The 106,913-nt window shown below is 44.6% G+C and overlaps 1 protein-coding gene, 1 long non-coding RNA gene and 3 pseudogenes across 2 annotated transcripts; all 5 read left to right on the forward strand.

The window, feature by feature from the left end:
• Window positions 1–5,626: 5,626 nt before the first annotated feature.
• LOC131401643 (butyrophilin-like protein 9) lies at window positions 5,627–55,251 on the forward strand (annotated as a pseudogene).
• Window positions 21,654–23,399, forward strand: LOC131401644 (serine/threonine-protein kinase MARK2-like; annotated as a pseudogene).
• A 5,226-nt stretch (window positions 55,252–60,477) lies between the features above and the next one.
• LOC131401645 (uncharacterized) lies at window positions 60,478–76,440 on the forward strand. The gene is made up of 3 exons (XR_009217826.1): window positions 60,478–60,515; window positions 74,702–74,902; window positions 76,379–76,440. It is a non-coding gene; the product is annotated as an uncharacterized LOC131401645 (long non-coding RNA).
• Window positions 76,441–76,444: 4 nt separating this feature from the next.
• On the forward strand, window positions 76,445–77,345 carry LOC131401633 (olfactory receptor 2V2-like; annotated as a pseudogene).
• Window positions 77,346–90,259: 12,914 nt separating this feature from the next.
• LOC131401631 (ral guanine nucleotide dissociation stimulator-like) lies at window positions 90,260–91,232 on the forward strand. Its single transcript, XM_058536890.1, has 2 exons — window positions 90,260–90,505; window positions 90,930–91,232. Exons 1-2 carry the CDS (start codon window positions 90,356–90,358, stop codon window positions 91,110–91,112), a joined length of 333 nt encoding a protein of 110 aa, XP_058392873.1. The 5' UTR covers window positions 90,260–90,355; the 3' UTR covers window positions 91,113–91,232.
• The last annotated feature ends 15,681 nt before the right edge of the window (window positions 91,233–106,913 follow it).

Consider the following 106,913-nt stretch of genomic DNA (forward strand, 5'->3'; position numbering starts at 1 on the left):
CACATTTGAGAATGAAAGGGGACACTAACCAGATGGGACAATGGGAAAACACATACAAACTGGGGTAGTTCTGTGTAAACAGGCCTATGGTCACCGTGCTCATTGTAGGCCCAGTGATTTCCTCATTTCTGTGATCTCAGTGCCTAACACTCAGTGGGTGCTCCAAAAATCTTAGTTGAAATTGATCACATATTCTACGACCTTCCCCTATTGTTGTTGTTATTTTCCTCTCCAACCTTGGTCACCACTAATACATATAGAAACTTTGTGTGAATTACAATATGTGCCCTTTCTTCCTAGCAGACTACACAGCAAGTGGACACAAGCTGGGTTTCAGCTACCACTTTCCCTCACATGGGCATTTTTGTATAGTGAGAAAAGTACTCAATGTGTCTCCAACTATTTATCCTGTATAAAAATTAAGTGGTTGTGGAAGATACTGAAGCACTCTACTAAAATATATGTCAGATGACATTTGAAATCTGGATGAGAAAAGATGCCAAATGAAATTTGTAGTAAGAAGAGCAAAGTATCAAACATTTATCTGGAATTTTATGCAGAGTGAACATAAGAGGACTGTGAAAATCTATTCGGGAGTAATAAATTTGCTTCACATTGAAACAGGGAAATATTTTACAAGTGGAACACAGGGCCATAATATTATTCAGAGAAAGCGTACTATCAATATCAATCTAAGAAAAAGAAAAAATGATATTCTTATCACTCGGAAATGGGCTATGATAACCTTATGTATAAAAGGTCTATTTTATTTTAAGAAACCTATCTTAAAAAACAAGCATCCAGTACTTTTTTGGTTGTTCAATACTTTCATAGTACCTACATTTAAAGATACTAGCCATTAGGCAATTAAAACAACAAAAACAACTTCAAACGTCTTGTCCTTTAAGAACCTGCCTTTCCTTTTAAATCTATGTATCCCACTCCTCTATTACCATTCTTTACATCTAGAACACCACATATTTTAATTTTTAAGTTGCTTGTATTAAAACAGTAATTAAAGAAATAATTTTTTAAAATGGACTCAATTTAAAATTCTAATCTCCATTAGGCTCGTTTTGAAAAAGTCTAAATAATTAAAGTTCATTAAGAAATCAAATAGTTTTGAAAGGCTAACAGTTAAAAAGTCCTGTGCCTTGTCTCTCTTCTCTCCATCTCTCTTCTCTCCATCTCTGGTCCCTGTTTCCAGAGGCAAACACTTTTCAGCTATGAAAGCTGTTTCTTCTGTCAGCAAGCTCCATCTTTATTTGAGGCTCTTTTGTTGCTGGTTACAAGCAAGGCTTAGTTTTAGGCTAAGTTGTTACATAGAATAGATCCTCCTCATTCATTAGCACCCTTACCAAACCACAACCCCCACCCACTGAGATTTCACTAAAAGATACTACCTAGTTTGCCATCCTTTATAGCCAGGTTTCTCAACAATGGCATTATTGTCATTTTGGGCCAGATAATTCTCTGTTGTGGGGGGCTGTCCAGTGCATTGTAGGATCTTTAGCAGTATCCCTGGCCTCTGCCCAATATATATCAGTAGCAGCCCCCACCCAATTCATTGTGACAACCACAAATGTTTCCAGATCCTTGCCAAATATCCCCTGAGGTGCAAAATCTCCACCCACCACTGCCCTGTTAATAACCACTATTTTCTAAATAAATATTCTGGCCTCTCCACACTTCATCTAAACCAAATGTCATGAGTCAATGCAGTGTTAACACAATGATGTCCCTAGTTTTTCAATACTAATGGCACATAAGAATCATCTTTTTAAAAGGGGAGCTTTGAAAGAACGCATATGCCAAGGCCCCACCTTAGAACAATGGAATGAAATCTCTTAAGGTAAGTCTTGAGCATTTTTCTTTTTCTTTTTTTTGGTGAAGAAGATTAGCTCTGAGCTAACATCTGCTGCCAATCTTCCTCTTTTTGCTAAGGAAGATTAGCCGTGAGCTAACAGCTGCGCCCATCTTCCCCTATTTTTGTACACAGTTTGCCACCACAGCATGACTTGATGAGCAGTGCATAGGTCCGCAGCCAGGACCTGAACCTGCGAACCCCAGGCCGCCAAGGCAGACTGCGTGAACTTAACCATTACACCACCAGGCCGGCCCCTTGAGCATTTTTATTTTAAAGTTCCTTAGGTAATTCTAAACTTCGGCACAGCTGAGAACTACCTTCTTAACATATTACTCTTCCCAGGAATATATGCTTTCAAATAGATTTCTACCAAGACTTTTCAAACATTAGTAGAGCATGAGGCATGTATCTGGGGAGTAAAAGACTCACAGAAATTCTCAAACTACACCAATTAAGTGTCTATAGCCCATAATTATAAACAGTGACATCTAGTGTTCAGTTCCCGATTGGGGAAAAAAAAGGTATACGTGTTAATTCTTACAGATAACTCTAATATATTCAACCTCTCTTTCAAAGGGATATTTCCCATTGTCTTTGAAACACCTTAAATCTGTCACCTAAACAAACAAAAATCCACAAGCCCCCCCAAAAAAACAAACAGAAAAATTCATATTCACTCTCAAGTCAAAGTCAAACTGTCTGAGAGAGAAATTGAGACTCACTGATTCCATTTCTTCATTTATCACATCCCACTCCAATCTGGCTTCTGGTCCTATTATTCCAACAAAATAGTTCTTGCTAAGGTAAATGACCCTTATGCTACTAAATCTAATGGATATTATTCAGGCCTTAGTTCACGTGACTTCTCAACAGCATTGGACACTACTCACCACTCCTTCCTTGAATCATTTATGCCTTTGTCTTCCATTGCACAACACCCATCTGATATCTGCAACTCCTTAGCCAGCTCATCTTCCTCTACCTAGGCAAAAATTAATTTAAATTCTCCATTGCACACTCCTAGGTTGTCTGCTAAGTCTATTTCATGTATACTCAAGACTTTAATTTCTCCCTACATACTTAACAGTTAGTTTTCAGTCTAGATCTTACTTCTCAGCTCTAGACTTCAATCCAAAAGCCTCTTGGATGACTCAAAGGCATCAGAAACTCAGTAAGTCCTACACCAATGATCTCCACACCTACTCATCTCCAAACATATTACCTTTCAAATGGATGTCATCAATCAGCTCCATTCCATTCCATTGTATGTACAGCTTCCCTCCTTCTCCTGACCTTGAATCCAATTGCATCAACAAATCCCTCCTCGCGCCCAGTGGGGAAGGGGAGCGAGCAGGGAGCTTACGTCGCGCGGGCGGCGGCGGCGGCGGCGGCGGAGACGGCGGCGCTTGCCCTCTCGGCGTTATGGCGGCTGCCTGGAGCAGATAAGCGGCGGGAGCGGGAGCGCGCGCGTGGCTGCGGCGACGACGACGGCTCGTTCCTTCTCGCTCTGGCTGCCCTCGCCGTTGGTGCTTCCATCATGAACGGATTGTTGGAACCGCTCCGCAGGGGACCGCGCGTGGGAGCCGCGGGCCGGGGCTTCCCCCTCCCCCTCCCCCTCACGGACTCCTGCTTCCCCCAGACGCCCGGAGCCCGAGGACTCACCCGGCGGCGGAGACCTGACTGGGCTCCCTCCGCCCCCGCGAAGCCTGCACGGCCGCCGGTAAGACAGGGGGCGGCGGGCGGGTCAGGACGTGGCGGGGAGGCCGGGCGGGGGGCGGGGGCGCCGGGCGAAGGCCGGGGCGGCTCTGCGAGGGCGGCGGCGGCGGCCGGGCTCGGCGCGCGGGGGGCGCGTGAGTGGCGCGCGGGGGGCTCCGCGGAGCGTGTCCTAGCGCCGGCGGGCGGCGGAGCCCGGGCCTCCTCGGCGTGGGCGCGGCGGGGCCGCGAGGGCAGAGCCGCGGAGCGCGAGCGGCGGGCGCTTGGCCGGCGCGTCGCCCCCGCCGCGACCCGGCCTCCCGGCACGTGGGGGGCGGCGGCGAGGGGGAGGGGCGGCGGCCCAGGCGAGCCCGGGAGGGCGCGGAGCGGGGCGGCGGGAAGTGTGAGGCGGGAAGAGAGACTCGGGGACCGGGAGGGAGGCCCTGGGAGGGACGGGGGTGGGAGTGTGCGTCCGGCCGGGAGACTGACTGGAGCGAAGCTGCGGTGGACGAAGGCGGGAGGAGGAAGGCTTCCAGCCTCCTTTCGAGCCCCGCTTCGGAAACTCAGCAGGAGCAGAGCAGCTGTTGAAGGACCGGGCACAGGGGAGGAGGGTTGGGGAGGTTTGACTTCATTGTTGAGACGCGGGAAAGGCTGGAGAGAGCTGCCTGCGCCTGGAGCTGCAGAACTCAGGGCTGTGAGCAGGGCCTCAGAAAGAGGACTGACTCGGGGAAGGCAGATGAGGGGGAAAAGGAAGTTAGAATGTCCAGAGAAAGCCGTTTTGAGGAGCGAAAGGAAGGTGGAAAGGAAAGAACGAAGAGGAGTGAACTTTCTCAACGCAGAGAGACTTTCGGGAAAGAGGCGGTTTGTTAGAGTCCCTAGATTTTTAAGACTTGTTTAACAGTAAAGCTCTTTGACGGGTTGGAATTAATCTTTAACATGAGGCATAAATGTTGCATGGAAGAGTTACTTTTTGGATAACCAGTTCTTGCAAAGAGTCTACTGGACCTTAGTCTCTGGAGAATTAAAATCTCGATCTAGATGTAGAGTTTGCTATGATGAAGTTGGCAACAGCCTGTTTTCCTCCTCTTTTTGTGTGGAATGGAAATCATCATAGGACTGAATTCTCTTTGCTGAGGTCGGAGGACAGCTCTGCTCTCAGTCGGCTATCTCGGTCCTTTCTGGCTGGGGAAGGATCTGACGTCTCCTTCCCCCGCTTCTTCCTCTCCCTCCGCTGCCAGAGATCTCCTTTGTTTATTCGTGGATGGCTTGTAGGTGACTCTCCAGTGTTGTGCTGAAATCTTGAAAGGTGGGAATGCTGTGTCTTGGTCCGTGATTTCTGCCCCAAACCCGTTACTTAAAAAGTCATAGTGTATATTCCATTACCTTTTTTTTTTTTTAATGGAATCTCCGCAAGTCCAACCTGGATAAATATTATTTAAATTGTATCATTCCACTGTCGGCTTACCTGTAAAAGTACACGTTTATTTTGACCTGTACAGTTTTTGCGAAGATTGTATGATACCCTTTTATTCTTCTGTTCTTCTGTGAGCATTTTCAAAACTTTGCCTCATTCAAGTGTATGAAGTTCTTGGTGATATGAATTAGTGTTTGATTAAAGGTAACCTTTTCCCCCCTTACTTGGTTTGACAAAGTATCTAATAAGACTCCGTTTTCTATTCTTGGTAGGTATGTATATGTTATATATTACCATTTTTCTTTAGTTAGCTGGTTATCCATAATGTGTATATATGTATCGCTACACAGCTGCAGTTAGTCTAAAAGTTTTATCACTCAGCAGATATTCTGATTTCTTCTGTCAAAAATAAGCACTGGTGTGCTGTAAATTCTAGTAAGTAGTCAGGAATGTAGTTAATGGAAGCCTAGGTATTTCTGATTGGCCTAGGTAGATTTGTATAAGTTCTAAATAGACTTATCTTTTTCTCTACAGGAAGTTTTCTTATTTTCTTAATATGTTTTCTTTAGGTGAATCAAAAAGGGTCCCAGGAAACCTGTGAATGTTGAAGAAAATTCGTCTGTGAATTTTTGGTATTCAAGGAGGAGTCAGTATTTATATTCATCTGTTAAACTGGGAAGATTTATATTTTATTTTAAAACTTCTTGATATTTACAATGAATGGACACAGTGATGAAGAAAGTGTTAGAAACGGTAGTGGAGAATCAAGGTAAGCACTTTATTATCAAGTATTTATTATGAAGAGAATGGAAAACTTGTGTGACTCTTTTTAGTTTTCTTAGTAGATGGCAGTTTTCAGGTTCAAATTCTTCCTCTTAGGTATCCAAACAGTAAAAAGTTTCTAATATAAAGAGCTTTGTTGATAATACAGGTTTTAATTATTTTTTTCCTTTGAGATACACAAAGAAGAATTTAAGTATAGAAGTTTGGGTTACTTAAATCTCCTTGGAGGTATATATTGTTTGGGTTAATAACTGAAGCTAGAACAAGTAGGAAAAGAGATTTAAATTGATTTGACTGTTAGTGCACTCTCTAAATAAAGGCAATAAAAATTTCTTTCCTCATCTTTTTCTGGCATTTTATCTTCTACCTGTGCTGTCCAATATAGTAGCCACTAGCCACATGTGGCTGTTTAAATGTAAATTAATTAAAATTACACAGTATTCAAAATTCAGTTACTCAATCACACTAGACACATTTCAAATGCTGAATAGTCACATGTGGCTAGTGGCTACCATGATGGACGGTGCAGATAGAAAACATTACTATCACTACAAAAAGTTCTTTTGGACAATGCTGATCTGGATATTTGTTAAACTATTGTTGCAACTCTTTTTTCCTCCTATTTTCTTTAATTTGAGTTTTAATTATATATGAGTGAGTTAAGAGTTCTTACTTGGGCCATGTCTTTTGAAGGAAGATATAGTTTATGGGAATAAGCCATATTAAGCTATTTTAATGTGAAAGAAGCCTCTTCAAATACAAAGACTCTTTAAATTCTTCTGTAGCCCCCAAATTTTGAGTTATCTGCATATTAATAATAAAGTCCATGTAGTTATATATACTTATCGTATGTAGAGATCAGGAATATGGACATTGGAGTGAGACTGCCTGGTTACTTATCCCGGTTCTACTTCTGATTAGCTCTGTGAATGAGGACAAATTATTTAACCTCTGGGGCCAGCCCCATGGCCTAGTGGTTAAGTTTGGTGTGCTCTGCTTCAGTGGCCCGGGTTCAGTTCCCTGGCACCGACCTACATCACTCATTGGTGGCCATGCTGTGGCGGCAACCCACATACAAAATAGAGGAAGACTGGCACAGATGTTAGCTCAGGGTGAATCTTCCTCAAGCCAAAAGAGGAAGATTGGCAACACATCTTAGCTCAGGGCCAATCTTCCTCAGCAAAAAAAAAAAAAAAGAGAGAGAGAGAGAGAGAAAAAGAAAAAATTAACTTCTGAGGCTTTGATTTTTGCAGTTTTGAAATGGGGATTACGGTATTATTTATCTTATTTGAAGTTGAGGATTAAGTGAGATGCTACATCTCAAGGTCTTAATATAGTTCCTGATATAATGAGCACTCAATATTTGCTTATCATAATTAGCATTATGTTTTATGTAACATAGGGTACTAGATAACTAAAACATTAATTATAGTGATAGAGAAATGTGATGGACAAGAAACAGGAAAGTTTTGGCAGTTAGGAGGGTTTCAGAAAAAATGTTGGGGTAGAAAATGAAGCAGTGGTATATGTATTTGACCTGAGACTTGGGATTTTCTGGTCATTCTAGGAATACATGAGTTTTTCAGCTTTCACAGGTGCACTGTTTGGATAAGAAGAACATCATAGAGAAGGAGGAGTAGTTACAGAAAGCAGCATGATTTAGCAGAACAAGTGTTGGTCTGGAGTTACAAAACCTGAGTTGACACCATCTAACTAGTTCTCTGAATGATTTCTCAACTGTAAAGTAATTAAGAGTTGAACTAAATGATTTTGAAGTTTCATCCTATCACTTTTACAATGTGTAATAAAATTTTAGATAACAGAGTTTCTGGTGATTCTAGTCAAACTCTATCTAAAACTTTATGAATCACCAGAGTTGAGAGGTAAATTAGAAGACTTTTGAATCTCAGTTTTGATTCAGATCTCTACAGGTATATTGACTATAGTAAGTGAATAGGAGAGTCACATTGTCCCGCATTGTCTTATTCATTAGTGAGCAATGAAATGGTTGATAGGTAGAAATAGCTAGAGGAGACACAGGAACAAAACTACCTGGAAAACAGGAAGTAAGCCTCTTGAGAGTAAATCTTCTTGTTGAGTATCCGGAGAGATCGCGTGCTGTTATATTCTGACCGCTTACCTGTTCGAGTAATCTTTTATATATTTTACTGCCATATCTAAAGCAAAGGTGAGTAGTAAGTCAAATTAGATGGTATAGTTGAAAAAAGTTAAACCCTGTGGAAGCAGATTTACTTACAGGAGTCTTTTATAATGCATACTCATTTAAAATAATTGCAAAGCATATTCTGTAATTATTCTGAGTCACCATTTCTACCATACAAGGTATGTGCTTCTGAGAAGTATGATTGTCGAGTTATCTAATTCTTTCAACTGCCTTGGTGTTTGTTTATCAGGAGGAGGAAGACCTGCTTCTATTTTGCTTTCATTTTCTTCCTTACTGCTGTTATGCTATCCTTTTCCTTTGCTCTACTGTCATTGTTACTAACCCTGAGACCCCCTCCCCAAAGCTTTTATAACAAGGCAGTACAGAGAAGGGAGATTGTGCCTAGTTAAAGAGTGAGGAGGTGAACTTTACAGACATAGGGATTTTCTTGCAAACAACAAAAGTTTCAGTAACTATGAATGTTAATATAGAGTGATGAGAGGAGAAATATGCTCTCCTTTTAAAATTAATATACACTGTAAATAGTTTTTTTTTTTTCTTTTTTTTTTGTGAGGAGATCAGCCCTGAGCTAACATCTGCCAATCCTCCTCTTTTTTTGCTGAGGAAGACAGCCCTGGGCTAACATCTGTGCCTATCTTCCTCCACTTTATATGGGACGCCGCCACAACATGGCTTACCAAGCAGTGCGTCGGTGCGCGCCCGGGATCCGAACCAGCGAACCCCGGGCTGCCGCAGCGGAGCGCGCGCACTTAACCGCTTGCGCCACCGGGCCGGCCCCTGTAAATAGTTTCTCAAGTAAAATTTGGTTTTTATTGGCTAGAATTTTGAAATGTATTTTTGCTTTAGCGTTTCTTTTTTCCTTTATGAAAATGAAGTTTATGAAATGAAATAGACTTAAGTCATTTAGCATTTTTGGTTGGTATAATTAGCTTTCTACTAAAAAAATGGTTTTTTGATTCTTTCCATGTAGAAAGCTCTCTATAACCATTGACTGAAGGGAAGAAGAATACATAGGAAAATGTCTCTTGGGCTGTGCTATAACGGACAGTTTTGAAACTTATTTACTAAGAAATCTGGGTCAGGATGCACCTGTACATCAGTTTCAGCTCAGCACAAAGTTTATTATGTAACTGAAGTTAAGCTTTCTGAAGATACTATTGGAAGATTTCAGAGCATCAATTCCTCACTGTGTGGATGTGTTGTTATTTGCAACCAAATTTTCCAAATCCTGGGTAGATATTTTTTATTTTAAAATTATCTTGAATGATGATTTACTCCAGGACTAGATTTATGGGTAAAGACCAGAAATATATTATCATATTTTGCTCATTTTTGGATGATTGATACATGCTTAATACTCAGAAGAATTTCTCTGCTTGCCTGTAGATTAAATTTCTAATAAAATGTTTGTCCATGTAAATTTGAGAATTTATTTGAATCACTGTAATTAGTCTCTATATGTTATGCTCTTGAAAACTTCTTACAGGGTGAGGAAGGTTGTTAGTGATGTGCTGTAATGGTCTCAACCATTTAGAATTAATCTCTAGCTGGCAATTGAACTTTGTTGACCTGTAACACTTCAATTTCCTTGGCTTATAGAAAATATTTTAATTATCATTTTATGGTTCAAGAATCTTTGGATCTCAACTTTTAAAGTGTTTTGGGTAGGCAGTGAATAGGGAATATGATCACTGGAAATGTTCTAAATGAAAATCTCCTTTTTAGAAATTCAGTGTTTTAAAAGGCTTTTTTTAAGCCTTAGAGCCTAAATGACCTGTGAAATTTAAGGAAAACCAATTCAGAGTTGATTTGAACACAGGGCACAGTTTGCACCATGGATCTGTTAGTGTCCTGTTGAATTCTACTATGGTATACTATTTTTGGAAACATTGTATTTATGTATACACATACCAGAAAGATTTCTTGCCATCAAAATCAGTTAGTTTCTTTCACTAAATAAATTTGAACAATTTTTAAAGTCAATACCAGTTAAAATGGTGTTTGCTGAGCTTATTTTGCAGTTATCTCAGAGTTTTTAAAAAAATGTCATTTTTTAAATTTCCAAAGTTTGTGTTAAGAAACATTTTAAGGAGGATGGGAAAGTGTGAAATCACAAAGCCAGAATGGCTAGAAATCATTGAGTTAAGGAAACTGGCTTTTAAAATTTTCTGTGATGTCATTAATTGCAGGAAAATATGACTCTTTTACATCTCATTTTTTGTTATTCCCTATTTCTCAGTTCAGCATGTGCTTTCTTCATCTTTTCCTCTTTTTTCTCTCAAATATCCTGTATATGCTACTAAATCTAAGATCATCTAAGATCGCTTCTTATCCTTTGAAAACTCAAATCGTTAAGCAGGAGCCTTAGTAATAGGATACTCTGTTTCCAAACAGAATTTACCAAATTAAAATTTTCACACAATTTCCTAGGATTGTGGTTAATCTAGGTTACTGTAAAGTATTTAGGCTTTTTTAACTGATAAGGCTAAGAGAATTGTATATGACTTGACTTTGCAAGACATTACTTTTATCTACATAGGTATGAGATCATGTGGGGGCAAACATTAATGTGTAGTTACCCCTTTTTTGTACAGTAGCCTCCCCTCATCCACGGGGGATGTGTTACAAGACCCCAAGTGGATGCCTGAAACTGCGGATAATACAGAACCCTGTATATACTATATTCTTTCCTATGCATTCATACCTGTGATACAGTCTAATTTATAAATTAGGCACAGTAAGAGATTAACAACAACAATAATAAAATAGAACAGTTATAACCATATACTGTAAAAATAGTTCTGTGAATGTGGTCTCTCTCTCTCAAGATACCTTAGTGTACTGTACTCACCCTTCCTCTTGTGAGGATGTGAGATGATACAATGCCTACATGTTGAGATGAAGTGAGGTGAATGATCTAGGCATTGTGATGTAGCGCTAGGTTAATATTGACCTTCTGACAATACATGAGGAGGATCATTGAGCCATGATGATGTTGATGGTTGGATGTCATAAGCAGATGATGTCCCTGGTTGTTAGAACACAAGCACTGTGATACTGCGATAGTCAATCTGATAACTGAGATAGCTACTAAGTGACTAATGGGCAGGTAGCTTATGCAGCGTGGATACGCTGGACAAAGGGATGATTCACGTCCCAGGTGGGATGGAGCGAGATTTCATCATGCTACTCAGAACAGCACGAAATTTAAAACTTACGAAGTTGGGAATTTTCTATTTAATATTTTCAGACCACAGTTGACTGCAGGTAACTGAAACTGTGGCAGGCAAAACTGCGTATAAGCGGGGAAGACTGTACTGTTGAAATAGTTGATTATTTAAGATCTTGACGACTGGTGGGTTACATATGATATAGTTGGGTTTAAAAATAAGAATATTTTTTGTGGTGAAGAGATAAAGAATAGATGGAGAAAACTTTTTTGTATTTTTTAAGGAAAATTTAAAAACATGCAGAAATAGAAAAGTTGCAGCCCCAATTTTGGTCCTTGGACCAGCAGCATTGGCGTCACTTGGGAGCTTGTTCAAAATGTAAAACCTTGGCCCCTACCCCAGACCTTCTGAATCAGAATCTTCATTTTAACAAGATTCTCCAGTAATTCGTATTCATATTAAATTCATACGCATATATATGAAGCGGTTCATTCAGCACCTTGCCGCTTTTTTTGTTACTGATGTTGTTATACATCGTTTTTATTTTCTGGAAACTCCCAAAGAATGGTGTCATAGGCCCTGCCATCAAGAGGCTGGGTACATTTCATTGCTCTAGAAACAATAATGCAACCAATAATCATTGAGCTCTTAACTCTGACTGAGCCAGGCATGGTGCACAGTACATGGTGCATTATGTGAATTTATCACAGTTCATCCTCACAAAACTCCTGTGATGTTCACAGTATTATGAGTCCCATTCTCTAGATGGAGAAACCAGATTTATAACCATTAAAAAAAATTAAAAAAAGCTATTGGGGCCAGCCTGGTGGTGCAGTGGTTAAGTTCACGTGCTCTCCTTCCGCGGCCCAGGGTTCGCAGGTTCGGATCCTGGGCGCAGACGTATGCACCACTTATCAAGCCATGCTGTGGCAAGTGTTCCACAGAAAATGGAGGAAGATGGGCACAGATGTTAGCCCAGGGCCAGTCTTCCTCAGCAAAAAGAGGAGGATTGGCGGCAGATGTTAGCTCAGGGCTAATCTTTCTCACCAAAAAAAAAAAATAAATTTCAAACTTCACTTGGATTTCATTGACTTTTCCATTAATGCCCTCTTTCTATTCCAGGATTCAACCCAGGCTACCATGTTATGTTTAATTGTCAGCTCTCTCCAGTGTCCTCTGCTCTGTGAGAGTTTCTTAGCCTTTGTTTGATTTCCTTAACAGTCATCAGAAGTACTGGCTAGGTGTCCTGTAGAATGTCCCCCAGTTTGGATTAGTCTGATATTTTTGTTAGGATAAACTAGGGTTATCAGTTTTTAGCACGAGTATCACAGAGATGAAGTGTTCTTCCAGTCACATCGTATGGGGAGCATAATATCCACGTGACATTACTGTTGATGATAACGTCCATCACTTGGCCAAGGTAGTATTTGCCAGGTTTCTCCACTGTAAAGTTACTGTTTGTTTTTCCCTTTCCGTGCTGTATTCTTTGGAAGCAAGTGACTGTGTCTGGCTCACTCTCAAGGGGGTGGAGGGAGTGGGAATTAAGTTCCGTCTCCTGCTGGGAGGGAGTGTCTACATATATTATAATGGAATTCTTCTGTAGAGAAGTCATTGCTCCCCCGTTTAGTCACTCATTCATTTATATAAGCGTGGACTTATGTACATGTATTTTATACTTTGGGCTATAATCCAATAAATTTATTTTGTTGCTCAAATTGTTCTAGCCTTGCCCATTGTGAGCTTTCTTTCGAGTTGGCTTCTGTGTCCTTTTGACACATTCCCATTCTTTTGCCCTCGAGTCACTCATTTCTCCAAAGAGCTCTGGTTCCTTTTATTGGAGAAAAGGGTATTAGAAAGCAGATTTGGGTGCGGGGTATGCTCATTGCTACTCAGGTGTCACTACTTCTAGGCCCTCTCAGCAGACAAAGCAGACAGAGCTAGTAACATATGTGTATATAGTAAACCACGTATGTCGGCATATCTATAGTTCTTTCTGTATCTGTCTATCTGTATACATATTAAGGTAAACTTGAGTTTGTACTGATGTCTCCAGCTATAATCCTGAACTACAGGATTCATCCTAACCTTCCTTTCTTGCTCCTTTATAATTTCTATCTCCAACAGAGAAACCTGGTTCCCACCATCCTCTACCTACCATCCATACTCTTCACCCTCAGCATATGGGTAAAGCAGGTGCAGAATTTCTAGGCTCTTCTCACAGAAGAAACAAATTTACCAACTAGAATACAGTGTTTACGTACAGTGTACAGTTCCTATTATATTTAGCCTTACGGTTTCTAGTCAAAACACCCGTTTTCCAAAGTTACTCAAGTTAGCTTCTGCCCCCCAACCCCCTTCAGTATGATGATATCATAAATTTATAATAATGTTAGATTCATTTGTCACAGTTTGCATTCCATCCTGGGATACTCAGTCACATGGGTTGATTTTTTTTAAACTTGCACGTATTACATACACTCTGTGCTACACGGTTTTGTGGGCTTTGACAAATGCATAGAATCATTTATTCTCGGCCACAGTACTGTCAGAATGATTCCTGGCTACCACTGATTTGTTGTCCTTGCCTACAGTTTTGCCTTTTCCAGAATGTCATATGATGGAAGCATGCAACATATGGCTTTCTGTCTCTTTCGCTTAGCAAAATGAGTTTGATGCAAATTAAGGTATAATTTACATGCAGTTTAACGTACAGATCTTAAGTGTACAGTTTAATGCATTTTGACAAATGCATACACCTGTGTAACCTATTCCTCTATCAAGATATAGAACATTTTTCTCACCCCATAAAGTTCCTTCTTGTCCCTTCCCAGTCAATCCCAGCTACTGCCTCACTTCCCTCACCTCACACTTTGATGCAACCACTGTTCTGATTTTTTACCCCAACAGAGATTATTTTCTGCCTGTTCTAGAAACCTATATAAATAGAATCATATAGTATTTATTCCTTTCTGTCTGGCTTCTTTTGCTTGGCATATTCCTACAAAAAATTTTAATTAATTCACAGTAGAAGATGAAATACATATACAGTCTTTCCTATATACCAGGAAGTTTCATAAGTGCTTTACATATATCAACCAATTGAATCCTTAATACAAGTCTACGAAGTAGGCACTCTCATGTTCCCATTTTACAGATGAAGAAACTGGAGCACAAAACATGTTACTTGCCTGAGGTGAGCAGGTTATTAAGTGGTAGAGTCTAGACTTGAACGCAAATGGTCTCTCTCCAGAGTCCATACTCTTAAACTCTATGCTACAGAGCACTGCCTGAGTACCAGGTATGATTTGTGGCATAAGATCTACAGTAATGGATCACACACACAGTCGTTGCCATCATGGTGCTTACAACCTAGTGGGGGTTGGGATGGAATAAATATTAGTCAAATAAATAAGTATATATAGAGTTAATTGGATGGTGATATGTGCTATTGAGACGAATATCTCCCAATAATGATAAGAAATGTGGGAATTGGAGACTTGCTCATTTATCTGGAGTGAGAATGAAAGCCTCTCTGTTCAGGGGACACTTGAGCAGAGACCTAAGTGAACTGAGAGTGAGCCATGTGGCTACATTGGGGGATATCAGTCTAGGCAGTACAGAGACCCTGACATTGAATTGTGCTGGGGTGAGGGAGCTACAGCAAGACCAGTATAGCTACAGTGGATGGAGCAAATAGGGGAGTGGTGGAAGGTGAGGTCAGTGATGTGATGAATCCTGATTATTTGGGGGCCCTGTAGGAAATGGTACAGACTTTCCATTATGCTCTCCATGCACTGATGTGTCACTAGGCCAGAATGATTCATGTTAACAGGACTAGGGTGTAGGGAAACCAAAGAGGGATACTGCATATTCAGTCACTGGAAGAGCAAGGAAGAAAAGATGAGGGGAGGGGGGTGAGTCTGGGGTCATAGTGGGCAGAGGGGAGACAGCTGCACCACAGGGGCTGAGAAGAGCTCAAGGGTAACATCTGGACCCCAGTTCTCCTGCAGGGATATAGTCACGGCATGGAGTCACTCTCCTCGATCCCTCTGATCTCCTATCTGGGCTCCCCACTGACCAACCCAAACAGAAGCCTAAGGCAAATGAGCTCTTTGATATAGTCCATCAACCTCCCCAAGCACAGAGCAGCGTAGACTAGAGGGGAGAATGCCAGTGTTTGCCATTCCTTATATACAGAGTGTTCCTCTGCAGTGTATTTCTCATGTGTGTCTTTAGGGATGAGGGTCCTCTGAAGGGTTTTCCATTTTGATGATATTCATAGAGTTTTCCCTTAGTGTAAATTGTGACGTGACTCCCGAAGGCTAGCTATCACTGAAGGCTTTCCTATAGCTATTGCATTCTTTAGGTTTCTCCCCAGTAGGTCATCTTCTGGCACACAGTAGAGTCAGAGTTTGTGTTGAAGGTTTTACCACATAGAGTGCACTTAGAAGGCTTCTCTCCAGAGTGAGTTAACGTGTGGGTTATTGAATGCTACTCCATATTGTCAGATTAGAAGGATGAGGGTGTGCTGAAGGCTTTTCTTCACTGAAGGCCAGACTCCAAGAGGATTCCCAGTGATCTCTGTCTCCTGGTATTCATAGCCTGTGTAGTTCCCTCCCACTCTGTGGCAGGATCAGTCTGGGTGACCAACACAATCCAGATGAAGAGAGAATATGGCCTTCTGAGGCTAGGTCATAAAAGACTTATGGCTTCTGCATGGGCTCTTTTGGATCACTTCCTTTGGAGGGAACCTGCTTCCATATTGTGATGATACTCAGCACCATGGAGAGACCTACATAAGGAGAAACTGAAGGACTCCTGCCAACAACTGGCACTAATTTGCCAGGGATGTGAGTAAGCTACCTTGGAAGTGGACCCTTCAGTCCCAAAGACTTTAGATGACTGCAGTTCTGGTTGACATCTTGTTTCTCATGAGAGATCCTGAGCTAGAACTACATAGTTAATCCATTCCTGAACTCCTGACCTGCAGAAATTGAGAGATAATAAATGCTTGTTGTTTTGAACCACTAAATTTTAGGGATAATTTATTACACGACAAATAATTTATACCTGCAATGTGAGTCCCGAAGATGCCCGAGGGATGGAAGATCAATGAATGCTTTCCCACAGTTATTATATTCATATCTACCTATTATGAATTCTCTTATGCACAGAAAGGTAAGAGTTAGTGGTGAAAGATTTCCCACAGTGATTGCATTCCTATGGTTTTTCTCCAGTGTGAGTTCTCACAAGTTTCTTAACAGATGAGAGATTATTAAAAGCTTTCCCACAGTCACTGCCCTCGTAGGCTTTCTCTCCGTTATGTATTCTCTTGTGCACAGTAAGAGAAAAGCTACTGCTGCAGGATTTCCCACATTCATTACACTCATTACACTCATAGGGTTTTTCTCCAGTATGAGTTCTCACATGCTGTGTCAGATGTGAGCTCTTCCTAAAGGCTCTACAACAATCATGACATTCATAAGGTTTCTCCCTGTATGCATTCTATTGTGGACAGTAAGGGAGGAGCTCGTGCTGAAGCCTTTCCACAGTGATTACATTTGTAACGATTCTCCCCAGTATGAACTCTCCTGTGCCTTTTGAGGATACATCTAGTGCGGAAGATGTGAAAACACTGGTTACATTCATAGGGCTTTTCTCCAGTGTGAATTCTCACATGAAGTCTAAGGGATGAGGGATTACTGAAGGCTTTCGCACAGTCACTGCATTCATAGGGTTTCTCCCCATTATGTATTATCTTATGAACAGTGAGGTAAGAACTGCTGCTGAAGGATTTGCCACATTGATTGCAATCATAGGGTTTTTCTCCAGTATGAATTCTCTTGTGCTGAGTAAGATTAGATTTTGTGCTGAAGACTTTAAAACACTGATTACACTTGTTGAGTTTCACTCCAAGATGACTTCTCTCCTGTTGATTAAGAAATGAATGCTAACTATAATTTATAATATTTTTAATATTCAATGCTATCATAGGAATTTTTCTTCCAGGAATTCTGCTATGTATAACATCATTATAATTGGTGTTTTTGCCACTTTGAGTGCCTGTATATGATTTCTGCTGGTTTGAGTTCTCAGAAGTTAAAAAAGATGGATGCTTTGCCATAAGTCCTTATCAGATTCACAGAGCATCTTCTGATAAGTTTAAGACAAATTTATGTTTGAAACACTCAATATCTGAGTCACATTTATGGAAACATTTACTTGTGTGAACACTCAGGGAAGAAAAAATTTTGGAGATAACTTATGCTTCTCTCCAAATTCACAAGAGTTTCAGGGTATCTCTCCAGAGGGACAACTTTTTCTTGGGAAAATGAATCCCTTGGTAACTTTGTGGCTTTTCTAATTTATGGTATTTTCCTACTGTGGAAAATCAGAAATCTTACCATTTTTAAACCTTTAGATTGTTCTTCTCTAAAAACATGCTGCTTAGAAGTTAACCCTTGGACTTTAAGTAGAGTCTCCAAATCCGAAACAAATTGAAAAGAAATTTAAGTTGATGAAGTAAAGAAAAGGTAAAATGCACACATTAGTGAAGGTAGACCCGAAGGAGTTAGAGATTTTCAGGAGGTTTACAATGAAAGGGACACGAGTGTGAAAATTTTAGGTTTGTATTAAAGACTCTAGAAAGATTGAGATTGATGCTGATGGAAAGAAGGAATTGTCAGGAATGTAAAGTGAGAAGGAACTAGACAAAGAGCTCATATGAGACTTAAATTTAAGAAGGAAGAGAGAGATCTTTTTCCCCCCTCTGAGGCCAAAGTAAAGTATGAGATAATGAACAGAAAGTTAGAGAAAAAGAAAAGGAGGTCCACGAGGAGGCTCATACTAAACGTTTTTGGCCTTCTTGTCGGAAAAAAAGGGCATTTTACAACTGTCTCTGATGGACATTTCCTAATGTAATACTCCAAACTGTCAAGCCACAGGCCAGAGAGGTTCCTGACAAAGACTCATATATACCTAGTGCTCACCTGGACAGGTGCCTGGGAGAATTCCTCTTTCCTCTGTCCTCGCTTTATCTTCTTGCTCCAATTCGGAAAGCAGACTAGGTTTATCAACTTGATTCCCTATACATGGAGAAAAGACATATGATGTAGGGGACTCTGCATGGGACAAGAAGCCTCACCATGGAACTGAGGCCCACACTTCTATAGATGAGCAGGTGTGACTTTAGGAGCAGCAGTACAATTATCCTTAAATTCTAACAAATATAGTAAAACTATCTTTCACCAAGAAAAAAAAATGCAAGCATCCTCAGTCAGTATCCAGGGTGACGGGGGATAACTGGTCCCAGAAGTTCATGCCCAGTTTCAAATACAGACTTAAAAGCCCCAAAGCTTTTATCCATGGAGAACATGAAGTCAGGGCAAGGAGTAGATCTTCAGTTGATAGGGAAGGCATTAGACCACAAGCTCCAGGATGGTAGGGACCTAATTCCCTAATTCCTAATTCCTAGCACAGACCTCATTCACCACCATATTCCTAATTCCTAGCACAGACCCAGGAACATAAACGTGCTTAAGAAAGACTTGTGAGAAGTGATGTCAGTTATTTCCCTTCTTCTACTGATTTGGGGCTTTGTTCTTCTTTTTCCAGTTCCTTTAGGTGCACTCTTAGATTGTTTGTTTGAGATTTTTCTTGTTTGTTGAGATAGGCCTGTATTGCTATAAACTTCCCTCTTAGAACCGCTTTTTCTGTATCCCATAAATTCTGGCATGTCGTATTTTCATTTTCATTTGTCTCCAGGTATTTTTTGATTTCCCCTTTGATTTCTTCGTTGACCCAATCGTTGTTCAGTAGCATTTTGTTTAATCTCCACCTATTTGTGGCTTTTCTGAATTTCTTCCTGCAGCTGATTTCTAGTTTCATACCATTGTGGTCAAAAGATGCTTGGTATTATTTCAGTCTTCTTAAATTTATGGAGACTTGTTTTGTGGTCTAATATGTGATCAATCCTGGAGAATGTTCCATGTGCATTTGAAAAGAATGTGTATTCTTTGGTTTTTGGATGGAATGTTCTGTATATATCTACTAGGTCCATCTGTTCTAGTGTGTCCTAAGGCCAATATTTCCTTATTGATCTTCTATTTGGATGATCTGTCCATTGGTGTAAGTGGAGTGTTAAAGTCCCCTATTATTATTGTGTTACTGTCTATTTCTGTTTTTATGTCTGTTAATAATTGCTTTATATATTTAGGTGCTCCTACGTTGGGTGCATAGATATTTACAAGTGCTACATCCTCTTGTTTGATTGTTCCCTTGATCATTATGTAACGCCCTTCTTTGTCTCTTTTTACAGTTTTTGTTTTAAAGTCTATTTTGTCTGATATGATTATTGCTACCCCGGCTTTCTTTTCATTGCCATTTGTGTGGAGTATCTTTTTCCATCCCTTCACTTTCAGTTTGTGAGTGTCTTTAGGTCTGAAGTGTGTCTCTTGTATGCAGCATATATATGGGTCTTGTTGTTTTGTCCAATCAGCCACCCTATGCCTTTTAATTGGAGCATTTAGTCCATTGATGTTTAAAGTGGCTATTGATAAGTATGTACTTACAGCCATTTTTTAACTTTTTTCTTTGTTTTAGTAGTCCTTTAGTCTTCTTCTCTTGCTCTCTTCCTTTGTGGTTTGATGGCTTTCTTTAGTGTTATGTTTGGGTTCCTTTCTCATAGTTTTTTGTGTATTTATTATATGTTTCTGGTTTGTGATTACCATGGGGTCCATATACGGTAACTTTTGGGCTGCTCCCCGGCGGCCATGAAGTGCTGCAGCTTGTGAAGGTGGCGTTTTTTCTCTCCAGAATGGAATTTCTACCTCTTCCACCTCAGTCAGGATTGTGGTTTGTTGCAGGAGTTCCTCTTATCTAATTTTCAGTTCTCTCTCAGGGGTAATTTTTCCGCAAGTAGTTGTAAATTGGCTGTGTCCGTGGGAGGAGGTGGTTTCAGAGTCTGCCCATGCCACCATCTTGACTTCTCTCTCTCTGTGTAGGTTTACTCTTAGTGTTGTACATTCTATGGGTTTTGACAAATGTATAATAACATGTGTCCATCATTATAGTATCACAGAGAATAGTTTCACTGCCCTAAAAATCCTCTGCTCCGCCTACTCATCCCTCTTTCCCCTCTAACCCTTGGCAACTGATCTTTTTACTGTCTCCATAGTTTTGTCTTTTCCAGAATGTCATATAGTTGTGATCATACAGTATGTAGCCTTTCTAGACTAGCTTATTTCACTTAATGATATGAACATTCACATTTTTTACCACAGCTCTGTGCTTGATATACTACTATTTACTTAATGATTTTCTTTCACAGTCAAGTCTGAGGACACCTGTGTACCTGAGTGTGGACACTTTGAAGAGGGGAAGAGGGATGTGCTCCTTAATGTAGCATCTCAAGAGGGCCCTATGTGGGGGGAGGTGCCCAGCCCATCAGCTGTCACTGTTCAAAACTTTCTGGCCTTGCCCAGGGAGTTACAAGGTGGCCAGGAGTGCAAATCCACAGAACCTTATCCAGTCCCCCCCACCACCACCAGTGCTGTACCATTGTGTCTAAAAGCAGCTATAGCTGGGATATACTAAGTAATAAAAAGGAACAACCTACTGATACACGCAACACTTTGGATGGATCTTAAGGACATTACATTGAGTGAAAAAAAGCCAGTTTCAAAATGAAATTACACTGTATGATTTCCCTTACATAACATTCTCAAAATAACAAAATTATAGAGATGGAGAATAGATAAGTGGTTGCCAGGCTTGGGGAAGGGGAGGGAGGGATGACAATAACGGGGCAACAGGCAGGTGATGGAACAGTGTCTTGATTGTTGCGGTGCTTGTGCACATCTACAACTGGAATAAGTTGCCTGCGGCTGCACATGCGCACACAACACAAATGACTGCATGTAGAAACTGGTGAGAGAATCAGGCCTGTAATCTAGGAACAATGTTGTCCCAGTGTCAGTCTCTGGCTTTGACATTGTACTGTAGTTGTGATGTCACCACTGGACAAGCTGCTTGAAGGGCACTCAAGAGTCTGTACTATTTTTGCAACTTCCTATGAGTCAACACTTATTTCAAAATAAAAAATACCTTTTGAAAAAGCAGCTTAAGTTTACAATTATTTCAAAATAAAAAGTTTAATTTAAAAAAGCAGTGATCAGCTGAGTTGCAGTTCATCGTATATGACAACTAAAATAAGGAAATGTTAAACAGTTTCAGAGATTCAACTAGTGTTAGCCCACATCAAATAATAATTTAAAAAATCCCTTTAGCTTCAAACATCAGAACAAATAACTTCAGCTTATCTAAACTGCAGGATGCCATCCTGTGCCATTCAAAGTAAATGAGGATTAAAGTCGTGAACAAGAAACTGTCAAAGATAAACAAAGCTGGACACTAGTTAAGATGGTAAAGACAGATTTTATTTATGTCTTTTAAATGGTAAATATAGATTTTATTCAGGAACTATTGCAATACAGGAAAAGAGACCTCAGTTTAGCACTGGGCTCCATTCCAAATAAAAGATAGGCAAATGAGGATTTATAGCCAAGGAGCAGGGTCGGGACACTGGAAGGAAATTACTAAGAGGAAACATCAGGGATAAGGGGTTCTGGTTAAAGAGACCCAACAGGATTCCTGCTGGAGGCAGACCAGGGTGATCAGATACCAAGGGTTGGGATGAGGAGTTTGATCAGATATCAAGGGTGTGGGGTTCTCTCTAAACTGATTTGGCAAGATTCTTGCTACAACTGGACAATTCAGGCCAGACACTGACAGATGCCAAGGTTGAGGCCTCGAGGGCTTAGAGGAGCCTGACTAGAGTTTAGTCAAGGAGAGAGTCTCTGTCAATGGTATTGTGAGGCCAGTAAAATTGTGGTATCATTTTGACACTGCTCAGAGTTTAAAGAAAAAGGAATTGAATTATTTTAAGTGCATGCATTAGGAGCTCTTTTAAAGCCAGAAATTACTGTAGATTTTCAAACTTGAAATGAAAAGGCTAATGAAGCATCCCACAGGTTATAATTTCTAATAAGGTAAATATTAATCTCTACAACCCACATAAACAACAAGCTCTTTAGGGGTCCCTTTATGTTTTTAAAAAAGAGATCTTGAGACAAAAAGTGAGAAAACCACTGCTAATAATGCCTAGGCATGATAGGTCCATTTCTTGTTCTGAGCTCATAAAGACCCATTGTGAGGGAATCCCAAACCCGTATGTAAGTCCCTGGCTAGGCCTACATTTTTGGTTCTTTTAGCCCAGGACAGTGGTTTTTGGTGACCTCAGGGACTTTGATCATAGTTGGCTTATTTCCTCTGTTCTTTTTTTTTCATTTGTTTATTTTTCTTTATTCTTTTTCTCTTTTTTTATATAGTTTGTTAGTATTGTTAGTTAATATTGTGAGTAGTGCTAGCAGTAGGTCACCATGCTGCAAGGCCTCAAGGCCATCTCTGCTGATAAGGAGACCCATATGGACAGTTACTGGTGCCTCAAGACATTGGCCAGTGCAACTTTGCTAAAGTGAAGTTGGCCCAGCACATACATCCTGACTGAGACAGAGGTGGCCATGAAGGTTATCAACTAGAGTTAGTAGAGCTCTTTCAGCCTCCAGAGACTGTTCTGTGAATCACCTCAACATGGCAAAACTATGTGAAGTGATTGATTCAGTGGAATTGCTATACCTGGTCATGGAGTACATTAGCAAAGGAGAGGTGTTCCATCATCTATTGGACCACGATGACATGAAAGAGAAAGAGGCCTGAGGCAAATTCTGGCAGATAATGTCTTCTGTGCAGTACTACCACCAGAAGGGCATTGCCCACAGGGACCTAATGGCAGAGAACCTGCTTTTCGATGCTGACCTGATCATAAAAATGCCAGACCTTGGCTTAAGCAATGAGTTTACCTTTGGAACAAACTGGATTCCTTCTGTGGCAGTCCCCCTCGTGCTGCCCTAGAATGATGGATGTGTGAAGTCCGCAGTCATCTTCTTTACACGTTCACTGGGTCCCTGCCTTTCAATGGACAGAACTTCAGGGAGCTGCACTAGTGGGTACTGAACAGAATATACCATATTTCTTTCTTCATATTCATGGAGTGTGAAAATCTGCTCAAGAAATTCCTGATCCTCAACCCTAGTGAGAGAGGCACTTTAGCAGAAATTGCGAAGGACCCGCAGATGAATAGGGACCATGAAGAGGAACTGAAGCCTCATATCAAGCCACCTCCTGACTATAGGGACCCCTGGCTGAGTTGATGGCATTGACCTTATCCAAAGAGGCAACCAGTTATGTCTTCAGCAAAAATGAGTTTATTCGCAATCAGCAAAGAATTACAATTTGAGGTCTGCAACCATGGCAAGCCATGTTCAAGACTCCAGCAGCAAAGGGAGGAGAAACTTGTATAGAGGGGAAGAAGAAGTTGGGAGGTCTATTGTAAACAAAGAGTCCATTGGAGGAGACTGGGAGTGTGAAGTGTAGTGGCTGAGTTGTGACAGTCTCACTGGCTGAGCTTCTTGCCAGTCAAGAAAGGAAGTTTCTTTTCTTCCTATTGGGCTCTGCTATCAACATAGGGTGTGAGAGCTCCCCCTTTTGACCTCCTGACTCCATTGTAATGAGGTTTCCATTAATTAATTTCCACAATGGTGTCTATGGGCTACACATGAGATGAGATCCAGGACTCATTGATGGGCCAGAAGTATGATGAAGTGATGGCCACTTATCTGCTCCTGGGCTACAAAAGACTAGAGCTGGAGGGCTACACCATCACCATAAAACCCCTGCCATCAGCTGGGCCAGCCAACAGCTGCAGTCCTTCCCATCCTGCAAGCCACAGCATAGGGTGTCTGCAAATCCAAAGCAGAGAGTTTAAGCCATTTCCACCTTTAATTCCTACTATAAGAGTTTGTTAGTGATGTTGAATGGATTCCGACTCCTAGTGACACTGTGTACAGCAGAGCAGAACCCTGCCTGGTCTTTTTACACCCTACTCTTGCCTTCTGGAGCTATATCAGTCAATGCTCCACTGCTGTTCATAGGGTTTTCATGGCCAATTTTTTCAGAAGTGGGTGGCCAGGCCCTTCTTCCTAGTTTCTCTTCATCTAGAAGCTTTGCTGAAGCCTGTCCATCATGCATGACCCTGTTGATATTTGAAATACTGGTGGCATAGCTTTCAGGATTGCAGCAACACCCAGCCACCACAGTATGACAATTGACAGATGGGTGCTGGGTTCCCTGACTGGGAAACAAACATGAGCCATGGTGGTGCACCAAATCTTAACCACTAGCCCACCAGGGCTGGCTACTATAAGAGAAGCAACACAGAAAATCAACAGCCTGGGGAGGGCCAGGAGTCAGGGCTGAAGTTCATCAGCATCACTTTTCAGAAAATCAGTGGCCTTCATAGGAAAACATCTGTGTTTCAGGTCAGCCGGAAAGACCAGGCAGGAAGCTCAAAGAGAGTGAAGCTATCAAACATCCAGTGGTGGTCAGCTAAGACAAGAAACAGTGTGGGGAATTCAAGCCATGCTTCCTGTACTTTGTGGAGCATGAATATCATAAGCTCCATGGAGCCCAACAACATGGTGCAGGAAGTCGACCAGGTGTGGGACACAAATAGTGTGGGTAGAAGCAGTGCAAGAAATATATGCTGCTGTTTGTGCATGGCAAGCCCAGCTGAGAGGACTTTGTACAGTGGAGGATGGAGGCGTACAAATACTGTGACATTCTCTCCATGGTTTTCAGACTAAGACGCTATCTGGCACCTCCATGGCCTTCAAAAGCATTGTGTCCAAAATAACTGCTGAGCTTAAAGGATGGCCAGGATCCACCTGGAAGATAAGAGGAGAGGTCCATTGGACCTAGGTGCAGGCCAGCCCCTCCACCGTCACCTGGGCAAAACTTCAGAGACTAAGTTGTTTTTCCTTCTCCCTTCTACTCTTGTCCCTCTTTTCTTCCGTGTTTATGGGTGAGAGGAGATGGTTCAGGGTTTCCTGCTAGGCAACTGAGAGGACACAGTGGAATGACCCCATAGGGGAAGGACTCATTACTCCTCGGCCTTAGGGAAGAGCTGGAAGGGAGTTAGCTTCACCAAGGACTTTCAACAGCTGACTCTGGTTCTGCATTCACAGCAGCTCCATGTGCAGGAGCAGGTTTCTGCTGTGTTCAGCCTCCAAGCTTCAAGAGTCCAAAAGAGCATTTGGTTGCTGAAGAGTAGGAGTCACAAGCATTTCTGGTAGTCTATCATAGGATACAGTAATCTTCCTACAGCTCAAAAAAGAGGTTTCAGGAGAATTCAAGGGCATGGGTGGATCATCTATTCTTCTTGAGAGCCATTTTTCCCATTTCAGCTGCTGGTGCCAGTTTCCACTCTGCTATCTGAGGACAGTTTTGATCTTGTAGCCGACACTGATGGATTTGTGTGAGCTGCCTAGAACTCTAAATAGCTTTGTTTCTTCCAAATCTTATAGTAAAATTGATGCTCCAGAAAGATGTACTACAGATATTATGCTCTTTTGAATCCTCTGTGCACAGAATTGGGGATGTGCCTGTGTGGCTGAGTTTCCTGTCTGTATAATGTAGGAGTTGGGCCTTCCACTGTGATGTTTTCTCCTTTTGATAACAGTGGCATGGAGCAGTGGCTCTAAGAGGCCTGCAAAGGTATGGGTTATTCAGCTAGTCTGAGGGTCCAAGGAGCACTCTGAGGTAAGCCGGATGTCCTGGGAGTCCAGAGGGAGGATTTATGGTAAGAGACGGCAGCGTGGCTAGACTGAGGGGATAGAGGGAAAGGCGGCTTTGAAAGGGCAAGTTCTAGGTTCTCAGGTAGTGGGTATTTTCATTTTAGGCCATGAATTGATGGTTTCAGATGCCCATCAGGGAGCTTCTGCATGGGTTCATAAGAAGCCCAAGCAACCAAGACAGATTTTATTCAGTAATAACTATTGCAGTATGGAAGTGTGGAAATTAATAGTAGAAATCTTAACACAATTGGTGTTAAGGCCTGTAGGGGGAGCTCTCACACCCTATCACACATCCTCAATTAAACCAAACAGGAAGAGATGTTTGCATATTGGACAGCAAGTAAAACTACTTTACTATTGAAGGAACATTTCTCTCCCCACCTGGCAACAGCCCAGCCAATGAGAAATGCCACAGCTCAGCCAATGAGAAGCCATTGCTGCCTTGAACTGTTACTCTCCCCTAATGGACTTTCCTTTACAATAGCCCCTCCCTGCTGCCCCCATTTTCTCTATAAAAGGAGCTCGCCTTTTGTGTTTTCTGGATTTGCCTACAGTTTGCCATAGCATGCAGATTCCAAATTGCAATTCTTTTGGCTATTCCCAAATAAATTCATTTTGAGATAAAATAACAGGCAAATTTCCTTTTTCAGTTGACAGAAGAGAGTCTAGTGTAAGTTCAGCCCAAATTCAACTAGTGCAGAGGTAACTACATGTTTTAAAGGGAGGATGAGGGAGTGGGGAGAGAAAGCAGGGAAGTGGAAATTTACAAAAAGCAAGAAGGAGGATTGGTCCATATGACTAGGCTATCTGGGTTTGCTAACTGCTTGTGGACACTGGCTCCCACTCTCCTAGAGAGACTGGGAGACAGGGACCCTATCTTCAAGTGTTGGCTGACACAGATGGTAAATTCCTTTGTGAGCTCTGAGTTTTCCCAGGTAGGAACTTCAAAGGAGAATGGGTCATCCCAGGGACACAGCCTTGAGTTGTTAGAAATGATGCCAGAGTTTGTTCAAGTCTCTTAGGTAGGGTGGTAAAAGAAATCATTTGTGCTGGGAAACTGCAGTCTTTATAGGCCAAGGTTGATGGTAGTGAAGAATAGGGCTCAAAGGCACCTGATTTTTGTCAAGGAATCTTTGTCAAAACTTCATATGAATAGGTGAAAAAGTTAACATCAATGCAACATGGTAGTCAGATTAGAAAAATGGGTGCTAATGTGCACCTCCCTCCAAAAATCCCAACCACCACATGCTTTTCATAATAAAAATGAATAAAACAAAACCAGCAGCCCTGGCAAGGACGGTAGGCCCCAGGGGCTATTACTGGAGCCCAGGATGGTGTCGGTGTCCAGCCACCGCAGACCTCGGCTGCTGGAGGCTCAGGAGACCTCGCCTTCTGCGGCAGTCTTCTGAGCTTTCCCGCCTCAGGACAGTGGTGGGGAGCAGCGCTGGAGGTCCTGAGTCAGCAGCGAGGCCCACCGACTGTGCCTGGGGAGGAGGCATGTCTCCTGAGGAGCCTTAAGGAGAGGACACAGACTGGGTTGCAGAAGATAGACGGAGTCCAGGGGGCCGGAGGGAGCAGGGGGTCTCAGAGCACTGGGTGAGTGGCACATGTGAGGGCTGGTTCCCTGTGTGTCCTGAAGGGAGTAAGAAATATGAAGCCAAGAACTGGCAGAGGACCGTCATGAGGGATACGTGGTGGGCTGGGTCAAGGGGTTGTTGTCTAGAAACAAAGTGGTCAGCCCAGAGGACACTGTGGAAGGAGATATCAGAAATTTACCTCCTGGTACGAAAGGAGAGAGAGAGCCAGCGAGGGGCTGGGACAACCAGGGAGGGCCTGGCTACACACATGCACATAGCCACTCACCCATACGTAGAGGGTGTGTGTGTGTGTGTGTGTGTGTGTGTGTGTGTGACATAGCAGGAGAAAGAGAGATTCATTTTGTGAGCTCCTATGTGGTTTAATCTCTCTTTATGTGGCCAGAAAAATAGCTGAATTACTCACATAAAACCTGACTTTACATCTCAGATCTGGTCAGAACTAAAAAGCTCCTTATATTTAAAATGCATATATTCTCATCAAAGTAAAGCAGGTTCATGTTTAAAGAGTAAAACTGAACAAAAAGCATTGTAATAAAAAGCAACAGCCCCCTAATCTCCCTCCCTTCTTCATCTCTTCCCTCCCCACCCCAGTCTTGTTGCCCGAGGGAGAACTGTGTGACTTTGGGTTTGGTTTTTCTGCAGTTACTTCCTGATGTCTGAATCCTGTTTATATCACCATCACCCTCTGTTGACTCCCTGCGCTGAGGGATCAGGATTAACTCATTTACGCCACCCTCTACGTCCTTACCCGCTCTTCCCACGTGACTCTGTTACAATCCCATTGCCTCCCATGGTCATATTTACATTTTGAACAATTATCTTTCAACTGAGAAGGTAGAAGAAAATCTTCAGAAATGAAGGGAGTCAGAGAAATTAGACTACCGAAGGACATTTAATGAGATGAAATGCTGGAGGATCTTTCAAGCAAAATGACCCCAAGAAGAGAGAAAGCGATGAGACGTGTCACACAGGAGACAGTGAGGAGCCACAAAGTTGCCAAAAGTGGTGACTGCTGTGATGACCGCTGCTAATGCACCTGTGACTTCTAATACCAGTCCAGAGAATACTTCCTAGAATAGAAGAGGGAAAACTCGTGTGTAAAAGCATCTGAAACAAAACGTCCAGGTGATTTCCGCCACGCCTGGGAGTCTGGAGGGAAGAGTAGAAAGGAAGGAAGAGATGTGAAAGCAAACTCAACCTTGGGTCTCGTTCAGAAGTGACCAGCACGTCTAGCCACTGAGAGAAAGTGCAGGTTCATGGATTTCTAAGGGGAGTGGATTGGGTTATAGAACTTTCAAACCACTAGAGGGCACACAAAGAAAGAAAACTGTACAATCCACCCAGTCAGAAAAGAAAACACAACAAAAAGAAATCACTTTTCATAGGAACATAAAGTTAGGAGAAGAAGAAGTCAAAGCAAATCAGTAACCACAAAAAATGTGGCAAATTACATTCTCCTATTAAAATATGGAAACTTTATCTTGTGGCAGAAAAAAAGTCTTATGCTTCTTATAATAGATTACAATAAGGATGAAAGGAGCAAACACTAACTATATGCCAGACACCGTTCTAAATGCTTTATATATAGACACTTATTTATCTAGAGATATATCTAAAACAAGATCACAGAGAAGGCTTGTAACAAAGGGATGTGATCAAGCACACAAAAAGTATTCTTCTAAGTCATTCTTTCATTAAGAGGAAAATGAAACTAAAATGACAGACTACTTGGAAATAAACAATAATAAATAAACCTTACATGGGATGGGCTCTAGGGGATACACAGTGAATAAGGATGAACCTTAAAGACTCTGTTAGAGAGAATTTGTTAGAGTGACACAAAGGAAATGAGGCCATAGGCATGTCAATCAGATGCCAAAACAGAATAATAAAATGACCTCTAAAAGAGTAGAAGGAAAAATCTAAAAGACAAAAGCAGATATCAAAGAACTAGGAAAATACATAGATTTGTTAAATAAAAACAATAGCTTTTTCTTTCAAATGGTAAAAAAATAAACTATTTTTAGCAAGACTTCAAAAGAAAGAAGGAAAGAAGGGAGGAAGAAAAGGAGGAACACATAAGTAATATCATAAACAATAAAAGGAATATACCACCAGATATAGAGGCTAAAAATTATGAGATTATCATGCATAGTTTAAACCAATAAATATGAACTATATATGAAAACATAAATGAATAATTTCCAGAAAAACTAAATGACCAAAATTGGCAAGTTTGTCTAGTCAGAGAACCTGAATAGAATACACTTCTACAGTGGTTACACATCTGCTTCTCCCAAAGGGCTTGTCCAGATGGTTCTCTAAGTTACTCGATCAAACAAACAGTTCTGTGATATTTAAAAAACTTCGCAGAGAAGATGGAAAGCTTTCTTACTTTTTCTAAGATGACTGCACAATCTTTATTCCAAATTGGATAAAGAAAACACTGAGGGAGAAAAAAAGAAAGATAAATGAAATAAAATTATATACCTATCTCATTCATGAATATGGAAGACAAACCCTAAATTAAATATTAGTATACAAACAGAGCAGAATATTAAAAGAGTAATACCCATGACTGAGTAGAATTTATTGTAGGACTACAAGAATGGTTCAGCATTGGGAATTCTATTAATGAAACTCATTTCACTAAGGACAAAAATTATTAACTATCAAGTTAATAGATGTTTAACAAGCAATTGATAAATTAGACAACCATTCCATATTTTTAAATTCCTTTCAGTGACCTAGGAATAGAAGGAAAAGACTGGATAGTGTATCTTTTAGAAAACATGTAGCAAACACCGCAGTTAATATTAAAAACACCAGCAGCATTAGCTTTAAAATCCAGAATAACACAAGAATGTCTGCTATCAATGCTATTACTTACAAGTGTTCTTGAGAACCCCAACAATGCAATTTTTAAAAGCATAAATATTGAAATACAAAAGAAAGAATGTATTTCTTGCAGATGATAAAATTGTTTGCCTAGAAAACCCAAGAGAATAAACCGAAAAACTATTCGAACTGATAAGAGAGCTTTAAGGGGTGATCAGGTACAAGATATAAACAACAGAGCAATGATTTTCCCCAGACACTAGCAATAACAAAGTAGAACACTCTTTAAAATCCCTTTCATAATAGCACACAATCTGTGAAATAAAACCCAGGAAAATAGTCTCAACAACTAATGTGGCTGAAGAAGAAAACTAAAAGACTGTGTTGAATGACAAAAAGTGGACTATATTCTTGGGTGGGAGACTAACATGTTATAAGGTGTCAGTTACTCCAATCCAAACCCCAAGATATTGATTTTGAAAAATACAGGAGATGATTCTGAAGTTCATATGGAGGAGCAAATACGTAAATATAGCTCAAACACTTTAGAAAAGGAAGTATAATCAGAAGTGAGATGCCCTTCAGATATCAAATTGTCACTAAAACAGTGTGTTACTGATATGGGAAGAGATAAGTAGGTCAATGGAACAGAACAGAGCCTGTAGAAACAGACCTAACAATGTGCGGAAATGCAGTAAGTATGAAGAGGCCGCTTCAGTCGGGGAAACTGGGGTTTTCTCTAACAGGCGATGTGATATTTGCTTCGCATGGGAGACTTTATATTCCCCCACCACACACACACTCCTAATGAATATAAACGAAACAAAACCTATAGAATTATTAGAAGAAGATCCTAGAAATATTTGTACCATATGTTAATCATTTAAAACTAAATTTATGTTCAATCATGACACAGACCCCAGAAGCTATAAAATAAATTATTGGCATATTTATCTACATTAAATTTTTCATCTCTCTAAGATGAAAGATACCATAAATAAAGTAAAAACACAAGCAATGGGCAAAATATCTGCCTCAATGATTACAGACAATAATTCTGGTCAATATCCAAAATATCTAAAGAATGCCTACAAATGGATAAGAAAAGGCAAACAGTCGAGTATAAATATAAGCATGAGATAGAACAGACAACTCACAGACCTGAAATACAAGCAGACCATAAACATGAAAAGATGCACAACTTCACCAGGATAGGAAAAGGTGCAGTAAAATAAATTTAGCAAAATGCAAAAGATTTGTAACATCAATGTTTATTAAAAAGCATGTACAGAGATGGGCACCATTGTACCCTGCTTCTAGAAGTGCTGATAGGCACAGCATTTTTGCAGGGTAGCCATCAAAACCTTAAATGCATGTTCCCTGTTATCCGGCAATCTTCTTCTGTTCTAAGGACATAATTACACAAATGCACAGAACACATTCACCGAAGCATTTTTTGTAACAATGAATTTCTGCATATCAGATGCCAAGATGGACAAGATGGAAACAGTGCACAGAGCAATGGGAGTGGGGCCCTGTGGAGCGTCCCTTGCAGACTTCAGAACCAAGTCTCAACAGGGACACTGTGTCCATGACTAGCTCTTGGCCCATCTGGGGCAGGTTCTCAGAGCTGCACTCGGCCGTAGGATGTGTGGTGTCCTAGAAGCTCTGCCTCCCTGTTAGGTCACTGGAGTCCCTCACACTCCAGGGCTTCTGGTTCTGGATTGCGCAGTGAGAGCCTTGGGCGAGATGATCCCTAAGGTCTCACCGTGTTCTTCCATCTGTGGAGTAGCTCACCTCTATTTCTGGTCTCTTTGTTGCTGCCTCCGTTTTCCTCCTGGGAGTTGGTGTGTTGTCCCAACTGTGGTTGTTGAGGACAGTGACCCATGTGCAGTGGAAGGGCCCTGGCTGGCCACCAAATCCACTGCAGGCTTCTCTACCTCCCAGCAGCCCCTCCCCTCCCCCAGCCCAATATTGGACAAACATTTTAGTAGTCACCAGAGGTCAACTCTGAACCATGTTACCCCCCTATTTCTCCCTCAGGCAATTACTGAAAACAGCTTGATTCTTAGTTTCAAACTTCAGAAGGGGCCACCATCTGCCCTCTTGGGCCCTGTGACGGGAACATAGCTGCTCAATTTTAGCTGGGGATTTGCGTCCTTACTAGTTCCTAGGCCCAATGATGTAAGTACAGCAGTGAGTGGATGTTCTCACAACTAAGGCTGTGAATGTTCCTTTTTAAAAGTCTTTGTAATGACATTGTCATTTTTACTTAGACATTTAGAAACCTAATCGTGAAAGGACAAAGAGGAAGGCAGAAGGGTCTCCTACAAGGACCTCTAGTATTTGGGAGAAGACGCTGTTGAAGCTGATTTTTCTGGCAATGTTTTCCAGATGATCCCATTTTATCTGGGCTCCATCAGGGATGGACTGGGGCTCATCACGACAGTGAGGAGTGCACGGTGCTGAGGAGGCCGGGCGGATGGTCCTGCCAGTTACTGCTCATTTAGGGCCAGGGTCAGGGCACTTTCCAGAAAAGCTGTTTCTAGGCTAATGACTTGTCAAGGTATAATTTTTAAAACAATAATAAATGTGTTTTTATTTTCTCATAATTTTTAAAACGTGAACAAAGTATAATTAAAAGAAAATTTAAACATGAATCATTCAAATATATGTGAACTTGTGTCAAAGATTTTATTCAACCCATTAGTTCTTGAGGGAATCAATAATATGGTAAAGAGTGGTTCAAAGAGCATTTGAAAAGTTAGGTCCATCGAGGCAGCTTAATATAGCAATGTTGGGATAAGATTACCAGCTTATATATGAAGTGGTTAGTGTCCCACCTTTTGGGACACCATACCTTTGAGACTATTTTCTCCATTAGACAGAAATTATTCGCAACTCTGTTGGACAAAATCTACAAGTTAAATATGCAAGTGCACTAAGTCTGGGACCTTCAAGTAATAGTAAACAATAGTCAAACCAAGTGCCCTAATAAATAATTAATCCTTATTGTGCCAGTGCCCCCATATGACATTGGAAGAACATGTTGGCCACTTTTTGGCCTTATTTAGAAATTGTAAATAATTTTCCTTAAAATGGGTTCCCCCGAACAGAACAAACAGGTGCTGTTTGTTCGCCAGAGGAGCCAGGAGAGGTTGTGGACGACACTGTGCAGCCCGCCTGTGCCGGGGAAGGAAGCACAGGTTTGATGCCCATGGGCGTGGAGCACCATCTTTAAGAAACAGCCTTATCACTTTTTCTTCCATTACAATCTTTTCGTAACTCAATCTCTGTCAAACTCTAAGTTTGGGCTGGCTCTCTGAAAAAGCATAATGAAGTCCATCCACCAGAGCCCATCCACTGTCTCTCCAAATGGATGACACTCGTGTGAGCACTGTTCTCACAGGGCCTGCATTGAACTGGTGGCTCCTTCACAACCAACTCTCATTCTATACGGCTCTGCATGCTAGGAGAGGATGCTGGCTAATTCTTTACTGCACAGGAATTCCTCTGAGGTGGGAGTGCCCAATGCTGATGCCTTTGGGTAGCACTTTACAAGTTACCCCAGAAATGCCTGTTGACCTTGGAGACTTCAGGCTGGTTGGGCAGTGGAAGAGTATGTGCAGCCCCTGCAGCCCCTGACATTCCCCGGGAACCAGCTAAAGATGAGTGCCTGCAGCTCAGAGAGCAATGTGCTTCTCCCTCTCTCTCAGTGTGTGTGCTTCACCGCCTGTGTGACAAAAGCACAATGGTGGCACAGGAATTTTCAGTATGAGTTCCTTGGAGAAAAACGAAGGAAAGTATGTAATGAGGAAGGTTCGGGAGCAATGCTTTGGGCTGCGAGGGAGGTTGATGGGAAATTATCCAATCCATTCTTTCTGCCCCTGTTACGAGAGGTTCGGGGATTCGATTGGAGACGTAAAAGACACTTTCCACTCCAAACAAATGGACTGAAGGTATACTTTATTATATAGAGGATAGTAAAGGCGATAGTCTGCAAACAGATCCGAATAGGTCAAATATTAAGAGGGAAAAAACATCAGCTCGACTGGAAAGGGAAAACATCCAGATCAGCGGAAGAGAAATGACACAAATCAACCGGAAAGAGAAACACCAGGTTGACTGAAAAAGAACACATCAGATCAGTTACTTCACATCAAATCAATTACTTCACATCAAATCAATTACTCACAATATTCACACCCCACTGCCGGGAGAGTCCTGTCAATCAACGCGGCTGGGCAAGGATCACACGTCCTGGGCAAGACGTCCCTTCCATAGGTGGAACTCTCACTAGGTCTCAGTTTCCAGCAGTTTTTATACCATCAATAATTTTTTGAGTAAGCAATTACAGAGTTCGCAGAGCAAGCATTTAGTGTTTCCATGCACAAATGGTTATCAGTGGCGTGCGTGCATTGAGCCCCCTGGCTAATGTCCCAGCCCAGTAATTGTGTACGTGCATTGTTCTCTTTGGTTATCGTCCTAGCCCGGCACAGATGGCCAGTCCATCCCGTGCTACGACGCTCCAAGAGCCTTGAAATGTTACAATTTGCAACTCTCTCCATGGGAGAAAGGCCAGTTCCCGGGAAAAGGCCAGTCCCCACCACACAGAAAGCAGCTTTATATTTCTTTGTGTGCTGGTGGCTGTAGGTCAATGGAGCGGCCAAACATGGCTGTACTCATGTCAAGACAGCCCCTGAGCAGTGTAGACCAAAAACCATCTGCCTTAATGACTGTCTCTTTCTTTGTGAGTCAACCCATGCGACTCACCTATGCCAGGTGGAATCTGCTGGTGCCTGAGAATATGCCAAGGGCCAAGGAGACTTGATCCCTGAACTCCAGGGGTCCAAACTGTAGGTGAAAAGAAAATACAGTCACATAAAGACATTTGCAAATGTGCCTCATGAGATATTTTCACAAGTCCAAACTATAGGTAGCAACTTGAAGAGTGACAAGGAAGAGGTTGTGCACAGAGTTCACCCATGAAGACATTGGAAGAAGAAGTGTTGTGAGGACCTTGGCGAAAGAGAACATGGATTGGCAGAGAGAAGAAGTGAGCAGGACACCACATGCAAAAGCATGGGCGTGAATGTGAAGGCTGCACGTGCTGGGCTGGTGAAGATTAGGGGCCAAGAATAAAAAGAGAGAAGCCTGGAAAGCTAGGATGGTCACTGAGTGGGGAGATAGAGGTGACACAAATTCCTGCATGGACTCTGAGGATGAGGAAAACATTTTAGTTTCAAACTCAGGAGGGGAGATGACTCCCCTCCCTCTCAAGCCTGCCTCTGTGCTCACAAGTTTATCTTAAGCCACCCTTACTGCTGTCTTTTGCCATCCTTCCTTGGCAGAAGAGAAGGATTAATCCACCTACCTGTGAGTTGGATATGACTTTCATTCCATCTCCTCTGGTGTCCCAGCTGTGTGTGAGAATGGCCTTTGTGTTGAGGAAGGGACTCTCCCGCTCCTCTGCCCGGGAATTCCCTCAGACCGTGTCATGGTGAGGGCTGGTGTCCACCAAGCAGGATTGTCCTAACGGACCTGATGGAGAGGCTGAAGCGTGGTGGGTTCTCCACCGTCCAAGGACAGGTGAGGGTCCTTCCTGTCTCACTTATAACCCACCAGGAGTCCAGCGCTTACTCTTTTTTTGAGTACAGGACTTTGTACCTTTCCTGAGGCCTTGGACTGGAGGTGCCCATATACAGCTGGTGAGACGGCCATGGGGTCCTGTTCCTGCTGGCTGAGCACCCTGGTGTGCAGGCAGTGCTAGGTGGGGTCTCCCTCCCACATCCCAGCAGGGCTGTGCCTGGGATCACAGAAGTGGACTCTGCCTGCTGCCTTTGCATTCCTGCTGTGACAGTCTCACCTCTCCCCAGGCAGTGTGGAGGACCTCAGGTAAAGGGCAATGAAAAGCAAGGATTAACGTTTCCAAATAGCCCCTTGGTACAGCCGCCATTTTCCTTCTCTAGCCTGAATCACTTCAGATCCTTTGAACTCCCAGATGGCTCTGGGCTGCCCAGGATGTCGCTCCACTTCCCTGTGTGGCATGAAAGGTCCTTTGGAATTGGGTCCTATCTATTTTTGTCTAGCCTTCCCTTCCACTGGTGCGTTTCATAAACTCTCTCAGCAAGCCCGTAGACTTTTCATCTCCACACAGCAACCCCCACCCCCTCAGAATGTCTGTCCCCCTCCCCTCACCCTCCTGTTTCCCTGATCCTGTTCAGTGTCCATTTTAAGTTCAATCTGTCCCTGAGCACTCCTGTGTCTCCCCAGCCCCAAGGACCTGCACCCACCATTTGAGCTCACCACTTAGCCCCCTTTACTGTGTAGGACATCTTTATGCATGCATAAGCCCAGGATATATGCACCAGCCTGCCTGAACATGGAGGGTCACCTTCAAGTCAGTGCCCCATAGCTCACTGTTCTCACCTCCACCTGCTCACCCAGAGCCTGAGCACCTGCCAGGCCCCACCCCAAACATCAGGCATTTCTGAGAGTCTCTGGGGGTGTCGTGCATGTGCTTTAGCTACCCTGTGCCACAGCTCTGATCTGTCCCCTAGGGAGGGTGTCAGTGTGGGGTGCAGCCAGGTGGCTGGCACCTTGGTCCACTGTACTTCTCTCCCACTAATATCAAAGTTGCACCGAGGCCTATGTCAAAATGGGGTGGGTTAGGGTAGTGGTTGCTTCTTCTTTTTTGAGTTCCACTCCATTAGAGTAATCCCAATACAGTGCCCCACTGTATTTCCAAGTTGTGTGTGAACAGCTCTTGTGGGTTTTACTTATGGCAACGCTCCCAGGCTGTCTTCCTTCCTGCTCTTGCCTTGCAGGGGAGAGTATGGCAAGTTAAGAGCTGGGCATCAGCCCTTTCCCAACCCTTAGTTAGCGGATATTCCAGTCCAGTCTCTGTGTCTTTCCCTGTGATGGTTAAGAGAGAAGGGCTAGTCAGGGATGGCCATCCTGCCTCCCTGGATCCCAGAGATCCTGGGCAGCCAGCTGGAGCATTTTCTTCCTGCTCTGAGCCTCTGCAGTTTGCAGTTTCTACAAAGCCCCCAGATACCTTTGCTCTCCTAAAACTTTGGCAGGACACTTTCCATGGAAATTCAATTCATGATTTGCCTCACAGAGACAGGATGTGACAGGGACTTCCTCACTTTGTTCTCTCCATCTCGATTTCTATAGCAAAGGACAGAGCAAGCAGTGCATGTCTTAAGGTGGAAGGTGGGCGGATAATTCTGTCACAGACGAGCTGGCCCCTCTGTGACAGAGCTGACTCGACTGTCAGCCTGTGTCGAGGGGATCTTAGCATCTGAGACCAAGACCCTTACAACAGTTGTCTCCTTTGCAGGGGAGTTGAGATCACCAGGACTCATCTGCCATTTCAGACCCTTCGCTGCTACCTCTCAGGTATGTGGCTCATTCTCACTGCCTATCTAAATGTCCACCTTGCAGAAATGGAAAGCAGAAAATGACAGTAGGAGGTTTTGGAGAGAGCACAGGATGGGTTGGCACCCTCTTGTCAGCTGAGCCTGGCTGCGGGACAGGGTGTTTCAAGTGTGGCCAAGGGGAGATGCCCATTCAGGCAGTTCCACTGAGGAGGCAGGATTCAGACACATCCCATTTCCACCTCAAGCCATTTCAAGCCTCACTGAGGGTTCCTTCTTTTTTTTTCTTTTTTGTGAGGAAGATCAGCCCTGAGCTAACATCTGATGCCATTCCTCCTCCTTTTGCCGAGGAATATTGGCCCTGAGCTAACATTCGTGCCCGTCTTCCTCCACTTTATATGGGGCGCCACTGCAACATGGCTTGACAGGCCCTGCTTCGGTATGCACGCCCGGGATCCGAATCTGCGAACCCTAGGCCACCGCAGCAGAGTGCACGCACTTAACCGCTAGGCCACCGGGCCGGCCCTGAAGGTTCCTTCTTGGAGTGGTTCATCTTTCTTAGAGGAGACTAGGGGTGGAAATCCTCTTGTGGGCCTATTGAAATCAAACAAAAACAAGCCAGTGGGCATTAACTGACAGTTTTACGGGGGCAAAGCATCGCAGCTGGCGCTGGATGGGGAGAAGGTGCAAGAGTGCAGAAGCCCTGCCCGTTGGAGCTTACAGCTTCGGACGTGGAGAATGGGAGGAGGGCAATGCACACCACTGTTATGCAGCCCAACCTCACCAAGTAGCAAAAGCAAAAAAATAATAATCTTTAAAGAGACACCCAGGGGCCAGCCCCGTGGCGTAGCAGTTAAGCACACGTGCTCCACTGTTAGCGGCCCGGGTTTGGATTCCCGGCGCGCCGAGGCACTGCTTGTCAGGCCATGCTGTGGTGGTGTCCCATATAAAGTAGAGGAAGATGGGCACAGATGTTAGCCCAGGGCCAGTCTTCCTCAGCAAAAAAAGAGGAGGATTGGCAGATGTTAGCTCAGGGCTGATCTTCCTCATAAAAAATTAAATAAATAAGTAAAGAGACGTCCAGGAGCCGAAGGGCTGGAAATCAAGAGAACGTCAAGCGTTGTTTAGGAATTGCAGCTGCAGGAGGAGAAAACCGAATGGGGTTGGAGTGGGGCCAGGGAGAAAATGAGGAGGAAGAGGAGAAATGGGCTTCCCCTGGATCTCTTCAGCATTAGTGTGCACAACCCTTATTCCTCCCTCTGTGTCTTCAGGGGGAAACAACCTAGAGGCCCCTAGAAAGCAGGGAGAACATACCCCACCAGCAAAGCTTAGCTCCAGTCTGAGACCCCCTTTCTGGCTGTCCCTCTCCTCACTGGGCCCTCCTTCTTCCCCAAATATCCAGCATGTCCAGTCTCTCACCTTTCCCCACCAGAAATAGACTCTGAAATCCATTTACAGTGTTTCAACTCACAAGGGTACTTGTTTGATAAGGATCAGAGCCTTTAAACCTCAGAGTGAGGTTGGAAGAGGGGTAACTTCAGGCAGCATGTGGGAAGGAGGGCAAGAAGGGCATTCAGCCCCTCTGAAGTCACTTCAGGAAATTGCCAGACTGTCTCCTTCTGATTAAAGGCTTTCAAGGCTGTGTCCTTGTGTGTTGGGAGAAAGGGACCATGGGGCATTTGTCTCCTATCCAAGAAGATGCTGTTGACAGGTCTGAGAGAGATTCCAGTTTTAAGTTGTATTATCAGCAGTGGGGTTTTTAGATTTTTATTCATTTGATGGTTGGTTGGTTGGTTGGTCTTGTGGCTGACACCTGTGGACTCAAGCCACTTCTTCAGAGCATGTGAGATGCCATCAGGATGAGTGTTGCGTCAGGGTCTGTGACCAGGAAGTCCCTAACAGGGTCATGGTTTGGGGGCTGGAGGACTGAGAATGCACCCAGCCCTGACACACGGCACAGCTGCTGAGGACTCTGTGTCCAGCGAAGCGCTGAGCTTGAGAGGAACCCCCACTCCACCACCTCCTAGCTGTGTGTTCAGGGCAAGTCACTTAGTCTCCCTGGCCTCAGTTTCCTTGTCTGTAATTTGGATCTATTAGTAATAATAATATTAATACTTCTGGTATAGGTAAGCACCTGGTAGATAGTAAGCGCTCAGTTCATGTTAGTTTTTATTGCTGTGGGCATGTGCACACGTATGTGTGTGCCTGAGTTTACAACCTCCTCGCCCTGCACCTTAGTGATGGAAATCACACAAGTGTATCACAACAGAGCACTGCAGTCCCATTAGTAATTCCACGGTCTGGAACACACTGACTGCCCCCCAGGAGGGGGCACCATCCCCCGGCCCAGGGAAGTTGGAGCATGTGCTCCTCCTGTGAGGCACCCCCAACCCCAGCCATGAGGCCTAACGCCCCCTCGCTGCCTTGTGGGAGGACCTGAGTACCACCTAACACAAGTCTTGACTGATTCCTGAGAATCTAGGCGATCCAAATGGATCCATGTGAGCCCTGTTTGTTTTGGAAGGCGTTAGCTGGTGCTGATATAGCCCTGATGGCTGTGCCCTCCTGGGCTCCATGTGAGAGTCCAGAAAAAAGACTGGGACGCAAAAGAGAAGGGGACAGGGAGACGGAGAGAAAATGCAAAGCCGCGTGCACCCCTGCTCTGGAGTCCTTTGTTGCCGGTTTCCAGGCCTGTCACAGACACATTCCTACCATCAACCAAAAGAGCAAGAGGCTGGACTGTTGGGCCAGTGCCTGGACTCCGACCCAAGGCTTCTGTTATGCTGGCTATTGGGTAAACAGTGGTTCCAATAGCTTCCAGCCATCAAAATGGCCAAGCCTCCCCAGAGGAGACTCCTGCCTCCTCCCCTAAAGGGGCTCTTCCTGAAAAACGAATGGAGCCACCCAACTTGTCCCTTTGCCTACAAGAGGGCAGGGCCCCCAGACACTGGCCACTTGCCTCGCAGGCCCTTGCCCCTCCCTCCGGCTGTATTTCCACCAGCCCAGGGCCTTCCAGCTCACAGTCACTCAGGGACCCCACCCCCGCCACTTAACTAACTCTCACACCTCCTCTGACCACTCTTCTCCTGCATGACCCAGCAGCTTTTAAAGTCCTTTGTCCACTCCCTGCTGGTGGTATTGCTGATGGCATCTTGGGGGCTCTGCAGCCACAGGACCTCAGGAACATGCGGCATGTGGCAGGTCTGCAGGAGAAGGAAAATCAAGCAAAGGGGTGGGGGGCAGAAGGAGGGAGAAGGGAGACTGAGGTACTGGAGAGTAGAATGGGGGGGTCTCCGACGGAGTGAAAGGAGAGGGGTGCAGTCTCTGAAAGAAGACAGAGAGCAGATGTCTGGAAGGTGGAGGACGAGGGAGGAGGTGCTGGCTTTTATTATAAAGAGCACCCAGCCAGCCCGAGGGAGGCTTAACAGCCTTCTGAGTGGGCAGTGTTTTCTTCCACTGTTCCAGCAAAGAGACTGAGGTTTAGCCAGTTAAAAAATCTGCCTAATGTGGCACATCTAAACAGAGGAGAAATGTGGAGAGGATTCTGTACCTCCCACAATGTGTCAGCCACCCCCAGGCTCTGGCTGTCAGCCTGCCGGACATGACCACAGGGCCCAGGGGGCATCAGGGGTGCGAGTGGACGCCCCGCCTGTGCTGGGGCTGGGTCTCCTGGACCACAGATCGGGGGGAATGGCTAGAGGGACCACCCCATCCCTGTGGCCTCTAAGATGCTGTAGATGGAGTGGCAGTTACCAGCTGACCTTCTAGAGACTCCACCTGAGGTCCCAGGACTGGAGGAAGGTGTCCCAGATGTGGCTGGAGTTGACAGGCAGCTTCCAGGCACGCGTACCACTTCCGAAAGATCAGAGCTCTGTGTTGGTTCTTCTGTTTTGTGGACCTGATGTTCCAGGCCAAGGGGACATGGGAGCAAGGTGGGGCAGGGAGAATGAAAATGCATCTGAGAGTCCTTGTAGATTTCCCTTTGTTTGGGGAAAGCCACTGAATCTTAGCTGAGCCCACACACAATGTGTGGCTTTATTCTTGGCTCTAAACAATACAAAGCTCAGAGCTGCCTCCTTTGGGACCCTTTAGCCTTGTCCCTTCACAGCTACGTGAGTCCTGCAAGGCCAGCGACGCCGGTAGCAGTGCTGCCTGGTAAAATCAGAAGGAGTTCCCACATCTGACTGTGGCTTAAAAGAAGCCAGTCACTGGGCCTGGTAAGAATTAAATAAAAAATAATTGAGACATCAACAGACCTCAGGCCTGACGGGCTGAGTGCCAGCTCTCCAGCGTCACTCCACCGTCTCTTTGTCCTTCTCGAGGTGGCCCCACTGCTGAGGAGATGGTGGATTTCCCAGTCTCCCTGGACTCGTCCCAGCGAGCACCTCTGCCCAGCAGCCTCTTCTTCCTCACCAACCTCCTCCTTCTCCTCCAGCCTGGGGAGCTGAACTCAGGTAGGTGTCTGATCTGCAGCCCAGCCAGCCAGGACGAGAGCACATCTGCTTCTGCCCAGCCCTCCTGCCAGCTGCTCCCAGGCTAAGATCTTGTAGCCTTGTACCACACCACACCAGTGGCTAAAATACAAGATCTCCATTCCAGTTGTTAAAGAGCCACTGGCCCTGAGCACCATCCAGCCCCAGAGTATTCCTCTACCATCTCTCCAGCCACCTGGCACCCCTTACACACTGTCCACGACCCTACAGCTCACAGGCATGGCAGGGGTGTAGCAAGAGGGTACAAAGAAACTCTTGCTGGTCTGTGCTTGGGCTGAACCAGTTGGTAAATATTTTTAACTCCACTCCTGCATATAAGCCATAGCTTTCAAAGGGCAGGAAGGACGTCGGGACTACCATCTCTCATGAAAGAAGCAGCCAACACAGAGTATCAACTAATTATGCAAATGCAATTCCCTAATTCCCTGAGCTGGGAACCAGGGATACCAAGGTGACTGGGCACAGCCCAGCTCCTCAAGCAGCTTGTGGTCAAGAGAGGGAGACGGACGTGATATCAACAGCTGGCTGTCCAGCTGTGTGACCAGGGCTGCAAGAGAAACTTATCCAAGGATCTGGGAGCACAGCTAAGAGAGCAATTTGTTTTTTCCAGAAAGCCAAGAAGAGTCATGGAGAGGAGGCAGTGTTTGAGCAGAGCCTTCCAGGAAGCACATTTCCAGCAAGATGACAGATGGGGGGGAAACTGAGGCAGGGTGTGCCCAAGGAGAGGGCCGGGCATCAGGTGTGGGGGACAGACAGCTGGAGAGAAGCCGGAGAGGGAAGCTGGTAGGAAGGGTGATGGGCTATGCCCAGTGGGCAGCAAGGGGTCCCAAATGGCGTGAACACAGAAATGCACCTCCACGATCTGTGGGATCCATGAAGGGAGAACTTGGGGATGGGGTTTTAGCTGAACTTCAAAGGAAGGAGATGAAGTGCACAGAAGCCAGAGAAAAGAGCGAGGGCATGCCGGGTGGCAGGGAACAGCACGTGCAAAGGAGCTGCTGCGGGAATGGCAACACTCATGGAAACTGCAGAAAACAGACTAGCCTGGGGGAGTAGAGGGGCCACATGGAGACACCATCGAAGACGACGACCAAATGAAAGATCCTCATAAACAGAACTCCCCAAGGCAGGATTTAGCCTTTAGATAGGAAAACCCGTGAGGCAGGGAGCCCACAGATTATTTCTGATACCCTTTGTTATCACAGAAGCTGTACTTATGCATTATACAAAAATTAGGAAATCAGACAAAGGAAAAATAAGAAAACATCTATTCCCATCATGCAGAAGTTACCACCATCAACAATTTGGTATATCTCCTTTCAGATCTTTTTCTCTGCACATTTATGCAAATATGTATTTTTTTAATCAAATAAGAGAATAGTAACATTTTTTTGACATTTGGTTTTTTTGGGTCAAAGATTCCATTTCATCGAATGCCCTGGCCACTTTTATATAATTGTCCCCAAAGTAGCATTTGCAGCTGGTTGGGTCAAACCAATAACCAGTCCAATACCACACATTGTATCTGTTTGTAAAGTGCCTTGTGTATTTCTTAATCTGGCACATTCACATTTTCCATGACAATTACTTGTTCAAGAAACCGAACCAGTCGTCCTGTAGTGTGTCTCATCTTCCTCATTTGAAGGGTTTGCTGTCAATTCCTGAGCTGCAAAGGGGCGTGATAAAAACATGTTTGAGGAGGGCTGATTTTGTCCGTTGTTCTGGCTTCTCGTCCTAGAGGCCCTCGACGAGGAGGTCAAGGTGGTAGGCCCCGAGGAATCCATCCTGGCGCTTGTCGGGGAGGAGGTGGAGTTCTCGTGCCACCTGTCGCCGTACCTGGACGCCCAGCACATGGAGATCCGCTGGTTCCGGAGCGGCCCCTCCGACGTGGTGCACCTGTACCAGGATGGGCAGGAGCTCCACGGTCGGCAGATGGCGCAGTTCCAGAACAGGACCCAACTCGTCACGGACGAGATCGCCGAGGGCAGCGTGATCCTGCAGCTCCGCGGCGTCGTCCCCGCAGACCAGGGCCCATATGGGTGCCGGTTCTTCTCCAGCGACTTCTCTGGGGTAGCGGTCTGGGAGCGGAGGTAGCAGGTGCGTGACCCGGGCAAGCCCCAGCAGGGAAGAGGGAGGAGGGGTCCATTTGGATAGAACTGCTTTGCTCAGGAGTAGAGAGTCACAGTGAAAAGGAAAAATATCTCTAATTAAAAAAAAAAAAAGATTAAAAAGAAAGATTCATTAGAAAACGAACAAAAGAATTGTTCATAAAAAGATACACAAATGGCCCTTAAACACATGAAAAGATGATCACTTTTACTCATAATGAAGGAAAGGCAAATCAAAGGTGAGATGCAGTTATTTTACTTATCAGATTGGCAAAAATTCAACAGCTGGACCACACATTTTGGTGGAGCTGTTGGGAAGCAGGCCCTCTGCTCTGAAGACATGGACAGAGTTCAAAGTTCAGACGCTCTGGTGCCGGGGAGTTTGGCAATAGCTAACAGGACTGTCTGTGCATCCACCCTCTGGACAGCAGTCCCACCTCTAGGAGTTTCCGCTGAACATACACCTCCCACACCTCCAATGTGAAAGAGGAGGATGTATAAGTTTCACTTTGTAGCCTTATTTGTAATTATTAAACAGTGGAAATGACTGAAATGTCCAGGCACAGGCGCTGAGTATGGTCCATCACACAACGGAGTGAGTCATGCTGTGCAGCTGGAAAAATGAGGAGGGGCTCCATGAACCAGTGTGGAGTGATTTCTAAGATGTTAAGACAAAAAAGCAAATTGCAAAAGAGGTTCTCTAGCATGTACACTTTTGTGTAAGGATGATGGAGAAACATTGCACAAAAGAAACACAGGAAGGATAAACTAAAAACGAACGAAACTGCTGCCTTAAGAAGGGGGGTGCATTGGGATGAAAAGATGGAAAACGGTCTGGGGCTGTCTTGATATACATTTTTTACAGTGGTGATGTTTAAACCATATTAATGGTTTAAACCATATTAATGTTTTGCAAATTCAAAATAGAAGGCTAACTCCACAAGGATGGGGAGATAAAGGAATGCATATGACACAAGCCCTTGAGCTCTGGTGGGATCCAAGAGACAGAAAACAAGCTATTGAAATTTGGGGTGAGGCTATTCTTCATTCTAAGGGACTGTCCCATGCATAATATGACTAAATGCCAGTAGTCCTTCCCTGCCAAATGGCCCCCCTCATATTTCCAAATGCCCCTCAAGGGTAGTACTGTCCCCATATCCCACACAGCACAACTGATTTAGACTGTTATTATAGTCCACGGGTGGGGGCTGTGAGCCCACATGTGTGTTAAGAGCAGTCACAGTTTGTCATGCCTTACGGTGACTGCAAATGCTGAGTAGTGGCATGAACTTCACATACAAGTTCTGGGAAGGAGCCTGATCTTTCCCACTCCTCCTGCCTTTCCCAGGGCTGGGCTCAGACCCTCATATCTCCCTTGAGGGCTTCAAGGAGGGAGGCATTCAGCTGAGGTGCAGCTCCAGTGGCTGGTACCCCAAGCCCAAGGCTCAATGGAGAGACCATCAGGGACAGTGCCTGCCTCCAGAGACGGAAGCCATCATCCAGGACGCCCAGGGCATGTTCAGTCTGGAAACATATGTGGTCGTCCGAGAGGGGGCCCATAGCAACGTGTCCTGCTCCATCCAGAACCCCCTCCTGATCCAGAAGAAAGAGTTCGTGGTCCAGATAGCAGGTCAGTGGATGCTGGCTCACCCTATCCTCGCAGTTGTGTCCTCCATGTCCATTGTCCCAAAGGCCATCTTTAAGGACACAGTGGTACTAGGTCCTGGCCGTGTTGGGGGTGGGCTGACCTTGACACCTAAAAAGTCAGCAATTTGGATATCAGGAACCTACTAAGAGTGCAATTGATAACCCAAAGAGTTAATGGGCGAGGCCCCAGAAAGCCAACATTTATGTACCAAAGGCCGTGCCATAAGACCCTGAAATAACTCTCCTCATGAGGGGTCATCATGAGAGCCCGTGTGTTCCTAATGTCATCCCTCAAACAATATTTATTGAGTACCCAAAACCACAGTGTACGCAGAACCCTTGCCCTCAAGCTGACCTATTCCAGTGACGGAAACAAGCAAAAGAGTGGATTACATCATAGCTTAGAGGGTGTTTGATGTATAGAGAACAAAGGAGCAGGGAGCGCTGGAAGGCGTGGTGGGGTGTGTATGTGGATTGACGGGTCAGGAAAGAAATTGCTTGGGCAGTAAGTTCAAGGTGAGGCCATTATCTAGGATCAAAGTGTTATTATGAGACACGCACTGAAGGGTCTAATGTTCATGGCTCCAATTATTTTAAATCTTGAGGATAAACCTAACCTATGAGCCATTTTTCACATTGGTCCAAATCAATAGTTACATTATCATAAGAAAGAAACCTCACCCTTATAAGCGATAACTTGACCTCAGGGAAGAGGACTTGACAACACCATGTGTTACACATAGTTCATCTGAAATTCACCTAGTAATTGGAGTGGCCATCTGTGTTAGCTAATTGTTTTTATCCAAAGGAAAAATAAAACACCTTACATCTCTATGACAAGCACAGTAGTTACAACTTGGAACCTGGCTAGGAAGTAAAACTTATGGCATGGAGCTAGGGACACTTTCTCCTGGGATGTTTACATTCCAAAGAAATGGCTCTGAGCTCCTTAAAAAAAAAAAAAAAAAAAAAAAAAAAAAATTCTAGCTTGTGCTGGCCAGAGGCTAATTCAGCTTTCAAAAAGATTTACGTACAATCTCAAAGGGGTAGAGAAAGGATTTACAAGTTTTTTTAAAGGAAATACTCTAAGAAAAGGGAAAGGGGGAGTATCTTTCCCTTTTTGCACCAGAGAAAATTCGTTTTTTTCCTTCTTAGATTTGTTTATCCTTTAGAAAGGGTGTGAGTCACACAGATATCTGCAAGGAGGTCATTCAGCTAGAGGGAATAGCAAGTGCAAAGGTCCTGGGATGGGAATGTGGGTGGCTATTGGAGGAGCAGGGAGGAGGCAGGAGAGGCTGGACAGAGGGACAATGTTGAGATTTCAGGTCAGGGTGGCATCTGACTCTGAGCCCTAGCTCTTAACTCTTAGATCAGTGCTTTGCAAACCATTTGTGGTGAAAGACCAATCCATTGTGGCCCAATACTTCTGTACAAGACAATAAAAATGCATTGCTAGAAAAATAAAATTAAAAACAAAAGAATATGTTGTGCTAAGTGAAATAAGACACAAAAGGACAAATACTGTATAATTCCACTTATATGTGGCACCTAGAACAGTCAATTCATAGAGACAGAAAGAAGAGAAGTTACCAGGGGCTGGGGGAGGAAGGAATGGGGAGTTACAGTCTAATGGGGACAGAGTTTCAGTTTCGGAAAATGAAAAAAGTTCTGATGGTGATGGATGCATAATGTGAATGTACTTAATGCCACTGAACTGTAAGCTTAAAAATGGTTAAGATGGTAGTTTTTATGTTATGTATATTTTACCACAATAAAAAAGGAAAATATATTTTTTAAAAAGACCACTGAGATAAAAGCACCAATTTTTTATAATTGTCTTCAATAGACACAAAATTATTATCTTAAAATGCCACAAGAATTTCTAAAGGGTTACTCTCCATTTTTGCACCTATCTCTTTACTGTGTAGCCACTGTGGATCTGCCCTGAGCCACATCCTGCCTCTGGGCAGATCCTCCCCAGGGAGCCTGGAGAGGACAGAGGGGCTTTGCTATCAGTTCTTCCAACGGTGTGAAGAAAAGTAGAAGCCAAGTATTTGCAAGGAGCAGGCGGATGACTTGTGGATTCCATGGTGAGGGTAGAGAGCAATAATTCACTGGGCTCCAGATATCAACAACACGCCTCGGATTCTCCTGATCTTCAGATGCAGGGCGAGAGTAGAAGAAGCGGAGGAGGCCAGGGCGCTGGTCACAGGGGCGTCAAGCCGGGGGAGTGGGCGGCCGCTCAGCCCCTGTCCTTGCACGTCCTGCAGTTGGCAGCACTTCCCCCTTTCCGCCGAGCAGCTTCAAGTTCCCGCTCTTCCTCGGGATCCACCCCTGGAGAGCAGGTCCCAGTCCCACTTAACAGATGGCTTCGGTGGGGCCAAGGGGGTTGAATGCGCCAACAGGCCCCTCGGAAGGTTTTCCGGCACGCAGGGGCCGGAACAGTGTCGTCATTTAGTGTCTTCGTGGCGCCTAAATCGGGACAACTCCCTGTGGGGTGTTTTCCAGACGTATTTTCACCCGGAACCTCCCCCTGGAAGAGAGCTTTCCTGGGGACTCTGGCGGCGCTGCCGCTCCTCCCGGCTCTGCCCAGGGCGCTGGCGCTGCACCTCTCTCGCGAGCAGCGGAGGGCCCGAGCTACCAGGCGGCCCTGCCGGGAGGGGCGGTGGGGGCGCCGTCCCCCCGCGGGCGGGGCTGAGGCGGGAGGGGACAGGCGGGAGCGCGCACTCACGTCCTCTCCCCTTTCTTCCTCCTGGCAGAAAAGCTGAAGGAGCAGGCGGAGAAGGACAAAAGTAACCAAGGGAGAGGCGCGCTCTTCGCTCCCAGCCCTGACAGCAGAAGGGAGGGCGGTGGGTCCAGAAGGCCGGTACTGCAGACCCTCGGGCAGGGCAGATAGGGGGCGGCCGAGGGGTGCTCTTCCGCTTCCTCAGCCTCGGGGCCCGCCCCTCCCTCGCGTCCACCCCAGCCTGCTCCCCAGAACGCCGGGGCCCGAGGCTGTGCACTTTGGGGAAACGAGGCTTCGGTGTTCATCGTCGAGGTTTCCCTCTTTTCTTCATTTCTTCTCCAGGGAAACTCACAGCGGAACTGGGTAAGCTCTGGGTGCCGCGCACACGGTGCTGGCCTGCGGGCTAGTGGGGTAACCCTGCTTGCGCACAGTGGAAGAAAGAGTTCAATGAGTTTAGGCTCCCTTTGAAGAGCGATGGATGGCAACGACCCATCCCTCTGTGCCTCCCACCTCTCCACTCCCAGCCTGGAGCGCAGCTGCCAAGGATGTCTGGCCTGAGACCCTGTGGACAGACCCTGCCAGCCCCTCCCCTGCAAATTATACGCTTCAGTTACAATTGCACATCTACTCCCTCCTGTTCATCATCCTGGAATGTCCTTCTCTCTTGAATACAAGTGCCACTGGCAAGGAACGCCTTTAATTTGCACCAAAGTGGAGTGAATTATCAGATTCATTTTTCTACCTACAGGGACTTAGCACCTTGAAACCATGGTGCGTGTGTGTGTGTGTGTGTGTGTGTGTACAGAGGAGGGGAGAGTGAATCCAAAGGAAGGGGAATGGAGAAGGCCGCTATGGGTAGGGGGAAGACCTAAAGAACCACCTTGCTGGCTCCAGTAAAACTCCAGACAAAATTGTGAGGTTGGAGAAGTTTGTCTTGCAGCCTACCCAGTCCTGAAGGGGAAAAAGGAAACCCAAAAAAACCAACTATAATAAGTCATTAACACTGTAGTTGGAATTAGTATATAGTGTTGCCTTTCCCAGGAGCATTTAGTTTTAAAAGAGGACCTGGGGGGCCGGCCGGTGGTGTAGTGGTTAAGTTTGGCCTGCTTTGCTTTGGTGGCCTAGGTTGGCAGGGTTCGAGGGTTCAGTTCCCAGTGTGGACCTACACCACTGGTCAGCCATGCTGTGGCAGCAACCCACATACAAAAAAGAGGAAGACTGGCACAGATGTTAGCTCAGGGCCAACCTTCCTCAGGGAAAAAAAAAAAAAAAAAAAGAGGACCTAGCATGAAAAAATCAAAGGAATGCGTTTCTAATGGCAAAATATCAGTCTTGGTATCTGGCCAGGGGAAATAATTGTGTGTGATGTCCTCCCAGTCCTTTAAATAATGTACCGAGGAAGCCACGCTGAGGCTCATGCAGGACCTCCTCCCCAGGAAAGCATGTGATTTCAGGGCAAAAGAGCAGTAGCCCCTTCAGCCATGAGCCCTGGGAAGAGGCTCCTGAGTACCAAGAGTGTTTTCCCTTCTGGGCCCTGTGCAGATTTCTGCTTTAGAGCAAAGAATAGGATGAGGCGTAAGAATCCTGCAGATGGGCTTCTTTTTTTAGGGTGATGCAGAGACAAGGATGGGGTTGGGGTGAGTAGTGGTTCCCAGTGGCCTTACTGCCTTGGGAAGGTGTCTCCATTCATCCCCAGGCTGATGTTTTCCCTGCGTTTTGCTTACAGGGAAGCTTCAGACAGAACTTGGTAAGCGACCGTTCTTAGAACTATTTCTTCTTCAGCATCTGGGTATCCATGTGTGTTCTTCTCATCTCCCAACTAGGTATGATGCCCAGGCTGGAAACCTGTTGGCTGTATGGGTGGCAGGAGAAAGGGGAGAGGGGCAGGGGTGGGTGCAAAATGCATCATGTGAGCAGGGAAGCTGCAGGGACCTGGTGTTCTAATTCCATTTTCCCTTGGCTGCTTCAGACTGGAGAAGAGCTGAAGGCCAGGCCGGTGAGTGAAGCTCATGTCCCTCCCACTGTCCACTTTACATCTCAGCATCCCAGTCATTGCTATGATTAACCAAACATGCTTCATTCTGGTTTATTCCACAGCCACATGGCATATATTAATCTATGTCACTTGGTAGAGGTTATATCTGAGTTTTACTTCTGCATTTACTCTTATATTGTCCTGAGGTGTAAGCATACTGTAAATCGTTGGTGCCAATCCTGGTTGCACATCAGAGTCATCTAGATTCCTGGTGCCCACTCTCAAAGACTCTGACTCATGGGTCTGGAGTGGGCATGTTACCCTGTATGTAACTATTTCTCCCTGTACCTTCCTCCTTTCCCCCCATACAGCATACAGACTAATGTGTATCTTTATTTTGTATATACAGTCATGCACCACATAATGACGTTTCGGTCAACGATGGACCGCGTATAGGATGGTGGTCCCTTAAGATTAGTACCAGACAGCCTAGGTGTGTAGTAGGCTGTACCATCTAGTTTTGTGTACACGCTATGATGTTCACACAATGATGAAATCGTCTAATGACACATTTCTCAGAACGTATCCCCATGGTTAAGTGATGCATGACTGTATTCTTGCAAAACGTGAATTGCTGTTTTGTGCACATACATTTTAGTTTCAGTAAATAACATTTATAGTCTCATGCTGTTCCTTGCTTTTCTCACTCATCACTGTGTTTTACCTTCCTCCACATGTACATCTGATCTGTTTCTCCTTCCTGCTGCAGAGCACCCGTTTTAGCCAGCCACTCTCCTGGAGACTCAAGCCTGCCTCTCACTCCACACCACCACAAACAACGCTGAATGAGTAGCCTCAACTGTGTAGTCTTCTGGCTGTGTGTGGAGATTTCTCTGGGATGTATGCCCAGGAGGGGAGTTGGTGGCCCATGGGGGATGTGTCACAAGTGGGGTAGAGGGACCCTCTGAAGGCAGCACCATTATCCTGCCATTGGCAGTGCCTTGAGGCTCCACATGCCCACATGCCACATGAGCCTGCTTTCTAAGTTAGCCAGTCAGTGAGGATGAGTGATTTCTCGTTGTGCTTTTAGTCTGCACTCCTCTGAACACTAAGAAGTCTGGACCTCTCTTTATATGCTAGTTTTGGGGCTTCGTCTTCTAAAAATTGCCAGTTTGTGGCCTTTGCCCTTTTTTCCTATGGGATGCTGTCTCTTTCTTATTGATTCACATGAGTTCTTATATATATATATATATATATAGGATATTAATCCCTCATTGATATTAAACATTGTGAATTCCTTCTTCTATTCTGTCATCTGCTATTTGCTTTGTCCGTGTTGCCCCTTATTGAAAAGAAATCATTAATTTCGATAAAATCTAATTCATCAAATTTGTACCCTGTGTTTTTGATGTTTTGTTGAAGAGGACCTTCCTCACTCTTAGGTCACAAAGATATTCTCTTACACTTTCTTTTATTCACTTTATGTGTGTTATGTGTAGGTCTTTAATCCATCTGAAATTCACCATTTTATTTGGTGTTAGGTGAGACTCCAGTGATTTTTCTCCATATGGTGAGTCAGTTTTCCCAAAGTCAGCTGCTCTGCCATCTGTGATCCCCCCACTGATGTGGGGTCACCTTCAGTGCATACTCGGTTCCCATGTCGAGAAGAGTCTGTCCATTGGCCACCTAGCACTGCACTGTTTGTACTGCTGTGGCTTTTATAGTACCTGCAAGTACAAGTTCTCCTCCATTTCCGCTTTCTTTTTAAGGTTAATGGACCTCCTTAAAATAGAACTTTTAGGATAAATTTATGAAGTTCCAAAAAAAAATCTAAATGTAGTTTTACATGGAATTGCTTTGAATTTATAGATAAAGTTAGGGAGAATCAGCATCTTTATAGAATTGAGTTATTCTATGCAAGGGCTATATGTTTTTAAAGTCTACTGGTTATTCTGATGCAAAAGCAGGGTCGGAAGGCCTTGCTGTAAATTTATGGAGCTCTGAAAACATCTTCTATTGCTTTTGCTACATGTTGCTTAACAACAGGGATACATTCTGAGAAATGCCTCATTAGGTGATTTTGTCATTGTGTGAACATTGTAGAGTATATTTACACAAACCTAGATGGTATAGCCTACTACACACCTAAGCCATATGGTACTAATCTTTTGGGACCACCGTCATATATGCGGTTTCTCATTGACCAAAACATTGTGTGGTGCATGACTATATTTTACAACTTGGTGATCTCTCTATTGTAACACAGAACAAGATAAATTTTTTTATTTATTTATTTTTCCCCCAAAGCCCCAGTAGATAGTTGTATGTCATAGCTGCACATCCTTCTAGTTGCTGTATGTGGGACGCGGCCTCAGCATGACCGGAGAAGCGGTGCATCGGTGCGCGCCCGGGATCCGAACCCCGGCCGCCAGCAGTGGAGCGCGCACACTTAACTGCTAAGCCCTGGGGCCGGCCCCAACACAGAACAAGATAAAATGAAACAGAAATCCACTTAGAAAGGCTCACGTTAGGAAGGAGGCAAGACAAGATATCTAAAGGACATCTTAAGACTGGAGCCATGCTCAGCTGAGTCTCCTGGGGACTGAACTGGTCAGAGCTGAGGCTTCATTTCTGTCCTTCAGGGCATCCCAGCGCATGTATTGGTTCTCTTTGCCCACATGCTGTGTTCTCCTGCTTTGCCCAGCACAACTTCAGCCTGTGTGCAGCCTTGGTATAACCCAGCACTGAAATGCGCCGCCTACCCAATCCCAAATACCCGGGAAAATTCCATGGTGGGCCCAGACCCGCCTGGATCCAAACCAACTGTCATGGTGAGAATGGGGTTATTCAGTTTGCAGGCACCCCTCATGCATCTTTAGCCTCCTCGAGGTTCCAGATTTCCTGACTCAGATCTCTGACCTGCTTTTTCTTCTCTGTTTGGTTTCAGAGTGGAGAGCAGCCCAACAATCTGCAGGTAACTGAAGCCAAGGAACTGTGACTTAGACAGAAGGGAGGTGGAAAGATCTGAGATTAGAGGGCTTGTCCAGAGCCGAGTATGGGGCCTGCACACACAGACACACAACATGGCACATATTTCTGCGTGTGCACACATTTACACATACACGCATTGCACGCGTGCATGTGATTGCACTCACAGGCTCCCACAGGCACGCATATTGCTTTCTGGGATTTAGTACACTAGGTTTGTTTCCATCTGGTCGGAAGGCTGCTACCAGGGCCTGTTTGCAGGAAAGAATACAGAGTTTGTGAAGAACCTCTCATCTGACTGAAGGATCCCTGGGGTTCCCATCCATCAGATGGGTGTGTTTTGGGGGATGGGGTGTTGGACTACCTGGCACTGGACTAGATAACCTCAGCAGTCTCTTTCAGTTTTAAAATCCTAATATTGCCATAAAACCGAGGCCCAGAGCTCACGTGGTGATCTCCAGGTCACACAGGGTGGTGGCACCAGCCAGGACTAGAACCAGCCCTGAGCTCCTCCTTGACCAGAACTTGGGAAAGTGAGCCCGCCTCTATCCCCACGAATCTACCTTGTTTGCTATCTCTGCTCTCCATGGCACCTAGTATGGAATTGAAGAACGTTCCTGTCTGGGCAGGAAATAGGATTCCTCTTAACACTTTTAAATGCTGGGCAGTGACTTGCAGGCCAGTTCAGCCCCAGGGGGTGTTTGGGGTAGGGGTGCATGTGAGGATTCCACGGATTGCTCTACCAGGAGAATCAGAGGTTTGCTTGTCAGGGGAGGGGACAGGTGGGGCCCAGAACCGTCCTCTGTGGGCACTAACCCCACGCCTCTGCGCAGTGGACGTGACCCTGGATCCGGCCTCGGCGCATCCCAGCCTGGAGGTCTCTGAGGATGGCAAGAGCGTGTCCTCCCAGGCGGCGGCCCCCGGCCTGGCCGCTGAGCCGGGCGGTCTGCAGCGGTTCTCGGAGCAGACGTGCGTGCTAAGCCGTGAGCGCTTCTCTGCCGGCCGCCGCTACTGGGAGGTGCACGTGGGCCGGCGCAGCCGCTGGTTCCTGGGCGCGTGTCTGGCCGCGGGGCCGCGCGCGGGGCCGGCGCGCCTGAGTCCGGCCAGCGGCTACTGGTGATGGGGCTGTGGAACCGCTGCGAGTACTTTGTCCTGGACCCGCACCGCGTGGCGCTCAGCCTGCGCGTGCCGCCCCGGCGCGCGGGTGTCTTCCTGGACTGCGAGGCGGGGCGGCTCTCCTTCTTCAATGTGTCCGACAGCTCCCACATCTCACCTTCACAGACAGCTTCTCGGGCTCGCTCTGCGCGTATTTCAGGCCCAGAGGCCACGATGGCGGTGAACACGCGGATCCCCTCACCATCTGCCCGTTGCCGGTTAGAGGGATACGCGTCCCCGAAGAGGACGACAGTGGCACGTGGTTACAGCCCTATGAGCCCTCAGACCCCGCCCAGGGGCTGTGGTGAAGCGCTCTCGCGGCCGCAGGGCTGGGTCCTGGGCAGCTTCCTGGACGCCCGGCCAGCGCTTGGCTCTCCCGCTTTGTCTAGAGTGACCTAGTGCACCACCCGAGTGTCCCGCCAAAATGACAGCAAAAGCTAAAGACTTCAGCGCAGCAGGGGGCCAGAGGCGCCTGTGCGCATGTCGACGTGTGTGTGTGTGTGTGTGAGACCTTCTTTAAGAAAAAGAGGCAGTTCCAAGGCTTGTTTGTGTGTATGGCAGGAATGAACAATAGAGTAAAAATAGATTGATGTTGCCAGGAGCCGGGGTGTTCCTGTGGAAGATGGAGAAGGAAACTGGAATGGGGGGAAAAGGGAGAAACCTGATTGGATTGGATTAGAGGTATCAGTTAATTTGTATATTTTTTGTATATATTTTCTAGCTCTACAAACATCTAGAAGCAATGTCACTTCTTAAGCAGTGAGTTCATCTAGGGCTCAGATCCTAGTCTTAAATGTCAGTCCCCACTAAAATGAACTTGGAGAAAGCTGATCCCGGGGCTGGGACAGAGAAAGCACGGTGTGCATCTGGAGCATCTTGTGCCAGAAAGCACAGATGTGCTCATAACTGACGGGGTCTAGCAAGAGGACAGAGAGGCTGGGCTGAAGAGGCTCCAACTCATCAATTGTGGGGCAATCTGAACATTAAAGTAAAGAATGACAAGAATTGCTCAACAAGCAAATAAGAAAATTCACCAAGTGTGCTGAGAGTCAAGTTTCTCTGTCAGAGAAAGGAAATTACAAAAAATACAGACGGGAAAGGAGAGAATGAAAGAATAACTCTGTGACCTTGTGGTTTTTACTTTATATAGATAGATGGAACACACACGTGATAGATAGCTAGATGATTGATAGGTAGGTAGATAGATGGTGCATGATAGATAAATAAATAGATAGGGAGTTGGATATGTGTGCATACAGATGATTCCTAGCTCTAGCTGCTTTGAGAGCTTAGAAACAATACCCCTGTACCAGTGAGCACTCCTAGCACCCAGAACTTGGTTTTTAGTATTATTTTCCACTGAAAGGAACCAAGCCTCCTTACAGAAATGAAGAACTCCAGGGCTGGGTCAGAGAAAAGATGGGTGTGATATTCTCATTTATAATAAGAAATATATATTTAATCTTCAACCTAAGTTCTGGAACAGAGCTCCCAAAACCCTTGGAATTTCCTATGTGATAAGGGTGTCTTTTCATATTCATAACAAGCCCCTTTCAACCACACCCGAGTTTAAATTATGCCATAACTTCTGAAAAGTCCCTAACGATGGGGCTGGTTGCCAGGGGAAGCAACTATGTGATTAGAGGGTTGTAATTTAGCCCCACTCCCCTCCCCTGGAGGGGTGAGGGGCTGGAGATGGAGTTCAATCTCTGATAGCCAATGATTTAATCAATCATGCCTATGTAATAAGGCCTCCGTAAAACCCAAAAGGAGTGGGTTAGAGGAGCTTCCAGGTTGGTGACCACTTGGAGATGCAGGGAGAGTGGCATTTGGAGAGAGTAGGGAAGCTCTGCACCCCATTCCACATGCCTAGCCCTATGCATCTCTTCCATCTGGCTGTTCCTGAGTTATATCCTTTTATAATAAACCAGTACTCTAGTAAGTAAACTGTTTTTATGAGTTCTGTGAGCTGCTCTAGCAAATTAATTGAACCCAAGGAGTGGATTGTGGAAACCTCTGATTTATCGTGCATTGGTCAAAAGCACAGGTAACAACCTGGACTTGCAGTTGGTGTGTGAAGTGGGGGCAATCTTGTAGGACTGAGCCCTTCACCTGTCGGATCTGACACTATCTCTAGGTAGATGGTGTCAGAATTGAGTTAATAGCTTGGTGGTGTTGAAAAGAACATACCGGAATGAGTCTCCAACATCCTCTACCAGAAAGTAAGGAAATGTTCAAGGAATGATGGGGAGATGCCAATTGTACAGAAAAGTCAGCTTTAAAGGACTCCCACTGGCCAAATTTGAACATCAAATAATTAATGGTGGTTACAGATTAAGGAAAATAGGAATCCAAGAGTATCTATATCTACACTGATATACATACATAAATGAATGAATAAATGAAGGAGAAGAGAAAGCTCTACCCTACAATAGAGGTCTGAAATATTTCCCCACAAAATACTAATTACTTACTTATTAATTTAGAAGTACAAAACACTTATCAATCAACTTTATAGTGGAGGAGTCTGGCAGACACCATATTAACCAAGTGACGAAAGTTAACGTTACCAGATATGACATAAATTTATACTATGTGCCTCCTGATACAATGCGGTGAAAAAAACACAGCAGCATCACTTTTGAGGTATTCCTGCCCCCAACATTCATAAATCATGAGGAAACATCAGACAAACTGACTGATACTCTTCAAAAATGTCAAGGTCATAGAAAATAAAGGCAAGGTTAAGGAATTATTTCAGATTGAAGGAGACGAAAGAGTAAACACAACAGGTGATGGTAAACACAACAGGTGACCCTGGGTGGGACCCTAGACCTATAGAAGACATTACTTGGAGAAAAAGAGACATTTTAAAAAATGGCTGTGGATCAGATAGTAATATTGGACAAATGTTAACTTCCTGATTTTGATGTAGGAGAATGCCCTTGTTTTAAGAAAATACACTCTTCAGGAGTAATGGGCTGGCCCGGTGGTGCAATGGTTAAGTGCGCACGCTCCGCTTCGGTGGCCCGAGGTTTGTAGGTTAGGATCCTGGGCGCGCACTGCTTGTCAAGCCATGCTGTGTTGGCGTCCCATATAAAGTGGAGGAGGATGGGCACAGATGTTAGCCCGGGGCAATCTTCCTCAGCAAAAACAGGAGGATTGGCAACAGATGTTATCTCAGGACCGATCTTCCTCACACACACACAAAAAAAGTATTAAGGAGTAATGGGACCTGATGTTTGTAACTTATTCTCAAATGGTTCATTCCAAACTATAGTAATATATAAAGAGAATGATAAAGGAATGCAGTGGTGTCTGGAAAATGTTTAATAACTGGCTGTCTGGGGAAAAAAGTCTGTAGCATTTGCTGATTTCCATGGTGTAAGTAGTCCCACCGTGGCTGACCTCTGGCTGCCAATGTGACATTGCTAGTGGAGTTGGAAGGAGATGCACATGGTTGGCTCTCGGAAGACACCAGCTCCCGCACAGGACTCGTTTTATACAATTCCAAACAGGGCATTGGGCCATCTATTGTGATTTGTTTCTCTAACAAATCAAATAAATGCATTTTTGAACTTAGGAAAGTATGCTTGGCCACCTGTTATGATAAAATTATAGCCTTATTAACATATTGTGTATGATATTCAGAAAAATGAAGTTTCATTTTCTGTAATGATTTGCATTAGTTTGCAAATATTTTGGGATCCTACTCACAAATGTTTTTGTGATAACATTAAAGATATGTTCCTTGACTGTATGCGACCATTATCTATTCCTTTGAGATCATTTTTGTGCAGTAAATAAGAAAAGCAGGGGCTGGCCCCGGGGCTTAGCAGTTAAGTGCGCGTGCTCCGCTACTGGCGGCCCGGGTTCGGATCCCGGGCGCACACCGATGCACCGCTTGTCCTGCCATGCTGAGGTGGCGTCCCACATACAACAACTAGCAGGATGTACAACTACGACATACAACTATCTACTGGAACTTTGCGGTGGGGGGAAGGAGGAGGATTGGCAATAGATGTTAGCTCAGAACCGGTCTTCCTCAGCAAAAAGAGGAGGATTGGCATGGATGTTAGCTCAGGGCTGATCTTCCTCACAAAAAAAAAAAAAAGAAGAAGAAAGAAAGGAAAAGAAAAAGAGAAAAGAAAACATATAGCTGATACAAAAGGCAACATTAAATCATTTTTAAATGACCAGTAGCTCCATCAGCACATTTTAAATGATGGGAAGCCAGGCCTTAAATTGGAAGGGATCTTAGACATTCAGCTACATGTTTTGTGAGCCACAAAGACTGTGCTGGAGGCCGTTCAGGTGGCCAGAACATTCAGAGTAGACACCCATCTCCTTCCAGCCCATGTCCCATGACCCTTTTGCAAGTTTCTAAAAACAGGGCATGATATATTTAGTCCTCCCTACTGTTCACATTTTCCATGCCGTTATCCCTCAAGACTGGGAACCGGTGAACCCAGCACTTATGGGTGGATCCCAGTCCAGTGAACAAACACACCTGTGAGGAGTCTGCTTGTGAGGCTTCTCCTGCTTGAGGCAGCCTGGGGACACTAACTCACAAAGGCTGAGAGAGGACCTCAACCTCCACTGCAGGTGCAAGTCAAGTCATCATTGGCCACACAGGAATCTTACATGAGAAGACAAACATTCCCATGAATTAGGCACTCCCACACATTTTTGGCAGGCTTCTAAATTGGTGCAGCCATATTGAGGTCAATTTTGGTAATGTCAACCAATTTATAAATGTGAACATTCCTGACCCAACAGTTCCACATCCCGGAATCTGTTCTACAGAAATATTCACACCAGTACCTAAAGTTACTGAGGCTGCTCACTGCAGCAGTGTGAGGTTGGAAACCACCTACATGCTACTAGGAAACCAGATAAATAAAGTATGGGGTACTGTGGCACTGTAAATTTTTGTGGTGTACATAAATTTTTACAGGGATCATGTATTGCTTTTGTAATTAAAAAAGTAAGTCAATGCTTCTTTTCTTTCTGCCTCATGTCGATGGGAAACAATCACAAAAAAATCTTTTTAAAATGTACAGTTGAAACCTTCTGATTTAACAGTCTTCCTACGAAGTAGTGACATGACATGTTTTTATGTCTTTTAGCGTTTTCACATCACTACCTTTGCTTGCCTCTGTGGCATCCTTCTTTCTTGTCCCTCAGTAGCATCTTGGGCAGGGCCCACAGTGTTCATATAAATTTAATTGTTAAATGATCTGTCCAGTTTGCAAACACTGAACTCACATCCAGTTCTGACCCCTGACAGGTTGGGGGCCTGCAATGGGGAGGGATTGTTCTGCCTCCAGAAACCTCTCCTTCCTCCCTCTGACAGGCTCTTGCTGTTCCCTCAGCACCAGAGGCAAGAGAGAGAGATGAGGGAAACATCGTGCAGCCACAGCCTCCTCTGGGTCCTCCCCATTCCTCAGTTCCTGCAGGTTTGGCTGAACCCCTAACCTCTGCTCTGCCTTTTCATTCCAGGACACCCCAATGCTCCTGTGATGCTGGACCTGTCACCGAGCAGACAGCGTGCTTAGAAAGGATGCAGCAAAATGGCTCAATATGGCCAGCTTTCCAGATGTTCTTTGACCCACAGGAAACTCACACCTTGTTGTGTGTGCCTTGTTGGGGGGCTGGGCAGATTCTCTCCAAGGGCTAAACCCCCAGTTTTCCTTTGGGAAGATCAACAGTCTTATCAAATAAGATGCCAAGCTCTTCTTGCAGGTATCCCCCAAAGTTACCTACTGTTCTTTTAGGGTTGGCTTAGGGGAGTGGCAGTACCCCCCTCCTCTCCGTGTAGGGCAGGAACTTGCCTCTCATGAGCATTACATTCCCAAGGCCTGGGAGACCCCCACATCCACCCCATCTACAGTTTTCTTCCCACCCCGCCCCCATTCGTCAAAGAAAATGCGCTCCTCTTTTAGCCACTTATTTCACACATTTATTTCTTTTATTTATAGCTTATGGTCAATGCAAATTAATTCTATAAAATGAGAAAGCATGAAGAATCAAAACATAATTATGCAAATTAAAAATAGATATTCAACACAAAAAATACAAGTATAAAAGCAGGTTCTTTCATGCACACACAGCAGCGCGAGATTCACCAGCTGTTTCAAAGGACAGCAATGCTTGCTTTTTGTCTTGAAGACCATGGCCTACCAGTTTCTAACGTCAAAAAACTGACTGATACATAGTGTTCCAAATGTAACCATTTTGATTCTTAAAGGTTAAAGTATTTTCAAAAATTATTTAAAAGAATTATTGCAACTTAATGATGCTGGTGTTCTCCCAGCATTCCTCCAGCATGGGCATCTCTGGTTTGGCATCTGTGGCCCTGGGCCCAGCCTTCGCCCTACTCCCAACACTCCACTTGCTTCCTTCCTGGGCTCTTCCACTAGCAGCTCCGGACTGACTTCAGGCCATGTTGTGTCTGGTGGTGATGCCTACTTCCAAAGTCCTGGCCTGGAACTCAGTCCTGGAACCCCCCCCGACGCTGATAAGACTTGGGGGACTCTTCTTCCAGCCACCGGACCCCTGTGTACTGGCTGCCACAGTCCACATGAGGCCAAGGAACTCTTACAGTCTTCCTCTTTCCCAGCAACAATTTGGAGAAGACTTTGTAGACCAAGGTCCAAAACCATGTCATTTCTGGGGCTCTGTGTATCTCTCACTGCTGCTGCCTCCCTGGGATGCTCTCCAAACCTCCCTTGGAGGGTGGATTTATAGAAGAACAGTCAGCGAGAGCCCTAGGACTGGGAAACAGAGAAGCAGCAGGTGACCTGGGCAGGATGGGGGCGCTGGGCGGAGTCTTTGCTCAGCCTGGAGCTGGTTTTGGCAAGATAAGCCCCACACAAGCTGGGGCCCAGCTGTCATCTGCCTTCTAGTAACCTGGAAGCTTACAACCTCATTGTGGGGCCAGGTACTGACCACGATTTCAACTGTCACCTTCTTGCTGGACAAGTTGCTTTCAGTAGGTCAAAGAAGCAAGAGAAGAAACCAATAGCATGAAAAAAATCAAGTCAATGTAAGGAAACGGGTCATTTAAGTGGAATTAGGTCTCTTTGTTGGCAGCATGAGAGAGAACCTCAGGCACAGGAGAAAGGTAACCTAGACTTCAGGTTTCTGCTCTGCAACATGAAAAGCTTAGAAGCATCACTCCCATCCTTACAACAGAAAACAACCGAATAAACTAAAAAACAATATCTCCTCTTAGATCTGTCAGAGAATTGAGGTCACAGGGCAGACTACTACCCTGAACACTGGAGAGAGGTGGATACAGAGAATCACAGGTTACCAGGAGCAGAGCCCAAGTGGAGAAGTCCGCTGGTGGACCCAGTACCAGCAGGAACACAAACTGTAGTTTTTCAACTGCTGGAGGCAGATTGTGGACTAGCTGGAGAGTTCCAAACTCCAGGGGACCCCTACACTTTCTTGAGTTTTACCTTCAGGAGCCTCACTGAGTTCTCACTGTGAAGACTGGAGAAAAATCCCCTCCTGCTATGAGCAGGGACAGAGGAAATGCCACCATTTTGAAATATGCTGGAGCACCCTGTTCTTCCCCCAGTTCTCTGTAACAAAGGCCAGCACTCAAGGGAAACTATTTGCTCTGACCTGGGGAAGAGTGATTAGCTAACTCCAGCCGCCTCTAGACTTCCTGTCATATGTAAGGCAGGAAAAAAGCTGAGAATCATTTGTGAAGGTCATATCTCAGGGGCACTGGCCCATAAGAAGACTGAGACCTAATCATAGAACCGTAGGCCACTCCCCCTCCCAACACCTCACCACACAGCAACAGGACCCCTCCACAATAAGAGCAGATTGCAGTTGAAAAGACTGCAAGGCTCAAACTCTATTTATGAAGGACTTTCTCAGGTAGATAAAAACAAGGACACGAGAGGAACCTGACCTCTCAGAGAGCTACAGCCACAGCAAACACAGTGTAACTCCTAGCCAGGTCAACATAAATCATCACACTTAATCACAGTCAGTTTACCTTGGTTCCTAATACCTAATGTGTTATGTCCAGTTTTCAACCAAAATTACAAGGCATGCTAAAAGGCAAGGAAAAACAGTGTGAAGGGAAAAAGAAAGCAGCAGAACCAAATACAAATGTGGCAATGATTTTGGAATGATTAGACTGGGAATTTAAAATAACTATGATTAATAGGCTAAGGGTTCTAAGGGAAAATGTGGACAACATTGCAATAACAATGGATAATGTAAGAGAGAGATTGAAACTCTAAGAAAGAATCAAAAAGAAATACTAGAAATCAAAAACACTTTAACAGAAATGCAGAATGCCTTTGCTAGGCTGACCAGTAGACTGGATATGGCTGAGGAAAAAAATCTCTGAGCTTGGGGATATGTCAATAGAAACTTCCCAAACTGAAATACAAAGAGAAAAAAGTGAAAACAAAGCAAAACAGAATAGAACATTCAACAACTGTAGGACAATTACAAAAGATACAAGATATACATAATAAGAATACCAAAAGGAAGAGAAAGGAACAGAAAAAATATTTAAAGTAATAATGACTAAGAATTTCCCCACATTAATAACAGAGAGCAAACCATAAATCCAGGAAGCTTAGAGAACACTAAGCAAGATAAAAAACTAAAAATCTACACCTAGGCATACCATATTCAAATTGCAGAAAACAAAGACAAAAAGAAAAATCTTGAAAGAAGGCAGAGGATAAAAACACCTTACCTATAGAAGAACAATGATAAGAATTTCATCAGAATTCCGTGCAAGCAAGAATTGAATGAAGTGAAATATTTAAAGTGTTGAAAGAAAAAAAATCGTCAACCTAAAATTCTGTATCCAGTGCAATTATCTAGTACAAGATAAGAAAAAAGAAATAAAAGGCATACAGAGGGCCGGCCCCATGGCTTAGCGGTTAAGTTCACACGCTCCGCTGCTGGCGGCCCGGGTTCGGATCCTGGGTGCGTAACGACTCACCGCTTCTCCGGCCATGCTGAGGCCGTGTCCCACATACAGCAACTAGAAGGACATGCAGCTATGACATACAACTATCTACTGTGGCTTTGGGGAAAAAATAAATAAAATTATTAAAAAAAAGGCATACAGATTGAGAAGGAAGACATAAAAATGTTCTTGTTCACAGATGACATGTTTATCTGTGTAGAAAATCCCAAAGAATTGACGAAAACTCCTGGAACTAAGAAGTGATTATAGTAAGGTTACAGGATACAAGGTGAACATACACAAGCCTATTGCTTTCCTATACACCAGCAATGAACAATTGGGATTTGAAACTAAAAACAACACAGTACCATTTACATTAGCACCGCACAAAATGAAGTACTTAGGAATAAATCTAACAAAATAGGTACAAGATCTATATGAAGAAATCTGTATAACTCTGATAAAAGAAATCAAAGAAATTCTCAATAAATGGAGAGATATTCCATGTCCATGGATAGGAAGACTCAATATTGTTAAAATGTCAGTTCTTCCTACTTTGATCTATAGATTCAATGCAATCCCAATCAAAATCCCACCAAGTTATTTTTGTGAATATCAACAAAACTAATTCTAAGTTTACCTGGAAAAGAGGCAAAAGACTCAGAATAGCCAACACAGTATTGAAGAAGAACAAAGTTGGAGGACTGACACTACCTGACTTCAAGACTTACTATAAAGCTACAGTAATCAAGACAGCATGGTATTGGCAAAGAAATAGACAAATAGATCAATGGTAAAAAATACAGAGGCTAGGAGAGTGACGTCAGCATCATGGCGGAGTGAGTTTTCCCGTGAACTCTTCCCCTGATAAGATACAACAAAAGGAACAGTCACAGACCAACAACGGAATCCCAGACAGTGAAAAGCTAGATCAGAAAGATCCACACTACCGCACGTCTGAGAGTGGAACGTGCTGGGCCCCCGGAGGAAGTGGGGAGAGAGGACTCAGAAGAGTCACAGGGCTACCATCAACATCTGAGCACCCCAGAGAGCGGATAATGAGGGGCAAACGAGAAGCCCCCCACACCAGGGACCCAGAGGGCAAAAGAGAGAGCCACCCCCTCCCCACAAACTGGAACCTGCAGCTCAGCTGACCAGACCAGACCAAGCGATCCGCGGCAGACTAGACCAAGCGATCTGACCCACGGATCTCAGCAGAAAAACTGAGGCAGAGTGCAGGGGGCTTAGATTACACAGCCTTTTACCACCACACAGTGGTGGCAGGTGGAAATTGCAACCAGAGATTTCCAGGATGAGGAAAAACAAAGCCAACACAGGACCCACAGTGCAAAGATATATGAAATCACCAGACCAGAAGGAAAATGACAAACACCCAGAAACCAACCCTGAAGACATAGAAATCCATAATCTAAACAACAGGGATTTCAAAATAGCTATCATAAAAACACTCAACGAAATACGAGACAACACAGACAAACAATTCAATGAGATTAGGAGTTTTTTCACAAAAGAGATTGAAATCATAAAGAAAAACCAATCAGTGCTGATGGAGATGAAGAACACAATGGAGTAGATAAAGGAGAATCTGGAATCTTTAAAGAACAGAGCTGACAATATGGAGGAAAGAATTAGCATTTTAGAGGATAGGAATACAGATATGGTCCAGATGGAAGAGGAGAGAGAACTAAGACTAAAAAGAAATGAAGAAAGTCTCCGAGAAATATCTGACTCTATTAGGAAATGTAACATAAGAATTATAGGTATTTCTGAGGGAGAAGAGAGGGAAAGAGGGACAGAGAGCCTATTCAAGGAAATAATAGCTGAGAATTTCCCAAATCTGGGGAAGGAGCAGGAAATACCAGTAAGCGAAGCCAACAGGTCACCTAAATATATTAATAGACAAAGGCCCTCTCCACAACACCTAGTGGTAAGCCTAGCCAGAGTCAATGACAAAGAAACAATATTAAGGGCAGCTAGACAAAAACAAAAAATAACGTACAAAGGAACTCCCATCAGGCTCTCAGCGGATTTCTCAACAGAAACTTTACAGGCTAGAAGAGACTGGAATGATATATTCAAAATACTGAAAGACAAAAACGTTAAGCCAAGAATACTCTATCCAGAAAAAATATCCTTCAAATATGATGGAGAAATAGTAACTCTCCCAGATAAACAAAAGCTAAGGGAGTTCATGGCCATGAGACCCCCACTACAAGAAATACTCAAGAAGGCCCTCAGGTCTGAAAAAAAGAAGAGAAAAGGAATACAAAGCTTGGAGCAAGGAGAAAAATAGGTAGACAAACTCAGAAAAATAGTAGATCTTTACTGGAATAGGTTAGCAACCATTTAAATACTAAAATCAAGGTCAAAGGAAGGAATTCACCAAAAATAAATTTAACCTCATCACTGTAAACACACAGCCACAACACAAGATAAAATAAGGTATAACAAGAACGACTTAGAAGGGGAAGAGGAAAGTGATTGAATTGACTTAGTATAAGGAAATAGGAGGCCATCAGATAATGGAATATCTCATACACAAGATTTTTTACACAAACCTCAAGGTAGCCACTAAACAAATAATCAAAACAAAATCACATATGATAAACAAAGAGAAAACTAGAAGAGTCATAAGACAGAACAACCAAACTGAATCGGCAGTTCGAAACAAATGGGACAAGAAACAAAGGAAACACAAAAGAACCAGAAAATAAGTGACAAAACAGCAACATTAAGCCCTCATATATCAATAATTACCCTAAATGTAAATGGATTGAACTCTCCAATCAAAAGATACAGAGTGGCAGGATGGATTAAAAAGCAAGACCCAACAATATGCTGCCTCCAGGAAACACATCTCAGAACTAAAGCCAAGCACAGGCTCAGAGTGAAAGGACAGAAGATGATACTTCAAGCTAATGGCAAACAAAAGAAAGCAGGTGTTGCCATACTCATATCAGACAAAGTAGACTTCAAGATAAAACAGGTTAAGAGAGACAAAGAAGGGAAATATATAATAATAAAAGGGACACTCCACCAAGAAGACATATCACTTATAAATATATATGCACCCAACATAGGAGCACCAATATACATCAAGTAACTATTAACAAACCTAAAAGGAGACATTAACAACAACACAATAATAGTAGGGGATCTTAATACCCCACTTACATCAATGGATAGATCATCCAGACAAAAAGTCAATAAAGAAATAGTAGACTTAAATGAAAAAGTGGATGAGATGGACCTAGTAGACATATACAGAGCACTCCATCCAAAAACAGCTGACTACACGTTCTTCTCAAGCATGCATGGAACATTCTCAAGGATAGACCATATGTTGGGAAACAAAGCAAGCCTCAATGAATTTAAGAAGATTGAAATCATAACAAGCATCTTTTCAGACCATGATGCTATGAAACTGGAAATGAACCATGAATAAAAACTGGGAACGTGACAAAAATGTGGAGATTAAACAACATGCTACTGAAAAACCAATGGATCATTGATGAAATTAAAGGAGAAATCAGAAACTATCTGGAAACAATCAAAAATGAAAATATGCCATACCAAAACATATGGGATGCGGCAAAAGCGGTCCTGAGAGGGAAACTCATAGTGATACAAGCCCACCTTAACAAACAAGAAAAATCCCAAATAGGCAACCTTAAATTACACCTAACAGAACTAGAAAAAGAAGAACAAACAAAGCCCAAATTCAGCAGAAGGAGAGAAATAGTAAAAATCAGAGCAGAAATAAATGAAATTGAGACCAAAAAAACAGTAGAAAGGATTAATGAAACAAATAGTTGGTTCTTTGAGAAGATAAACAAAATCAACAAACCTTTAGGCAGGCTTACTAAGAAAAAAAGAGGAAAGGCTCAAGTAAATAAAATTAGAAATGAAAGAGGGGAAATTACAATGGATACCACGGAAATACAGAGGATTGTAAGAGAATACTATGGGAAATTATATGCCAACAAATTGAACAATCTAGAAGAAATGGATAAATTCTTAGACTCATACAACCCCCCAAAACTAAACCAAGAAGAAATGGAGAATCTGAATAGACCAATCACAAGTAAAGAGATTGAAATAGTAATCAAAAACCTCCCGTGTGTGTGGTGATGTGTTGTAATTAGTATTTTGGTGGTGAACATGATGTAGTCCATGCAGAAATAGAAGTACAATGATGTACACCTGAAATTTTTACAATGTTATAAACCAATGTTACTGCAATAAACAAAAAATTAAAAAAAAAAAAAGAAATAGAAAAAAAAAAACCTCCCAAAAAATAAAAGTCCAGGACCAGATGACTTCTCTGGTGAATTTTATCAAACATTCAGAGAAGATTTGATACCCATCCTTCTCAAACTATTCCAAAAAATAGAGGAAGATGGAACACTTCCTAAATCATTCTATGAGACCAACATCACCGTGATACCAAAGCCAGACAAAGACAATACAAAGAAAGAAAATTACAGGCCAATATCGCTGATGGAAATAGATGCAAAAATCTTCAACAAAATATCGGCAAACCGAATACAGCAATACATTAGAAAGATCATACACCACGATCAAGTGGGATTTATACCAGGGACGCAGGGATGGTTCAACATCTGCAAATCAATCAATGTGATACATCACATCAACAAAACAAAGAATAAAAACCACACGGTCATCTCTATAGATGCAGAGAAGGCATTTGACAAGATACTACATCCTTTTATGATAAAAACTCTCAACAAAATGGGTATAGAAGGAAAGTACCTCAACATAATAAAGGATATTTATGACAAACCCACAGCCAACATCATACTCAATGTGGAAAGACTGAAAGCCATTCCTCTGAGAACAGGAATGGGGCAGGGCTGCCCACTCTCACCACTCCTGTTCAACATAGTACTGGAGGTTTTGGCCAGAGCAATTAGGCAAGAAAAAGGAATAAAAGGAATCCAAATAAGCAACGAAGAATTGAAACTCTCACTATTTGCAGATGACTTGATTTTATATATAGAAAATCCTAAATAATCCGTTGGAAAACTACTAGAAATAATCAACAACTACAGCAAAGTCACAGGGTACGAAATCAATCTACAAAAATCAGTTACATTTCTGTATGCTAATAATGAACTAACAGAAGGAGAGCTCAAAAAGATAATACCATTTACAATTGCATCACAAAGAATAAAATACCTAGGAATAAATCTTACCAAGGAGGTGAAGGACCTATACAATGAGAACTACAAGACATTATTGAAAGAAATCCATGATGACATAAAGAAATGGAAAGATATCCCATGCACGTGGATTGGAAGAATAAACATAGTTAAAATGTCTATATTACCTAAAGCAATCTACAGATTCAGTGCAATCCCAATCAGAATCCCAATGACATTCTTCACAGAAATAGAAAAAGAAATAATAAAATTTATATGGGGCAACAAAAGACCCCAAATAGCTAAAGCAATCCTAAGAAAAAAGAACAAAGCAGGAGGCATCACAATCCCTGACTTCAAAACATACTTCAAAGCAATAGTAATCAAAACAGCATGGTACTGGTACAAAAACAGACACACCGATCAATGGAACAGAATTGAAAGCCCAGAAATAAAACCCCACATATATGGACAGCTAATTTTCGACAAAGGTGCTAAGAAAATACAACGGAGAAAGGAAAATCTCTTCAATAAATGGTGTTAGGAAAACTGGACAGCCACATGCAAAAGAATGAAAGTGGACCATCTACTATCGCCATTCACAAAAATTAACTCAAAATGGATCAAAGACCTGAAGGTGAGACCTGAAACAATAAAACTCATAGAAGAAAATATAGGCAACACACTACTTGACATTGGTCATAAAGGAATCTTTTCTGATGAAATGCCTACCCAGACTAGGGAAACTAAAGAAAAAATAAGCAAGTGGGACTTTATCAGATTAAAGAGCTTCTACAAGATAAACGAATCCAGAATCAAGATGAACAGACAACCCACCAGCTGGGAGAGAATATTTGCAAAACATACATCTGACAAGGGGTTGATCTCCACAATATATAAATAACTCACACAACTGAACAACCAAAAGCAAACAACCCAATCAAAAAATGGGCAGAGGAAATGAACAGACACTTCTCCAAAGAAGATATACAGATGACCAATAGGCACATGAAAAGATGTTCAACATCACTAATCATCAGGGAAATGCAAATCAAAGCAACACTAAGATATCACCTCACGCCTGTTAGAATGGCTATAATCACCAAGACAAAAAACAAGTGCTGTAGAGGATGTGGAGAAACAGGAACCCTCATACACAGCTGGTGGGAATGCCAACTGGTGCAGCCTCTATGGAAAACGGTATGGAGATTCCTCAAAGAATTAAAAATAGAGATGCCCTATGACCCAGCCATCCCATTACTGGGAATCTATCCAATGAACCTGAAATCAACAATCCAAAGAGGCTTATGCAATAAAATGAAGAATAAAAATCACATGATCATCTCACTAGATGCAGGGAAAGCATTTGACAAGATACAGCATCCATTTATGATAAAAACTCTGAATAAAATGGGTATAGAAGGAAAGTACCTCAACATAATAAAGACCATATATGAGAAACCCACAGCTAATATCATCCTCAATGGTGAAAAACTGAAAGCTATCCCTCTAAGAACAGGAACCAGACAAGGATGCCCACTGTCACCACACCACTCTTATGTAACATAGTACTGGAAGTCCTAGCCAGAGCAATCAGGCAGGAGAAAGAAATAAAAGGGATCCAAATTGGAAAGGAAGAAGTGAAACTTTCACTATTTACATATGACATGATTTTATATATAGAAAGCCCTAAAGAATCCACCAGAAAACTTTTAGAAGTAATAAACAAATATGGTAAATTTGCAGGATACAAAATCAACGTACAAAAATCAGTTGCATTTCTATACACTAGTAACAAAGTAGAAGAAAGAGAAATTAAGAATACCATCCCATTTACAATTGCAACAAAAAGAATAAAATACCTAGGAATAAACTTAACCAAAGAGGTGAAAGAGCTGTACACAGAAAACTATAAAACATTGCTGAAAGAAATTGAAGAAGACACAAAGAAATGGAAAGATATTCCGTGCTCTTGAATTGGAAGAATTAACATAGTTAAGATGTCCATACTTCCTAAAGCCATCTATAGATTCAATGCAATCCCTATCAAAGTTCCAACAACATTTTTCACAGAAATAGAACAAAGAATCCTAAAATTTATTTGGAACAAAAAAAGACCCCCAATAAGTAAAGGAATCCTGAGAAAAAAGAACAAAGCCGGAGGTATCACATTCCCTGATTTCAAAATATACTACAAAGCTATAGCAACCAAAACAGCATGGTACTGGCACAAAAACAGACACACAGATTAACGGAATAGAATCCAAAGCCCAGAAATAAACCCACACATCTATGGACAGCTAATCTTTGACAAAGGAGCCAAGAACATACAATGGAGAAAAGAAAGTGTCTTCAACAAATGGTGTTGGAAAAACTGGACAGCCACATGCAAAAAAATGAAAGTAGACCCTTACCTTACAACATACACAAAAATTAAGTCAAAATGGATTAAAGACTTGAATGTAAGACCTGAAACTATGAAACTTCTAGAAGAAAACATAGGCAGTACGCTCTTCGACATTGGTCTTAGCAACATATTTTCAAGCACCATGTCTGACCGGGCAAGAGAAACAATAGAAAAAGTAAACAAATGGGACTAAATCAAACTAAAAAGCTTCTGCACAGCAAAGGAAGCCATCAACAAAACGAAAAGACAACCTAACAATTGGGAGAAGATATTTGCAAACCATATATCTGATAAGGGCTTAATCTCCAAAATATACAAAGAACACATGCATCTCAACAACAAAAAAACTAACAACCCAATTAAAAAATGGGCAAAAGACCTGAACAGACATTTCTCCAAAGAAGATATACAGATGGCCAACAGGCACATGAAAAGATGTTCAAAATCATTAACTATCAGGGAAATGCAAATCAAAACTACAATGAGATATCACCTCATGCCCGTCAGAACGGCTATAATTAACAAGACAGGAAACAACATGTGTTGGAGAGGATGTGGAGAGAAGGGAACTCTCATACACTGCTGGTGGGAGTGCAAACTGGTGCAGCCACTATGGAAACCAGTATGGAGATTCCTCAAAAAATCAAGGATAGAAATATCATATGATCCAGCTATTCCATTGCTGGGTATTTATCCAAAGAACTTGAAAACACCAATGCGTAAAGATACATGCACCCCTGTGTTCATTGCAGCGTTATTCACAATAGCCAAGAATTGGAAGCAACTTAAGTGCCCATCTACCGATGAATGGATAAAGATGATGTGGTATATATACACAATGGAATACTACTCAGTCATAAAAAAAGACAAAATCATGCCTTTTGTGGCAACATGGATGGACCTTGAGGGTATTATGCTAAGCAAAATGTCAGAGAAAGACAAATACCATATAATTTCACTCATACGTGGAAGATAGACAATCACGTAGATAAGGAGAACCTATTCATGGTTACCAGAGGAGAAGGGGGTGGGGTGAGGGTGAAAGAGGTAAAGGGGCACATATGTATGGTGACGAATTAAGAACTAGACTCTTGGTGGTAAACACAATGCAGTCTACCCAGAAACTGAAATATAATGATGATGTACACTTGAAATTTGCACAATGTTATAACCAATATGACCTCAATAAAATAATACTAAAAAAGAAAAACTATGAAGGAAGAGTAGACTTATCAGATATTAAAATATACATAAAGTGTCTTTAAGTAAAAAAAAAAACCAAATAGGTAGGGAAGGAGATTCTATGGTGGTCCTAGCTAAAAGTAAAGCTGTTTCTTGGTTGTATGCAATCAAGTTTTACCCGCTCAGAGGACTAGAGGACTTTGGAGGAGGATATGCCACGTGAATGGAACAGCATGAGCAAACCAAAAAGGTCAAACAAAAGCTGTATTTGGCAGCTGCAGGTGTCAGATCATTTGGAATATAGGGCTTGTTTAGAGGGAGTTGGGGATGAAAAGCTGAAAAGGGAGAGCGGGACCACATGGGAACTTCAATCCGTTAGAGGTGGACGTGGGCTCAAAGTCTGACCTGTGAAGGGACCCACAGAGAGGCTCTCAGTACACACTGCAGTACACTGCAGTACGCAAGGAGAGGCACAGTCAGGGCCATTACATGCATGCTGGCAACGGTGATGCTCTGAACATAGCGGTGACACCAAGGATGAAAACAGAGGGCTGGTTGTAAGAAGCAAGAGTCTGTGTTAAGACAAACCAACAGGACCAGGAGAGTGTTTGATTTGGGGTACATGGGGTAGCCAGCATGGATCTTATTGAGCTTGAATGGGGCAATAGGTATCATTTTAAAGAAATAAGATGGGAATAGGAAATATTGTTTTTCTGGGACATGCAGGTAAGAATTAAAGCTTAAATTGTTTTCTGTTTGAGGTGTCAGCAAGAAATGTGATTGCATATATTCCGCAGGCAATTGGAAGTTGGGGTTGGGGCTGAGGCTTGGGAGGGGAGTCTGGGATCCAATGGGGATTTTGGTCTCATTTGGAGAGACAGGAGGACAGAAAGATTCTCTGACTCCTCCACCTCAGCCTCATGGTCATCACCCTGAGATCTTTCCCTGAGTTTCACAGGGCCAGAAATGTAATTGTGATTTTCATCTATGATTACGAATTCCACTTCTACTAAACAACACAAAAGACAGAAACTTAACCATAAATGATCATGTATTCATCTGTGATGTTAAAAGATACACTGAGGCACATTAAAAATTTTAAGAGTTTATTTGAGCAAAAAGCAATTCCAATTGTGCAGCATCAAACTGGAAGTGGTTAGGAGTGCTCCACTGACAGGAACCAAGGGAAAGACTTTTATAGAGAAAAGGCAGAAGAAAAGCAAGGAAGTTATCTGATTGGCTATACTTAAGCATTTGACTTATTGGAAATCCTAGTTGGCTATTTTTGGTTGATTGTCCTTAGGTTTTGATATCTTTGTCTTGAGACATTTACAGGCTTAGGTTTGGGTTTGCTTGGTAGGATGGTAAGGCATTAAAGCCACTCAGCCTATTGGCCTCCTTGTTTAATTAATTTAACAGTGATGAGAGTTATATCCAAAAGGAAACCAGTACTGCCCTTCAGTAAAAGGATCTCTAATGTTTAAGAGTACAGATTATGGATCAGAAGCCTGCTGAGAGAGCTAAGAATTACAGAAAGGGAACTGTAATTTCCTATCTGAGAATTTCTCCAAGATAAGGTAGCTTGCCCTTCTAAAGATATTTTTCCCTCAAACAGCCAGGTATAAAGTATCTGGAACTTACATTCCAAAGGCCCCTTCTCAAGTTTTGGGAAGGGGCCCATACTTACTCACCATGTAACCTTGGACAATCCAGCCAGCTCCTCAGAGCCTCAACTTTCTCATTTGTAAAAGAGGGGCTAATTTAATAATCACTGTACCTTCATTGCAGGATCACTATGAGGTCAAATGAGGAATAGGTATGAGCACTGTGCGATGCAAAAGTCAAACATTATTTTTACTGATTGTGTATTGCCTGTCACTAGACCAGGCAGATGAGAAACAGACTGACAAACTCAAAATCTTTGATTCTTTGTTTTCTAGGCAACTTGCATGGCACCACATTTCTTACATGACAAGATCACTTGTTAAAATTATCTGAGTCCCATTTATTTATGCCTGCAATCAGGGTATGAGACTAGAACATGAAAGGCTGTGCAGACAGCCTCTAAGATGGTCCCATTGGTCCCCATTTCCTGGTATTCATGCCCTCGTGGGCTCCCTTCCCAGTGAGCATGGGCTGGATTTAGTAACTCACTTCTAAAGACTAGAATTCAGCAGAGCTCACAGAGTGTCACTTCCAATTCCAGGTTATAAGACCACGGCTTCTGTGTGGGGTGCTTTTGCTCTCCCTCTCTCTTCCATCACTCACCCTGGGAGAAGTCAACTGCCATGCTGTGAGGGGCCTTTGAAGAGGGCCTGAGCTCTGCCAACAGCCGCACGAGTGATCTTGGAGTGGAGCCTCCTCCAGTCCAGCCCTGAGAGGACTATCATCTGGCCAACAGCTGACGGTAACCTCCTGAGAGACATAACACCAGAGGCAAACAACTAAGCTGCACCCACATTCCTGATGCACAGAAACTGTGAGATAACAAATGTTCCCTGTTTTATTCCAAGCTGCTAAATTTTGGAGCTATTTGTTCCACAGCAGTAGATAGCTAATACAAACTTAAGGAAAAAATATTCACTGCTGTGCTACCTTCAGAACCATGAAAATGCCTGATAGTTCAGCCCTGGATGGATAATGAGACAAGTGAAATTAGAAGGAGGCTGATGAGAGAGAAGAGAGAGAATCCTATAAAAACCGTAAAGGCCTTAGACAGTGAAAACAAGGTTCACTGGGTGAGTGTGAGGACAACAATAAAAGAGTTGTGCCTAAATAATGGCAGTGTTTTCCACTCAGTTGTTTATAATTATTTGTTCTGTTATTTGCCTTGGGTTCAGATACTGCAACTATCATATCATCAAGGGAGTTTTATCTTTTTTAATATGCATGACTTTTATTCCTCGATTTAGCTTTGTCCGTCTAAAATCAGGCCATGCCTCCTGTTTCATTCCATAGTAACATATTTAGAAAAAATTCTTGACCAAAGATCAAGGAAAATCCCTTTTCAGTGACACGCTCCAAATAAATTGATTGAAACTTTTATAAGGCAGTGAGTAAAAGGTTCAGAAAGCCAGGTGCAAGTTTTCAGTCAGAAGGTTTTTATAAAGAAGGCTCTTTGATTTCTACTAAAAGTAACTTTGTAAGTAGGTATTAACTGTACTTGATTCCAGCCCACTTATACTGAAGCCTTGATCCTGGAGTTATTTAAAAGTCTCAGCACAATTAAAGACCTCACTGTTCTTAAGAGGTTTGGGAACCAAGTCACTGTTGCTCTCCATTGGATTGTGACTTTTTGTCAACCCAATATTGACAACAATGGCATCCAACTGCAGCTCTTCGTTCTCATATGGGGCACTAGAGAGCACTTCCATAATTGATATTACAAACATAACAGAGTGGCCAGCATGATAAACTCTCAGCACATACAGAAAGATATACAGACTAAAGAGAAAATTATGCTTGATTCCCTTCCCTTTCTGTAACACATAAATTATCTCATGGGAATGAAATGGCCTAAGCCCTCTTAGAGATAGTTTACCAAGTCCATGTGGTCTCAGACAGTAGACTCTGTATCATACAGTAAAGCCAAGACTTTGCCTGCTAAAGGGGATTCTCCAAAGGTCCCATGACACATAAAATAACTCAGTTTCTACTCATCTAGATAAGGATACACACCAGTCCAGATATGTGGTCCAATTCCATGAGCTGGGAGAACTCCTATTGCTGTGTCATAGGGATATGAAGGAGTGTCCTCTTCTATGTCCCAAAGCTTTTGTTGCTGAGGCCTCATGAGTTACAAACAAAACAGCTAGCTGAAGATGTGGAATGCAGAGGTTAAAGAAATGTCAGTCCAACCAATATTTTTTGTCCATGTTCACAGGTTACCGGAAACATCAACTGAGCCACGGAGACGTGGTTGAACCAATCATCCACAGATGACTTTGTCCCATTGGGCATCTTTTTCCACAGTCCAACTGACCTTGTACTTTTCTCAGCAATCATGATAGTCTTCACAGTGGCCCTCTGTGGGAATGTCCTCCTCATCTTCCTAATCTACACAGATGCTTGACTTCATACACCCATGTACTTCTTCCTCAGTTCTTCCTCATGGACCTCATGTTGGTCTGTACCAATGCGCCAAAGATGGCAGTCAACTTCCTGTCTGGCAGGAAGTCCATCTCCTTTGTGGGTTGTGGTATACAAATTGGCTTCTTTGTCTGTCTCGTGGGATCGGAGGGGCTCTTGCTGGGACTCATGGCTTATGATCGCTGTGTGGCCATTAGCCACCCACTTCACTATCCCATCCTCATGAGTCAGAGAATCTGTTTGGGATTGCTGGGAGCTCCTGGGCCTTTGGGATAATAGACAGTTTGATCCAGATGGTAGTAATAATGACCTTTCCCTACTGTGGTTTGAGGGAGGTGGACCACTTCTTTTGTGAGATGCTATCTTTGTTGAAACTGGCCTGTATAGACACATCCCTTTTTGAGAATGTGATATTTTCTTGCTGTGTCTTCATGCTGTTCCTTCCCTTCTCCATCATCTTGGCCTCCTATGCTCGCATCCTGAGGGCTGTTTTCCAGATGCACTCTGCTCAGGCTGGTGAAAAGGCTCTGGCCACCTGTACCTCCCACCTGACAGCCGTCTCCCTCTTCTATGGGGCAGCCATGTTCATCTACCTGAGGCCTAGGCGCTACCGGGCCCCCAGCCATGACAAGGTGGTCTCTATCTTCTACACGGACCTTACTCCTATGCTCAATCCTCTCATTTATAGCTTGAGGAACCGGGAGGTGATGGGGACCCCGAGGAAGGGGCTGGACCATTGCAGGGTTGGCAGGCAGGCCTGAAGTTCCAGAGCATCCTGTGCCTAGTGCTGCCACCTCCTGGCTATGTGATGTTGGGTAACTAATCTACTTTATGTGAGTTTCAGTTTCCTCATTAATAATGAGGATTATGACACCCAAGACTTGCAGAGGTCTTTTTAAACCCTAAAGCAGTACTCTATAGCTCTGATGAAAAACCAGCTTTTTCCCCTCAGTCTTTTTTGGACTAATTCTTTTGTAAAATACATTAAAATGGAATACAGCACTTTGTGAACTCAAGATCTGTGCAGAAGTAACGCATTGGGATTGCTATTACTTATTATTCAAAATTGGAACTACATCTGCTATCAGAGGATGCCCTGAGCTTAACTTCTTAATTCTTATTGCTAACGTCAATTCCTACATGCTTGGAGATTAATAAATACATTTGTAAACAACCCATGATTAATGAGTAAACTACGATGGAAATTAGAATGTATTTCCAATTAAAAATACTATTCATCAAATCTTTTGGGGTGGAATTAAAACTATCCTTAGAGAGAAATGTATAATCCTAGATTATATATATTTATATATTATTGTGTATAATATAGAAAAGTTGAATTTCTAAGTTCTAAGCATTCATCACAAGCTAGAAAAAGAGCAGAAAATTAAACACAAAGAAAATAGACGACACAAAATGATAAATATTAGAGGAAGGCTTCACAAAATAAAAGACAAACATCGAAAGGATAAATAAAACTAAATTAGATTCTAATAAATGACAAATATACTCAATAAAATCCTAGTAATAATGTTCAAAAAAAGAGAAAAATTGCAACAAATGAATACCAAGGCTTAAAAGGGAATGAATTAGGGTCACTCTTTGTGTTGTACATTCTATGGGTTTTGACAAATACATAGTAATATGTATCCGCCATTACAGATTCAAATAGAACTATGGTTTCACTGCCCTAAAATCCCCTTTGCTCCAGGGCCATAGAGGTGTGTGTGACCTTTGTCAAAGTCATAGATATTTGGGGTGATGGTGAATACAAAGATTCCTTCCAGCTAGTATCCTCTGCTTTAGGGTGAGGAAAGGGAGGAATTTCTCACAACGGCATTAATAATGGAGGAAACCAATGTTGAGGGTGCAGAAGTGGATCATCACAACATATTGATCCCGGAATGAGCATTGTTAAAAGAACTGAGGAAAAGGAAAGGAGGTCAATTTTTAGAAAATCAAAAATGCAACTTTATTTCTGCATTGATCTTGAGTTACCGATTTGGAATCTTATAAATTCAGCATGACTTTTGCTTCCCCAGGCAGGGCCTCATGGGCTTGTGGTGTTTCTGCACTCATGATTGGTGTGCAGCCCTGCATGGGTCACACATAGAATGTCCTGTGGCTGCCCTGGGCCCTGGGTGTGTGAGGCTGTCCCTCCTTATCTTGCACTTTGGAGGCTGTGATGCTGGAGTGTTCTTCTCTGAGCCCTTAGTGACATGGGCCCTTTCTGACACTTGCACCTTACACCTGACATTGCCTCCTCTGATGCAGTTCATTTGCATCACTGCAAATGATGTTCATGCAAATGACTTGTTGACTCAGGATTGGGACCCAACCTGGCCAAGAGCAGATGGTCCCTGGAACCTTGTTATCATTGGACACGGATGAAATCATAGTGCTTAGGGCTGCCAAATAAAGGAAATGTGCATACCTCACTAAGACTCTATACCCTCATCCTTGGAGATTACATCCTGTGAGAGATGCATAAACACAGTCTCCTCCTTTCTTCCTTTTCAGGCACCTGAGAATGGCATCAAAGTAGACACGATTTCATGTCTCCCCATCCCACACAGGCTTACCTGTGGAAATTTGTACAGTTCCAGCAGTGTTCCAATCTAGGCAGAAATTGCACATGTTGTTTCAGTAAGGACTGCTAGAGACTTGTTCTCTCTCCCACAGGTGTAATTTGGGTTGTCTTTGCGCAGCCCTGAGACCCAAATGAGGGAACTCTCCAGTGCCTTCTGTTCATTGTGCAGGACATTATAGAGATCAACTCCCAGAGATATGTTGGGTAGAAGATGGGAGTTTCTGTTGATTTCCTCAATGGCAAAAACCAAGGCCAGAACATACTGCTAGTTCTTGTACTGAAACCTGCTGAGAGGGATGGGGCTCCTTAGGGAACAGACTCAAACCACAACTATCTTCAAATCCAATGCAATCACTTAATTAAGGAAGAATGCCCAGCCAACTCACTCCATCTGTGGCAACAGCTCTCCTGAAGCCTTAGAATTTATAGCTAAATCAAGTAACATCACCGGGGCTCTGGAACATCCTTAGTGAATTCCACACACATGGAGAAAAGTGATTAAGTTTATGAGAAAAGTTTAATGAATGGAAAAGCAGATCACATTCAGAGTGCATTTTGTAAATGGTTCTTTGGTTCAGGATCCAAAATGCTTGTTCATTTGAACACATCATCAAATGCTTCAGAGAACAGCAATAATATCAACATGAGATTGGAGGTAGCGCTGGGGAGGAAGAGTAATTACACCTGAAGGCTCTGGGACAAGCAGAGAAGCATGGCGTCTGTGGGTTGAGAATGGTGCAGCAGAAGGCAGGCAATCAAACTGCCTAACCTTCGGCCCCATCAAACCTGTGTATCTGCCACCATCAACAACCAGGCAGCTAGGATGAGCTTCAGAGCTCCCATCAAGGAGGAATCACCGTAAGGCAGGCACATCCGGGAGAAGTATGAAGGAGTTAAAACTGAAAACTTAGGAGTCTAAGAGACAGCCTTGTACGGTGTAAAAATTGAAAATGTGATTACAAAAACTGACTAAAATATAACATAAAGAGAAAATATTATACAAAAGTGGCCATGTGGTTTCAAGAGGACATCTGAGAAAAAAATTCCAAATATCCACCAGGCCTGGAAGAATTTACATGGGGTGTTGCCTGCACGCCAACTTGCCCAGGAACAAGGTCTCCTGAGCTGGTGTGAATGGAGAGCAGAAGGCGAGAAGAAAAGCATTCAGCCTCTCATCCTGCAATGAGAACAAGCTCTCCCTCCAGCATCCAGGTGCCTGAAGCTTCGGGGACACATGAGCTGAGCTTGACATCTGCCCCCAGGAGAGTCACCCCAGACCTTCCCTGACAACACACGTGTCATCATAAATAACATGTCAATTCATTTGAAAATTAGATGAAATTCACAAATTGCCAGGAAAATGAAAGTTACCAAAACTGTCTCAAGAAGAAATGAGAAATCTGAATAGTCCCATATCTAAAGAAGAAACTGAATCCATAGTTTAAAACATTCCCACATTTCATCGTGGCCAACACCTCTGCTGGCAAATTCCACCAAACATTCAGGAGAGAAATAATACACATTGAGTCTAGCTCTTCCACAGAACAGGAAAAGTGGGAAAAACTTTTTGATTCATTTTATGAGAATAGCTTAACGTTGCTACAAAAATCTTACAAGGTCATTACAGGAAAGGAAATTTACAAGCCTCTTTTTTTCTGGAACTAAACTCATGTATTCCTAAAAAAAATTAACCTTCCAAATCCAGCTATATTTTTGAAGGAGGCCACATCATGACCAAATTTGCTTTATGCATTGCCATTCAGTGTGCTACTTCCTGAAAAAGGAGAAATAATAATCTGGGTAACTGTGGTTATTATCTATTATATACATCATGTATAATCTACTGTAAATAGAACTGGTCATGTTCTGTTTGTTGGCCTGGGTGTTGTTAACACATGTGTACACTTTTTGATAACTTATCAATCTTTACACTTGGATTTGTGCTCTATTCTGATTGTATGTCATATTCCAACAAATATGTTTATTAAAAAGAGAAAATGAAAGCACAACAGCGAATGAAAACCATAACAGTTATCCAATTGAGAAGTGCCCAGAGGACTAACCAGAAAGTTTGGGGAAAACAAACCGAAACAGACCTAACAAGTTAAAAAGCAGAGATATTTAGAGTCAATACAAACCGGAAATTTACCTTATTGAAGGTGAAATTGTAGAGATACACACATGTGCATGTGAGTATTATATCATGTATACATAGATGTATATGATATACATAGGTACATGCATTATATATATGTATGAGTGTTTGTGGACACACATGCACATATGCGTCTCTCTATATATATAACTTATAGGGGGTATATATATGTGTGTGTGTGTGTGTGTATCTATACATATACATACGGCCGCTCTGGAGAGGGAGGGAGGGACAGATGTTTACTGACCACCTACAAGGTTTCTCAAACTTAATTTTTCCAACATTTGAAATGTCAATTTTTAAACTTAATGTATGTTTCAATAATACATTTGTATTTTAATGTGTTATACCAGTATAATCTCAGCATTTTTAATTTGTTCATTAATGGCAGAATTCTCCAGCTTGTATGCATTCTCTTGATGCTGTGATGTAATAGGCTGGGCACTGACAGCCTCCCTTTTGTATTCCAGAGGTTGTGTGAAACCTCAAGTTTGTGGTCTCTCTCTGGCCTGCGGATTTGGACTAAGTTTCTGCACGTGCTCACTAGCTGTCCTCCAAAATTCACTCTAACCACCACTGTTGGGAGCATACACAGGGAAGAAGCCCTAGGGTGGAGGTGTGTGTATGTGAGGCACGCAGAGCACTGGGGGTGCCTAAAGGCCAGCTGGGGAGATCCATGGGTGAGGCGTACCCCACAAGTCATGGGAGACTTCTTGATGGAGTGCTCAGTGCAGTTACAGGATCCACATCCTTTAAAGCCCTCTAAGTGTACCTATCTGCCAATGCCCCCAAACTCTTCAACCCATCCACACTCATATTTTTGTGCTCCAACAGAGGGCTGGAACTTCTCTTCTTGAAACCTGGACTTCCACAAAGGCCCTCTCCTCTGTGTGTCATGATCTAAGACAGTGTTTTCATGGGTTTCCATGCAGCAGCTGAAAGGAGCTTGAGCTGGTTCACGGGCCACTGCAGGGTCCAGAGCTGGGACCGAGGTCTGTCTGCCTATTACCAGATGCATGGGTGGGTGAGACTCCTTCTGGATCCCTTGGCATATGGTGCTGGATCCCACTTCTCCCACAAAGGCACTTTTGTCTATGGATGGATGCCAAAGCATTGTTAGTGCAGGAGTAGAAAAACAGAAGGTGTCTTATTCCACCATGATGCTGATGTCACTTTCCTTCTTCGAATTACAGAGATTCAAATTTGACTCAGTTTTTCAGGAGCCTGCTACTTGCCTACAATTCTCTACAACCTCAGACCCTCCCAGACCCACTCTATGAAGGACATAGAAAGAATGTTCTCAGATCTACTTACAAGGGCCAGGCAAATAAAAGCCAACAAATTGGTTCTGGTTACTCTGCTGGGAACAGAGGGCAGTGGACGTCTCATACATTCTGGTTTGGAAGCAAGACTACTTGTTCTCTGTGGATGAATAAACAACAAGAAAAGAGAGCCTGTGGTAGGTAAATACATGATTGATTTATCTGAAAAGCTCATCTCCTCCCCTTCAACTTGAAGGTTAGTGTAGGGAGAGAGCACGGGTAGTTTCCACTGTTCACCTTCTCCCTTAATATTCAGAACAGAGAATCAGTTTTATTTTGGGTGGCAATTCAACAAACTAAAAGATAAAATTCCTAACCCCTCTTGCAGATAAGAGTGACCAGACCAAATTCAGGCCAATGATGTGTGACAAGAAGTATGGAGTGGGGGTTTGTGGAGGCTGCACAGATGGAACTGACATAGATGGGAGGTTCAGCATTAGATACATGTGACACCAATCCACAGGTGTTGTAGGTATTATCTCATATACACCTGACGATGTTCCTAGAAAGCTGTTTTTAGCACCATCCCCATTGTGCAGGTTGGGAGACTGGGGAGATCTTGAGAGGCACAGTGGCTTTTCCAGGACACAGAACTGGTAGGATAAAAGAGGTGTGACTTCAGCTCTGTCTCCTCAAAGCTGGCCACTGGTTCCACTCCCAAGGAGCTGTGGGGAGGGTGGTGATGGATATTTGTGTACAGTGATGGAGATGACATGGGCAAGGAGGGAGAGCAGCCAACAGCCTAGCGGGGGCTTTGGGTGGGTCTGATTGAAGGAAGGGGCCAAGTAATAGAACCTTGAAGAAGTGACCTCACTTCCTTGGTGACAGCCCCCAACAGAACTTAGAACTCTGGTTACCAGGCACCCACATTGTAACCACAGCCTCCTGTCCAGTTCATTTGAGTGGAGACATTCGACACAGCAGGATGTTCTCATGTTGTCCCGTGACTTTCCGAGGCTCTGGCTCCCGGAAAGCCAAGAATGAGAGCATGTTAAGTCGCTTTAGACATTGGCTCAGCCCTCACCTCGAATGTCTGTGGCCTTTTGGCAGGAGGAACCATCAGGTAACAGCGTAGCCCAGGGCAGGCCACTCTAGGTCAGGCCACAACTGTGATCCCAAATGGACAGCCCCACACCCCTTGACCCTCAGCGTGTGTGTGTGTGTGTGTGTGTGTGTGTGTGTGTGTGTGTATGTGGGAGGTGGAGTTAGAGAAGGTAGTATGAGGAGGAACCACCCTGAGCAGGAGCAGGTAGCTAAATGGTGGAGATCTGGTGGTGTGTCATGTTCATACTGAAGATCTTGGCTGCAGGAGAGGATGGTGAGTGCTGGGGACCAAGCTCTTCTACCCACATGTGAATCCCAGGCCGTCGAGGTGTCATCACATTCCTTCCCTGATGGAGACTATGCAGATGCCCCTCTGTGCCTGAACTGTGGTGGGGTTTCCCTCTGTGGCAAAGTCCAGGCAGGCCCCTGATGCCTCCTGGCCTGACTTCTGGGCATTGTCACTGCAGAGCTGCACCCAAGTGATGGTTGAGGAGCTGGTAGATGGTTTCCAGTTCACCATCTCCCTGGAGAGGACACAGGTGCACCAGTCCATCAATGAAGAGGGCTGGTTTGAGGTGAGTGTGGGTGCAGAGGGGTCTTCATACCCAGGACTCTGAGATGACCAAGGCACTACTAGAATGCAGACTCAAATCTGAGTCTCCCCTGGAACCCCCCAGGGTTTTCTCATTAGAGTGCTCCACAGTCCCACTCCCAAAGGAATCTGGACCTCCACTCCTTCCCACCAGCTACACAGGAGGGTAGAAAGTCACCTCAATCCTCCCGCTGGTTCACCATGATGTCATTGAGTGTATGTACCTCCTCCTCTCCCTCAGTGTGAGGATGAGTCCACCGTGAATTTAAATGAGGCCTGCAGGATGCGGGCCCTCCACACAGGCGTGATGGAGAAGCTGACAGAGTCCATCGCACCAGCTTTCCTGAGGAGGAACATCTCTAGCTTCACCACCATCATGGTCAACTACTCGGCCTTAGACACATCCCACCAGGTCCTGGACCAGCTGTTTACTAGGTGAGTGCCCACTCCCTCCTCAACACAGTGGTGACTGTGCCCCCTGCCAGCTGTATGTCCTGGGAGTGTCACAAAATCTCTCTGAGCCTCAGTTTGCTCCTCTGAAAAGTGGGGTGGGAGAGGATAAATTTCATGGGGATCTTGCAGGAACTAATGGGATCAGCCATGGTGGGTGCTTACCTGGTGCCTGGCTCTGCAGAGAGGGCTGTGGACGTGCTGTGGTTGTTCATGGTGTTTATTTCTCTCTTCCCCGTGAAAAGTAGTCTGCCTCACCCATGTCTGAGATGCGGCCTTTCTGAGTTTGGAAAAGCACATGGAAACCACCCTGTCAAGGAGTTGGAGATTCCATCCAGCTGGTCCTGGTCCTTTTCCTTGGGGTAGCCAGTCAAGGATCTCTGGGGCAGCAGAGAGGCCCTAGGCCCACTCAGGTGTCTCTGATGGTTCTGGGTGGATTACATTCATTCAACCATGTAGATTAAGCACCTACTGCATGCAGGACATTTGGAGACAGTAAACCCAGTGAATGAAGGAGACACAATGTGTGGCCTCAATTTCCGTCTGAGAGTCAGACATTGACATTCGACATCATTCGCAGGTCTTGTCATCCACCGTCCATCCCAAGGGATGCCCTCATAGCCTCCTTTACCTCTGAAGGCATCTCCCCTTATTCCAGCCAGGAGGGCAGAGCGCAGGACCACCTAAAAAAGTGAGTGGTCTTTGGGTGCAGAAGGACGGCCTCCTGTCTCTAAAGAACAAGCTGTCGGGGGAGAGATGGAGGCTGTGGTTGAGGGGAGCCTGTCAGAAGCCGCATCTCACGCATCTTTTGATTCCCATGGGAAGGCAGAGGCCCGGTGGCTTCCACTCCAGGAGGACAGGAGTCAAAGAGCTATGGATGGGTGCCAGGACCCCTGGGAACCAGAGGGGTGGCTGGGCTGAGTTCTCCTCTAGAAACCCATTCCCACCACAGACCCATTTTAATCTGCCTCCCCTTCTCCACATCTACCTCTTCTGACCACCGCCTCCAGGCCCAGAACAGGAGGTGTGTGAGCAACCTGGTCACACATCTGTCTCAGTGCTCAGTCCAGTTGCACAAGTGCATGGAGGGCTGGGGTGGGATGTGTCCCAGACCTTCAGGAGAAGAGTGTCAGTGGGAAGAGAGTCACAACAGACTCTGTGTCAACCTGCTGGATAAGCAGGCCTGCCACTGCCAGGACAGCCTCACAGGGGTCAGGGCTGCCATGTGGCTCTCACCTGGATGGAGAGGGGCAGGCATAGGGTCCAGTCACAAGCCAGGGTGCCTTGGGTGAGAAGCGTGGAGGGAAAGGCCAGGCCTCTGACTCTGTTGCCCAATTGCCTCCCCCAGTGCCTTCTCTTCTCTGGTGGGAACCTGCCTGGACCCAGGGCAGGATTTCTGCGAGCTCCTGCACTATCTCTGCTTCAGCATGAAGCTGACCTCTCTGCATCTCAGCTTGCCTGGCTCGGGGCTGCAGGGCCACGCCTACCTTCTCCAGGTCCAGCTGGAGCATCCACGGCCCATTGAGGCAGAGCTGGAAGGTGAGGCGACTGCAGTCTCGGATGACAATTTGCAGAATGTTCAGAGGCTTGGTTCACTTCAAGGCAGTGGGGTCTTTCCTGGCTTTGACAGGCACAGGGGAAGTCAGCTACTTGAGTGACACTGTTTCTTTCTCCTCCTGCAGTACCATCTCCAGAGCTCCCTCCAGCTCCAGCACCAGAGCAAGGGCCAGCTCCACGGCTAGATCCAGCTCCAGCTCTAGTTCCACTACCTGTGCTAGAGCTGGAGCCAGTGTCACCTCCATTAGTCCCTCCAGGGCCAGAGCCACCAACACCATCAGCTCCTGCCCCAGTGCCAGCTCCTGAGCTGGAGCCAGCTGCACCATTGGCTCCAGGGAGAATCCTCCCTCCACCTGGAGAGATAACAGCAGAGCCAGATCCAGTCCCAGAGCCCGCCTGCCCCTGGGACGTGACCACCAAGAAGCTGCTGAGGGAGGAGAAGCCTGACTTCTTGGAGTTCCCTCCCTGGCTGGTGGCAGAGCAGTTGACATTGATGGATGTGGTGAGCAGCGGGGCTCTCAGGGCAGGTGGGGCAGGCCTTCCCTGTGCCATCAGCTGCCCCAGACCTGCCATTTCCTGATCCAGAATCCCATGATCTCGGTCCAACCTCTTGCTTCCCCACATACCCTCATGTGACCTGAGCAGCCCTCTTAACTCTCGAGCCTTTGCTGTCCTCATGTGGACAGGAGAGATTGACACTGAGAGCAGCTGCCATGCAGAGTGGCTGTGCAGATGGATGAGGTGGAGCAGAGAGGAAGTTGGGCAGAGTCTGCGCTTTGGTGGGGGAGGGGAGCACACTGAAGTGCTGTCTTGTCCTTGGGTACTTCACTCATTTGCCCAGGAGGCCTCAACAGCCTCAACACTAATTAGGCACTTAATGTGTACATGACTACAAGGCAGACAAACAAAGCCCCTGGTTGTTGCTGCCTTGGGGGAATGTGCATCTGAAAGAGGAGTCAGACCACAGGATGGTCAGAATGGGTGGAAGATGCCCCTAGAGATGGTCATGCAGGAGCCGAGTTCTGGTGTTTGGAGGAAGTGAGACTGGGCTGGGAGCAAATGTCACTATCCCGCGCCACAGTATCGGTTCCTGGGTCATCCTGTGCTGGGTGCCCTCAGGGGACACAGGCAACACCCAGGGACTCCCACAAGCCTCAGGCCACATTCTCAGCTTCCTGACCTCCAGCTCTCACCACTGACCCAGCCTGGGACTGGGGGCTGTGGACACTGAGCTGGGCTGTGGCAGGGCTGGGTGACACTCCCTGTCCTCCCCAGGAGCTCTTCAAGACAGTGAGGCCCCACGAATTCCTGGACTCCATCTGGTCCCAGGGTGACAACAGGGGCATTCAGCACCTGGCACCGACCATCCATGCCACCATGACCCACTTTAACAGAGTGGTCGAATGTATCATCACCACCTGCATTGGGGACCCGAGCATGACGGCCCAGGACAGGGCCAGGGTGGTGGAGCTCTGGATCCAGGTGGCCAAGGTAAGATGTGGGAGCCCTGGGAGCCCCTCTCTGGAGTTGGGGGAACTGCCCCTTCTCCTTTCTCAGCTCTCATGTTTGAAGTCTGTGGTCTGAGCCTTTGCACAAACCTTAGGCCCCTCCTGCCAGGCCTCGATGACCTGACTCCTGGTCCCAGTGGTGGGAAGCTCACCCCTTCCTGGGCTCCTTTCTTGGCTTGAGCTAAAATCCTCCTCCCTGGAAGTATTCCTCATCAGGTTCCAGCTGTGCCTTTTCCAGGTTCCCTGAGCCGCTGTCTCATCCAGGACAGGAGACGTCAATGAGGGGACAGAAGCCAGAAGAAGCAGGGCTCCAGCTCCCCCTCACAGCTCATTCTCTTCCCTTCCCCAGGAATGCCACGGACTGAGGAACCTTTCCTCTCTCCATGCAATCTTCTGGGCTCTGGAGGGCCCCTCCATTCAACGTTTAAAAGAGTCGTGGAGACAGGTGTCCAGGTGGGTAGGCCTCTCTCCATGCGAGCACCACCTGGGTGGACCAGACACCCCCCACAGGGCTGGCATTGCCCTTCAGTCAGTTGGGACCTCCTGGGAGACAGCAAACCCTGGGGTTAGGGTCTGACCTGGTTGGCAGGCTGGAAGTCTTTCTGAAAACTTAGGCCAGTGGTTCTGCTTCAGGAATCAGTTTCCCTAAGTGACAGATCATGGCTTGAACCAAATTGAAGATTTTCAAGTGTTTGCAGCAACAGAACTCTCTGTCCACGTGAAATTAAGACTGTTTAAAACACATCTGCTGAGAAAATAAGAGAATGGAGGCCCCAGGTGACAATAGGAGAGCCCCTCCCCAGTCCCAGACACCTCAGGGCTCAGAGGACACAGTGAAAATGCTCATCCAGGCTTTCTGGATCTTCTGGGTTTTCAAATAAAAGGGATTTACCCTAAAACCACTCCACAGTGTTTCTTTCGTTTTTTCCCTCCTCAGGAAGAACTGTAAAATAGTTGAAAAGATCTTCCAAACATGCCACCGGGAGAGCAGGAAGCTTCTCAAGGAGGTGAGTGGAGGCTGGAGAACTGGAAGGACGGGAGGTGAGGTGGGGAGGGACCAGGCAGGATGTGCTTTGGTAAGTTTTTCACTTAAGGTTCCCCGAGAAATAATGGTCTGTCTTGTCCAGCTGGACAGAAAGCGGGGGTGTGAGCTGCAGGGGCAGGTGGGGACTGTTTGGGGCAGGAGGCCTTGGTCACGGGATACAGTGGTGTCGCCTGGACTGTTCCAAGAGGTGCGGAGCTGACAGAATGAGCAGGTGTCTGGCTTCCATGGGAACCCATCAGCTGGCCCTCATCATCCTCCAGGCTGGCGGGTGGATGGAATGGGTGGGGGTTCCTTTCTTCCTAAAGCAGCCCAGTCTGTCCTCAGGAAGCCAGGCCCCTGCTGCTCCTTCTGTCTTCACTGCACCTCACAGGGGAGGGCACTCTGCCTGTCCCAGGGATGGGCACTGTGAGGTCACACAGGCCTTGTGGACACAGGGGCTGCCCAGCCTTGGGCCAAACGGTGGATCTGGGACAGAACTGTGTGCTCTCTGGGACTGTGCACTCTAGCCCGATAGTGGTCACTGCTGACAAACCAGTGAGTCTCCCCCAGGGCGTTGTCGTCAAGGATACGCCCCAGATGGCAATGAGAATTATCAGGGAACCTACAGATTCTTAATGGACCTTCCTGACAGATTCTTAATGGCCTCCATCGAGGCCCTGGCAGGAGGGGCCTAAGGATTGTGCAAAGGCTCAGACCACAGACTTCAAACATGAGACCTGAGAAAGGAGAAGAGACATTAGAAGTTTCCAAGTGAAAAAGGATGCAAATGTCACCATTACACAGTGCCGTGGTCACCCCCTACACTGTCACTCAGATGTGGCACAATGGGGTCCCCTTCCTGAGTGAATGAAGGAGGAGTTCTGTGCAGGGACCATCCTGAGGGGATTCTAGGGAGCTGAGGCCTTTGGCATGGCCTCAGGTCCAGCCTGGTGTCAGAAAATCCCTGGGGGCTGGAAAACACAGAAGCCACTTGCATGGGACACCGAGAAACCTTGTGCCTCTCCATCCATGGCTCAGGTTGACTGAGGGCCTCAACACACCCCGAGAGTCCAGAGGACAGGACATTGGTCAGAGGTGTGTCTGGAGGAAGAGTGAAGGCCGGGGGCCAGGGCCTCTGGCTGCGAGGGGCAGCGGTCTCCTCTGTGGGCCCCTTAGCAATTCACTGCCCCTCTGTGGGCCTCGGTCTCCTCATCTGGGAAATGGAGGGAGATGATCTGTGGTGCAGGCCTCACAGGGGTGATGAGGTACAAGGGGGAGAGGAATGTGCAGGAGCTTTGTGCTCCTCCTCCTCGAGGGGGGAGGGGACAGCACTGGTGACAGTCAGATGACACTGAGTCCTCAGGGGACCCTGGGAGGCATGGGGAGTCCTTGTCACACTTTCCTCACACACTGATGAGGAGAGAGGCTTAGGGGCCTGGGCAGGCCTAAGGGCACAGAGGAGGGAGTGTTGGAGCTGGGAGTGATCTAGCATCAGGGCACCCTGGAATGGGAGCAGCCATAGACACCAGATGGCCAGGGTCCAAGATCAGGGCCCTGGGAGACACGGGGAAGGGAACATGGCCTCCCTGAGCCTGTCCTTGACCCTGCAGGAGGTGTCATCTGTGAGGGCCACCCATGAGATGGATCCGCAGGGAGCCCAGGAGAGGCAGCAGCAGCAGGTGAGGTGGCCTGAGGGGGAGGGTCCAGGTGTCAGAGGAGGGGTCACTCTCCTCACGGCTGGAGGCCTCCCTAAGAGAGGGGTCCCTCCTCCTCCAGCCCAGCTCCAGGAGCCCAAGAGCCTGAAATGCCTGCCCTTGAAGTGACCAGGAGGAGGCCTGGAAGGGCTGGGCCCAGGATGGGTTAGGGAGGGGAGGGGCAGGGACCACATACCCTGGGATTTGCCAAAAGCCGCCCCTGGGAGGTGACTGGGGAAGTTGGGTGGTCCTGGAGGGGGCAACTGGGGGGAGGCCGCTGAGGGTCCTAGGCTGTTCTCTGTGGGAGTCTGTGGTGGGCAGGAGGCTGGGGTGAAGGGATTTGGGGGAGGGTCCATGGGGGCACCTGAGAGGTGGGACTCATCTCACCACTCCCACCCTGATTTCACAGGGTGTCGTCCCCTTCCTGGGCACGTTCCTCTATCACCTGAAGCTGCTGGACATTGGGATGGAGGATGATCTGGAAGTGAGTGAGCCTGGAGGTGGGGCCAGGGAGCAGGATCCTGAGGTTTGGGTGGCGAGAGCCCTGCACTGGGACCTGAGCTCTCAGTATCTGGCAAACCTCCTCTCATGAGAGCCCCATGGCCACCCCTGGGAGCTGGGGAGTCAGGCCCATCTTAGCAATGCGTGAATAGACGCTCCGCATAAGCCCCCCACCAGTCTACCTGGGCTGGTGAAGCTCATAGCTGCCTGCCTGCAGAGCTGCAGGAGGCTGTGTCTGAGATGGAGTCAGCCTCCCCCTCGGGCCCTGCCCCTGGGGGAGTGCCATCAGCCCCTGCAAGTGAGGAAGCACTTCTGTGTTCCAGCTGTCCCTTCCTCCCTGAGGCCTCAGTCTCCCCGTCTGTCATCAGAGAGGGTGTGCTACATAAGGTCTCTGGCCTCAGCTCCCCTGTCCCTCCTGCCCTGGAGCCCAGAGCCTGGCCCAGTGTCAAGTTCTCTTTGTGGAAGGTCTGCCCTCTGCTGGGCCCTGACATTCCTGCAGCCTGAGAAGGGGTGGGATGGGGGTTGGTTATGGGCTTAGGGGGCTGTTTCTGATGGACATTGGCTGTCTCCCTTCCAGGGAAATCGGGTCAACGTCCAGAAATGGTGTGACTTGAGCAGCTGTGGGCAGGGTGGGGAAGTGGAAATCAGAGACCTCGCCTGGCAAGACTTTCTCTGGCCTCATCCCTTGGGTCTTACATTTATTGGGAGAGTCAGATCCACAAAGCTGGGCATCCCATCACGTTGGCGGGTGCGGGAGGGGCTGGCATCAAGGACACCTTCCTGGATGAGGAACTAATTCAAGCCAACTGTGAGGACAGGCAAGTCCTGAATGGAGTGGGAAGGAAGGAGGGTTCCCGAGTGAGCACAGACCCCAGACCAGATCCTCACTCCGCACAAGTTCCTGGCAGCCTTCCCCACCCAAGCCCTGTCTGCATCCTGTCCTTCCTCCCAGAAATTCAAAGTCATCCATAGGATCCAGCTGCTCCAGCAGGCTGCAAATTCATATGACCTGGAGCCCGATGAGCGATTTGGGGCCTGGTTCCAGGCCATGGAGCCCATCAGTGTCCATGAGAGGTGAGGGGGACAGGAGTTGGGTGAGGGCAGGGCAGACTCTCTCTGATGACCAGCTCCAGAGCCTGTGGCCTGGATCGCTGATCAGCCTCAGAACTCGTAGCGTGGTGACCCATGGGGCACCAGGACTCAGCTGCTGGCAGGCTCTGGGAGGGGCACCTGAGGTGTGGCTCCTGGTAGCTCACAGTTCCACTCTGTCCTGTAGCTACTGGGTCTCCTGCCGGCTGGAGCCCGCACACCAGAAGGCGAGCAAAATGTGGCTCTTCAGGAGAAAGAGCAACCGGACATCCTCCAGTTTAGGGCCGAGTGAGTGTCAGGAGCAGCAGCGACTGAATCCAGGGGCTCAGTACAGCTTCGGGCTAAGCATGGGCCTGGATCCCAGCTCCAGTGCTGACCAGGCCTGGGACAGGCCGCTCCCCTCTCCTCTCTGGGACTCGGTTGCCTCCTCTTAAATGGGTGATGCTAAATGATGCCTCCTGCATCAGGGACAAACAGGGTGCTGTTGATGGACTGAGCACTCGGCACAGGGTTTGGATAAGAGTGAAGGGGGGCAGGGAGGTGTGCCGTGAATCTCAGAGAGGCACCCCAAAATAGTCTGTTTCTTCTCTTAGCCACCGTGCCCTTGGCGATGAGCCATAACCCTCTGGAGACCACAAGTTCAGCTCCTCCTGACCAGCAGGGCCACTGGGACCCTCGGGGTGCACCGGGTCAGCTCTTCCCCCCCCATCCCAAGTAAAGGAGGACATCTGACGACTTTCCCTGGTTTCCACTAAAGCCCCAGATGGAGGGCACGACCCCCCTCCAAATCCCTGACATCTCCACCCCAGGGACTGTTTATCCATTGAGGAAGAGCATTAGTATATGTTTAAGAGTAAATATCAGATTTGAATGTTGCAGTAAGTTTTGTTTCTGTCACAGCCTGGGTGTTGTGGTGTGGTTCTTTCACTTCTCATGCTCATGTAAATGAGACACAGAATCTCACATTCTGCCTTGAGTTAAGAACTCATGTATGGTCAGAGCTTATGGTATGTGGGAGAAGGGAGGACGGCCAGTCCCCTCCCTGGCTACTGAATGACACTCTCAAGTCCCCCTTCCTCAGAGGACAGGTGCATTTCAGTGTGGTTCACCTGGGCCAGGAGCAGAGACAGCCCCTCAGATCTCCCTGGATGTAGAGGTTGGAGGGGCTTTCCCAGGCAGAGCAACAACCACTGAAATGTGGGTGTCTTTCAAATACCACTTGCCAGGACCATGTCCGTCCCCAGGACAGCGGCTGTCTTTCTACAGCTTTCCAGGAAGAAGGAATGTTTTCTGCTTCTCCCATTGAGGTTTCTTTTGATCAAATATTGGAAGTTACCGTTTTCTAATCAGTCTCTGGATTTGCATCAACACTAAATGAGGAAAAAGTGTAAAAAGATAAAAGTTTGCATGTGGAAAGGACAAGGCCAGAGGAAGACCATGTGCTGATGGAATAAGGGCCGACAGGGTATCCCCATCAGGACGCCTCTAGGGCTCCCTGTTCACCCTTCGCCTAGACTGGAATCCTCCTGGGATCCTGGCCCATGCCATGGAAGTCCTTTTCCCACTTGTTTCATATCCAGAGGAAAAGATTCATGATGCAGCTTTTAAACCTACAACAGGACTTTCTTCCATAAACCTCACCACTCCCCGTGAACTAGGATTTCCAGCATCCCCGCACTTCCTTATATGATTCTTTTTGGGCAGAAATTCCCTAGAAGGCCCCCAGCCTCTCTGTCAGGTACATCGTGGCCATTCCTCCCTGGCTGGGCCTGATGGATCAGGGGTGAGCTCTGGTTTGCCAAGATAACAGACCTTAATCCTGGCCACTGAATGACCCACACTGTCCATTGCTGCCTAGGGTGACATCTGGGACCCTGGTGTTCTGAGGTCCATGGTCTCAGACAATCACTAGTTTACACACTCAGTCGTGTTGTTGCTGACTTGTCCCAAAGGGGCAGCTGGGCCTGAGCGCATAGAGCACGTAGCCCCTGGGATGACTGTGTTCTTTTCCCCAGTCTGTGCTGTGGTTTTGTGGATGTGTGTTACAGGGCTGTGAATCTTGCCTGTTGGGTGTTTTTAAAGATGAGGCACGAGAGCGGCAGGTATAGGAGTGGGTCCAGCAGGGGAATGCAACCCATCTTAGACAACACAGACACAACAGACACAAACTTACCAATTAAAATACTGAAACGCTTCCCACATGGGTGGTAAACAGACACTACTCTGAGCTCACCCCCAGAACCCACCCTACGACTAGGAGCTAAAGGGTTACCACCCGGCATTTTGAACATCATGCCCTGGAAACACCCTGTAAGACAAGGGCCATTGTCTTGAATTCCTTGGTACTTCTTCCCTCTCCTTTCTGAAGGCTGCAAGTGTCACCCAGGGACGCCTTTTCAGTTCAGCCAGATGCAGAGTAGAAATCCTGGTTCCCACAGCCCAGGCCCTTCCTGCCTGGGCACTGCCATCCAGGAAAGAAAGAATTCACACCTCGGTGTAGACATGTAAACACACACAGGCATATCCCACCCAAACATCAAGATGCATGAACTAGTAAGAGAGTAAAAGGCGCTTCAGAAACACATCAACCAATTGCAAAAAAAGGGTTTTTTAAAGATCCTGACTCCAATAAAATGCAAAACCAGGAAATCACCTTGAGAAAACTGGGGGACTTTGGATACTGACCAGATAGTTGATTATAGGAATGACACTTTTATTTTTGTGTGTGATAACATTAGTGTGTTTGTGTTCAAAAAATCCCTCATCTGTAAGAGAAACTGAAAATATTTACAGCTGAAATGATGTGCTCTCAGCCATCTCAGCTGGTTAACTCTAGCGGGGTGGGTGTGAGGATAAACGAAGCCAGATGGTATACGAGTTGACAATTTTTGAAGCAAGTGACAGGTTCACAGAGGTTGATTTTTCTCTACTCTGAGATTTAGAGATTTTTGAAAACTTTCAGAACACAATTTTGATACAAATAGTATACTCGGTGTTCACGTTACAATGTTACAAATTAAAACATTGATTGAAAATATAAAGGAATGCTTCTCCTTCCTGACCTAAGGAAGCTCTCTCACAGTCTCATTCTGTGAATGACCTGATGATGCCACCAACTGTTCACTTACCACATGTTTGTGGAGTAATTCCTATGTGCTCTGTGCTGTGTGCAAGGTGAACACATTTCCACGACTCTGGATCTCGTGTGGGAAGGAAGGCAATGAGCCTGCTGCCAAGGTTCTCTACGGGGAAAATAATGCCCCCAGGGGGTGTGCTCATTCTGGAGATTCCAAAATCAAAGCTACACAGGTTTGCCAGGTAACAAACAAGAGATACTTAATTCATGATACAGAAATGACCTATGTCTGAATTAACATGTGACAAAGAAGAGAAAGATTGATGGATTTTATGTTAAAATTAGATGCAAAATCATAGTTCTGGCCCCTGGCCTAGTGATTAAGTTCGGCAAGCTCTGCTTTGGCAGCGCACGTTCTGTTCACAGGTGTGGACCTACAACACTCAGCAGCTATGCTGTGGCGGTGACCCACATACTAAGTAGAGGAAGATTGGCAACAAATGTTAGCTCAGGGTGAATCTCCCTCAGCTAAAAAAAAAAAAAATTACATGCAAAATGAGAATAATTTATGGAATCAGATTTAATATATATTAAAAGATAAATCTCATTCAAGTAGGTATCATCTCTTCATTGAGTTAACACTCAATGAAAAAACAGATATAAGTTCAAAACACTAATTCCTCAGCATCAATTATCCTATCAATTTTAATATAAAAAGGAAGAAAAATCATGGTAAATAAAAATTGATGTTATCATGAAAGGTTAAGATCACGACGGACATTACAAAGAGATGCTGTGAAAGTCAAGCCTGTCTCATGGGGAATTTCTCATCCATATCACTCTCTTCTTCTTCAGCACCGATGTTGCTTTCCTCACTCTGTTTTCAGGATGCCTTTCTTGGCTCCTTGCTCTCTCTGCCTCCTGGGCAATCTCGTCTGTCCTCGAGGCCACAGTCACTCCCTCCCATGCTTTTCTTCACTTTCTGTGTCTGTCTCCTGATATCTCCAAAAGATGCTCGTTGCCTGCAGAGGGGCTATGAGAGACCCAGACCCAAACCAGGACTCATCTCTGCCCAATATGGACACTGGCCAGGGGTGGGCTCAGGGCTGGTGTGCAGACCCCTCAGCTCCAGCCACAGCCCAGGGATTCACCTGGACCCCCCAGTGCAACTGTTTTTAAGGTATTTGTGAATCCAAAGGACTTAAGAGTTCTCCTTCACTGCTGCAGGCCTGGAGTCCCTGCAGACCCCTGTATCCACAGACTTGCTGGGGATTCTCCAAGGTCTCCTCCCATTGACTGCACATGACCTCACTGCCAGGATGGGAAGTGATTCTAGTAACTGACCTCTGGAATATACAGCTGCTCAGCCTTCAGACTGTATAGAACTTCAGTTTTCTACTTGGTTTTAGTTTCATGGTCTCGTTGTTTCTACTATGAAGTTAGGACATATTTTTTGAGCTTTCTCTTTAAAAACAGAATAAAATGCAAAATTGGAACAAAGAGGAGCATGAAGACTACCATCCATGGAGAATGTTCGCAGCTCATTTGGATATTGCACCCTCTTTCTCTCCCTGGAGAAATGTGTCTCAAATCATACTGTCCATTACAATCATTGCAGAGTTTTTATAACTCAGATTGCTGGAACTCAACCCAAGTAGGTCTGGGGAGGCAACGGAGAATTTTCATTTCTAAGACGTTCCCAGCTGATGTTGATGCTGCTGATATAGGCATCACACGTTGAGAACGGGATTCTGGGACACTATCAAGCTGATGTGTCACTATCAGTGCAAATCCAGACCAATTTGCCTCCTCCATCTTGCTTAAGGGTGTTATTCTCTTCCCTTCTCTGTCATTGTCAACTATACACATGCTGGTACCCTGTAACTTACGTTATTGGGACACAGAGATCCAAGGACTCCATAACTCCTTTGAGTGTCCCATCTCTAATGAAATCACGCACTCTTCCACCCTTAGATACTCACTTCCACACCCAGAGCCTGTTTTCACCCAAAATTCTCCTGCTTGCAAATCAGTAACTCAGAAACACCACATTCCCACCACACATTTCCACATTTCTAGTTTTTACACAAAGAACTCTACTGTATACAACCATTCTTTAAGAAAATAGATTACTCCAGTTAGAGTATCTTAACAAGGCTCTCTTCCTTCTCTCTTCCTACTCCTCCCTATTAATCTTGGATTCTGTGGTCCATCATTTCAATAACCCACTGACAACGCTCCCTAATTCTTTACTCTCATCATATCTGCCCTGCAAGCCTCTGACTTTGGATGATTCCAAATACCTGCCATGCCATGTTGACACCTGCACTGAGGATCGCCGCTGAAGAGAGAGCACACGAGGAGCCTGGGGGTCCCAACAGAGAATCAACAGCAACCAATGGGCCTCCATGCATTCTCTAATGCTTCCTGAATGCTCTGTTAATTTCTTTCCATTTCCTGAGTTCCATACAACTATTTTCTCTTGACCTACTTCATATCTCACAGACAAATTGTTAACCACCACACAAGAACTATTTCACACTCTAGTCATCAGATCTAGAAATTTTCCTCATAAGCAATTCATTTATCACAGCATTTCTGTTGTTTTATACAGATATATTTCTTTCTTAGGTAAAACCATTCTGATTTTCATCTCATCTTTCCATTTCAATGACCTTATGCTTTCAATATTCGCAGTACTTTCAATCACCTCCCTACTGGGATCATGCCTCATGTTTCAAATATGCACAAATCTCTACCATCTACAAACCAATCCCTCATCCATTGTTCCTAATGCCCCTCACCCTCGATGTCCTCCCTCTCCTCCTCCTGCCAGGGACTCATTGTGAAAAGTTCACTTACATCCCAATGCCTCTGTTTCCACACTGGCAACCGATCCCATGTCCCCATTCTGTGGATGCTTCTCTTGCTAAGCTCACAGGTCAGGGGTCTTACTATTCCAATGTGGCCTTTTCATTATTTGTCTGACATGTCCTGCAGTAGCATGTGACTTTGTGGCCTTCAAGTTCCTTTAGAAAGCTCATTTGTCCTTGGGATCCACCAGTGCTACACTGTCCTTCTCCTGCTCCAAACTTCCTGAGTCACTTCTTGGCTTCTCTTTATAACCAACCCACAATGCCTGATGCTTCCCAGAAGTCAGCCCTGCTCTGACATCTGCTGTCCACCTGCACCCTCCTACTAGGCAATCATATCCATTTCCCTGGCTTCAAATACCACTAATGAGCTAAAAATGTTCAAAGAATCAGCACAGATCTGACTCTGCCCCCCAGACCCAAATATCTACCTGCCCACTCAGCCCATCAGTGATGACTCGACTCACAGTGTCCAGGTTCCAAATTGAAAAAAACACATTCCCAAATAATTCACTTCTCTCTCAGTGTTCCCAAATTCACTTATTTGTGCTAATATCCTGTCTGTCCCTGAGTGTCATTCTGGACGCTCTGCCACCCCACATTCATATCAATGAACCATCCATCCACCCTCCTGAATCCTCCTACAGATTCTTCACTTTTGGATTATTTCTAATCACCTTTCAGAAATGACACAAAATACCATTCCCACACAGTGAACTCTCCTGCTCTAGCAACCTAAATTACAAAACTCCATTTTTCCTCTTTGTTGATATTTTTTTCCACTTTACTTATATGTGCATCATCTCTTTCTTTCAATATTCAGTTCTCACTAAATGGGATACTCCATATAGACATGACTAATGTAGATTTTCTAGATGTTTCCCTCAACAGTGTTCTCATATGGCTTTTCACACAAAAAGAGTTCATATATTATATCCATCTATCTATCTACCTACCTACCTACCTATCTAATTCAAATACTAAAAGTTCACTTCCTGAAATATTTTAAACCCATCCACTTAACTACATTTATGCAAAGATATCAAGTTTTTTTGGTATACTGCAATAAATTGGCAATTACAGCTTAAGATTTCCAAATCCTCTCTCCCTGTAATCAGCCAACGAGATTCTAGTTACAGTGATCTGTTTAAAATGTAAAACTGATCAGTTCACCTTACCTTTTAAATCCTCAATTTCTGTCTTCAGCAGATATTTTTCCTGTTGTCCTATCATAATTATTAATACTACCCTTTTCATTCCTCAATATGTTCCAGTTTGGAGAGAAAACTATTTGGTCATTCTATTTATAGAGCACCTACCACATGCAAAACTCTGGTGTAAAACCTGTGATCTACAAAAAAGCTAAACAGACTCACCGCCCCTGTTTGACCTAGTCTTAACGCGAGGAAAGACATAATAAACTGCAAAGAATTTATAACATGCCATGTGGAAATAACCATTGTGATGAACAATAGGGCAGAGAGAGAGAGTTTGAGCTTGAGTACATTTTCAAGGCTAGCTGTGTTTGTGTGTGTGTGTGTGTGTGCGCGCGTGCATGTGCTGATGCATGCTGCCAGGATAGGATGAGTTGCTTTCTCCTGTGGGGTGGGGGAGCCTCCTTTGCTTTGGGAAAGTTCCTCTCCGTGCACCTACTATGGACTTTGTCATCCACATGTATTAGTCACGGTTGTCTAGAGAAATAGAAATAGAATATATATAAACATAGAGATGTGGAGATGTATTACAGGAATTGGTTCACGAGGTTATGGAGGCAGAGAAGTCCCACAATCTGCCATCTGCAAGCTGGAGAACCAGAAAAGCTGGTGGTATAACTCAGCTGAAGTCTGAAGGCCTGAGAACCAGCACCTCTAATGTCCAAGGGCAGGAAACAATGGGCGTCCCAGGTCAGGAGGAGAGAGTGGACTCACCCTTTCTTTTCCTTTGTGTTTAAACTAATTCTTGCTCATGTAACAGTATTTTTGATGTTTCATATAGGAATCTAGCTTCCTTTCACATTCCTCAACTTATTTACCAGTTGTAAACTTTATAAGTTATGTCCCACTCAAATAATAGATTTTCTCTTCTTCTCTAATATTACTTACCTCTTACTTTTTGATTCTCATTTTTTCATGACTGTGCTCTCCAGTGCCACACTGAATCACAATAATGTTTGCCAGGAGCATTTTCCTCTTCTTAAGTGTAGCGTAAACACCAGATAAATTCCTTGTCAGGGCAGAGCAGGCATCTAAGAGAGAGAAAGTAAAAACGTGCAGGGGAATCACTTCTACCTGGAAATCAACAGACTTGCTTCTCTTGGCTGTTTGGAGCTGGAGATGCTATGACAATGTAGCCAGCTGAGAATCAGAGCATCTCTCTCTAGTCCCAGGAATTAGTCCTGGTCAAATCTCTCAACTTCTTTAGACCTCGTTTTCTTCACCTGTAACATGAAGAGTTGGATGAGTCTTTTTGAGGTCTGAAATCCAGTGATTCCAAGATATCCTTCACCCAGATACACTTAACAAAGATCAGAGAGAATTTTTAGTTGTCTTCTTCTGCATCAACATTATTATCCATATCACCACTTAAAGACATATCAAATGTCTACTTTTGCATGACACTGATAAAACAGGTTCCATACCAAATCGCTGTTCATTGGGATAACAAATCTATAGTTAATTGTTTAGAGGTAAGTATAGAGATGGGCCCTGCTGGAACCAGCAATCAATGCTTTAAAGCAATGTCTTGCTTTTTTTTACAGCAAGGCTGTGGAAACATTCCCCAATACACCAGAATTCTTCCGTACTTTGAAAGTATGAAATAAATGGGAGCCTTGAATCCATGGTTACGAGTTAATAAAGATATGATTTTTAAAATTTTACTAATGATGCCATTTGCCTAGTATGGGGCTGTTCTCTGGTGAGTCAAGAGCAGATGTATTCAAGGCCACTTTCATTCCTTTAATAAATATTTACTCAGCGCCTACCACTTGCTGCAAGATATCAGTGATCTACCCTAAGAGCATTTATATTCTAGTAGGGTGACACAGACCATAAACAAAAAGAGAATCCTGAGGTGATCAATAAAGTTATATATATGTCAAACATTTTTCATTCTGGACTATTTTTCACTCTTTCCCTTCTTTTACTCTTTCCCAGAACTCTAAGCATGGACTTGAAAACCCAGAAAGCATGGGTCCCATGTTTCTTCTCGCAACACCCCTGTTTCAAAGACATAGTGTTGATAATCTGAGAGTATGTCTCCTTAAGACTAAGTTCCTATGAATCTGCATTATTTCATCACTTTCTTGAGAGGACGGATGATATTACGAAAGGAAAACAAAATATCATATGGGATTTATACTCGAAATGATGTTTCCACTCTAATTGTGTTATTTAATGTGGTGTGATTTGGGGCAAGTCAGTTACTCCTTCACAGACAGTGGTAATAATACCCTGAAAAGCATTCTATAGAGATTAAATGAAACAAAGTATGAGAAACTGCTTTGTAAATTGCAAAGCCATCTATTTCAGCTTATTTTTTCTAATAATATTTTCACTTATCCAATCCTTTTGGACTCTATACAACCTGCCTAGACTGAGTTTTATCATTTATTCAACCATAATAATGGGTCAAAATGGGTGAATATTAGAAATTTCATATGGTTCAACTTAATTAATAGGCCATCACAATATTTAATTTGGTTATAATTACAGTTAAATTTTTCATGTTGCCTTACCATGTGCCAGGCACATTCTAGGCATCTGACATGTATTCACTCATTTAATCCTCACAACAATGCTATGGAGACAATACTATTAACCCCTATTGTATGGATGAGGAATATTAGAGGTTATATAATTGTCCAAGGTCACACAGCTGGTACCCAGGCAGCCTACCTCCAAAGTCTCTTTTAGGGATCCATTAGAGGTCGTGGCGCTTACATTGTAAAAGGATCACCCTGGTTTCTGGTTGGCGAATGGACCAGAGGGGACTAAGCAAGAAAGCACATGACTACTGAAATGATCCGGGCAAGCAATTCTGAATACAGGATTTCTTTCCTTTTTAAGGCTGAATAATATTCCATTGTACAGATGCCCCAGATTTTCTTCATCATTTCACCCACAGATGCACAATTAGGTAGTTTGCATCTCTTGGCTATTGTGAATAATATTGCAGTGCATTTTGTCAAACGTTTTCCTGGCACTTAGTGAGTTTGAAAAAATTCTCCTTCTACACATTAGTTACTGTAATGAACTACTTTCTAAATGTCTAAAGTTTAAATATTTGTCATTCTACAGAAATACCTTGCCTAATCATGATTTGTGTTGTTATCAGTTCATGAATGATCTTAGATTTTTGTACAAAAAGTTGTTATAATGGCTTTTTTTGCATGTATTCAGGAACCTTGCATAATATGGGTATTCCCTGATACTTGATTTTTAGTAGAGTTTTCTAGTAAGCCTTTAGGATAGGAAGTATCTTCCTAGATGTGAGGCAGAGAGCAGAAAAATAATAAAGTGATTGTCATATTTAATTACATCAAAAGAAAACTGTCGTTTTGCTAAATTGTTTTTACACACCCTTTGCTTATTTGTAAGAATGGCATATATCGTTTTATTAATGAAAAGAAAATTCAATAAACAATTTTAACATAAAACAACATCTATTGAGAAATTATATGAAAATTTTAGCAATATGCTGTCATCAGTTTCCTCATCTGCAAAATGGAGATAGATAATACCATCTTCCTATGGGTTGCTGTGAAAATACTTAAGAGTAATGTATGTCAAATGCCTATCACCATGTCAGTTGGAAAGTGATGCCCCACTCATTTTTCTACCGGGATGATGAGAGCTTTTTTTATGCTTGAAGTTGGTAGTTTTCAAAATATGTTCTACTGTTGTAAAGTGATTCCTTTTTACAAATTATTTGTAGAGTTAGATGATCACTTTGGAATACAAATTCAGGCTTCCGTGTGTGTGTGTGTGTGTGTGTGTGTGTGTGTGTGTGTGTCTATACGCACATCTCTCAAATAATACTTCAAGCCTTATAATGAAATCTACCTTCCCCACTCTTGACTCTGGTTCCAAAAACAACTTTAATTTTCTGGTTGAAAATCTATATTTCTATATTAGCTACTCATACACTTTTTCATTTTTCATCTTTTGACTATTTATAGTTTCTTTCTTCTCTGAAACAATCAGCATGAAGAGTTCTTACATACATTAAAAACATAATTCCCCTTGCCCAATATAACTATTTAATGAATTAGGATAAATCAAATTCAATGTCTACTGTTTTATGACATAAGTGTTTACCATTTTATAGCATATGAATCTTATCCAGAGATGTGCTACATCAGATATTATGAACACATTTTCTTTCTCACTTTGTCCTTTGACCTTTTAAATGGTAAAATTCTCTTATTTCTTTGTTGTCTTCCTATGGATTCATCACTGGTTCATCTCCTTCCACCAGAAATTTAAATCTCTTTTCAGTAACTTCTGACGCATGAGACAATTCATGGGCTTCAGGTTTTGCTTGGGGACATCCCTCTTGGGCTTGAACATATACACAGGCCCACATATACACAGTATGTCTGGAAGGATAGAGGAGAAAAGGATGTTTATCTCTGTGCAAAAGGACTGGGAGACAGTGGTAGAGTGAGAATATTTTACTGACTTTGCACCACTATTTGAAGTTTTCCTATACGTGTATCTACGACGTAGTGGCCTCCCTCCCCCCAGATTTTTAAAATTAAAATAGCGTTATATCCTTATCTACTGGCTTGGGACAGCAAGTTGTAGAGAAATGTGAATATATGATCCAATTTTTTAACGAAATTAAGAACAGCAAACACGCACAAAAAATTTGTAATTCTAAATACGGGCACATCATTCTATGAGGTTGTATAAACGTGAGGAAAGGAATGAAGAAAAGTTGTTCAACATCCAGCTACCTGTATAGTCAAGGGTCCACGTAAAGCCCCGCCTCCAGCCCCGCCCCTGGAGCTGATTTCCTCCCACTGTGAAGTCGGCCAGACTTATTCCAGCCCCACCCCCGCCTCCTCCCGCCCCTGGAACTGGTCTCCGCACAACGCTCGGGCCTGGCTCCGCCCACAGCCTGGTCCCGCCCCTTGCCCCGCCCGCACCCTTGTCCCCGCCCACAACCCCGCCCCTAGAACTGGTTTCCACCCACAGCCCCGCCCCTAGACCTGGTCCCTGTCCCTGGTGCTGACCCAGCCCGAGGCCCGGCCTCACATTAACTCTAGAAACTAGACACCTCCCCCGAGGCTGGGGTGCTCGGCCCCGCCCTGCCCCGCCCCCCACGCCGCCTCAACCCAGAGCCCCCAAACGTCCGTCCTCCCAGAACGCCCGCCCGAGACCGGAAGCGGAAGCGCGGGCGGCGCCCTGGATGGAGCGGGAGGTCTGCGCGGTGTGTCCAGTCTTCTCGGCGCGGACGGGATTCCCGTGGACCTTCGGCCGAAGGGGCGACGCGCGGTAAGCGGCGGGCGGTCCCGGCTCCGGTCGCGGTCCAGGGAGGGGCCTGGGCCGCGGGCAGCCCCGTCACGGCCCGGCGTCCCCCCGTCCCCCCGGAGCCCCGTTTCCCCGGGCTGTTCGCTCAGGGCGCCCGAGGCTGCTGTTCCTCCCGGCTCCGGGCGCCGCCGGCCCCTCCTCAGAGTCCCCGTCACCGTCCTCCGTGTGATTTTGTCCCCAGGGGGCTTATCCGCGTCTGGAGGCGGTGTTTGGGTTGTTACTAATGGGGGCGCTCCTGGCATCTAGGGGGGGAGGCAGGGATGCTGCTCAGCGTCCTCCAGGGCCCAGGACGGCCCGACAGAGAATCATCCGGCCCCAAATGTCAGTGGTGCCGAGGTTGGGAGACCTGCTCCAGGGCCTGAAAATCTCCCGGGCCCTGAATGAAGTGTGAAAATTGTTTACAAGTCAGCGAGTCACTTACAGGGTCCCTAAAGGACAAGCTTGTTTAAAGGGTCCAGAGTCACCAAAAAGTCTCTGTCCAGCCAAGTGAGTTGAGCGACACAAGTGCACACAGCACGAAGCTACTTCCTCCCATCTTGGGGAGCAGGTGACTGCATAGGAATCGGGAAAATCCAGTCTCAGCCAACAGTTACAGTTAAATCAGTAAATACAAAAAAGAGAAGTGAATTGGGTGACCTTTCCATCCAACACACTATAAAAGGCTTCAAAAGCTTGTTTGCGCTTTTTTTCCCCCCTCAGACACGAAAAGCATCTGTGGAGCTCAAGTTTGAGGTGAAAGCAGGCTCAGAGTCCACCTGTGCTCGCTGATCCATGGATTTCTGTGTGACCAGGTGAGTACCCTGTGGACCTGGTACCAACAGGTTCCGGCAGCCTCCGCTGTGCAGAAGACCTGCTAGTGGGCTTTCCTGGGCTCAGGTTGTCACCACATGGACACTGAGAGTGAGGGTATCTTGAGAAAAATTATTGATGTTGGATGGATTATATTCAAGGGAAAGATGGTAAGCTGTGTGTGGTTCTGTGTGGTAAATATTTCAGTAAGTACAGTTATATGCAAATAAGAACACATAAAACAAATGTAAATAACTGCAAATGTGTATTATAGTAGAAAATATAGATTTACTTGCATTGCATAATACTCAATAGTCAGGATTTATATATAATATAAATACAGAAATGTTTTGCGTGTGTATGTAGTATTAGAACACATCCCATGAAATATTAGCAGGGATACTCAGCAACATTCCTTAGACCCATTCAACTTGACTTCTAAAGTCCTATAAATCCTCCACAAAAATTTGAAATATAGGAGCATTCAGGGAAAAAGATGATTGAAACTTCTTTGTATTAATAACAAATTTAACATTGAGTTTGCCAGTAGCCAGATTTATTTTGAACATTTTTTTCTTTATGACATTTCAAATCATTTGGAGGAGTACTAAGCAACGCTGTAGATTGAAGGGCAGGGCACTAGTCTCTAAAAAGACTGTCCTCATCACCTTGCCTTCTAAAGGGAATTAACTTTGTTTCTTGAAACTTTTCTGAAATAACGGTCTGGTGATTCACGTTGCAGAGAATCTTGTTAAGTAATTTTGTATTTAGTTGTTGGCCTCTACTAATTGTGTGTGTATGTGTGTGTGCCTTTTTCATTCTAGCTTTCCTGTGATGTTCTTGAGGGGAATGTGTGCTTGTCATGTAATAGATAGTCTTTGAGTTTATAATTTATGGTGACCCACCATCCTCGTTTATTCAGGACAGAGGGGATTTCCAGGACACAGGACGTTTAGTGTTCAAACCAGGGCAGTCCTAGACAAACCGGGATGGTTCCTCATCTGACGAGCCAGGCCCTGGGCCACATGCATGGGGACCTGGAGAACCAGAGAGACCTTGTCCCACCTCCGTGGAATTTATATTGTATTTGGGAATTTGGATTTTAGACAGTTAATGATGAGAGTGATGTGGGAGTTTGGCACAAGGGGTCTCAACCTGAGGGGGCAGGGAAGCGCTCTTGAGAAGGACTGATATTTAGCTTGAGAGCTAGAGTTGGGACTGGATTTAGCTAGTTGGAGGGTTAGACTGGAGTGAGGGTGTGGGAGTGTGTTCAAGAGAGCGTTTCAGACAGAGGGACCTGCATGAGGACACCCCTGAAGCAGAGAGCCTGGTGTGTCCATGAACTGAGAAGAGGGATGGCTGAGCCGAGTCAACACAGGGGGAGGGGTGTGAGCCACGCCGGCGATGGGGGACAGGCAGGACCAGATCAGGAGTGACTTGGGATTCTGTTCTAAGACCAGTGGGAAGACTCTGGAGAGATGCAAGTAGAAGGATGATGTGATTAGCGTTTGGTCTAAGCACCTTGGTTC

The sequence above is a fragment of the Diceros bicornis genome (genome assembly GCF_020826845.1).
Source record: "Diceros bicornis minor isolate mBicDic1 chromosome 12 unlocalized genomic scaffold, mDicBic1.mat.cur SUPER_12_unloc_2, whole genome shotgun sequence".
Classification (NCBI taxonomy): Eukaryota; Metazoa; Chordata; class Mammalia; order Perissodactyla; family Rhinocerotidae; genus Diceros; species Diceros bicornis.

Excerpts from the sequence above, each read along its gene's own strand:
- LOC131401631 (XM_058536890.1), top strand. The coding sequence starts at position 90,356 with ATGGCCAGGGTCCAAGATCAGGGCCCTGGGAGACACGGGGAAGGGAAC. Across the intron at positions 90,506-90,929 it reads AGGAGAGGCAGCAGCAGCAG|GGTGTCGTCCCCTTCCTGGG; the intron begins GTGAGGTGGCCT and ends CTGATTTCACAG.